General features: G+C 40.8%; 1 protein-coding gene across 6 annotated transcripts; it reads right to left on the bottom strand.

The window, feature by feature from the left end:
- Positions 1–1,977: 1,977 nt before the first annotated feature.
- On the bottom strand, positions 1,978–96,897 carry PDE5A (phosphodiesterase 5A). 6 transcript variants are annotated; one of them, XM_073341002.1, is made up of 21 exons: positions 96,475–96,897; positions 82,020–82,608; positions 79,444–79,533; positions 64,119–64,190; positions 62,179–62,268; positions 60,934–61,071; positions 59,451–59,518; positions 54,843–54,951; positions 51,423–51,507; positions 44,354–44,529; positions 42,877–42,927; positions 31,063–31,209; positions 29,441–29,566; positions 24,560–24,654; positions 20,268–20,355; positions 18,966–19,066; positions 18,791–18,868; positions 17,714–17,777; positions 16,559–16,633; positions 16,088–16,171; positions 1,978–8,719 (listed from the first exon to the last, which is right to left on the bottom strand). In XM_073341002.1, exons 1-21 carry the CDS (start codon positions 96,576–96,578, stop codon positions 8,582–8,584), a joined length of 2,568 nt encoding a protein of 855 aa, XP_073197103.1. In that variant the 5' UTR covers positions 96,579–96,897; the 3' UTR covers positions 1,978–8,581. The 6 variants fall into 6 exon arrangements, with proteins under 6 accessions (XP_073197103.1, XP_073197102.1, XP_073197105.1 ...); XM_073341001.1 differs by having other exon boundaries at positions 42,868–42,927; XM_073341004.1 differs by lacking the exon at positions 96,475–96,897 and adding an exon at positions 94,966–95,246 and having other exon boundaries at positions 42,868–42,927.
- Positions 96,898–144,179: the final 47,282 nt, after the last annotated feature.

Genomic DNA, 144,179 nt, shown 5'->3' on the forward strand with positions numbered 1-144,179 from the left:
CTTTCAAAAGAACTCAGTGTTGGTCTAACTCTATACCCATTGAAATCAATAGTAAAAGTCTTGTTGAAGTCAATGGGAACAGAGTTAAGGCAACTGAGGTCTTTTGAATAGCAGATCCTAATATTATTAATGGCTGATTCAAAGTATGGCAAAAAATGGTTAATATGTAGCACTAAACTGTTATAAAGATTATTAAAGCATGTAGAGATTTTAATAAACTGAGATGTTAAAGCACTGAACTCTACTGGATATAACCAGAACTGCTGAGTCATACTGCTAATATTTAAAGGTGCTTCTTCTTTGGTAAGTGGCAGGGGACTCCCATTATCACTGGGACGTTCTACGTGGCCATGGTGTGTCACATAGTGATGGCTGAAGTTCCCAAAGGTACGCTGCAGGGCTGGCCTGTGTCAGCTGACTCAGGCTCATAAGGCTCAGGCTACAGGGCTGTAGACACTTGTGCCCTGGGACCCTCCCTCCTCATGGGGTCCCAGCGCCCAAGCATCGACACCTCAATTAAACAGCCCCGTAGCCCAAGCCTCATGAGTAAGGCTAAGTTTTTGTCACAGATATTTTTAGTAAAAGCCAGGGACAGGTTCAGGGAAATAAACAAAAATTCATGGCAGCCCATAACCTGTCTCTGACTTTCACTAAAAATATCCCTGACAAAAGGGGTAGGTGGGTTCAGCACCCACTGCTGCTGGGGCTCCCAGGTCCCCCACCAATGCGGTGGGTGGGAGCTCTGGGGTCCCCCTGCCCCTGGGGCTGGGCTGCTGTGGGGTCCCCTCGACCCAGGCAGCTGGTAGCTACAGGGTTGCCCAGCCGCTGGCCATGGCTGTAGCCGGGCAGATACGGGGGGGTCCATCGGCTGCCCACTGCAGTTGTGCAGGGTCCCCCCAACCTGCCTTTCACAGCTGGGCAGCTGCAGTTCCACCAGCCCCCCGCTGTGGCTGGCCAGCTGCAGGGTCCGCCAGCAGCAGCTGGGCAGCAGCAGGGTCCCCCCACCAGGTTGGGAGCTGGGGGCTGCGAGGGCAGGGCTGGCTGGGAGCTCCAGCCCCAGGGCAGAAAATGTCACAGAGGTCAGTGGAAGTCACAGATTCCATGACATAATCGTAGCCTTATCCATCAGCCCAAGTCAGCTGACGTGAGCCAGCTGTGGATGTGCAGACATACCCTAAGTGGCTGTGCACTTGTTAGAATATAGTTACATGGTTTTAAAGTGCACATGCAAATGGGGGTTAGCTTAAGCAAACAGGCAATGGTGTGCCACGGTTGTGTGCAGACTCAGAAAATCTGGTACTTAATGACTATTTGGAGTGACTGCTGCTTGCATGCATGCTCACCCGTTTTGCCTAGAGCTGCAAAACTCCTAGAGCCAGAAATGCTGCTGCTCAAAACCTAACAAGGCAAAGAATAAGAAGTGCTGAGAGGCCTGTTGGTCTAAGTTAGCAGCCAGGGTCAGCAGTCTGCACAAGATTGTGCTGTCAGATCCAAGTGTATTTACCCTTTTTAAAAAAACTCACCAGATTAAACTCTTGTAACCTCTGTTATATGACTTGCCCTTTGGGGGCTAATTTTATTCACACAGCACCTTTCACAGCAGCTATATTTGCCAAGCCTACTTTTCTGAAAAATCAGACAACTTGTGATAGGTCCTGGTATGTGTAATTGGAGTGATTTCTAGTGGGAAATAACAGCCAGTTTCTTTTTTCTGTGGTTTTTTGTCTGTTTGTTTTTTGAAAGGAAACACTGCCTTTGGTTTTCAGTTATGACAAACCTTATGGCTAGGAAATTTCCTGACAGTAAGGCAAAAATTCTCTAATGCTCCAAAGCAGGATCTCCAGGATCAACAGAGGTTTATAAACGAATGCAGTTAATTACAATACCTAAACAATTAGAGGCAATTTCTTGGATCAGGACAATGACATTGCTTTGTAAATTTATCCACAATAAAATTAATGACCAAACAGCAAAACATAGTTGACATCTTCCTTTTTTTATTTTACAAAGCATGAAAAACAATACAAAGAAGAGAATGTGGGAATAAGTAGTTGAGTAGCAGTTTGATCATAGAATATTACCTACCTGTATATTCTTTCTTTTATCAACTATACAGTAACTAGGACAAACAATTCTGTTGTTGTCTAACTTAAGTAAGTTATGCTGAATAACTATGTAGTGTGGAAAATTGAAGAAGCAAGAACAAATCAACATTCAAAAGACTTTAATACTACTTAAAGCTGAACATAATATACATAGTAACCTCATTAGCCTAGTACAAAAATACTGTGCCCAGAAACTATATATTTGTTAAAATATTTGAAAAGGTAGAAGAATACAAATAGACATGCTCAGTGGCAAGTGACAGTTCATTACAATTCCTTTTATTAAACTATAATATAAATTTATTTTTAAACTATGTACAGTGCTTTTCACACTACATTCTTTAACAGACACATGCATGTGTCTATCATGTTCATACACAGAAGGCTCAAATTCTAACTTCAGTTACACCTTTGTGGTACCATTGAAGTCAATGGGGGCTGGCTGAATGAACTATAGACTGTGTAGGTGTTACTGAGGACAAGAATTTGGTCCAGGGTCTTTATAGGTGTAGGCAAGAATAAAGATAAATTTGTCCCGCTCTGTAACTCTCTATGGGGCCCAGTCCAGCTTCCACTGAAGTTAATGGGAATCATTCCATTGACTTCAAGTGGGCATTTGATCAGACCCAATATCATGGAATGGACAAGCTCATGGTGTGGCAGTTAGTAGAAGCCACTGTTTAGCACACTTAATTAATATACATTTACAAATGGTGCTTAGATACGAATTTCTCCATGGAAACCAACCTTCTCTGTGGAAAACAAGCCTTTCCATGCAACTTTCATTCAACTGGCAACGCTGAACATAGAAATAGCCTGATGTCATAATTTGTTGTATCTAGTAAAATGTCACTAATATCCAGACCCAACTCAGATGATCATTTCTATGAGTGTCTGAACCAAAGGCTCAGACCCATCTTTTAAAGCAATGCAGGGGTCTGGAGAGTTCTTATGAGGGAGAACAGACCTCATAAATTGTTACAGACCAGGGATATTCTAGAAATAGCAGAGTGCTTATGGAATGTAGACTGCATGTGATTACTCACATAGGGGACTATTCTACAACCCTTTCAGAGGCCAAACTCCCAGTTAAAGCTAATGAAAATTCTACCCACAGGATCAGGCCTTTAAGAGATACTCCCTTACAGCTTCATAATTTATTATAAATCATTTGCATTTGCATGAGTCAGCAGTCTCTGCTTTGATTGTTTCACAGCTGCGATGAGATCAAACCAAAACACTGGTTCAGCGCCCCACAAACTTTTAGGATCTAGATTTGACCTACCTGACTTTAGGCTTCTCTAATGGGCTGAACCAGAATACTGGCACCAAATGCCCCTGAAACTAAAGAATCTTAGATCTGGATTAGATTCCACACCTGAACATGGCATCTCAGAGCCATCCCCAAATGAAATACATTGGGCTGGATTTTCAAAAGTTCACTTTTGCATGCACTTGGGGTTGCATGTTCAGGAGGCAAAAGCAGGCTTCTGAAAAACTGAAATTTTTGTTGTAAAGAGAGAGACAGCCCTGCCACTGTTGAATGTTTCACAGAGACAAAGAACTCACAATCAATAGCCTGTCAGCATCCCCACCATCTGAAAGCAGCATGTGGTGACCCACTTAGCTTCAGCCTGCTGGGAGACATTAGAGACTGACTGGTTGATGAGATGCTATTGATTTATACTCAACAGTACAAATAGGTAGCTATTAAGAATCTTAATAGCTACTGTGTGATTTTCCTTAGCTGCTTTTACTGTATGTGAAATAATAGGAAGCCTGTTTGTTCTACAATTAATATTACAGAGATAGTAACTTGCTGAATAGATAGGTTTTATTATTCCTATCTTATTAGCTTAAGAGCCTCCCTCTTTTTTTAAGGAGAAGAGCAGGACCACTCACTCTTTAGGTGAATGTTAATATATGTGATAAGATTTTTTTCTTTTGTTTTTGTTTAAGGGGAAGAAAAGAACAAAGGCCTGTATTAAGGGGCTAAATTTTGCCCTGGGATGTGAGAACACATTTTCTATTGATTTCAATGCATGTATGCATGCACATCTGAGGGCAAAATCTGGTATCACATTAGCACTGGTCTTTCTTGGTATCTTGATTCAAAGAAATATGAAGAACACAGAGGGCCCAATCCTGCTCCTAAAGATGTCAATGTCAAAATTCCTGAAGACTCCAATGGGAGTAGGATTGGGTCAACAGAGGCTTCAATTGTATCCCAATGTACATCTTGTACAATTCCCATTGAGTCCACTGGGTGCACAGGGTATACATCAGGGCAGAATTTGGCACACAGATCATTAAGGCATTTAGACACAACTCCTGATGAAAATAATAACTGTGCAGCTAAATAAATTTGTTGGCTTTGAAAATTTCCCTGCACATACAATGTACTTCAGGCAGAGAACCATTATTGTATCTGCATGGTCACCTATGTTGCCAAAGACAAAAAATATCTGTTATCTGCACACAAACCAACCATGCTAGAGCCTTGAAACAAAAACTGCAATCAGGCAGACTGAAATACGATATAATGCCCTGATCATGCTCTCAATTTGCCTAAAATACATAAAACATAAGGCCCTAAACCAATAGTTTTAAAGAATTTGTATGTGGTTTTTTAAAATAAATAAATAAAGATGCATGTATGTTAGGACAATATTTTGACAAAAAAATTATGTAGAATAGAATTCTACATTTGTTACAACATATACTTTCCTCTATAGGGAAAGATTTTGTGGGGATGTATGTATACCTTAAATATATGCAAATACTATATAACTGTGTATATTTATCAGTGGAAGTAAAAAATGATGACTATGTGGTATTTACATGTTTGTTATGCCAAAGATATGGCTCCAGCATTCTTCTGCATTATTTAAAAATATAAATCAGGCCATGAAAAAACTATGTTATACACACACACACAGTACAGCAAATAAGATACAGAATAGTTGGGTTCTTAATATTAATGCTGTATCACTAACAGTTTTATCACTATAGTTGATTTGTTGTGTCATCCCCAGTTAAGTTTTGCTTTTGATCACACTAACAAGAATAAACCTATAAATATTTTATCCACACATATATTATATATAAAATAAATGGTTTAAATAAGAAAATAATTAAACTTCAGTAACTGCAGTATGCAAATTCCTACAATAAAAAGGAGAATACAGGAAAAAGCACATTCTGAGGTAATCTTATTTATCTAAGGAGCAATAACAAGTTTTTAAGGGTGATTACTGAGTTTGTGCCTATATATAAAATGTTACATACACACACACACATACACACACCTCATATTATGTATGCATAGATACACATAGAGTACTGCATATCATAATACCCCAAGAATTGTTCATTATTATTCATTGGACTTAGAAAAAATATTTTTTTCATAGGCAAATGTTTTCAAATTTGGCTGCAATAACAATGTACTGACATTCATAGGGGATCTTAAACTAGAGTTAAATCAGTTGCTACTAACTGGGTTGACTGAAATGCTGCAGTAAACAACAAGAACAGCCTACTCTAAACTTCCTTATTTCTAGAATCAAATAATATTTTGGAAGACTCTGGAATCAAATAATATTTTGGAAGATTCTGAAACATTTACTTAACATTTCCTCTATTATTTTTCGTATTTGAGTGCCTGTCTCTTTTGATTCCTTCTAAGACCAGAAGCAGGAGGGAAGATAAACAGAGGCTGTTTTCACAGCGTTTCCAGATGAACTGTAAGCAGATGGTACTGAAAATCTCATGGGGAAAAAAAAATTTCTTGCAGTTTCCAACTAAAATTGTGGGGACTTAAATGGTTCAGGCAAACTGAATGCACACTCTGAAATATATGAGGTCTATATATATATCACTACTATATATAGTATATATACTATATATATATATATAGTAGTATATATATATGAGGTCTATATATATAGACCTCATATATATATGATATATCACTACTGCTGGTATGTAATACAAAATATTGTTGTAGATATGAAAATCATCATCATTTACACAGCCTATGTTGTATCTGCATTTCTGAGAAGTCTTATGAGCCCCTGTCTCATTTTTAATCTACTGATCATGGCTACACATGGGAATTGTGCTCTCTTTATTCTATTTTTTTGGGGTTTGTCTTGTCCATACACTTTCTTGAATTCATGCCCAGTGGTCTATTAAAAATAATTTTTATTAGGCATTTCCTCTGTTAAAAGAATGATTTCCTCCATATCTGCTGCAAATCCACTGTCTCCGAATGCTTTTTATGCCTCATATAAAAATGTTAAGTCCCTGCAGTATTCTCACTTGCTTTTGCTTTCAGTCTTCCTTTCACTTGTTGCTTTAAGACTTCATCTGGTTAAAAACTGTACCTAGTAGAAGAAGTGCTAAAAATTATTTTTTTAATAATAAAAACATTCAGAGGCTCGTTCACCTGCACATCCACCAATGTGATATATGCCATCATGTGCCAGCAATGCCGCTCTGCCATGTACATTGGTCAAACTGGACAGTCTCTACGTAAAAGAATAAATGGACACAAATCAGATGTCAAGAATTATAACATTCATAAACCAGTCGGAGAACACTTCAATCTCTCTGGTCACGCGATCACAGACATGAAGGTCGCTATCTTAAAACAAAAAAACTTCAAATCCAGACTCCAGCGAGAAACTGCTGAATTGGAATTCATTTGCAAATTGGATACTATTAATTTAGGCTTAAATAGAGACTTGGAGTGGCTAAGTCATTATGCAAGGTAGCCTGTTTCCTCTTGTTTTTTCCTACCCCCCCCCCCAGATGTTCTGGTTTAACTTGGATTTTAACTTGAAGAGTGGTCAGTTTGGATGAGCTATTACCAGCAGGAGAGTGAGTTTGTGTGTGTATGGGGGTGGGGGGGATGTGAGAACCTGGATTTATGCAGGAAATAGCCCAGCTTAATTGTCATGCACATTGTGTAAAGAGTTATCACTTTGGATGGGCTATCACCAGCAGGAGAGTGAATTTGTGTGGGGGGGTGGAGGGTGAGAAAACCTGGATTTGTGCTGGAAATCACTTTAGATAAGCTATTACCAGCAGGACAGTGGGGTGGGAATAGGTATTGTTTCATATTCTCTGTGTATATATAAAGCCTGCTGCAGTTTCCACGATATGCATCTGAAGAAGTGAGCTGTAGCTCACGAAAGCTTATGCTCTAATAAATTGGTTAGTCTCTAAGGTGCCACAAGTCCTCCTTTTCTTTTTGCGAATACAGACTAACACGGCTGTTACTCTGAAAAAAAACATTCTAGTTTCCAAAGTTAACATCTGCAATCTCAAGCAAGCCTTCAAAGTGGTCATGGTCATTTTTTTAGTGCTACTAGTCTAGTGAATCAGATTCACTAACAATCTCCAGAAACATCCTCTTTTCTAGATCATATTCTTGAATGAGCCAGTTTTTTCATCACATGCTTTCACAATCTCATTCTCCTGTGCTTTTCCTTCTCTTGTGTCAGTTTGTTGGTTATGATGACGTTAAACTCATCTGCAGTATGAATATATTATCAGCAGCTCAATAGTGATCCTGGTTAGCTCAGTTTACTTCTCTTCACATTCATTCTCTGTTTCTCCCAGCCCTGTGTCTGACAAGTTTTTCAAGACAGTCTGTTAGCTACATTGTGAGTTGTGCTGTCGTATCATCTCACTGAGCAGCTTTCACCATCTCTGTGTAATTTCTTGGCACTTCCACGGCAAATCTCTTTTAGGTCCCTGATTGTTTAGTAAGTCACAGTATTTTTTTTAAATTCTCAAAAAGGTATGACCATTTTGTTGAGACATTCTTGTAACATCATAAGGCATCGGTATAGTATATCACACAAGTCCCTGTGCTTTGTCAACTGGGGCCCAATCCTGCATTCCCATATAAATGAAGCTCTCATTGATTTCAATGAGAGTTTTGTCTGCATAACAATTGTTGGGTTAGGCCTTTAGAGTGAATTTTAATCCCCAAGCTCCTTTTTGCCTCCAGGCTTCTTGCAAGAGAACAAACAACATTGCTTATTACTTATGGTTACATAACAAAGAATAAAAGAGGAAGAAAAGTGCCATATATGGTCATCTTTAAGGTACTGGCCACTCACGAAACACTAAACAACTATGTACATCTGTAAAGTAAAAGGCTTTCAAAGGCAGTTCAGTAACTGTACTCGTCGTACCTCTGTGTAGAACTGAGCAGAGTAAACTAACTCTGCAGTTCTATTTTTCTACTTCACCTAAATGAAATACAAGAAATATACAATCATTATACATCATTCACATAAAAATGGTCATGCTATGCTTTTAATGGCAGGGGAAATATATAATTTTAAATATAATAGTGGCAAAGAATACACCAAATCCCTACAGTGTATAGCAAAATGTAGTATCCCCAGATTACTGTAATTTCTGAGTAAACTCAAACTTGTATTTGCTAAATCAGAATCTCAGTTCCGCTTGGGCTGATTGCTTTCTCCATTAATCAGATTCTTCTCCTGTTGTTCAGCTAAGGATTGCCACTTCTGCCTATTCTTTCTACAGCCATCCAGTAAAGGGTAGCAGGCTTCTGATACATGTGTCAGGGCCTGCAAGAAATAAAACAAATCAGACTGGTAATGCATAACTAAAACCACAGTTTTCCTGCTCCTTAAGATGTGCCCATTGGAGGCACTAGACTAGAATATGTTTGAAACATAGGGCTTGTTTATACTAGAAAGTGGAGCTATGTTGGAAAACTGATTTTAGGAAAGGCTCCCTCTCACTCCAATTCCAATATGAACTTGATTATTTGACCTATGCAGACCACGCTACTTTGGCCATCTTTATTGCTGATGCAATTACTGATTTAACAGTTACCCAAGGGACATGAGGCCCCAGTGTATTCAGCACCTGATTAAGAAAGGTCTAGAGAAGAGCTGTGTTTAGTAGCCATTCTCAATTATTTTCATCTCCTAGTGTAGACCAAGCAATAGTGAGTTACTGTATTAGGCCGACATGGACTAATAAAAGTGAAGCAGAGAACAAGTTTTGGAAAGAGAATTGGAGTCAATGTTTGGGTTAGAATAGAATGGATAAATACTAGGGAAGGTGGAGAAACTTCCACTGACACAAAATGTTGATGAAAAATGTTAAATCCATGAACATTTTTGTGATTTTTTTTTCTTCCTCATTTACAGTCACACGTAATGAACACATAGCCCTTTACTCCTATAGGCTTCTGGAATTCAGTGGGACAGAAGTAATGAGTGAGAGTCCTGTGTTTGGGCCCACTGTCTGTTAAACATATTAAGTGACTACTATACGAAGCACAAGGGGTGAAGTCTGAAGTTAATGAGTATGGGATGAAATCAGTCAGGATTTCACTCATGGAATTTAATTCTCATTCAAACAATAAAAGATGGTGATGCCTGATTCTCCTTTTTCTTATGATAGTTTTACACCAGTATTACTCCACTGGGCCATATCCTGGTATAAATCAATATAGTTCCATTGCCACCAATAGAACTGGGCAACTGGCCTATTGTCTTCAATGGAGTTATTATTGATTTACATTGTTGAGAGGAAAATCAGGCCCATTAGGCACAATTCACTGGAACTATACCATTTAATTTTTTTGTATACATTTAAATGGGTTTTAAAATTCTAGAATGGTTTAATCAAATGTCAGCACTAAAGTCAGTGAAATGAGTGAAACACTTTTGCTGTTATTTATAGAGTCACAGATTTTAGGGTCTGAAAAGACCATTATGATCATCTAGTCCAGTGGTTCTCAAACTGTGGTTCAGGACCCCGTTTTAATGGGGTCGCCAGTGCTGGTGTTTAGACTTCCTGGGGCCCAGGGCAAGAGCCCGAGCCCTGCGGCCTGGGACTAAAGCCTGAGTCACACCCAGCGGGGCCGAACCCCAAAGACTTCAGCCCTGGGAAGTGGGGGGCTTGGGCTTTGGCTTCAGCCCTGAGCGGCAGGGCTCAGGTTACAGGCCCCGCACCTGGGGCTGAAGCCGTTGGGCTTGGACTTTGCCCCCCTCCCCTCCCACCTGGGGCAGTGGGGCTCTGGTGGGCTTAGGCTTCATCCCCCTTCCTGGGGTCATGTAGTAATTTCTCTTGTCAGAAGGCGGTCGTGGTGCAATGAAGTTTGAGAACCCCTGATCTAGTCTGACATTCTACATAACATGGCCCATAGAATTTCACCCAGTGATTCCTGCATCAAGCCCATTCACATGGACTTGATCGATTTTTGGTAAAATGGTAAACCAGACATTCAGTGCTGCCAGCAGCACGTGTGACAAACTCCTAGGGACGGGATGAAAGCTCACGAAAGAGCCAATGAGTGGGCAGGCCGAAGTTACAATTGTGCTTATTGTTCATTTTTACAGTGTTAGAACACTGGAGAGTGAACTGGCTCCTTGTTCTTTCCCAAGTGACATTATACGAACTGCTTTGTTGTTTCATTACGCGTTATTCATTAAAGAAAGCAGGTAGAGTCCCCACCCTTCTCCAAATAGAATAAATCTACAGTGGATCTGCTCCAAACACAGCTCTTGCGTGGGGCTTGCCTGCACTGTTAACTTGAATGACAACAACAAAGCATATGTCCTAGCCTAAGCTTTCTCCAAAGCTGGGCTGTTCCATGCATTTACCTGTAGGATCCTGGTGCTCCTTAGAGATACACCAAACCCTCTTTTAACCTGGATATAACAAGACCCACCTGGCAGCATGAATCAGCAGAAATAACTTTTCGTCCATATGGTCCTGCATTCCTATATAGGATCCTAGAAACTGCCACCCTGCTACAGAGTTTCAGTTCCTACCATATGAGGTTTAGTGGCTCAGTTGTGCATTTCAGGCACAGCCCTGCACTGAGCACAGCATGGAGCAGCACTGTCCCAAGGTTGCATTGTGTCTCCTTCAGGTACAACGTCCCAGAGCCCCTGCGAAGTGCAACATCCTCATAAAGGGTGGAGTGTGCACCCCCCTTATATCTTGATCAGTGCAGGAGATGTCGTTGCGTACATCATTTGGGTGGCGACTGCCACTAGCCAGGAGCATGCCTTGTTCTCAGGGGTGCTCAACAAATGCAATTTTGTTATGGAGCACAGGAACAAGAAGGAAGTGCCTTGTGCTCCCCATTCCCTCACACACCCACCCAAGGGATGGGCACAATCTGGCCCAATATATTTTGATAACTAGTTCACATGAGACCCAGTCCTCCTCTGGGCATTTCAGAGTGGGAGATTTCCCTAGAATTCTTGCGTTGGGGGTTGGATTGTCTTCCCTCTTTGTAAAAGGCCAGATATTCAGCCCTGTGGACCCTGAGATCTGTATGGATCACAATGCATCTGCAGAAGTACACGTCTCTTGCACAGAGGCTCTGTAGTACACAGCCACTCAATCCCCTACAGCTGCCTACCTTCCACTAGAAGGAGCTGTCTGGGGCTCTCCAATAACAATGGCCACTATATTCCCCTGATGTTGGATTTCCAAAGCATGGAATAGGAAGCTGCACACATGACTGCTGATTCTGTCCTCAGTAACTTGATCATTTGTCCTGTGGATTTCAGAGGCATTAGAGAGCATCCAGCCCCCCAGCCCTGCCTCTTCTCAACCTGCAGATGTGCAATTCATGTAAAGTGGCTTTGAAGTGGGCACAGAGAATGAGGGATGAATGTGTGAAATCATCTTGCTCCCACTTCCAATGGATAGATTTTTGGGGTTAGGTTCCCATTTGCTCCCCAATTTTCAGATCTCAATAACTGCACCCAGAATACATGATACAACCTGAGGAGGTTTTCCTCTAGTCTCAAAGATAGGAAATTAACTAAATTTTAATATACAACATAATCTGAGCAAGTACCTGGCTACGCAGCATGCGATTTGTTGCTAGAATGCAAAATGTTTCAATGGGTTCTGTCATGTTGTGTGTGTATAATCTGAAACTTGGTAAATATCCAAGTTAACATAGTAATGGTTTGCGCTTGTACTGTATCTCCCACGCCATGATTTCAAAGCACTTTACAATCCTTGATTAAGCCTCACAACACTCCTACTGTGAAGTAGATGGGTACCATCTTATAGATGGGTATAGTGAGGTTTTTCCAAAAGCACATGGCAACTTGGTGGCAGAGCCAGGAATAGAACCTGGTTATGCTTCTACGGGCACAAAGCTCTAAAGATTTAGAGCAGGTTGCACAGCGGAGCCAAGAGGCCAGTGAAGAAGCTTGGCAACGTGACCTCCAGAAGAAGAAGGGGAAATGTCCGGGTTCCAGCAACGCGGACACAGGTAACTAACCGCTTTCATGTTCTCTCCACAGGTACCATTGCGGAGAGTGGACCAGATGATACGTCTTGGGGGGAGAAAGCAGAAGGAGACTCCGCTGGTTGGAAGGCATGAGATGCACTGTCCTGAGGTTGGGGGTTCCACGACCACCACTCCCAAGAGAAGGAGGCGGGTGGTGGTGGTCGGGGACTCTCTCCTCAGGGGGAACTGAGTTATCTATCTGCTGCCCTGACCGGGAAAACCGAGAAGTCTGCTGCTTGCCAGGGGCTAAGATTCGCAATGTGACGGAGAATCTGCCGAGACTCATCAAGTCCTCAGATCGCTACCCCTTCCTGCTTCTCCACGTGGGCACCAATGATACTGCCAAGAATGACCTTGAGCGGATCACTGCAGACTACGTGGCTCTGGGAAGAAGGATAAAGGAGTTTGAGGCGCAAGTGGTGTTCTCGTCCATCCTCCCCGTGGAAGAAAAAGGCCTGGGTAGAGACCGTCGAATTGTGGAAGTCAACGAATGGCTACGCAGGTGGTGTCGGAGAGAAGGCTTTGGATTCTTTGACCATGGGATGGTGTTCCATGAAGGAGGAGTGCTGGGCAGAGACGGGCTCCACCTTACGAAGAGAGGGAAGAGCATCTTTGCGAGCAGACTGGCTAACCTAGTGAGGAGGGCTTTAAACTAGGTTCACTGGGGGAAGGAGACCAAAGCCCTGAGGTAAGTGGAAAAGCGGGATACCGGGAGGAAGCACAGGCAGGAACGTCTGTGAGGGGAGGGCTCCTGCCTCATACTGAGAATGAGGGGTGATCAGCAGGTTATCTCAAGTGCTTATATACAAATGCACAAAGCTTTGGAAACAAGCAGGGAGAACTGGAGGTCCTGGTGATGTCAAGGAATTATGACGTGATTGGAATAACAGAGACTTGGTGGGATAACTCACATGACTGGAGTACTGTCATGGATGGTTATAAACTGTTCAGGAAGGACAGGCAGGGCAGAAAAGGTGGGGGAGTAGCACTGTATGTAAGGGAGCAGTATGACTGCTCAGCGCTCCGGTACGAAACTGCAGAAAAACCTGAGTGTCTCTGGATTAAGTTTAGAAGTGTGAGCAACAAGAGTGATGTGGTGGTGGGAGTCTGCTATAGACCACCGGACCAGGGGGATGAGGTGGATGAGGCTCTCTTCCGGCAACTTGCAGAAGCTACTAGATCGCACGCCCTGGTTCTCATGGGTGACTAATTTTCCTGACATCTGCTGGGAGAGCAATACAGCGGTGCATAGACAATCCAGGAAGTTTTTGGAAAATGTAGGGGACAATTTCCTGGTGCAAGTGCTAGAGGAGCCAACTAGGGGGGGAGCTTTTCTTGACCTGCTGCTCACAAACCGGGAAGAATTAGTAGGGGAAGCAAAAGTGGATGGGAATCTGGGAGGCAGTGACCCTGAGTTGGTTGAGTTCAGGATCCTGACACAGGGAAGAAAGGTAAGCAGCAGGATACGGACCCTGGACTTCAGGAAAGCAGACTTCGACTCCGTCAGGGAACGGATGGGTAGGATCCCCTAGGGGACTAACATGAAGGGGAAAGGAGTCCAGGAGAGCTGGCTGTATTTCAAGGAATCCCTGTTGAGGTTACAGGGACAAACCATCCCGATGTGTCGAAAGAATAGTAAATATGGCAGGCGACCAGCTTGGCTTAACGGTGAAATCCTAGCGGATCTTAAACATAAAAAAGAAGCTTACAAGAAGTGGAAGGTTGGACATATGACCAGGGAAGAGTATAAAAATATTGCTCGGGCATGTAGGAATGAAATCAGGAGGGCCAAATTGCACCTGGAGCTGCAGCTAGCAAGAGATGTCAAGAGTAACAAGAAGGGTTTCTTCAGGTATGCTGGCAACTAAAGGAATTTGTGGCTGTGATTGCAGAGCCATTGGCCATTATCTTTGAAAACTCGTGGCGAATGGGGGAAGTCCCAGATGACTGGAAAAAGGCTAATGTAGTGCCAATCTTTAAAAAAGGGAAGGAGGAGGATCCTGGGAACTACAGGCCAGTCAGCCTCACCTCAGTCCCCGGAAAAATCATGGAGCAGGTCCTCAAGGAATCAATCCTGAAGCACTTACATGGGAGGAAAGTGATCAGGAACAGTCAGCATGGATTCACCAAGGGAAGGTCATGCCTGACTAATCTAATCGCCTTCTATGATGAGATTACTGGTTCTGTGGATGAAGGGAAAGCAGTGGATGTGTTGTTTCTTGACTTTAGCAAAGCTTTTGACATGGTCTCCCACAGTATTCTTGTCAGCAAGTTAAAGAAGTATGGGCTGGATGAATGCACTATAAGGTGGGTAGAAAGTTGGCTAGATTGTCGGGCTCAACGGGTAGTGATCAATGGCTCCATGTCTAGTTGGCAGCCAGTGTCAAGTGGAGTGCCCCAGGGGTCGGTCCTGGGGCCGGTTTTGTTCAATATCTTCATAAATGATCTGGAGGATGGTGTGGATTGCACTCTCAGGAAATTTGCGGATGATACTAAACTAGGAGGAGTGGTAGATACGCTGGAGGGCAGGGATAGGATACAGAGGGACCTAGACAAATTGGAGGATTGGACCAAAGGAAATTTGATGAGGTTCAATAAGGATAAGTGCAGGGTCCTGCACTTAGGACGGAAGAACCCAATGCACCGCTACAGACTAGGGACCGAATGGCTAGGCAGCAGTTCTGCGGAAAAGGACCTAGGGGTGACAGTGGACGAGAAGCTGGATATGAGTCAGCAGTGTGCCCTTGTTGCCAAGAAGGCCAATGGCATTTTGGGATGTATAAGTAGGGGCATAGCGAGCAGATGGAGGGACGTGATCGTCCCCCTCTATTTGATATTGGTGAGGCCTCATCTGGAGTACTGTGTCCAGTTTTGGGCCCCACACTACAAGAAGGATGTGGATAAATTGGAGAGAGTCCAGCGAAAGGCAACAAAAATTATTAGGGGTCTGGAACACATGACTTATGAGGAGAGGCTGAGGGAACTGGGATTGTTTAGTCTGCAGAAGAGAAGAATGAGGGGGGATTTGATAGCTGCTTTCAACTACCTGAGAGGTGGTTCCAGAGAGGATGGTTCTAGACTATTCTTAGTGGTAGAAGAGGACAGGACAAGGAGTAATGGTCTCAAGTTGCAGTGCGGGAGGTTTAGGTTGGATATTAGGAAAAACTTTTTCACTAGGAGGGTGGTGAAACACTGGAATGCGTTACCTAGGGAGGTGGTGGAATCTCCTTCCTTAGAAGTTTTTAAGGTCAGGCTTGACAAAGCCCTGGCTGGGATGATTTAATTGGGGATTGGTCCTGCTTTGAGCAGGGGGTTGGACTAGATGACCTCCTGAGGTCCCTTCCAATCCTGATATTCTATGATTCTATGAACCCAGGGATCCAACTCCTAGTCCCCAGGTCCAACAATGCCTCTCCACCTGGTTTTGCAATGATTACAACAAACCACTTCAACCAAATAAGTAAGCAGCTAGTGATAAATGTTGAAATAGTCTTTTGACCAGATTAAATATTGAATAATAAACAGTAAAGGATTTCTCATATATTATTCAACTACAGAACAGCAAACTTGGTTCTAACTTGAGCTTCTGCACTTGTTGCAGGCTACAGTACTCAGTTCTTGTTTAGTTAGTTGTACAATCCACTCTCAAATAGAGTACCTCATAGAGCTCTAAACAAATGGCATCTATGAATCCAACTTGCATGCTGGGAATTTTATTTTTCTTCTCTCTGTTCATTAGATCCTGAAAACACAAAAAGAAGTATTCAGTTTTCATGGCAAACACCCAAGGTGAGTCAGCTCTATATTAAAATAAGTTTTAAAAAAAATCCAAGAATAGTAAGAAAAGTAGCAGCACAATATGTTGTCAAGTAGATAACTTGGCTGCATGAACTACTTCTGGAGTCTTTTTCCTGGACTGGCAGTGTGCAGATCATCTGTGGAGGCTGAAGCCCACTTTAAGAGGGTGAGACGAGTTTGCACTACTCGTTAAGTGTCAGAATGATTGGGAAAAAGCTCTTTCCATACTCTGGTACCCACCACCAAAAACAACATTTAAATAGGAAAGGGAAGTCCTATTGGCAGTAATAATTTTGAAAAAGGTGCTACCACACATGGCTTTCCTACTTACTGTTGGTTCTGTGTTGAGTTCCTTTCTCTCTTTATCTCCTTGGTCAAAAAATTCTGTAGCTACAAGTTCAGCTATCTGTAAGAAATGTCACAAGCTGTTTGTTAGTTTTAAAGGCCTGGATTTACACTTTCTACCTAGGGTCAAAACAGAAAGTGTTATTGCTGGGTGTCTTCCCTGAATGGAAAAGGAATAAGGCCCTGATTCTGAAAATAATTCTGTAACCGTATGCCTGCATGAAGTCCCAGTTGGTTTAAATGAGCCTAAATGAAAAATCTCTAATATTGAGGTAGGCCCACTAAGCTGTTTCAGTCAAATAGCACGATGTCAAATGAAACATTTTTAGCAGTAAACAAACCTAGATTGTATATGTTTTAACTGTCTAGCACCAAGTTTTCGCTACACAACCAGACACAGCAAACAACTAGCATTTGTTACACATCAGTTCTGAAAAAAAAAACGAGCTTATTAGTACATGCATTTCATCTGTCTAACTCCACTGACCTGGGTGGAGTTGCATGGGTTAGAAATCAGGGCCCAATCAGACCCAGTATGTTCTAGAGGCTCTTAAGATATTACAATACATTGTACTAGTACATACCCTATTCCAAAATTTGCTCTCTATATGTCAATAAGCTCAACTCACAACAATCCAGTGAGGTAAGCATTAATTTGCTGATGGGTAAAGTGAAGCATAATAATGATAAGAGACAAATCTTTAAACTAGAGGTTACACCTAAGATTTTCAGAAGTGTCTAGTGATTTTGGGCACTTCTGTTGGTGGGTGTCCAACTTGAGATAGCTGATCTCTGGCTTTCAGAAAGTGTTGACCATCCATCCTTTGAAAATCAGGCCCCTTTAAAGTGTATTAAGTTGGAAACACACACAAAATTGAGAGACCCTAGGCACAAAAGTGCACTCACATTTACATCTGAATTTACCACAGCAGCACACGCAAACTGGAAATAGCATCTAGCCAGCCATTCACAATTGAAATGATGATAAATACACATATAAACAAAGGTCATTTACCTTCTGAGGATTGCTCCCAAAGGCTGCGCCTTCCACCAATACCTTTGCAAAGTGGAAGGTGAGGCTTAGGAAGCAGAAGCTATAAAGAATAGCAAACGCTTAAAAAATCTTAAATTAAGTTTATACCCGTTGTTGAATTGGCCATGGCTTTGTTATTGCGGACAAATCACAAGCAGTCATCAGCATTGCTCTGTAAAAACAAAGAAAAATTCATCATTTGTTGTAACATGAAACTCATGTAGCCATTCAGTCTACAAGCTAATAAATACAGTATCCAATATCAAATAAAATCAAAGCCAGGCTAACTGATAAAATTACAGTAAGATGACAAAAATATCCTTTAATGCGGGACTAGATGACTGAGGAATGGTAACGCGGTACTGTGCCTGTCTCTTATGTCATCTGATCTGAGCAAATCAGTTGAGATCAAATCCATTACCACAGGAAAGGCCCAGGTAAAAAAAGCTGGCCTCAGTCCATCTGTTAATGGACAGGTACCACATTATAAAAACGACTGTCATCATTGACAATAACTCACACCTTTGCTGGCTGCTCCAGGAGGAAGGTTGAGGACTGAATGAGCCATGGACATGGACGTTAACTGAATTAGTCTGCCTACAGAGGCAGTGCCTTCAAAACAGGGTGATAGCACACTGGTGAGGCAGCCTGGGAAATCTTGCAGTGCTGTTGGTGTGGCTGTTCTCTGTCCCTCGTGTCTCTATCCTTAAATCTCTTTCCTTTCATGGGAAATGAATTTGCCTCAAAACAAGCAGCCCTCCCTGAATCTTTCAGCTACAGATTACAACAGTTCAGTGCTTTAAGACAATGCACCTACAGCAAAAGAACAACACAGCATTCTGTCAGGAGTCCTATACCCTTTAGGAACAATAGAAAAGCTAGTGGACAGGTGCCGCACTATAAAAATCACTGTCATCACTAACAATAACTAGCAATTTTGTTGACTGTTTCAGAAGGAAGGCCACAAGAAGTCATTCATCAGAGTTCATCAGACAACCCCTGCAGCTCTCTTAACAATATTCAGATCCAGGTGTTCATTAACTGACCCACTTGACTTGTGTCAGCTTGTACTGGCCCAGATTAAACAGATTTATGTTGGCTCTACTGAAAGTAATAGCAGTGTGAAGTGGAAAACCTGATAGTTGGTAGTACAGTTTGTTTTTTAAACATCTGCCATTTACTTACAAAAATAGCTCCTTCTGCAGAGGATCTTCCCAGTTAAATTGCTTCTTTTGTAGAAGTTCAAAAAACTCTCCCCTTCTCCTTAAAACCAGTAAAAACAAGAGAAAGATTCACAATCAGTCTGACACAATCCAAACACCTTTCAGCAGCTGTTCAGCCAAATGCATCTCTAACTTACTTAAAGTACAGTGCTAAGTCTGTGGCAAGAATGGCTTGTTTTATCATTTTCAGCGTGGCCTTGTATTCTTCAATGGAAAGGTTGCTGAGAATCTGGTTTCCCTTTAAAAAAAAAACCGCAACAACAAAAAAGCAGTGTTAACAATAAAACTTGGAACATGTCACCAAATTATTACATCCCCTCCTAGATTCTAAATCACTGGGAGTTGTTTTCTTGTAATTGATGGTTTCTTCCTACTCTGCTTTCTCTTGCATTCTCCAGCCCATGGCACCTGCATAAAAACATACTATAGTATTCTTGAATAATAGCCCAAAGCTCTGTAGCAGCATCAGAGTAAATGACTGTACATTAGAATACTATAGTATTTTTATGAGGGGATATACAAGAGACAGAGCAGTCAGGGAGCAAAGACCCTTCAAAGTCTTTATTTCATCCCAAAGAATTCATTTTCCACAAGCCACATCCTGGAGCTTCTTCTTTTTTCCTCCAGTAAAGAGACTGTAACAGACAATTATATTTCTTAGGAACTTACCAACTTACCTAACATACTGTCAACAACATATAAGACTCATTCAATTACAAAACAGCATAAAAAATAAGTCATTGCAGTCACCCACTGCAAAACCAAAGCATACTGGGGATGATGTAAGGAGATCACATCTACAGTGTATCCTAGCTTCTGTCAGGTGAATCAAGGTGAATCACTTTGTACTATTAGGTAGGCCAACATTACCACGCCACTGATATGAAATGAATAGTGTAAATGTGCTATTTCTAAATTATTGTGCATGCTGAATAGCTGGTCTTCATAATTAATAAATAATGTAGCCGGAGATTAAGAATGCGGTCATTTTATTTACATATTTATTTCAATTCGGTTTGGATTCACTTCTGAATGTCAGTGTTTGGCTTCTGGGGCTTGGATCAGGCTCATCTCTAGCCAAAAGGTACTTAATTTATTTTTCAGAACTGTTGTGTGCATGTGTAAGCAGGGATATACCTTACAAGGCAAGCAACACTTCAAACAGGAGTTCATTAAAGGAGTGGCAACAAAGCTTCTCATTTTCTTTGGTCCAAGGAAGCAGATACTCAAAATGAGAGTAGCAAGGCTTCCCTTATCAGGAAACATTTGGAAAGGTTTGGTGACTCTCAGAAGTGGGGCTATGTATTTGCCTTCTTTACCCAAAAAGGAATAAAGATCATTTAGGAATGTATAATACTGGGAATCTATCCAGAAACTAAAAATATAAGTGAAATAGGCTAGGGCTTCCTTCAATGCACACACAGAAACGAGGCATTTACCGGACTATTCAGGATCATCAGGCACTGATCAAAATGGTGATGCTCCATGATTGAGTGGCAATAGAGCTGAGCCAGTGGATGTTCGCTTCTGAGGAGTAAAAATATCACTTGGAGAAAATGAGAAAGCAACTTAAAGGTACCAATCACTTAGCAACAGTAGCCAACACAACTTGTTCTCCTCCCCCCAACACTTCATTCCCCGTTGGTTCTCTTTTCCCCTTCTTCCATGTGACTAGGCAAACAGAATGGATGCATTTAGAGAGATGTAGAGGGGAGCACAAATGCAGAAACAATGTGATTACTTTTTCAAAATACTGACAGCTCCGAAGTTCTGTTTTTGATTTAAACTTGTGCCTGTAGAGGTCACTAACACACAAGCAATGAGAAAATAATACAAGATTCTTTAAGTGTCAAGAGTCTAAAAATGAAAAAGAAAAGAACACATAAAACTTCAAAAGAGTCAATTTTTTTTAAATACACCTACATTTACTTATCAGGTGACTTCTTGAATAAACAATCTAGGGAGGTGGCTTTTCTGCAACTACTGAGCTTGTAAGTAGCAAATGGCAATAGAAACTCAACCCAAAGCACACTAAAGTCAATGAAAAAGCTCCTAGTGAATTCAGTAGGCTTTGGATCAGGTCTTATAGGAGTCAGTGCCAGCCATACCCTTCTTAGCTTGCGACCCTAGTGACTGCACACCAGTCTTCTTTCTCATTCTGTTGCAAAATAAATGCTTTGATATATAATGAACAAGTTACTGAGCTATCATCATTTCTCCTGTGAGCAACAAAAAATCCAAAGAAAAATGGCATGTGAGTTGTGCAGCCCTTATTGTACCACTGATAGAACAAACAGTATGAAATTAACTGTACGGATGCAAAGTTTAATCCTATATTGTAATATAGGATATTGAGCTTATTGTGCTTACTTAATTTTGGATAAAATAGGGAAACTTCTTCTCTGAAGATTTCTCCATTTTCTCCTTCTTCTCCATTGCACAATGGTGTTGTTTGCTTTTATTACTGAGCCTGGCAAATCTCCTGTTTTTAACCATTTGACCCTCATCTCCATATCATTGCCCTGATCCCTTCAGCTAAGGACTAGTTGGGATTCCCTCTGAAGCTTGTTCCACTGCTGACCCTGTATCAGGCACTATAGTCACCTATAACCTGATCCTGCAAATCCTTACCCATGCGAATAATCCTTACTTAGACATACAGTCCTATGTGCCTACTTGCATGAGGACAATTTACTCACATGAGTAACTGGAACTGCAGGATTGTGCCCCTCTTAGGAGACCGGTGCAAAGGATTATTGGGAAAAGTGCAAGATAGTGTGTGTGCGTATCCTACGATGGCTGCCAATACATCTAGGGTGCAATTCTGCCTGCAATGAAGTCACTGGCAAAACTCCCATTGACTTCAGTGGGGTCAGGATTTCATCCTGATCGGAGATGCACATAACTAAGGAAATACACAAGTTACGTTCCCATCTACTGTACCAAACTGGGGCCAAGAGTGTTGCCTCCTCAGCACTTGCAGCCTCTGCTGTTCTGGGAAGAAAGATACCAGTGGTGGGAATAAACTCACGTTCCTAACATGATCGTTGCATGGCGTTTCCATTAGGCCCACAGGCCAGGCCAAAGGACACCATTCTTTCTGAATACAGTGATTTGATGATATAACCTTCTTTCATTGCTCTTACCTTCTTTACACACACATTTGGAAAAAACTGTGTATCTGCCAAGAGATCCTAAAACGGAGTCCATTTCCTGTAATATGTGCTAGGAGGATAATTCCCTTATTTTTTTTTTAAACCTATTGCTCAAGAAAAGAATCTTGTGCCAAGTATCACTCCCCCTCCCCCAACTGAAAAAAATAATTCATCTCTGGAAAACTCTTTTACTTTTCATTTGGTTTCTACTAGCCTGAGAGATTTAAAAACAAAATCCCTGGAACTGTTATTAATGAAAAAATGTAAAGTTGTAATCGACTCTGCTTTGTGGCATGTGTGAATGTTGGGTTTCGCTGTCTATGACTTTTTCCCAGGACATTTTTGAAGAGCAGATGACGCATATCCAGATGTTTTCCAGGAAATTTATTTTTAAATAAATAAAGGAAAAACATAGCTAACTGGTTCCAATCACTGTTTGTTTGTGGGTTACTGGATTCCCCATTTGCGGGACAAAGGATTGCCATCAGTTCAGCTTTTTAGCTTTTTTTTTGGTCTCACATTACCATACTTGGAACAATTCTAAGCCCCAATATTTGAGTGTGGATCAACAGACCTGAGAGGCAGGAATTTCCTCACTTTTTACTTATTTTCCTATATTTCCCAGTCTTTCCTTTCTCACATGCATATACTTTTCCTCCTCTATGGGCTATCTTGACAACACCTTACTGTGCCCACCAAGTATAAAGTAAGCCACTTCCTCCGAAGTCAGCTTCAACACTACTCTCCAACTCCGTCAGAAAGAGATGCTGAGAAATGCATAATGTCTCTCTTCCCCAAACCTGGTCAGAACCAGACACTGCTGCGATATCACAGTAATTCTTTTATAACTATAGTGTCTAATCAAACTATTCATTTAATCAAAGCAATACATAGAGGTCTCATCTGTCTCCCATTCAAGACAATGGCAAAACTCTCTTTGACTTCGGTGGTGCTGAATCAAGCCCTAAATGTTAGATATCGGTGGGAAAAAAATTCAAAATCACCATAAGTCACATTGGAGCATAAGTGTCATTGACTTTCAAGGAGACTTACGTTCCTAAGTGTCTAAGTCACTTTTGAAAAGTGACTCAGGCCATGTCTACACTACAGGGAATACAATGACATAGCTACAGGGGGTTAGGTCAGAGGTGTGGCGTACCATAAGGATGGTTTATGTAAGGATGGTTTCTAATTTAGAACATAATGTCAACAATATTTTATCTGTGAAGTTTCAGATTTTGAATTCTTTACAAAATGTGTCTTTTAGGGCCAGTTTTTCAAATATCTCCCAAATGGCATCTGCAAATGCTGAATGAATAACTAACTGAGTGCACAAATATGTGCAAATTCAAAATATTTGACCACAGTTTAGGTGACCTATTAAAAATATGTGCTTCACTGAAGTCAATGGGAATTGTATCTTTGACTTCAATGGAGCTTCCATGGCCTTGAAAGGAGATTGGTAAATGGAGTCTTTAATATAAAGGACATCAGTTCCAATTCAGCCCAAGGTTTAATATTACACCATAACAGCAGATGCATTATGAAGATTGACTGCTTTTCTCTGAAGCAATGAGCACAGGCTACTGATATAAAACAGGATACTGGAATAGAATGACCATTGTCCATTTTGGCAGGGCAGTTCCTATGTTTGCATGAGGTGTCTCAAGGACATGGTGAAGTAAATATTCTTTTGAATGTTGAATATTGAGAAACTGGAATCATGTACTACAACAGAAATTTGCTAATCCGCACATAAAATAGTGGTCTCTTTGACGGGATAACAAGATTTAAGTGGTGATTGCGCCTTCTTCTGGCCAACTGCACAGGGGTGAACTTCACCCAAAGTTCTTAGTTGTGGACAGTGTATGATATTTGTGTGTGCATGGTTTGGCTATGAATTACCATTATATCTGCAAAGGCAAATTGCTATTGGACTGACATTTCTGAAATTACAATTCTAGGTTTTCAATTTTGCTGATTGAATTGTCACTGACAGTTCTATAATGATTTAAAGTTGATGGGCAAATTGATAAGGACATGAATTAAGGATCAATAGTTCCATATTGATACCAAAAGCAACATCACACAGTAGTATGGAATTAGAACGCATTTAGCACTATGAGTTAAGACTTCAATTTATCACTTCTTAATAAGTTTTAATATCCTGTGTTGAGTTCATTCATTTAAACTTCCTACATACTACTAAATGACCAGCTTTGTTTTATTTTCTGTAATTTCTTATTTAGCTTCTGTTTTTATTAATTAAACATACATTTTTATGAAGTCTTACATCTGTATTTTAGCCTAAACATCCAGTATTTTACCCAGCATTCAATGAATTCATGAGAAACATGGGTAGCTGATCAGTTAAAATTACTAGTCATGGTGTGTTTATCCTAATATTCTCAGATTTATTGATTTGCAAAACTCATTAATTCACAAAGGCTCTCCCGTCATTAGTGCACATTAGCAAGATTCTACTCTGTCTAATTTTCTGGGGTTTTTTTATTAATTTCGGTGAAATAAGAAAACATATCTGTGCTCTTCCTTCCCTTCCTAACAGACTTGCTTACCTCTGTATATAAGAGTTATTCACCCCTCTGTGATCCAAATCATGGCTTAGGGCTGCTATCAGCAAAGCAAGTATCTCTAGGTCAGTCAGCTTGTTCTGTATGTAATAGGAAATACAAGAAGATGTCTGTTAGCTTTGCAATACAGATTTGCTACGAAATGTATTAGTATTGTCAATGTATACCTTCTAGAACTTTGATGGTTTTAGTCAGAATAGGACAATTAGTTTCCTCAAATGAATTAGACTTTTAAGGAATAGGTTGATGTATTAAAAATAATAGATTAGATCCTCCTCTGGTGTGAAGCATAACAATAATACCTAGTTCTTATATAGCTCCTTTTACCTGTAGATCTCCAAGTGCTTTACAAAGGAGATTGCTATCATTATCCCCATATTTTTAATATATGGGGAAACTGAGGCATAGGGAGGGGAAGTAATTTCCCCAAGGTCACCCAGCAAGCCAGTGACAATGCTGGGAATTGAACCCTTGTCTCCTGAGTACCTTATCAACTAGATCACACTGCCTCAATGGAGCTGTACCACTTTACATCATTTGAGAAATTGGTCCCATATTTTAGTCAAAACCTCATCAAAGAATTATCTTTGGAGTTTGGACTGATCAGGCAATAGTGTTATACCAATAAAATAAAAACCAGCAGGATCTTATTAAAGGGAAAAAGGCAAAATACCACATTTATTGTGGATACAGAAAGAATCATAGTAAGCAGTTAGTTATAGCTATAACATTCCATTCAATCTCATATTTATTCACACATTCATTCATACAAACACACACACAGGTTCTGCAAGGTTGTTATCATAGTTACCAGCCTTAGAGTTGCTCATGCCAAGCCACTGGCCAGGTGGCCTGGACATGAGGAGGGAGCAGGGCCTTGTCAGATGCTCATCTGATGCTCCTGGAAGTTGGTTTGCAGAATCAAACCCCAAAGTTCTCACTTTCTAGAGTCCGTTTTTATAGGAATTTCTTCCTATGCCAGTCTATGGGAATTGCTTCATCATGCTGTTGCTGAATCAATCAGAAGATAGCACATTCCTGACGGCTCCGTGCTGCTAGATGTTATCTTGTTCTTTGGTTCTCCCATTCTTGAGGCTGTTGGGTGGATTCCAGTCTGCCCTCTGCAGGTCCTCTGGTTATTTCCACTTGACGCCTTCTTCAGCTGATGGCACTGGATTCTTAGGCTGGCACCTCCCTGATCATTCAGTTATTATCCACACCAAGCATCCATCCACATACATCCTCTATCTCTATTTTAATCACAATTGTTAATACAACAAAAGGGCGGGGAGTCTCTGGGTGCTGTTTCTGTTGTTACAGAGTATTGCTTTGAGTCTCTCTCTGTGTGAATTGCTTTGAGAACAGACTGTCTTAGAATGTACTACCGCAATTAGCAGCTTGCAAGTTTCACACATAGAGGGAGAGAAACAGTACCAAAAACCAAGAGACCTCTTAATTAGTAATACCCTGGAATTTAAACTATGGGGAATCAAACTCATTTGTGCTTTTAATACAGAACTCCTTTAATATGATCCAACAATAGAGCCAGGTCAAATGTTCCGTTGATCACTGGGCCAATAAAGGGACGGTAGTTTAAGGATCACAGAAAACAAAATTAAACACAGCCTGGCTCATTTTTAATGTATATGTTTCCAGAACCCAGAGCAGAACTATCCTGCCAAGAAGTGGGGGAAGAGTAGAAGTCATAGCTACTCCTCCGTGGCCATTTCATAACTCCAACATAGTGAGAAACAGAAGCTGGTGAAAAACTACAGAATCACACAATATCTTCTGAACGTGAGAACACCACCACTGCACAACCACAAGGGCAGGAATTGAAAATTTTAATCTCTCTCCTTTCCAGCTGGTAGCTACATGGCTAACTGGCATATATACCATTTGAAGAACAAATTCGGTCAGTCAAATTCAGTGGGGCTGTTCCCACTTCTACAGATGATGAATGGGATCTGAAGTGCGGATAGCAAACAAATCAGTCTGGAAATATCTGGCTTTGTGATTATCTTAGGCAGATCTGTGTACCAGTGCTTGCTCCCCCCGGCCCCTGTTCCGTAACCAGAAAATATTGAGAGCATCTTATTCAAGGCCACTTCTGATTCCATGCCATTTCTTCTGCTTCTTGTTAATCAGGATGGAATGTATACAATGTGTACAATAATTTCTCCCAACAGAAGTTGTTGTAAGATGACACAAACAAATTAGTAACAAGGGTTCCTGAATTTTAAAAAAGGTCATATTTGATATTTATGAAGAAAAACATTGTAGTAAGGTGACTCTTTTCTGCTGCACCTTCCTGACTGATGTAAGATATAAGCATAAAACTCAAAAATGCAATTATTTAACTTCAAAGGAAAGGACAAAATCCTGTAGATGTCTGGTTTGTGCCATTTTCTTTGGAAGCATCTACAGGACCAGGCCTATAGGATTTAATTCACCATAGCTGCATACGCTGCAGCAATAATTTAACAACACAAACTTCTATGTCAGAAGGTAGAGGAAATAACCTGTGGAAATCCATTTTAGATTTGATTCTAACAGGGAGGAACTGATTGTGAATCTGAAGGCAATTTGAGTACAAATGATCATGAAATTATAGATTTCATGATTCAAAGGAAAGGAAAAAGTGAGAGGAGAAGAATAAGTACCATAATACAGACTTTAACAAACGTAGAGAACTGGATGGAAGATTTTCTTCCCATGGATCTCAGAGAAAAAGGAGCTGGCTGATTCTCAAAGAGACAATATTAAAGCCACAACAGCAAACTGTCCCGATGCAAAGGAAAGATAGGAAGAATAGTAAGAGATCAATATGGCTCCATTAGGAACTCTTTAATGACCTGAAAATCAGAAAGGAATCTTATACAGAAACATGGACAAATTGCTAAAGATGAGTACAAAAGAATAGCACAAGCAAGTAGAGCTAAGGCACAAAATGAGTTATAACTCGGAAGGACACAAAAGACAAGAAGAGGAGGTTCAGAAGAGAGGAGAATACAACAGAAGCAAGAGAAAGATGAAGGAAAGTGTAGTCCTCTACTTAACAAGGAGTGAGTGCTAAAAACAGATGACATCAAGAAGGCTGAGGTATTTAATGCCTATTTTGCTTCAGTTTTCACTAAAAAGGTAAATTGTGACCAGCTACTTAACACATTAATATTAACAAGAAGGGGGAAGGAACACAAACCATAATAGGGAAAGAACGCATTAAAGAATATTTAGATGTATTCAAGTCAGCCGGGCCTGAGGAAATTCACTAGCTGAAGCAATTTCAGAACCGTTAGTAATTATCTTTGAGAATTCATGTAGGATGGGTGATGCCCCAAATGACTGGAGATGTGCAAACACAGTACATATTTTTAAAAAGGGGAACAAATAGGACCCTGCAGAATTATAGACCAGTCAGACTAACTTTGTAACCTGGAAAGATACTGCAACAAATTATTAAACAATCAATTTGAAGCACCCAACTGATAACAGGGTGAAAAGGAATACCAGCATGATTTTGTCAAGAACAAAATAATGTCAAACAAAACTAATTTCCTTCTTTGACAGGGCTACTGCCTAGTGGATGGGGGGGGGGAAGATATAGAGGTGATATATCTTGATTTTAGTAAAGCTTTTGACACAGTCCCACGTGACGTTCTCATAAGCAAACTAAGGAAATGTGGTCTAGATGAAATTACTATAAATTGGGCCCAAAACTGGTTAAAAGACCATATTTGAAAAGTAGTTACCAATAGTTCACTGTAAAACTGGGGGACATATCTAGTAGGATTCCCAGGGGTCTGTCCTGGGTCTGGTACTATTCAATATTTTCATTACTGACTTGGATAATAGAGTGGAGAATATGCTTATAAAATTTATGGAGGACTCCTGGATTAGCATTCAAAACAACCTTGACAAGTTGGAGAATTGGTCTGAAATCAACCAGATGAAATTCAATAAAGACAATGCAAAGTACTGCACTTAGGAAGAAAATAAAATCAAATATACAACTACAATATGGGGAATAACTGACTAAGCAGTAGTACTCCTAAAAGGATTTGGGGGATTAAAATGGATCACAAATTGTATATGAATCAACAAAGTGATGCAGTTGAGAAAAAGGCTAATATTCTAGGGTGTATTAACAAAAGTATCATATGTAAGACACAGGAGGTAATTGTCCCATTCTACTCGGCACTGGTGTGGCCTCACCTGGAGTACTGTGTCCAGTTCTGGGCACCACACTCTAAGAAAGAAGTGGACAAACTGGAGAGTCCAGAAGACAGCAAAAAAACGATAAAAGTTTTAAAAAACCTGACCTATTAGGAAAGGTTAAAAAACTAAGCATATTTAGTCTGGAGAAAAGAAGACTGAGGGAGGACCTGATAAAAGTCTTCAAATATGTTAGGGGCTGTTATAAAAAGGATGGTGCTCAATTGTCCACTGAAGGTAGGATAAGACATAATCAACTTAATCTACAGCAAAAGAGATTGAGGTTAGATATTAGGAAAAGCTTTCTAATTATAAGGGTAGTTAAGTTGTGGTATAAGCTTTCAAGGGAGTTTGTGGAATCCCTGTCATTGGAGATTTTTAAGAACAGGTTACACAAATGTCTGTCAGGGATGGTCTAGATATACTTGGTCCTCTCTCAGCACAAGGGGCTGGACTAGATGACCTCTCAAGATCCCTTCCAGCCCTACATTTCTATGATTCTAAGGTCAGCTTCTGAAGTCTTCAGAGAAGATGCACTGACTTCAGTGGAGATATTCCAGACTGACATATTGAGATCAAAACTGGGCCTGTGCAAGTGTTACAGTACTTAGTTAATTAAAAGGCTCTTAGGGTGAAAACAGTCAAACATACCTGAAGTTTACCCGATTTTAAAGCAGCAAACATACATTGGGCTGTGTTAAAGGCATGTCTCCAATTGTGATATGCAACATTTTTTCGATAATTTTTCTTCACACTCAAAATCCATCTGCAAAGAACCTTTAACAAACAGCATCATTCAGTTAAATCCAAAATACATTACAACTTTAGTCTTTTCACACACAAAAATAAAATAAAGAGAATTCTAATTATTGTAGATTTAATGCAGAAAAATTACCTTTTCACTTGTTTTCAGTAAAATTTAATGTTGACACACTTTTATGTAAAAATATGGATAAGGAAAATCTGTGTAGTCTCTTAGTTTAACTTCCTCACTTCCAAAACCTAGAGTTTGCTAAACAATTTATAGGCAATTGCAGATTTGTTTTATTTATTATGTGGACAGCTGTATTCCTAAAGTTACCACTCCGTGACATGAACCAACAGCTAAATTATGGTTCCAGGTACACTAGTGTAGACCTAGAATTTAGAGTTATTCTGATTTAACTGAATGAAGAATTTGTTCACAGTATTTGTGTGCTCACCAGAACCTGTTTCATTTTGAATTAGAGGGAACCCTAAAAGTTGTCTGGAAAAGTAGATTGGAAAGTGAACATAAGCTCCTGCCTCACACCAGATGGAATCAAAGCATAAGAAGAGATAGATGGACCTTGTAAATCATGTAAGTATGATATAAAGGCTTTTAAAGCTTATCATATTGTTTGTTGTTATTATTTATGCAGATCCCCGCTAGGTGTTTTACAGAACAAAAAGACATGGATTTTACAGTAGTTTTATGAAAGTGAAAGGTAAAAAGGCCAGATCTTCACATGGTGTAAATTGGTCTAAATCTGTTGGCTTAAATGTAGCTATGCTGATTAATGCCAGCTAAGGATCTTGATATCAGTTTGTTTAAGGGAATTTTAGTGCTCTTGCAAAAGGTGTCACATTGACAGCAATGGAAAACTAATATCATCCATTTGCAAAAAAGAGCAATGAGCAACAGGCGAGAGCAATGTAAGCTGCTACCCTGCCAATATGCTTTAACCTTACTATGGAGGGATCAGGGCTGTTGGGAAAAGATAGCTCAATTTTCCACATCCATTAATGCCTCAGTGTTTCTGGTGAGGGTTCCAACACGGGTGCCAATTGTGGTGGTGCTTTTTTATGATGCAGACACACCTGCACGTTAGGAACTGGATAGAAACCAACTCATTATAACAGATGGTAAGGACTTTGGGTCTCACTTTCACCCTGGTTCTGTCTGAACTGGAAGATATGCATTAGTCAGACACAAGTAATTGGGCTCAATTCAGAGGTAACTGGGTGAAATTCTATAGTCTGTGATATATATAAGAGTCAGATTAGATGATCTAGTGGTCCCTTCTAATCTTAAATTCTAATAATCTTTAAATATATGAATCTATGAATTGATGATTGAGTTGAAAGGCTCTGTATTTCACTACCAATTGCCCCAGCTATCCAGTCTTTCATCCTAAAATTGGTCTTGGCAGTGTGTTGAGGAGTATATAAAACACAGACACACACACATTTTTGAAGTGAAGTTGTCTGATGTTTTCCCTTCACATGTAAATAGCATTCTGCAGCTTCCGTACCTCATGTTTCATTTGGAAATTCTGCACCAGGTTGAGATCTGTGAACATTCGAATTGAACACAGTGTTGTCTCCATATCGGAAAGCTCAAAGTCACTGAAGTAGAAGTCAGTCAGCTTGAGAGATTGTGCAGATGGCACAACAGCCGTCTTGGGAAAAATAAAAGAGAACAAACTGAGCAGTAGCAGTTAGAAAGTCTGGAATAATCACATCTTTTTGCATCAGGAGAACAGCAGTATTCTGATAAAGTTTACCTTTGCATTGTACTGAAAGCTGGTGACTACATTCCCTTGATTATCTGTCCCGATCCTTGTTTGTTCAATGTTAATCTTATTTGGTTCTTAGAATTAATGTAAATTTATCCATAAGCCAAAATTATTAAAAGGGTTACCTGGACCATCCTTCTATCACCTAAATTACTGAGGGCCATCATCATCATGCCATTGATTTTTAAGCAGGTTTTAGCTGCAATGTTCTAACATGCTCCACCGAAAATGTTCAGAGGCTTGTGAATTAGGGACACAAAAGGCACTTCTTTGACCATAAGATCCTGTCAAATTTCAAGTTCCTGCTCTAAACCCTGGAAGCACTAAACCTAAACAAAGAAACAGTAAGAATTGTTTTAAAGTGGATCAAACTACCAATTTTCCTCTAACCTCATTCGCAGAAATGGCTGAAATTGTACTGCTGAAATGTTAAAAAAAAGAAAAAAAAATTACAGTGAGGCTGACCCTTGGCATGGAAAATTTCAGCTCCACCCATTGCAACTTAACTTTCAAAATCTGGCACTACATTTAGCACTAACTATTCCAATGTCTCCAAACATTTTCACTTTCTTTATACAGCAGTGATATTACTATATAAGCCTCTTTGCGGCATCTTCAGGGCTTTTACATTAAGGATATTAGAAATAAATATCAAGATAAATGAAGCAGAGTGTGGCACTATGATCCAAAAGCTCATACCGTTTTTTTGTAACAAATAAAAAAAGGCAGGATTTTCCAGTGCAGTTCCCTTACAGCTGTTTCAACTATATATCTATTGATATGTTTTTTAAAAATCAGATAAAAATCAAGACAGTGAAAGATAAAAAGGAGGCCTGTGTTTTATCTTTCACCTTTATCCTTACTGAAGCCCAGGAATATTTCTATTAACTCTAGTATTGTAATCATGCTGCTCAGCTCTCTCTTGGTAGAAATGACATCCTCCTTTTACAGCCGCATTTACTTTCTTCTCACTTTTATTGGTGTGTATTACTTAAATCAGAAATGTAGAATCATGAAACTGAGGTTATGGAAACTGGCATTTAAAAAGGAATCCTACATTACTATAAACTGCTTTCCCTAATAGTTTTGTCTCTCATTTTGGTTTCACCCAGTGTCCCACATTTGGGCCTTGGTAGGTGAAGGGGCCATGCTGCCAATATTCTCCATAGGAAATAATACAACCACTTGGGAAACCTAATGGCCACTCAAAACGTAACTCCAAATGCTACAAGTTTTTCACATTGTTTCCCAGTGCAAAAACAATGATTTAGTGAACTAGGACCACTATTTTACTTAGCCTTCCTTGAATTGCCAACCTTTTCCACTTCTAAAATGTTGATAATAAATACATTGCATCACAACATTTATTACACCTCACTCAAAATAGCTAAAGGGGGGGAAAAAGTAGTTCTGTGTGTGTCACCCTGGCACCCCTTATTCATCACGGTCATGTAATTAGGATATGTTTTGCACAAAGTATGCCTTGTGAGGTATCATTCTAAAAGTTGATCTGCTAGACATTAATATCTTGTTGAATTGTAGGTCCTTTCGTCGTATGTGAAGTTAGGAAGTTAGGCTATGTATGTGTTACTGAAACATGTTGTGAGGTTGAAAACGCCCACAAGCAGCCTTTCAGGTACAACAGCAAAAAGGCCAAACAATGTTAATGGCTTATTGAGGAAATGCACAGAAGCACAAGGACTACCCCAGGAACTGTATATGATAGAAACCTCTCAGAGATAGCAATACACAATGGGAACTGTTTGACCCACGTCACAGCAAAAGAGTTTTCCAGTAAGTGAGAAGAATATATAAAAGGGGGAAATGCCATCATGATGGCACCTCACGCTCCCTACAGCACACCTGGAAACACCTGAGGAACAAAGACTGAACAGGGGGAAGTGATGGTCCCAGGCTAAAGGGATTTCTAGCCTGTGTATGAAAACCTGGCAAACCCAAGCTGCAAACCCAAGGCAGCTTGTGCCTTAAGAATCTGCTAGCCTGTTTATCGCTCAGGGTGAGAATTTGCTAATTCATCTAGTGTGTTAAGCTCAGTTTGCATTTTTGTTTATTTACTAGGTCATCTGCTTTGATCTGTTTGCTATCACTTATAATCACTTAAAATTTCTCTTTTGTAGTAATAAATTTATTTTATGTTTTAATCCAAACAGTGTGTGTTTGACTAAGGTGTCTGGGGAAAATCTTTGCTTGGTTACCACAAGTGTGCATGGTCCTCTTCATATTGAGGGAGAGGCGGACCAGGTATTAAACCCATATACTGGCCAGATTTGACCAGGGCAGGACGATACTGCTCTGGGGTCCTAGGCTAGTGGTTAGAGAGCCTGCATGTAACTGCAGCTGGGTGTGTCCCTACCTGTGTGAATGCTGGTGAAAGTGCAAGCTCGGAGGGCTTTGCAGCTTGTAACAGCAGCACAGTGTGAGAGGGATCCCAGGCTGGTGGGTCAGAGGGCTCAGTGGTACCCCAATTCCAGGTGGCACCCCAGGGGGAACCTGTCACACTGCAGTCGGTGTAATTTTGTGATTCTCAGTATGGGAGACTCTGTTCTTTTCCCCAATAAATTAACATCCCCTCGTGAGAAATTTCAACTGTTTTGAGGCATATTAAACACAGAGGATATGAGCCTGGCTGTCTTAGGGGGTGGAACTCGCAGGATTTTAATAATGCAAAGTGCAATGGCTTGCTATATCATCATCATCCTTTTAGTGGTGTATCAACTCTCTCCCTAGCTATACAAAGTGAAGCAAACACAAGGCGTTTGCAACCAGATCTTTCATGAGGTAAAAGGATGTACACAGCAGGAGCTCACCAGGACATTTTCTCATGCTTGCATTCTGACCTCTTCTATAATTTATCTCTTTCTATTCACTGATCTCCTGCCTTTGATGCCCACATGGGAAGAAAAGCAACAAACTTCTCCCCAACTGAGAGATAGAAACCACAATTTTCCAGTTATACATCAACACAACTGTGGCTTGGTTATTTCTCCTTTCGGTTCCCAGAGGCAACAGAGCTCCTTCTCCTGTGTCGCTGTTTGAAAGCCTTTTTAACTATTGTTCCTAGCCTGCTCTTTTCTAAATGTAGTATTAACCTCCCAAACAACCACTTCTTTCATCCAATATGTTCACTTTTTCCACCTCAGTAAAATTACCAAGCGGCACAGAGGGAAGGAAAGAAGAGGAGCTACCGTTACCTTTCTCTGCATAACTGTGATGCAATGAGCTGGCCTATAATTACTGTTGCTTACTGTATGTATTTTGATCGTGTCTGGAGGCCCCAATTAGGGACTCCAATCATCATCACCTGTGAAAATATTCTTTGAGGGGAGTTGAGTGAACTGACAGGCTCTGCTCTCCAGTGTGTATGGGTCACTCTCTCTATCCTGGCCCAATGTGGAGGAGAAGCCCCGGTGAGTGTATGACCCAAGGACCTCTTGATGCCAACTGGCAGAGGGATCAGGGGTACATAAGGGTTTCAGAGATTCCCTGGGTCTGGTATCTACATACTAGTCTGCCAAAGAATGCCATGTAAATTCTCTAATGAAAGCCTGTGTCATACTGATCATAGTGAGATGCATGTATGGACAATATGTGAGGAGCTATGGATAGATACTACAAATTATGCTCTCTAGGTCTGTATGTTAAGGCAGGTCACCAAAGGGTGACCCATATACTCCTGTCAGGAGTGGGGGAAGAGATGTTTATCTCTCCCTGGCTGGTCATGTGAAACTGAGTATTATATAAAGAAAAGGAGTACTTGTGGCACCTTAGAGACTAACCAATTTATTTGAGCATAAGCTTTCGTGAGCTACAGCTGTAGCTCACGAAAGCTTATGCTCAAATAAATTGGTTAGTCTCTAAGGTGCCACAAGTACTCCTTTTCTTTTTGCGAATACAGACTAACACGGCTGTTATTCTGAAACCTGAGTATTATATGGGTCCCAAGGGATCCCCATTTACAGTCTGAGCAGAATGCTAATGAGTAGATTGTGGGGGCTTTAAGAACTAACAAGAACAGCAGGGCCCATTTAGGAGAAAAGAGAACTAACTTTTGGAACTATACCTGGGATGCAGATGAATCCCCAGTATTCCTTTAGTCTGTGAGGACAAGCCACCAGCAGGCTTGATCTTATGAATCCCCAATATTCCTTCAGTCTGTGAGGACAAGCCACCAGCAGGCTTGATCTTATGAAAGAGGGATCTCAAACAACCTGATTGAAAATACTGGGAAAAGCAGTTGGGGGTAAACTATCCTGTAGAAGTTAAGATAGGCTCTAAAAAGCATGTTATTATTTTGTTTTATATATGACCCTTTGTTTCCAATATTCTTACTTTCCATCACTTGAATCTCTGTTCTTTGATGATAAACTTATTCTTATTTTCACTAAAAAATATCTAAGTGCTGTGTGTTAAGTGGAGTGATGATTTGGAGTTAAAACTAATAAGCTGGGGTACTGTTCCTTCAGGAGTGGTGAAATCTGTCAGTCTTGTGAGTATTCAGTGGAACAGAGGCTTGGCATTCCACAGGAACACTCAGAGGGTTCAGGGGTTGGTGTGTGCTTATTGTTTGTCTGCAGAGAGACAGCAGAGACTGTGGGGCTCAGAAGGGAGTACTTGTAGTGCCTGTGGCCGGGGTTGTCAGGGAGCTGATCCATGGCAGGTACAGACAGGTCTCTTTCACACCAATGTCTCTTTCACACCACCCTGGGTACCCTTGGGAAGTGTCAGAGGGGGGTGTGCACCCTCAACTCGCCCTGGCAGTGGCATGGCTCTGCGCTCCAGCCCATTGGCTCTTGCTGTGGTGGGCTCCTCCGAATGTGGGAGGGCTAACCATCTGCCCATCCCAAGGAGACAAGGAGGGGGAGTGTAGAGGAGGGGGAAAACAGTCACCAGCCCCATGTAACACCCCAAAGTGAAGATGGGATGTTGATGCCAGGGCTAAAGGGGTGAGGGACCCTGCAGGGAGTTCCTGGGGGAGCCATAAGTGCCTGGAGCAAATGAAGGATAGAAGAGGGGGTTGGTGCAGCCAGGAGGTGGTGACATTTGAGGTGATCTGTACGGTAGACGGACTTGGGTGCTGGTGGCAGCAGAAGTGCCCTGGGGGGTAAGGGGTCATGGACTGACAGGGCGCAGGAGTGAAAGGGGAGGTTGGGGGGAGCGAAGTATTATTTCGGGGATTGGGAGGTTTTAAGAGGGGCATGAGCAATGGCGGGGAGGGTCTGTGGGGCTTTAGGGAATGGAGGGAGGGCTTAGGCAGGGTCATATTTCATAAGGGTGTTGCTTGGGGCAGGTTTGTGATGTGGTGAGTTTATTGGGGAGATGAGGGTTGGTGTAGTGGGAAGGCGGATGGGTGGGGCTGTGGCAGAATAATGTGGCTTCTGGAGTTTGGGTTTATGTGCGGGGCAGGAGAGGGTTGTGGTGTTTATTTGGGGATGGGGCAGCAGGGAGCTGGATGGGTTTAAGCAGTGGTTGAGGGCTAGGTCAGGTATTGGTGGATTATTTGGAGGGGCAAGGGGCTGGGAGCACAAGAAGCCCAGTGACCACAGCTGGCTGTAGCTGGGTCTGGCTTCCCTCCTCCACAGCCCCTTCCCCTCCTCTTGACAAAGCCCTGGCTGGGATGATTTAGTTGGGGATTGGTCCTGCTTTGAGCAGGGGGGTGGACTAGGTGACCTCCTGAGGTCCCTTCCAACCCTGATATTCTACTGTTCTCTTCTCCTCCTTCTGTCTCACCACTCCTCTCTCCCCCGCAGACACCAGCCCCAGCTCTGCTGGAAGGGAAGGGACAGACTCGTCACCACCATGCCAGGAATGGGGTCTGGCTCGCAGTGCACTGGACACACTCAGGACGGACTCTGCCTGCAGCTCCGTGCCAGGGCCTTGTAGATCCACCTCACTGCCTGCCACTGGGCTCCAGGGACTCCCCTTGCTTGTCCTGCTGCTGGGCCACTGGGTAGTGGCAACATAGCTCACATTTGGTGGCTGAGTCCCTCTAGCCCTAGCTACTTGCTGCCTATTACTCCAATGGGCTAACTGCTCAGCACATGTAAATGGGTGCAAAAATGCATGTCTTCCAGCAACTAGACTCTGCTTCAGAGAAGTAACCCTATTTAGGACAGTACTCAAGCATGTGCTAAAGTACAATTCTAAAACGGGATAGACTTATGCCTGTACTTTCCCAGATCAGGACCTTAAACAGGTTAAAAGTAGAAACAGAGCTGTTCTTTCTAGCCAAAGACAGAAATACATATTCCTAATGCAGAGTATACATTCAGATTTAGGAACAAACATTTACCCTGTATTTAAGTTAAAACTGGGCCTAGGAGCACCGACTTCCAACCAACTTAAAATGATCCATTTGATCTTGAGAGTTGTTTGACCTCCAACCCTCCTAAAACAGCTGCCAGATGGCTCCAGAAAAATATGATAAACATGATAAACAGCTCAGTTTTTTGCCATTTCCAAGTGTTTTATTCTGTTGCTAAAAATGTAAACAAACTAAGAAAAATGCTTTCATGAGTGTATATCAGAAATGGGGTTTGTTGACTACAGATTTTTAAAGATTTTTTTTTAAAGGAAGAGTAAGATCAGCTTCTTACCCTGGTTTTAAGAACAAAGAGTCTACTGACATGTCAGATAATGGGCTGTAATACTATACTGGGAACTGTCTGAAAATTACTGAATGGGTATTTGGAGATCTGCAATCATTTTAGGTGAAAACATCCATCTGGCAATTGTCCTAGGTGTCAGTTTTCATTTTAGATGCATGGCAGCAATTTGCATTATAAGTGCAACTACCTTGCTCACTTGCAAACCTCAGTGAGAGTAGATGGGGTGCGGGGGAGGGGGTCACTCTTCCATGGTTTCAGTCCTCTCTGAGAGGTCTCAGAAGGTAGTTGTGGGCAGCCGTTCTTCTAAGCCTAGGATTTTCTCATGTGGTGTTTCATAGAGCTCTTATCTTGTGCCTTCTGTTGTTGAATGTGTATATTCAGTCATTGGAAGAATTAGTGATGAGGCTTGGGCTGGCAGTGTTTTCAGTATGCTGGTGACAGCCAGCTCTTTTTCTGAATTTCATCTGACTCAAATGCTGCCAAATGCCTTACCTGGGGTTTGATAGGGACATAAGCCTGAATAAGGACGAGCTGATTGAAGGTGATCTTAAATCATCTTACACAGACTCATATTGCTGGGTTTAATATGCTTCCAGACAGTATTAAGATAGAAGTGATGCTGGTGAGATGGGGTAAGCAACTGAAGGTATGGCAAAGATCTTATCTGGCCCTTTAACAGAGCGTGTGAACCCACCATTTGTTACTCAAGTTAAAGATCTGGGGCATTACTGGATCCCTAGCTGCTGTTAGATGATCATGTAGCAGCAGTGACTGGGAGAGCTTCTTTGCCTATACACACCTGGCCAGGACACTGAGATCATTTCCTTTTTGTGAACCTTGCTACCAGGATCCAGGCCATTGTCTCCTTGAGATTAGACTACTGCACTGTGCTGGACAAGGGGCTGCACTCTAAATCAACTCAGATAATGATACTAGGGCGGGAAGTGGCAGCATCTTTGGCAAATGGGCTTTCCTGCTGCATGGGGGCACCCAACCCCCAAGGCTTGAGCTTGGGTGGCTAGTCTGAGTCTCTGATGGAGTCACAACATCCACCCTGCTATTTTTAGCACGCTAGCTCGAGCCCTACTAGTCTGAGTCCGTCTACCCAGGATTGGGTGCTCACTCGCAGCTGCAATGTAGACATACCCTTGAAACCTAACGTCCTGCCATTGACCCAGCACAGGTCACAATATGAAATGTTGAAATTCAAAAAACAAACTGGAAACATTGAGAAATTATTCACAAAATATATTTCCCCATTTTTCTCCCCAGCTACAGAAATAGTCAGAATGTTTTGAACTTTGATGAAATTTCAAAATTTGAAGGAAAAAAGATTCCAATAATTTCTCCTCTTTAGGCCAATGCCAGCTTTGATCTATAAAGATCTAAAGCGTTTGGGTGAGAAACCACATCTCTCAGGGTATGGTTTCCAGTGGTACAGCAGAGACACTCAAACTGGAATCCCCCCGCACCAACCAGCTTTAAAAAAAGGAAGCTGCTGGCAGGGCCTTCTCTGTCAGGAACGCTACACTCTGGAGTCAGTCCCCATCCTTGTTCACAATAGCACAAACTGCTGGCCTTCAGCACATGCTACAAATCCGATCACTTTTCCAGGCTTTTGGAAAGGGAAGGTGAATGCGCTGTGGGCTGGAGTCTGTGGTTGGTGTGACTTATGTTTTTCCATTTGTGGTTTTGGGGAGGCTGCAGTTATTTTTGTGTGCATTTGGTTTGATTGTATTTTTAACATATGGCAGAGGCACCAGAGCCTTGGTATATAAAAACAAAACAGAAAACTCTCCCTCTTTTGTACAAATCAACATAAATAAACCAACAAACATTGGCATGCTCAGTAGTGCTCATCACATTGTGAATTATGACCAGCAGAAGGTCTATTGATTTGGCTTGGGTTCTTTCCTCTTAAAAAAATAGTAGTTCCTCCAAGAAGATGTTATAGGCAATAAAAAGAGTGATTCTTTAGAATATTATTCAAACTCTGAATGATGAAATGCAAAACAGAATGCAAGTTTTCTTTTTGATGTCATCTACCACTATCATGTGCAGTTTAATTCTTCTACTCACGTAAAGGAGGCTCACTGAAAATAAAGACCTATTTCACAAAGTAGCAAGACTGACAAAGGCCTATTGTCTCTGCAATAGGAAAGTGGAGCAGGCTAGCGACCAGAGGCCCTTCATGGTCTTACAAATCCTACAGAAGGAAAACAGTTCACTAATGATCTCTGAATCCTGAGAGAGCCACCAGATGGTTGGGAGGAAATTAGCCACTGGCAGCCTCCCCAGAAGATCTGTGGTGTAACTTGTTAAGCCACTAACGTGTTGTTATTTTACATTCTCTAGATGCACACATGAGAGACTATAACAGCGTAAGTGCCAAGCTCAGAGAAAGTGGAAAAAGCAAGCTCCCGATGTTAGCCTCAGTCTGAAGGCCAAATTTGCCCCTGACATTGTTTTAATAAACAAATCTAGAAAGCATTCCCACATTTAGCAAAATTTGCCTTTTGTCTGAAAACTCTTGACTTCAGTTACCACCATTGACCTCAAGCTTATCTTTGGTCTCAGAGAGAAGAGTCAGCAACGGAGTGAATCCAAACAAAAGTTTGACATGTACTGAGGTACTGAGTGGTAAACCAAGCCATAAACAAGGCAATAGCTGAGTTGGTAGCAATATACAGAGCACAGAAAAAGTTAGCTGAGAAGCGAACAGGAGAGTGCAGCATGGGAGCTGTTACAGTAGCAGAGTCCCTTGACACTAAGAGGTTCCAAGAAGTGAAGAGACATTCCAAAGTATGAAACACCATTTGCTATAACACTTTCGATCAGAGGCTCTCAAAGCACTTTGCAGTCATTGATGAACTAAAAAGAATGGCAAATTAAGGATCAAAATCAGTCTGATGTGGGACATGCACAACAAATGAAAGAACATAAGGGATACCCATCTTGAAATGTAACTGCCCTCTCTGATTTGGAGAAAGGATGCAGAGGCTTGAGAGGCAGATGAAGCCAAAGAGAAGAAAGTCATAAAGTAAGAAAACTGGAAAGAGACAAAAGGCATCTTCAGGAAAGATAAGGCAATTTGAGAGAATGCAGAGAATAGCAGAGGCTATGAGAAATGAAGGAAGATGGAGGAATGTGGCTTCAATGAAAACTAAAAGTTGTAAGAATAAAAGATAATGCAGAAAAGAACTGTTTTAACAGTTTTGGCTGCAGTTAGTATTCTGTCCTCAGACTAAGAACCCAACAGAGATCAGCAGCCCAATCAGTGATCAAGAGGCAAGCCCTGAATGGAAGCCACTAGAAAGAAGAGACATGTTCTCCTGGGTGGTATCTCCGTTGGGGAAAAGTGGCCCAAGGAAGTGTGGCCAAAAAAGAAAACATAATTGTTGCCTCCTAGGGACTAGGACAATAGGTATCAAAGCCAGGAGTCCTCTACCAGACACACAGATAAGATACCAGACACACAGACAGATAAGAAGGGAAAAGAGATATCTAAGGCCATCCATTTAAGTTAGAAGCATACCTAATGATAACAAACTTCAATTTTATAATGAAGAATGTGGTGACTGAGAAATTCAGGGAAGGACAAACAGTGGGCATCAGCAATATGTCCCAGAACTGGAGAGGCATGAAACATGCCTTGACCTACTAGATGCAGTGACTCATGGGGTAGTGGATGTTAACTACAGAAGTACACAATGAGAAAAGGAGGGGAATACATTAATTATAATATCCCAGGATTAGTATTTAGGTAGAGATAGAAAAACAAAATTTCTGTCCTGTGGGAATTCTGATATTTCAACATTTGTTTTCATCCCAAAGCAGATGAAAACCTGCAATATAAAACATTTTGTGGAATGAAAAGTTATCAAAAATTTTGATCCAGAAATATCTAAAATTTTCATTCTGGGATAATGTTAAACTCTGCATCTGCCTGAGCTGCCGTGGTGTCTCATGGTAGTTGTAGGTTCAGACCTCAGTGCCCCCATTCTCCCTGTGGACCAAGCTCCCTGGCTAGACTACATCTCCCATGATGCACTGCTGTCTTTTCATGTCCCATGATTAAGGCTGCATGTCTGTCACGGAGATCATGGATAACGTGACTTTCATGGAGATCATGGATAATGTGACCTCTGACTTCTGCAGCAGCCAGCAGCAGCAGTTTGGGTGTGTGGGAGGGGGCTCAGGGCTAGGGGTTCGGGTGCGGGGCGGCACTTACCTTGGGGTGGAGGGGCTCCCTGGCTCCCACTGGCATGTCCCTGAAGCTCCTAGGTGGAGGCACCAGGAGGCTCTGCACCTGCAGGCCCTGCCCCTACAGCTCCCACTGGCTGCTGTTCCCAGCCAATGGGAGCTGAGGAGCCAGCGCTTGTGGCGGGAGCAGCGCATGGAGAGCCCCTGGCTGCCCCTCCCCTAGGAGCTGCAGGGACATAAGGAGCTGGATAGGGAGCCTGCCAGCCCCGCCAACCCTCCCCACCCCCAACACCAGCAGGGGTCCTGGGCTGCGTGCCACCCGCCTCCCCTCCAGCACGAGTGGGGAGCCCAGGCCATCCCCCCCGCCAGCACCTGTGGTGCCTCCAGACTGCCCCCTCAGAGCACCTGCAGCCCCCTGGCCAAGTTTTAGTTAGGGGTATACAGTAAGAGTCATGAACAGGTCATGGGCCATGAATTTTTGTTGACTGTGCGTGATCTGTCCATGACTTTTACTAAAAATACCTGTGACTAAAACGTAGCCTTACCCATGATACACCAATGAAACTCAGCAACAGATATGTTTTCATTGTAACTTAGATACCTAATTAACACAGGCACTTTTGAAAATGTTACCCTGCACATTGGACCATCCTTCGTTGCTCCATATATTAAGAATGCATTTTTTTTACTATTATTTAAAAAATGCTATTACCGCTGTTACCTGCAGCTCCCTTGTTTCCTCCTCAGCGGCTGAAGCGTGATATGAGAGGACCTATGGGATAAGGAATGAAGAAACCGAAATACAAATAAAAGCATGCACTGTAAAAGCATCTAAATCTTTTTTTTTAAAAAGAGAAATAAATTGAGATTATGCCTGCAATGCACTGACTTTAATGGAGCTCTGCATGGGCATAGGAATGCTCGTCATAGCAGCTTCTTGATATAGCCAGGCCAAGAAAATCTATACGTGACCAAAGAGCTCTGATTTTAAAAAAATATCACCAAAACTCCTTCTCTTGGGAAAGCTTTCATACCCCATTTCAAAGACAAATATATCACAGCACAGCTATGACTATGGGATGACATTGTTCCCAAAATAAGTCTCTTTCTTTCATGGGTTTATAACTCAGACGTTAAAGAAAATTCTGTCCTGGATAAAATTTGGAAGAAGAGGTTTCAGTCTAGGAGAAAATATTTTGTTTTAAATTAACAAAAAAACCCACCCCATATATAATTTTTTAATTGTGAGAATAAAAGAGAGGAGAATGCTACTGCGTTGGGTTCCTTTAAACATATGTGCAACTAAGAGTCCAGCTCTGGCTTTTTTTAAAAAAAGACATTTTTTTACAGCCTCTACAGAATTTTATTTTTTAAATGATAAACCAACAGAGTCACTAATGTGAGATGTAAATAAACCACCCAATCTTATTTTTAAAAAGCACTGAAATTACTTGACAGTACGGTTATCATCTGCCCAGCTTGAAGTGACTAACTACATGTTTACATGAGAGTTGTAATGTTTCCTTTAGAAGCTATTGGGTATATAATCCACATTTTAGAAATTTTGCAAGCACTCTTATTTACATATTGGACAGATCCAAAGTCTACAAAATTTAAGTTTCAGGCTTACAGTTATCTTCCAAGTAATTCAGCATATCATGTCAGAACCTCCTTTAACACCATGGTCATTAAACCTAACAGTAAACAATTCAAAGGCTAGGACCAGATGACATTTATGCTTAATATATTTTGACGGAGCTCAAGGAAGTTGCAGAAAGCCTAATCCTGCTGTTATTGCATATTCTGATTTGTCTAAAGGACTGAGCCAAAATCATCACAGAAAACCTCAGACAAGAGGACACCCCTAATCCCCCAAACCATTTCCTCTTTCTGTGCAATTGGACAAGCCACCTATGTTGATCACTGTAGTCAATGTGCAGCACGGTGTTTAGGGAAGGCAGCATTCATGTCTACCACTGGATCCCACGAGTACAGTTCAAATACAACAAATAAAATACTATGCATGCAAACACAGAAACAAGCAGCAAATAAGTATAGCTCCTGTTAACACAGTGGGCCAGATTCTGCTCACTTTATTCATCTGAGTAGTTTCAGGTTGTGAGAAGGAAAAGCAGAATTTGGACCAAAACTAGGTTATATACTGCACCAAATAAGGGTTGCCTAGATTTTGAGCTCACCTCTAATGTCACCATCTGCTTGGCCATGGCTCTCTCCACAGTTTCATACATCTGTGTATTCTGGATCCCCAAGCCACAAAAGATGACAAAGGCTTCCAGAAACTGTTCATCATTTCTGTTGAAAGCCTTGATTTTGCCCAAGTTTTCTTCCATCTTATTTACAAGCTGACAAACCCCTACATCAGGTCACAGGAATGAAAAGAAGTAATACAGCAATTGCTAAAATACCACACTTAGGTGAAACAAAACATAACAAGATATTAGCTCTCTGAATTCTTATAGTCTATAAAACAAATAATCAATGTATTTTTAAAGCAAATATATACAGGACACAAATCAGAATGCTATAAAAGGACTTTACTAGAATTATTTTAATACACCAAAGAATAAAAACTACACTACTATATGTTGGTCTGTGGATTTACAAGTATTCATTAAGATCTACAATGCAGATATGTAGCTCTGTATAGCCTGCATTATCTTGCAAAATTCTACAGGGCAGTTTTCTTCTTGACTTATTGTTAAAAGTACTTTAGATTGACTTAATCCCTAAAGACAATTTGTCCTTCAGAGGCTAATTAGATTTTTGTAATCATGCCAAAAGAACAGTTTTGAATGTCAGGATAGTGGCACATAAAGTTTGCACTTCCTTATTTGAAACAGTACCGGAAAGTTAAAAAAAAAACAAAAACAGAAAATACTTCAAGTTCAGGCTCAAAGTTCAAGTGTGCTTGCTATGATCTATGGCAGTGGTGGGCATCCTGCGGCCCGTCAGGGTAATCCACTGGTGGGCCGCAAGACAGTGTTTACATTGACTGTCCACAGGCACGCAGCTCCCAGTGCCCACGGTTCGCGGTTCCTGGCCAATGAGAGCTGCAGGAAGCAGCGCGGGCTGCAGAGATGTGGTGGCTGCCACTTCCTGTAGCTCCCATTGGCTGGGAACAGCGAACCGCGGCCACTGGGAGCTGCGGGCAGCCATGACTGCAGAAAGTCAATGTAAACACTGTCTCGCGGCCCACCAGCGGATTACCCTGATGAGCTGCAGGTTGCCCACCACTGTTCGATGGAGATGTGGTCTCTCCAATACAGGGCCTGATCAAAGCCCATTTAAGTCACTGGAAAGCCTCCTGTTGACTTCAGTTGGGTTTGGATCAAGCCCTAACTGCAGATGGCTTATTATTAAAAATAAACAGCTATAGATGTTATCACCAAGTTCAACTGACTTTGTTCGGTAACATACATACAGAACTTTCTGTGTTTATGCCTCTAACATTTTTGACTATGAGGGCAAACACTTGCCTGATCAAATGTAAATAATTATGCCACTGGAAAGTTACAGATGAACAATTAAAAATTATAATGAGTTAGGAAATGCAAAAATTATGATCGAAGATATAGTTTTGTCATATTGCATATTCTGTGCTTTTTATGCCATACATTTAATAGTATAAACAATAATATATTAAATTATATATTTCACCAATACAACAGGAATACAAAACACTATTTTGGGGTGACACCCAACTAAAACTGCTATTGGAACTGTAACTTTTGCATTTTCTTGCTTCTGGAATTACACCACTATAAATGGGAGAAGAATTTGGATCCCTGACTTTTTGTTTCTTATAATGTGCAGCCTTAGGGTCACAGTCTCAACAATGCCAGAGCTGCTCTCAGCTTCTGAAAAGGGGAATTGGGGTGGGGCGGGAATTATAATGGAAACTATTTTGCAACTATATCAAGAGTGGGTGTAATCAGCACCTTTTTAAGGCCTTGTCTACACTATGGAATGTTTACAGAAAATTCCCACCATTGCTAGCAATCTACACTTAAGGTCTAAAATTACTCATTGTAGATTAAGGAAAAACAACAAGAAATATCCAAGTCTTGATGTGTCTTCTCTGTAACAGTCTATAGCAACTCTGAGAACAAAATGATTGCTGCACCTATGTATGGAATGAGTTCTTTGAAACGTAAAGGTTCTGTACACAGAACAGTTTCCAATCTACTTATAGCACAGTAAGTGTCCCTTTTTTGCCAAATTATGCCCTATTATGGGAAATTCTCCCAGACCAGATCCTGCTTTCACTGAAATCAATAAAAATGTTGTAATTGAATTATAAACTCTTCGGGGCAAAATTGTCTTCTTGTGATGTAGGAGTATGGTGCCTAGCACAGTGGCTCACTGATCCCTCATTGGGATCTTTCAGCACTACAGCTATATAGATAATACACAACAACGAATACGAATTAATTGGGAAATGGATTGGTTTCCCTCTGTGGAAGAGGAACTGATCTATCACTAGACTCTTTTGAGGGTGTGGGACAATCTCATGGATCTCACTTTCAACTCTCCGTTTAGTGCTGTTTATGACATTATAATCATTTCCATAGCAACTGTGATGTAATGAATAGGGGATTATGACTTCCAGCAGTGACTAAACCAGAAGATCAGATGAACTCTGAAAAACATAGACTTTGTTTTCATGTAAATGCCTCTATTAATAAAAACAGGGGGAGATAATTACAGTAAATATACTGCATGACATATAAGCCAAAGCATTCTCTAAATAGAATGTTTTTCAAAAGTTTTCCCACGAGGCATCAGTGGGTCCATGCATATCAGAATTAAAGGAGCCCAAATTCTTTTGGGGGGCATACTTACAAAAACCACAGAAGGTTTCTATAATGCTCTCAACACATATTTAAAGGGTATACAGGCCCAAAAGGAGACCAAACAGAAAGGTTTTCTTGCTTTGTTGAAGATGGAGAAAGCTGCTCTCCCAAAAAAATTTACTGTTCTTGTCAGAGACATTTAGCTTAAAAATAAAAATATACCTACATAATGCAGCCTGCCTGAGACTTTTAATCATGAATTTGAACAGCAAACAATAGAAAAACCTGTATGAGGAGTTAAAAGTCTGTCCCAGAGTAACAAGCACAGTGAAAAATTCCTAACTGTGTCCAAATCATTTCAATCTTCAACTCAGCTTTCTGTGGATTGTAGAGTATTCAAAACAAGAGATCATACAGTGCACTACAGTCCCATAAAAGCAGCTGGTATAAATGTAAATCCTGAGAACTAGACAAGTTAAAGATAATTCCTCTCTGAGGACCTTCTGTTTCCATCAGCTACATGGAGCTGGCGACTAAGAACAATCTGTCTCCATGAAATGAGGCCCAAAAATACATATGGAGATAGGAGCACTGACTATGAAGTATTCCCCCATTTCCCATATGTAGTCATTGGAAACCCCTTTCTACAAAACAACATACACTTAGGATTCTGCAGAATTCGACGGTGTGGGTGGCTGAGAGATAGGGAAGCTGGATGGCAACTGCTGTCAGAAACCAACACAAGACAGTTCCCTCAGGAACTGTCCCCATTATATAGTCTTGGGTAACTTCTTGATTCTGGAAAAGGCACATATACATGGTTTCTAATCCTGCAAATTTACAGAACAGGGATAACATTTTCAAAGGCTCCAAAGTGACTTTAGGGTACATTCACACTTTGAGCTGGAGGTAGAATTTCCAGCTGGGGTAGCGTATGTGCACTCACTTTGGTCAAATTAGCATGCCAAAAACAGAAGTGTAGCTGTGATGATGTGGGTGGTGGGACAAGCTAGCTGTCTACAGAATGTTCCCTATATACTTACTCCAGTGGCTAGCCCATCCTGCTACAACTACACTGTTATTTTTAGATCCCTAGTTCAATCAAAGTGAACATATGTATATCTACCTGAGCTGGAAATTACACCTCCAGCTCGAAGTGCAGATGCACTGTATGAACTGAAGTTCCACTTTCAAAAAAATGGCTTACATCTAGGAACTGAAATCCTGTTTGAGAGTCAACAGGCTTTAAGGTCCTTAGTCTCTTTTGAAATGGGACTTAGATACTTTTGAAAATGTTACCCTACAGGACCAATGACAGCATTGCCACTGTACTGTCACAGAAGCCGTAGAAGCCTAGAAAGAGCAAGGAGGGGCAGACATTATGTGTCAGTGCTCTGAGAGCCGTATAAGTAATATGCAGGCTACAGGGAAAAAGCGGTGAAAACATGAGCTGCCCTTGTAAATCTTAGTGTAAAAACTCATCAGGAAATAAGAAAGTGGCAGGAGAATCATAGAATCATAGAATATCAGGGTTGAAAGGGACCCCTGAAGGTCATCTAGTCCAACCCCCTGCTCGAAGCAGGACCAATTCCCAGTTAAATCATCCCAGCCAGGGCTAACATGAGACAAATGCTCATGTTTTAAATATTTTCATTTTAACCCCCAAATCAACTTTTCCTGGTGCTTGCTCCTTTACTAACACAAAGAAACATTCTGACCACCATCATGAAATGCAACAAAAATTATAAATAAAAACCCGCTTATTTTTGTTCCTATTTCATTTTTTTTAAAAAGAAAACTAACTGCTCACTTGAAGAATGGATGGTTGACCTACAGCAATAATGGAGATGCTTACACTAAATGGGAGAAACAGCAGAAAGAAGTGAGACAAAATCTGGAGCTATGAGGATCCCATGAAAGGATTATACAATTGTACTCACCAAGCAAAACAGGGTAGCAACCATCTCACTTTACAATGATTGAAACCACTGATTTCTTAAAGAAATATCTCATAACTGTATGAAATATAAAACCTGGTGTAACTTTACACAAGAGCATACATTTGTTATATTCACCCACTTGCAGATATTTTTCTGTACTTTGAGGCTGATTCACCACTTACTTACAGTTACATCAGTAAGTAAAATCCAGGGATTTCAATGGAGTTTACTCTAGATTTACACAAGTGTAATAGGGGAATAGAAGTAGATTTTCTATTTACAGCTTTGTTCAAACAACAAACAAGACCTTGTAATAAAACTTGTTATAGACTATACGAAAAGATTACATCAGTAGTACATGAAAAATGTGACAAAGTGTCATTTATTACCTTGGGCCTGTTCCACTAGCTAAAGGATATAGATGCTGAATTATTCTGACATATGGGTAACATCTAGCTGCTTGGCAGGATCTTCATGAAGTTGTACTGAGTGTGAAGCGTGACTTTTGGCACGACCTAGTCACTGGATCATTCATTAGATGCACTTTGTAGCTTTTTCTCGTTTGATTCACTTTTCTTTTTAGAAAATTTTCACACTGTAAACATATTTAAAGGCCTATGGTACGGAGACTTTAATGACAAAGAATACCTAGGGTGAGTCCTCACTCAAGCTCTGAGCCCTGTACTCTGGCTAAAGGGTCTGGAGTGGTGTAAAGGGACTCCAAACACCCAGATCTGGCATGGGGAGGATTCTCCTGATGCTGGAACTGAGGAAAACAGCTGTAAGACAGCTCTCAGAGAACTCCCTTGTAAGCCTTGTAGTAGAGAGTGTGATGGGGGCGGGGCTGGGGACAGGAGGGACACATCAGGGGCAGCATCACCACATGTAGGGCTTCAGCCCATAGGTAGGTTGTCATAACTTATATAGGCCCCCAAGGCAGTCTGCATTATATCAAGACCCACACTGTGGCTTAAAACCACCATAGCTTCTCACATCCCTTGGGCTGCAAGTTCGGTGCTGCCCCTCTTACAGGTGCCACCCAGAATCCCATCCATTATTTTTCCATGGTCATGTATGCTTTATTCAAGAATCTACACAAAGCCTTCCAAGTTACCTAAATCCCAATATGCATGGCCAGCTGTATTTTAACAGGTATGTTAGTCGAGATGAACCCCAGGCTACCCACTAGAGTCTACCTTGACCTGTTATAATAAATCTTTCTACGTCCACATTAAAGTTTTAAAATGTTAGTTGTTTTTAAAATACATCTTTACTCCTAGTCTAGACTAGGGCTATGTGAAATACCTATGGAGGAGATCCTGAGGCCCTTCCCTAGTTTTGGCTCAGCCTTTACCCAAGTGAATTCCAATCAATCAGTCCAAACTCCCATTGAGACAATGGGAATTCTTGTGTGTAAGGACTTAGTAGAAATTCATGTGTGAGCCTTAGGGTTTCACTCTTGTGGTTGACCTCTGCTTCCTGCCCTGGGTGTGGGGCTTCCTCAGAACCATTTCCAGAACTGTAATCAGGCCACTCAGACCCCTGATGAGCGTTAGAGCGAGCTCCAACTTGCACCACTGTTGCTGGATGGTTAATAGGTGCAGCTCCACTACGCTTGCTCCCTGTCCCCAAAACGCTCCCATGCCAGAAGAGTTGTTTGACAGGTGAAGATTTCAGCACTAGCACACTTACCTCTCCTGGGCATTGCCCTCCAACAGGGGGATTTTCTGCTGACTAGTTGTGATCAGTTCTGGCCTCTTTGCACCAGCTGAATGGCACAAAGGAGCTAGATGATTAGAGAGATCATCCCATAGACTGTCCTTCCTATTCCTCAATACAATATTGATTAGACTAGTATTTTTACATTATAATTTGTTACATTAATTGAGCATATGTAAATGTTAAGAAGTCCCTATCAACATGAAATCTAAACAATCAAATATAAAAGAAGAGGTGGAAGTAGTTTCAGGTGCTTCTTCTCCCCCTTAGTCTATATGCTAGATGTCTCAGGCTTTTATATTTTCTTATTTTTTAAAGAAAAGCTTTTCTCTTACCAACTGCGATGCAAAAGACCAATACAAAGAACAAGGAACTCTGACTGTCTACATGGGATACCATGAAAATAATTACCAGCAGAGTGCAGGTGCACAAAGGAAATAAACAGAAAAAGTAGAAAAAAATAATTGAGGTGTTATTGGTATTTTTTCATCTGTAGTAAGTAAAAAAATGACAGAAAGGAGTATGATGGTGCCCTGAATTAAAAGCATGACAACTATTTCATTGTGCTTAAGGATTTTCTCCTGTGATTTTAGATTTCATGTTGCTGAGATTTTACTCCAGAGTAAGGCAATTATACACAAGTATCCAAAATTATACAGAAGTATCCAGCAGTATAATATCAATACATTTTATCTCACATAAAGACAACAGTTAGATGCATGTTATTATATTTTGATTAACGACTGGGCATGCAGTGTGCAAGCAGAAATGTAAACAAATCAAAATGGTAATACCTATCACTTTATTCTTCTTCCCATTTTTTATTGGTGTACAAAGCAAACTTTTTATGTGCTGGTTTACATTTTCTGCATTTTCATTCTGTTAAGCAAATAAAGAATAGTTAAAAACTTACAGAGAGATCTATTCATGAGCCCTGATTGGCAGGCCATGCAAGGAAGGCAGATTATAAAACTGTAATTCTTACACTATAAACTCTTTGGGGGCAGGGACCATGTCTTCATTTGTGTTTGTGCATCATCTATCATAATGGGTACTAGGGAATAATAAATAAATAAATGAGTAATAACAAAGTTTCAAGATGAATTTTCAGTCATTTGGGTCCACTTTTTCATTTTATGATAGTTCCTTTCATTAGAATGAAAATGACTGTATTGTACACTCGGGACAGATTTTCAACTTAGGGTAGCTGAGGAGAAATTAGTGGGGCTCTAAGATACCTTCTCTACTTCCCCAGTTGTGAGGATTCTTAAGTAATGAAAGAAAACAGACCTAATTCTGCTCTGTTACACCTAGTACTGGAATCTCATGGGGATAACTAAGAACAAAGCATGGCCCAATGTCTGATTCCATAAAAGGGAAGGAAAAAAATATTAGCATGCTAATATTTCAGCTCAGAAGTTTCTTTGATTCTTGGCTGCCTGGGTTAGTTTTTCTTTAGCCTTACAGGCACGATCATTGCACAAATAAAGGAACATTTTGCCTACGGTATAGGAGAGCATATGCTTTGTAGAAAACTTTCAAAGGGATGATGTAATGTGTAATGCTTTATATGACTCCAGGCACTTCTATGCAATTAAGAGCCTTGATACGTGTGAAATTAACTGGAAAATAGGAGGAACACCAGCCCCCTGAAGCCAGCCAGCTCTTCACAGACCAGAGTTTGGAATACCTATACTGTGTTGCTCTTGTCTGCAATGTGTTAATTTATGCTGGTAACAACTATTGTCTCAACTCTCCTCTCAGGTGCACAGACACATAGCTTCAAAGATTTGCTGCTGCACTTTATACACTTGCTCAGTAGTTAGTTACATAGGTATGAGGATGTCTGTCTGAATACTCAATGGTAAGCTCAATCATTATAAATACAACAATTTGCAACAGTTGCAGGGTGCTGATGAAAAGTGAGCTAATAATGCTTTGGGGGTTATCGAGAGTCCTAAAGCCCAAACTGGGATGGAGAGAAAAGAAACTGGTAGGGAACCTTGATTTCATGATTCATCTCTCATCCCCATACACCAATTCTCCATCTTTGAACATCAGCAATCAACCAAAGATTTGCTTGCTTTCCTCAAAATGACACACAGACATCAGTTATTTTCTATGCCCGTGTGGACCGAAGTGCGACCTTGCATGCTGCCCTTCTAAAGTGTTAGCCATGCACAAGGTTTCTACTTGGTTAGGTGACAAGTTTTTCCATTAACTTGAGTCAGTGGTGAAAATTATCCTATCCACTCCATGTAGATCTGTTTTTTACTCTTATTCTTCCCTCTTCATGCATGTCCTTTCCTTCTGGCCATGGTCACTCCATTTTTTCTTCCCACTTTCTCCTCTTTTGTCCCTCCCTAATATTTCCTTCTGTTCTTGCCACTCTTCTGTTTCCTCTTCTCCTGTCTCTTCCACTGATTCCCCTATTATTTAGTGTTTAAACCATTAACCTTTTTTCCAAGCTGCAACCATTATTTGTCCCAAATGTTCCTTTGCTCCTAACTCTCCAGCAATTACAGTTGAGAGAAACTGAAGGAGGGCTTTCATGAAAGCTAGTTAAGTGCTTGGAGGAGGAGGGGAACCAATGGCCCCCAAGGTAATGTTCCTATGTGGCCTAATCCAAGGCCCATGGAGTCTCTCCATTGACTTGAGTGAACTTTGAAGCACCCCACAAGGCACACAGCTTATAGGAAATAGACCAATGATCAGTTGTTTGGAGAAATGGAGGGAGGGAGAATAGACAGGAAAGGAGTATAAGATATGGACTCAATGTCATTGTGCTGAAAAAATAGATTATCCAGAATTCCTCTCCAGAAGTACTACTGTTTCTTCTTTGTCCATGTGTGCACATGTATCTAGAAGTAAACACATGTCGACATTTTTCTTCGGCATAATAAATCATTTAGAGTCCAGAGAACAATGCATTTCTGCATGAGCAGAAAATTCAAATTCTGCTGCCAAATCAAAGGGCTTGTCCTAAACAAACACCTGTTTGAAACTGGTCCCAAAATGTTTCTTTTATGTATTTTAAATTTTCTGCCAAATAGTAACCTATTTCTTTGTCTACCTAATCCAGGACATCTATTTTGTACCTCCCGCCCCCACGATGAGCTATTAAATGGGGCTAGTTGTGGGCTCTATCCTGCAAAGTGCAGAGCACTTAGCTCCCAGTGTGACTAAACCATGCACAGCTGAAAGTGGAAGCACTGCATAACTCTCCAGCAGCCCCTATTATCCAGTTATTGGAACAATCTTGTTGGACATTGTACCTTCTGCCCTGCTTGCTGCTTAACCCCAGAAGGGAGAGAGTATAGTGGAAGCCCATCTATTGACAGTAATACACTCCCTCCCCCCACCAACTCTCTCCCTCATCCACTGTCTAAGAGGCTTCCTACAAATGTATTAGCTTATAATAAACCAACCTGCCTTTGCAAAAGTGTAACAAGACGACCAGGTGACTTTCCAGGCACTGTTCTGGGAGTAAGAGGCACAGGTTTGCTTTTTGCTGATAGGGACGCCAAGGCACTAGAGCTGTTGCTTGGGCATTCACTACACTGGTCTGTTTGTTACCAATTGTCCCTTCCTTCCTAAATCTCGAGTTTCTATCCAAGTGGTCACCCTGGGACACCCTGCTACAAGCTGGCTCTTCCTGGTGCTGCTCTGTGGACTGGGAAGCATGAGGTGTTGAAGAGAAGTGCAGTTGCACCTCCCTCAGAACAGCAAACAGTTCACATCTGTATCATGGCTAACCTCTCCCACACCAAAAGTGAGAGAAAGAACTTCTGAGTCTACTCCCAAATCTTACAGCAAACTGTGGTGGCCAGTCCTCAGGATTGATGTGGAAAGCCTCCATCCTGTCTTCATTCAAACCTCCCTTAGAACATACTTTCTCTTGGCCTAGGAAATGTATTCTCTAGTAAATAAGTAAAGTTAGATTTATTTTTATACTGATTTTCTTTGTGATGAATCCATCTTCTGGCCCCCCTGGCCCCCTGTGTGTCAGAACTGTATTGTCTGTAAACTTCTTGGGCCAGGCACCGTATCTTCCTCTAAGTTTAAACAGTTCTGAGCATCGGCAGTCAATAAAAACAGCAATGACAGTAGTAATAAGGGTAGCACACACAAGACTTGGTCATATATGAAAGGTGCACAAAAAATCATCTGTGTCTTTTATTACTGGATTCCGAACCCAATTTCACTTTACTTACTGTCCATGGAAATCTTCTGTCTTTGCAGACATCTGGTATATTAAGAGGCTCCATGGTATTCTTGACATACTGAGCATACATATAATTTATTTTGTTTGCATCATAGTCCCTGATGGAACAGCAAGGACAGACAGATATTATTCATGGTATTCTTTATATGACACTGGGACATGCAATAATTCTAAGCAAATGTAAAATATATCATGTGTAAATCAAAGGGAAAGGTGTGATCAATTCCCAAGCCCAGATCCACCATCATGTCCAACCCAACACATAATCGTAGGCTGTGCTACAGTTAGGTGACTCAGACAGCCCAATTTTGCATATCCACGTCTCATTTAAATTGAGCTAACAGAGATGATGATGTCCAGCCATTCCATACTGTGCACATCACTACAAAAGACCAAACAAATAACAATATTCTGAGAGTAACATTATAACTCTTATCTCTGATGCATGTGTTTATTCTGTTTACTCAATTACAACTGAAATGCGGGAGATGTGTAGGTGTATTTAGCACTCCAGGCACGCAAGTGACTTCTATTAAAATTCATACAAGTTCTCTCTACATATTTGTGGTTCTGATAAGGACTTGTCTACATGAGAAAGCTGCACGAGTATAATTCAAGTTTAAAAATTAACTGTTTTAGTGCAAACCCCTGTGCAGACATTTTGATTTAAGTTTGGCTTATTTCAGTTTAGTTTAAACTTGTCGCTAACTGATTAAAGCTCAACTGAAATAAGCCTGATTTCAACTGAAATATAAGCATCCATACAGGGATCTGCACCAATTTAACTAAATTGGTTTAAAAACTTATTTAAGATAAACCAGTGCAACTTTCTGATGTAGATAAGCTGTAAAACGTAGTTATGTCTTGTGTAAGCATCCAGAGGAAATTATACTCTTAAATGTTAGGATAGTTAGAGATGTATTAAAAATACTAAATTTAGGAATAAATCAATGTAGTCTACAAGAATGAAGGATAAAAATGAATGACAGATGAATATATGCCATTTAGTTGTAGCCATATCAGTCCCAAGATATTAGAGACAAGATGAGTGACGTTGGTCCAATAAAAGATGTTACCTCAACCAGCTGAATGCATGTTCACAGAAATAGAGCACTTCAAAAATAATATTTATCTAGAAATCTGATACATTTGAAAATCAATAATAGATGAAATTCACATATTTCTCAACTGAGAGCAGATGGCAACATTTATGAATTTTCTGCTTTCAAGTTCATGTAAAATGTGTTCTTAGAATGAATGAACGAACAATTAATTGCATGGGGATTGCATTATTGACACAGAACATCTGTTTCTCCCAAATCGGGGCCTAAAATAACTTTACAAAATCAATCATCTCTTTTTTAATTGCTAAATACTTATGTATTTAATTACGACACTTTCATTCTTGTCCTAGCCCTTCCCCGACCGCCCATCTTCTATCGATATACCTGTTCCCATCAGGCTTCTCCATTTTCTCTTTGACTTGTGAGTAGGATTCTATTATTTTTCAGATGTAAATGCACATGTCCAAAGTATCCATGCACAACACTGGAGACAGGAAAGCATTCTTTTCTATATAACAAATTCTGTTATTTAGGGACAAACCCTGCACTTCGGAAGACTGGCCTGATTTTGGGCTCAACTCAGCTCACGGATTATGTGATGAGTATCAGAGAGTACCTTTTATAATAATTTATTCTACCTAATGCATGTCACTGTGCCTTTTATGACCCCTGAAACTGTGACTTTAGAGCATCAGCCTTCAGTGGTCTGGATGGATCATAAGACAGCCCACCATAAAGGGCGGCACATAGCTGTGCTGCCCCAGGAATATTTCAGGGAAGGAATTATGACTCAGTGGACCAAAATTCCCTCCCTGCTTCCCTTGCTCTCAGCCTGAGAGAAGACTTCACTGCTGGCCTCTACAAGCATTAAACTACTCTCAGAAGCATGCGCCGGCAAGCAGGAGAGAAGTATGAATGGAAGAAGCCAAGGCCTGCCCATTTGCCACCCACCTGCTCTAGAGAGGGAGTAAGCAAGCATTCCCTCTTTACTCTCTGGTGCTGGCATGTAGTCCAAGTCCCAAAATAGACCAAAACCTTTTGCCATCTTGAGCCAGAATCTTTGGGCTGAATTTTCAAACATATGTGCGAGAATTGCATATGTGAAACAGTCAACAGCAAAAAGAGGTCAGTTGAGCACAAAATGCTCAAACTGGATGCTGTACATTGCATATCCAATAGTGTGCCCTGTGTACAACTTAATTTCATGCTTTTGAAAAGTTAGCCCTCAGTGCTTCATAAAATAACATTTTTGTAATAAATAGAAAAAGTTAGAGAATGGATGATATTCCAGCATTTTATGTACAGATTCTCTGACTGAGGTTAAATTCAGAATCTATTTAATATGGGCACGTTAATTCAGTTATTGCCTCTGACTTTTCTTTTTATCCAGATTGAATAATTAAGTGAATGGTGTCCTGGAGTTATTGCAAAAGGGGCTTGGAAGTCAGGATGCTGGATTCTAGCTCTGATTCTGCCAATCACCACCTTGTGCCTCAGTTTCCCTACCTATAAAATGGGAATAATACTTACCCACCTTTGTAAAGTACTTTGATATCCTTTGATTAAAAGTACTGCACTAATTAAATACAGATGGCTTCTACTATGATTACTACAACTGAGCAAAGCTGTTTGCACTTCTAGTGAATGGTTCTCACGGGTAAATTCCAGACTAGAAGTTTGTGCCTACCTGAACTGAATTCCTGTGTTTTGTACATCTGCACAGACCTACAGGGTAGTCTTTTGGTACAGCTATTTGTAGGCTGCAAACTCTTTCTTAGACTGTGACCCTACAAAGATATAAGTATGTATGTAACTTTAGGCACATGAGTAGTCCCTAATTGGCTTCAAGGGACTTCAAGACTTTATTCATATGCCTAAAGTTAAACACACACTTAAGTCATTGCAGGATCAGGGCCATACTTATAAGCTTGTTGTGAAAGGGATCATATTATCTTGTGTATTTGTACAGTGCTTCCATATCTTCTGGCCCAGAACAATCTCAAACCAAGATCTGTTGACACAGTGCAGCCAAGAGGATCTGAGCACCATCATTGCCAGGAGGCGTTGGAGATGGATTGGCCATGTGCTTCGGATGGAAACTGATTCCATCACCAGAGTAGCAATAAGATGAACACCTGAAGGTAAGCAAAACCAACATGGCGAAGAGCTGTGGAAGCCAAGCTGAAAAACCTGGAGCACAGCTGGGGAACAATTGAAAGACTTGCCAGAAACAGACAGGAGTGGAGGAGCTTCGTCACTGCCCTAAACGCCAGAGGCATAATAGGAACATGATGATGATGATAGCACAGTGGGGTGTAATCTTGATTGAGGTCGCTGGGTACTATTGCAATTTTTTAATAAATAATAATAATAATAATAAAATAATAGTAATAATACATGTTTAACCAGTAGGTGCCGCTGTTATGCAAAGCCATGTAATCAGAATTAAGGCCTAACCAGAACTCCTAGGGTACTAAATTATTAAGTTTCAGAGTGGTGGCCGTGTTAGTCTGTATCAGCAAAAACAACGAGGAGTCCTTGTCGCACCTTAGAGACTAACAAAAACGATGCGGTGGAATTAAACTGATTTAATATTGGACTTTGCCCCCCAATATGAAAGTCTATATGAAAATATTTTGTTTACGTGAAGTTTTACCTGCAACATTCTAACTTTATTTTCTAGATTATTTTCAGCATTTAAAACCACACCCAAAAATTTTAGATTTTCCTAAGGTTCCGACACCTGCCCTGCTTGAAATGTAAGCTAGCAAGGCATTCCACTAAGTGGCAGGGTAGAAATATTTCTGTAAAGGCTCTATAACTGGAGAATGACATTGTATGCATGCAGGATAGGATGGTACGGTGTACTCTGGCTCACATACTGCTGCTTACTACCAATGACCCTTCTGCTGGTCTCTGCAGAGCAGGACAGGACAAGCAAAAGGTGGCATGGGAAAGCCCTGTATACTCCTCTAGGTTCCCATCCCTTCTAAATCCACAGAAAAAGGCTGCATTAATGTGCCATACTTCCCATTCTGTGCTTAGAGCCACGTTTAGGGGGCTATGGGGGCCATACTCTAGGGGCCATTGAAAGTTGGTTGTGCTGGGTGGTACAATTTTCTGTGTTGCTTTAATTTCTCTTTCTTTCGAAGAAAATACTTGTGATGTTAAAACTGTTATCAAAATCTAAAACAATTACATTTAAAATGAAGGCTAACAGGCTTTTGGGGAGATAGTTAACAGGAAAAAGGTATAGAGCACACCTTATCCAGGAGTATTTAACTTTGAAAACACTGCATGAAATGAAGAAAATTAAACAAAGCTGCCCTCAGACACAACTGTGTGACCAGCTCTGCTGAGACCAATGGGAACACTGCATGCATATCTCAGGGTAAAAGCCTCCAGCAGATAATAACGCATTGCCTAATTCTATTTATTGAAGTTATTTGTCATGAAAAGTTAGTAAAAGCAAAGACTCTTCAGTCATTTCCATTTGCCTGTAATGAACAGAAATTCATATCAAGTTATTTTACCTCTTCAGGACATCAGCTGAATCGTCTAATTCTTCAAACTCCATGTGAAACACACTAGAAAATGAATCCTATAAATACAAAAAGGATTCTTATTGGATGGAAACTAGTAATATTCGTAATTCTGATTAACAGTATCAATAGTAATAAGGAGAAAGTCAGCTGCAATTATTTACACAGAGTCTGCCTTAAGGCGGAAAAGAGAGAAATCCTTGTATTTTACACTCCCTACCCCCACCCACCCCATGACAATTCTGGCCAGAACAGGGAAATATAACCTCCCTGTGTCACTGAAATCCCTTGCATCTCCAGGGAACATTCACCCCAAGTGAGGGCAGGCATGTTCACAAATAGCTCTGGAGCTAACTGTTAGCAAAGAGTCTATTTTAACATTTACAATTCCAGACTAAGAGTGTATTTGCGATCAACCTCAGTCATGTCACTTTTCTTAGATGTAGAGAGTCCCAGGAGCAACAATAAGCCTTAAATGTATTGCTAGATCTCCTTATGGCTTCTTATCACTGTAGTATCTGAGCATTTTGCAAACACCAATGAATTTATCCTCACATACCCCTGTGAGGCAGGGAATTATCATTATCGCCATTGTATAGATGAGAAAGTGAGGCACAGAGAGGAACTGGGCCAGACCTTGGGTTTTGGCTAAATTGCACAGAGCATAGATCAGAGAGAGCGTGTGTGTGTGAGAGTGCATATGCAAATGGGAGCATAGGTCACATAAATCTCTCTTTTGCTTTCCTGTGATGCTAGTACTGCTCTGCAGGGCAGTTTCTCCTGAGCTTTATTCAAGGGATGCTCTAATTTATGTTGGGCTGCAATGGCCACAAAGGGCCCAAAGTGAAGCCAAGGTCTCATTTAGAGCAGGTGGTCTTGGCCATGTCATTCTTCCTCCGGCCAATCCCCTTTTCCCTGCTACACCAGCCACAGAGCGAGTGAGTGATGTAACAGCTCATGTCAGCTCTCTATCATGGGAGAAGTATACTACCCCTGGAGGTGATCCTCTCTGGGATGGTTCAGATGACCTTAGGGACAGATTACACCACCTGGCAGTGCAAAATGGCTGCACCAAACCACAGAATCTGACCCAGAGAGAGGTCATGCCCCGAAGAACTGACATCCAAACTGAAAGGATGTCATACAAACAGAGGTGAGGACGCATGAGAATGGGAGAAGAAAATGTTGGAGTGGATCAGTGATGGAAGGCTAGTAAAAGAAGTGTGGACAGAAGGAATCTGCTACTGTGAGCAAAAGAGTACACTGCAACCATTGTCTTTTTGTCTTCCCTCTTCTTTATAGTGGAGGCCTGATTCTCCAGTTCCTTGCACTTACGTAGTAATTTAAATTGTGCAAAGTGGGTGCAAAATGTGATCAAATCAAAATGGAGGAAGGAAATAGAGAAGCTGACCCAAGGGGCCTCTAAAGAACGAGAGCACTACTCCCTTTAAACTAAGTCACACTTGATACTCACAGTGCAATCTTCATCTACTATGAAAATGGTGCACCTCTGCACCTGCATGAAGGAAATTATAGTTGCAGCTATCTTCTTCAAAATTACTTCCAAACATTGTTGCTCTTCAAAAATCAAGCTAGCAAGATCAAGAAGCACCTAGACAAAAAGAAACCCTTTGTGAAAATTCTAATAACTATGAGTTAAACAATAATTATATTTATTACCCTCTTGGATTTTTTTCCCAGTCTGATAACTTTGGTCACCTGAATACATTTTAATTTAAGTTTTTGCAGAGCAACAGGCTATGTGGGATGTCATTAATGGCATCCATTGTGAACACCTTTTATGAGAGAGGCAAAGAGTGTAGCTAGCTAGATACAGTATCTAACTATAGCCTGATAGACTTAGGAGATGCTGCTGGGAGAATTCTCAACCAGCCAGATATGGCCAGATTATATCACCTGTTCCCCACTCACATGGCACAAAGGGTATGGAACCAGGTGTGAGAATCTAGCCCGACACGTTTATTGATCTGTAAACTCAAGGAACAAGTTTGAAATTTTACCCTACTGGAAAGCTTTGGAACAGTTTCTGCCCATTTGTTTCTACACGCCTTTTTTCATATTGTGTGTGGTGGATCCAGATTCTTTCCTCAATAAAAAGCAGTGGTATAAATAACTCTTTAACAAAGAGGATGGCTAAAAGATGCATAATTAGAAACACACAGAGAGAGATCAGCTCTGCTTCCCACTGTTACTGCAGATACAGTAAGTGGTTGTTTGTGAGTATAAGGGAGTCTAACAGGCTGAATGAAGATAACTTTCGCAGAAATGCTTGAGCTATACAAGCCTCACACTCTGGAATACATGCAGCAAGACACATTCTGACTTTATGAAGAGCCCAGGTTACTGATGAGGAAGGAATTTATAGGTATTTATGCACAGCCCTCCACAAGGTGCACAGAGTCCAGGAATAACTCTCTAGATGAAGTATTAAAGCAGCATGCTCCCAATTAAATTTTAAGCATTAATTTAAAAAAATCTGAAATGTACTCAATATTTTGCTGCCAGCCCAGTATCCCAGCTGGTACTAGGGTTTTAATAGAGGCACAGGAAGCCCCACAAGGAGACATATAAATAATTAACGTTTGCAAGGAACATCTACCATATGGTGAAAGTCAGAAGCTGTAGATAACAAGCACTAACTACTACCTGCCCATCACAAATGCCACATCCCAGGTTGGAATAAACCTGTTGGACATACCTGATTACGCCTGTTTTCAAGCAGTGATGTCTCATATAGCTGAGCATTGTAAAGAACAATTCCACAAAATGCCAGATAAGCAGCAAAATCCTGAAAAACAGATAATTAAATGTTTCTAACAAGGTTGTATTTTCACATCCAAAATGCCCACTGGATGTGTCTGAAGAACCAGGTTTTTGTTATTTTCTCTTTCCAAGCTTTCAGCTTCAATATTAATGTTTATTTATATCTTTTAATAAAAGTCCATCAAACCATCCTGGCTATGGCCAGAACTCTGGCAGTACAGTTTTGTGGTCAACCTGTAAATACACAGAAAGAAGAAACAATGGTCTTTGGTATGTGCCTTATTATCTGTGCAACTTATGCAGTAACCCTCCAATCATGGGCAGTAGGTGAACCCCTGCTTTGGGAAGGCTAGCCCACCGACTCCACCCCTTCTGTCCAAGGCCCCCCTCCCTCGCACAACAAAGCCCCCAAACCCCCCCCCCCCACCAGGAGAAGCCCTGAGGGTTCCCCCGCAACCAGAGGAGCCCGAACCTGCCCACCCCAGTCACACTGGGCTGAGCAACCGGCCCCCCCACCCCAGCTGAGCCAAGCCACCAGCCCCCAGCCCCTGAAGGCCCTCTCCTGGCTGAGCTGCTGGCCCCCACCACAGCACAGTGATCTTCCACCTTTGTGCAGCCAGTGGCCTGTGCTCCCCAATGCCATGCTGGAGCCTCCACATTTATTTGACAAATAAAATTTGCAGAATTTTGCAGAATTTTAAAATATAGTACGCAGAATTTTTATTTATTTATTTTTTGCACAGAATTTTTTTTTTTTTTTGGTGCATAATGCCCTCAGGAGTAATACTCCCAATTAAATTTAAGCATTTGGAAAAAAACAAAACAAAAAACCCTTGATATCTAAACAAAGATATACACACTGCATTTTTTTGTTTTCACTTTGTGGTAGTAATTGGTATGTTGAAGGTTATTTTTGAAGGTTATGTATATATATTATACATAACATGTTTTTTTTGGTTAGTCTTGATCTCTTATTGCCATTTCTTCAGGAATCTCCCATCTTTTTAGAAACCAATGATTGATCTTCATGTTTTATACTGGGAGAACTGTATTGGAATAAGAAGCAGCTTTGGGGATCCAACCCAACCAAAATCTCACCATTAAAAACTGAACACACAAAATGAGCATCTAGTATATAAGGAATTAAATATTTTTCAAAGTGGAAATCGAATCTTGCTTAAGTAGCAAAGCCAAGAGCTGTTTCTCTTCAGGAAAGGGATTAATTCTGATGTCCTGCATATGTTCATTATGCATTCCATTGTTACAGGGAAGGAGTAAATTCTTACTTTGTTATTGCCAAGGCTTAAGTCAACTTCTTTGGCCTGACTTAAGCCTTTCATGGTGCACCACAGTTTGCATGTTAAATCTGAGAGCATTCTGAAAGTGCCTGCAATGTGACAGTTCAGAATCTATGTGCTTTGTGCACTACTGATTATGTCAGACATGACTGTAATTTATCCAGTGCTTTATTTCTTTCTACAACTAGTGTACACAGAAATTGTTATGTAGTAATTTTAAAAGTTGCTTGGCAAGTTTTAGTTTTAATGTTAAGCTGCTACCGAGTGCCCACTGTGACATTTCTTTGAGATAAGGTGACTTCAACTACTAGCTGTTAAGCCTACACCCCTTTATAATACATTCAGTAAAGCATGGAAACGTGAATCCTAATAGAAGAGAGAAACCAAACTGACTCAGAAATTAAATTGATTCACATTGACATTTCTGCAATGCCTCAGTTTCATCAAACCATTTTTTACTTATTCAAAGATTAGTGCAGTTTGGATAACTTCAAAATTTCTAGCTGTCATAAAAGAAAACCACTGATACACACACACATTCTTTCTCTCTCTCTCTCTCTCTCCACATCCCTTATACCTTTTCATCTTGCTCTGTGAATATCCCACCAATTCCAGATTTCTTATTGATAGCTTGAGCCACACCAACAACCTAATGCAATGAAAATAAAGAAGAGTTCGGTAACCAGGAGGAGTCTGCCTCTGCACTGTCTGGAAAGCAATATTTACAGAAGATGACAAGCTCTGATTCCAGGTACTTTTATACTCAACATTTGGCTAGTTAGAGAGTTGGGTCTATGGTTTTCATGTATTTATTTTTACAAATTACTGACTAGCTCTTTAGTATTGGATGTTCTCAACTAAAAAAACTGTACTACTGATAAAATGTTTTTACCTACTACTGTTACTGACACTAAGATTGCTATAATACAAAAAAGAGTGTAGACATTTTCCCCATATTTGCCAGTTTCTTTACTTTGTGCATTTGATGACATTTTCCATACTCAGTCACTCAGTTTCCCCAGTTGTTTGTATGGATCTTTCACACAAGAGAGTGGGACCATCTTTTTATTCTGTGTTTGTACAGCACCTAGCACAATGGGTCCTAGTCCATGACTGGGGCTCGTCTGTGCTACCACAAGACAAATGATGATAATAATAATAAATAATAAAAACATGTTTTTTTAAAAAAATGTGATTGCCACAAAAATTTGCAGTAGAATTCAGAGGCAGGAACAGTACTCAAAACTACTTTTTAACTTACCTTTGAGGCTGACTAAATATTGTGTTGATGTAGATGATTTAATTGTACTAGACTAGGCCCAGTTCAACAAGATATGTTTGCACCTGCATACCTTAAATATGTGAGTAGTCCCAGTGACTTCAGTGTGACTGCTGAGGTGCTTAAAGATAGGCACATATTGTAGTACCTTGCTGAAGCATGGCCTTAGTCCCTGTGGGACAAATCCTCCCCCTCCTCCTCTGCAGCCGTGGAAGGCCTTGAATACAATGGAATCAATGCAGATCTACTACTTGGAGTTGAGATGCTGGTGGTAAATAGCCTGTGTAGGGGGTCTCCACTTTCTGCTTGGTGAGGACCCCTTGTAGGTCAGCACACAAGGAGTTTGTTGAGATGAGCCAGAGATAGGTCTGAGGAAGAGGAGGAGTGTAGATCCATGATTACACACAACCAAGCTATTCCCAGGGAGCAGCAACAGCTACGGGCACTTCTGCAACCACAAGCCTGTAGTAGTGGCCTTGGAGTAACTCTGCTGTTTTTGTGTGGTGAAGCCCCTGTTTCCTGGGGCTGTTGGTAGAGGCTAGGATTTTGTTCTTAGAATCTGAGTGCATTTTCTCCCAATTTGTACCCAAATAATTTGCTAAAGTGGATTTTTTCTTGTCAATGATAAACAAGGAATATAAATATAATACACGTAATAGTCTTACCAGATTCACATTTATTCTTCAAACTAAGGGATTTTTTAAAAGTTAGGCTTTTCCTAAAAACATACTACGCAGGCACCATAACGGAGGTATATTTCCTCTGTTAACACTGTGAATATTGCACTCTATCCAAATAGCTCACCACCATAGTGTCTGTGCACCTCTCAATTAATGGATTACATTCTCATAGCGGCCATGGGAAGTATCCCATTTTGCAGATGGGGAACTGAGGCAGAGGATAGATAAGAGACAGGCCTAAGGTAACAGAGAAAGTCGGTGACTCATCTAGGAATTGAACCCAGGTCGCATGAGTCTATGTTTGATGCCCTTATTCACTAGAGCTCTGGACATAACAAAACATCTGTAAATTAGGATATTGGTTGTCTTCTCAAAGGCATTAGAATGAACATCCAACTGGCCTCACATAACAAAGATCCTCTACATATCATATAATCTGCATATATCATGTCACTCCCCAGATAGTAAGAACTCCTTGTTGCTTTAATCAGAAAAATACTTTCTGTTGTAATCTCTGAAATGATTACAGAAATCAACAGACCAGCTGTATTTCCCGCTAGGATGAACTCTTATAAAAGCTTGTTTACCTTCAAGTTACTTTAAATTCCTAACTGAATCTTTTTTGTATACAAAACCGTTCTGGGGGAACTTCTGATTTCAAGTTTCCTGACATAACGCTCTCTCTATGGTGAGATTAAAACTTTATTTCTTAGAATACAGAAAATAATCCTCCAGAAGAGGTCAATTAAGATCTGAATTTCTCATATTTTTGGGACCTACTGGAGAGAAGAAATTCAGCCAAAAAAGTGACCTTTTGATGCAGTGTGCTTATTTAGATAAAAGGTGCAGAATGAACCTGGAAGAGCAATGTGTTTGCTCAAAACATGGTGGAAATTTACTTGCTAAGTAATTCGACAAGCCACAGCGTGCCTCCTGGGGGGGTGCTGAATGCTCTCACCTCCCACTGAGCAACTTCCAGGGCATGTTCAGACACTCTTTGACTAACAGCATTCTGTAGGCAGCACTAAAGCTGAAGAAAATCAAATTGATTTCTAAATGCTAATACAATTTTTATCTATTAATACAGGTAGCAAGTGAAGACTGCATGATGTGTTTCTCACAGTATTGGTCAATGCAGGAATATCCCACTTGAACAAACTACCTCAAAGGAAGGGTAAAATAAAAGGAACAGTAGTTTAGTTTTGCAGTCATCTGCCTCTATGGGATACTTGTTGGATTAGATCCATAATCTGGCACAGCTCTGCTGTGAGCCTGAGGCTGGCAAAGGTGGAAGGATGACACCCTCTATCCCCCATCCTGAAGCCTGTGCCAGGGGAATTCTCAGAGAGAGGCTAAATTGGGTTTTTGGCTGCTTTGAAGCAACAGACTAGCAGCAAAGCAGACACTGAAGTGGCCAGGATCTGATCTATTATTTCTTACCGTGCCCAAGAGTTCGAGGGCCTAATTTTCCAATGTAGCTGCACTTCCAGGATAACAAAATTTAATCATGGAGACCTTTTACACATGCAATTGACATATCAAGGCTCAAATTTCTGTTTGGTCTTGGGCAGGAACCCCTCTCCCACTCCCACATACACACATACTTTCGAACAGAAGATGGGGATTCAAAAGGCTGAGGGAGGGAAAATTCAACACTGTGCATTCAAAAATTTCTGACTTAATTCCATTTACCAACCTATAAATCACTTAATGGATTATACCCAAAGGAAACTCAGATACAATCCCCATCTTAAAATTTAGCAATTCACTTTGAGTTTTAATCTTCTGGCCAAGGCCCAATGCCTACCCCCAGCCCAGATTTTGTAATGGCTCCCCCTCTGGTTTTATTTGCTTCTCTTTATTTGTTCCCCACTCTGTATGTATCCTCTGATCATATAAAGCTGTTTCTCAGCCGCTGCAGCAAGCTGCACATGGGTTCTCTAATCCTTCCTATCCACCAAAAATCCATCTGGCCAGCAACTGGCTAAACTACTCACACAGATGAGGGTGGAAATGAGACCACTGCTTAGCACTGACTCCAGCTCTCTACTGAAGGGCGTGATTCTGCTGCCTGGGCAGAAATTAAATTGCAGGGCTGCTCTGAAGCTTGGTCCTCAATTTGTGACCAATTTAGAGCCCGGCCTTTCAGATGAAGGACATGGACATCCTTTTTAGAAACTGGGGTCTGTGACAGAAGCCAACAAAAACAAAGGATTTTAAACACAGATTTTCACTGGAGCAAATTTGAGGATAGAGAATATTTGTCCAAAGAAATTATTCACTTGGACAGTATTTATCTGTGCTTCCCTTGCAATTATTACAACTATCTATGTGCTGACAAAGAGTGTTTCATCCCACAAACTAGCTTAGCTTCTTCTTGAACCTACACTTATTATTGTGCTTATGAGCTCATGATCTTTTGCCACATGAAAGATGTCAGTGTCATAAGTTTAACTTAGTGATTTAATGGCAGGCTCCATTAGGAAGGAAAGATGGGTTCTGAAGATAAACAGTGGGGTTTTTCCTGATTTACCCTGTAAATGAGAGGAGAATCAAGCCCAAACACTGTTCTACTTAATGCTTCTGCCATTCCATTTAAAAAAAGTCCTTTGATTCATATTATATTTATTACTATTATGAACAATATGAATATAGATCTATGTATCTTTCCTATATCCTTTTACTCTCCCCATATTTTACATGCTACTGTAATCAATCGGTCTCTCTCATAGAGCACCTATTAGACAGATAAGGTTGGAATCTGAGTCCTTAGCTGGTATAAGTTGGCATAGATCCACTGCCTTCGAGGCAGCTATGCCAGTTGACACCAACCAAGAATTGTGACCTAAAAGGGCTGGCAAAAGTAAAATTTGCTCTGGCCTTTTCTATACAAGAACACTTTATAACTGTAAATCAACATTGAGACAGCTCTATCAGTGAGAGCAAATTTAACAAGAGTGGAAGCTGAAGAGTAGGATAAGATCCAGGAACTTTATCACTGTTTCAAATCCTATTCAGAGACATGCTAAAAGCAGCTGGGTCACATTTGCCCTACCTTTCCATTGCTACTTACAGTGGAGCTGCACTGGTGGCAAATTATGATGATGTAACTCACCAGTGTAGAAGGAGCCCAAGTTATTTAGCATGAGAATCTGAAAAGTTACATAGTGAGAAGCACTACAGTTTATTTGAAACTATGCTTTTAATTCAATTCAGAATTTTTGGCACATTTGCAGCAAGTCATGGCCATGCTCCAGAGAAACGGCATTATTTGTGACCCTAGCAGCATAAAGTCCAGTGAACGGTTAAAACAACAGTATTTTCCATCCTGCTTTTAGTACAGACAACATAAAAAGAACTTTGCTGTGCATGTGTCTGAATAATTGTGTTTAACTGTTATTCATTAAAGTTATAACTGTTAAGCAAGTACTTAAGGAGGATGGAAAAACAGTTTTCTCTTAATGGGAGAGAAGATAATTTAAAGTCTTTCACATGAGTCTTCCCAAAATATCAGTGTCACAGATCACGTCATTGTTTTGCAAGATGGGCCACTACCAGCTATTCAGAAACTGCTGAATTGGAATTCATTTGCAAATTGGATACTATTAATTTAGGCTTAAATAGAGACTGGGAGCGGCTAAGTCATTATGCAAGGTAGCCTATTTCCCCTTGTTTTTTTCTACCCCCCCACCGACGTTCTGGTTAAACTTGGATTTATGCTGGAAATGGCCAACCCCGATTATCATGCACATTGTAAGGAGAGTGGTCAGTCTCGAAGAGCTATTGCCAGCAGGAGAGTGAGTCTGTGTGTGTATGGGGGTGGGGGGGTGAGAAAACCTGTATTTGTGCTGGAAATGGCCCACCTTGATTATCATGCACATTGTAGGGAGAGTGGTCGCTTTGGATGAGCTATTACCAGCAGGAGAGTGAGTTTGTGTGTGTGGTTTTTGGAGGGGGGTGGGGGGGTGTGAGAAAACCTGGATTTGTGGTGGAAATGGCCCACCTTGATTATCATACACATTTTAAAGAGAGTGGTCACTTTGGATGGGCTATTACCAGCAGGAGAGTGAGTTTGTGTGTGTGTGTGTGTGGGGGGGGGGGGGGCGGAGGGTGAGAAAACCTGGATTTGTGCTGGAAATGGCCCAACTTGATGATCACCTTAGATAAGCTAAAAGAAAAGGAGTACTTGTGGCACCTTAGAGACTAACCAATTTATTTGAGCATGAGCTTTCGTGAGCTACAGCTCACTTCATCGGATGCATACCGTGGAAACTGCAGCAGACTTTATATACACACAGAGAATATGAAACAATACCTCCTCCCACCCCACTGTCCTGCTGGTAATAGCTTATCTAAAGTGATCATCAAGTTGGGCCATTTCCAGCACAAATCCAGGTTTTCTCACCCTCCACCCCCCCACACAAATTCACTCTCCTGCTGGTGATAGCCCATCCAAAGTGACCACTCTCCCTACAATGTGCATGATAATCAAGGTGGGCCATTTCCTGCACAAATCCAGGTTTTCTCACATCCCCCCCACCCCCATACACACACAAACTCACTCTCCTGCTGGTAATAGCTCATCCAAACTGACCACTCTCCAAGTTTAAATCCAAGTTAAACCAGAACATCTGGGTGGGGGGGGGAGGGGTAGGAAAAAACAAGGGGAAATAGGCTATACCAGCAGGATAGTGGGGTGGGAGGAGGTATTGTTTCATGGTCTCTGTGTGTATATAATGTCTTCTGCAGTTTCCACGGTATGCATCCAATGAAGTGAGCTGTAGCTCACGAAAACTCATGCTCAAATAAATTTGTTAGTCTCTAAGGTGCCACAAGTCCTCCTTTTCTTTTTGCGAATACAGACTAACGCGGCTGTTACTCTGATACCAGCTATAGACTCAAAAATGTCCATTTTAAATAAATACTTTATTGTGAGGACCATGCGGTTCAATTCTCCATACAGCAAACTCTCATTGACTTCAATGGGAACAGGAATGTGCATATGATTTATACAAGGGGTTGCCAACCCTCCAGGATTGTTCTGGAGTCTCCAGGAATTAAAAGATTAATCTTTAATTAAAGATTATGTCATGTGATGAAATCTCCAGGAATATATCCAACCAAAATTGGCAACCCTCTTTATACACTATGAACGGTGCCTCTTATCCTATGAGCATTCACACTGCCGTACTGAGGTGCAGCTTTCCTTAAGTACAGCTGCAGCCTCTGAACAGTAAGTACATTGTCTAGCCCCCTCACATGCTCTTGAGGTAACCTATAGGCACACTGGCTGATGCTCAGGTCTTTATTCACACCACTGGCCTTGTATTTTTATTAGCTTTGAACCACAGAAGCTAAGACAATTTTAATGAGCTCACAGGCTCTCTGAGGCATCCGAAAGGTGAGCACTTTTATCCTGTGTAAACACCTTTCCTCTATGAAAGGAAAGCTTGTGGTGCTTAAAGAGCCATGAGGAAACAGTAAAAGGACTATGTTAGCATATACTAAAAAGACCATTTAGTCTCTCCTCATTAGCACTGCAGATTTCTTTTACCAAGAGAAAGATGCATACCAAGAGAACTTGCGCTCTTTTAGATCCCTGTAAAGCCCTTCATTAATAGGTGTTTAAAAAAAGAAAAAGGACTAAAATGGTTAGAAATTCATGGCTTTTCTTATGATGATAAAAATTCGATGTGGATAACCAACCTTAGCAATTTTTGGTTCAGTGACACTATAAATGTTTAAAGATGTTTTAGAGGTGTTTGCCATTTCTACATACAAGATAAACGGATTGTGACCTCACTGACAACAGTACAAATTCCAACAAACTGTACTGATTCCTGTGAGATTTGGCCCAGTGACAATAATGAGAAAAAAAAATTCAGGTGGACAAGCTATTGAGCCAAACTATGGGAAATGTTCTTACAGGCAGCCAATTAGGAAGAGACATATAAAACTCCAGAGGAACTGTTCCAGTCTCTGGAGTAATTAGGTAATTAGGACAAATGTGCTTCACATGCCAGCACACAGGTCATGAAGATTATAGGATCTGTATTTTAGAGCTTAGTATAAAACCAAAACACCTCAAAAAATTTTCTTGCAAGCAAATCATAAATGAAAATAGGTCAGATCTTCAGCTGGTGTAATTTGGTTTAGCTCCATTGACTTCAAAAGGAGCTAGGCTAGTTTACACCTGATGGAAATCTGTGATTGTGACAATGATACTGGATATACTGCAAAAAGATCTGCTCTAGAAATTATTTTGGAAAGTTCTATGCCACCTGTTATACAAGAGGCCAGACTAGATTATCACAATGAACCCTTCTGGACTTGAAATCTATGAATCTATGAACACAAAAATGTGGGAAGCCTGCCTGAATTGCATGTATATTGGAGGAGTGGAATCCACACTGCACCAAGCAAAGGATCTACATATTTGGGTTCTATAGAATTCCTCTAATGCTCTCTGTAAGCCCTGAAGGATGCTGCAAACACTAACAATCCACACACACTCAAGCACTTTTTAGCTGATGAAGACACTGCATTGGTGTTAAAGAATCAGCAATAAGAAGAAAACATGTTTTATTAGACAATGTCTTGTTCCTTAGGCCCAATATTTTACCTTCCTTAATTCTTTAATAAGCAGGTGATGTGTGAACTGGGTTGAAAGCTGAATAGTTTAGCAACAGAACCCAAGTTAGCTATTTTTCGTTTTCTCGTTACTCTCGTAATGTGCCCACAAAAATGTCCTGTATACTTCTTGTATTCCCAGAGCCCAAGTAGTGAGGATTTAGATGGGGTTTAGAAAGAGCGGGGATGGGGGAATGACAGGCAGAAGTGGGCAGGGAAGAATTTAGGACTGGAAGTTCAGAGACACAGGGAGGGTTAAGGACTGAAATACAGGCAATCTACCTACATCAGGAGACCTCTAATTTATGACAGGCACTCTATGGTTGCCAATGGGCTGCAATGCTGAGTGTTAGTTATTTCCTTTTTCAGCCACAGCACAGCCCTTATGCTGTGGTGGTGAGGGAGGGAAGCAGAGTACTGCATGTTCCAACCTTATGCAGCTCCTATATAAGGGGAATTGTCCCCCAGGCTATTGCAGCCCCTTCACACATCACAGAGAAGTGTGCAGGAGCTAGGATCAGAATCTGGCCCAGAGAGAGAGGGAAGGGGAGTGTGAGAGGGAGTGAGTGAGTGTGTGTGTGTGTCGGGGAGGAGGGAACCTAAGGTTCTGATCCAGATATCAATGAAGTCAATGGAAATACTCCCATTGGATCACAGGCTACATGTTTTGGTAGTGTCTCTCCAGTATATAGGAGACAACCGAACAACACAAATGCAACTTCACAACTGACAGTAATTCAGCGGGCTCCCTTGTCACCAGTCACAGAAGGGAGACCAAGAAATAAATGGGAATAACCGCCCTTCATATTCATTTCCTCCCACCAAAGCATAGCTGACAGTGTGGGGAAGCTTCTATTGTTGCTACTTGTTCAGTAGATAGAAGGCTTTTGGCTCCAGGAATGTCAGTTATCCCCTTTCATAAGGCCTAAAGGGAAAGAGAGAGAGAGAGAGAGAGAGAGAGAAAGAGAGAGAGAGAGAATTCCTTTAATTGTCAGAGGCCACCACAGTCACTAAGTGTTTGAAATGGATTGCTGACTTCTATCTCTATCAGTGGCAGTGCACCCCCTCAGGATTTCATGGAACACAGCAGACATTTCTTCAGTGCTGATGGCTGCATTCTGAATTTTATTTTATCTGGATGGATGGCTTCTTGCTGCATTTTTGTACACTCCACTCTCAGGCCTAATTCTGTGAAAGCTACTTCAAAGAGAGTCAGTGCCCTTTTTCACAGTCACTTCCTTTTCACTGACTTTAAGAACATTCTTTTGCTTCCTGAGAAGATTTAATGATTCAATAACGCCAACACCAGAAGAAAGATGATTCACTAAACCAAATAATGGTGACAGGAGGAGGAAATTCAACACTATCTGGCTTAAAAACAAGGGACCCAACTGATATGAAATTATGGCCTATGTGATTTTAGGTTTATTCTGCTTCCTCATCCCTGCAGAGGCTGAGCGTGATTCATGGCCACAAAAGTATGCAGTCCTGCTCAGATATTTATTTACAGACTCTAGCTTTTAACTAACAACACTTTCATTTCTAATGCTCTTCACCATAATGTTAGCCTTAGCTAACCGTTGGAGTGTCAAAATGTACAGGTGCTCATTAGGCAACGTCAACATCAAGGCATAAGCATAAGTCAACTATGTCTACATTGTGGGAGGAAGGTAAGAATCACCTTCCCAGGCTGACTGTCATTAGTGCCCTTGGCTAAGGCCTATAAAAATAAAAGTCAGCAAGACAGCAACAAACAACAGCAACAAAAAAGCTGTTATAAAAAGCATAGCACCCCTGATTTGTAGCAAAGCGCTTCCCAGTGACAGAAGACCAGGCAAAAATAAAAAATTAAATAAATCCAACAATTGTAGTGATCTTTTCCAGAATGAAACATTCACCTAGCAGACCAGCAGGAAGTTGAATCTTACGTACTTCTGCTCAGAGCTTGGGAGTTAATTCAGCTCAAAGCTCCCATATGGGAAAATCCTATATACAGTTAATAAGGGTGAAACCAAAATAGGATTTTATAGAAGTTACTCTAGACAGTATATAGAATTTCATATAGAATTATCTTCTTTCCAAACCAACCATAAATTTAACTTAGAATTCTATCCACAAAATTCCACACAAAAAATAATTTACTGTGCAGTTCTACAGGATGTTTCTGTAAGGAATGGTTTTATAATGGTCATGTACAAGTCTGAAAAATTACATGGAGAAGTGCTCAGAAGTGGAGATGACGATTTACAGCAATTTCTGTAGTCCATTTTCAGATCTATGAATCCATCCAAAACCAAATGAGATTGGAACCCACTCACTTCAAGCATAAAGGTGCCTGAGGCTAAATCAGTGATGCTCCTGTGTTCTTAGGCATCCATGAGTCATTTTAGAGGACCAAAAGTGTACCTCAGGGATGGAAAAAATCTTCTGAGACTCAGTTTATGCAGTCAGTAGAGATCAAGGTTCTGAGCTGCCACCATCCCAGGGCTTCTGCTGCTGTTCTCTCTTGCTGATAAATCATGAAATCTCAGGCTACAAGGTATTTGCTTGCCTGTTCCGTGCAGTTAGTTTATGATAAGCGATACTTTGCATGTATAATACATACGGTGTCTTTGATCCGAAGCTGTCAAAGCACTTTACAAATATTAATAAATTAAATAACTTACAACACCCTTCTGAAGTAAAGAAGTGTTACTATACCCATTTTACCGCTGATGATCAAAACGGAGAAGTGACTTGGTCCAAGATCACATATGAAATGTGCATTTATCCCACACTCCCGTTCCTGGAACAGAACGCTAAGAGTCTGATTCTGCCACCCTTACTCATGTTGAGTAGTACCTTAGTCCCACTGAACTAAACTTGCAGAGAAAGATACTGCTTAAAGGTTGCTGAGCATAGAGCTGAGCATCAGGCCCTCAGTCTAACAAAGCACTTAAACACATCCTGAACTTTGAGCATGTAAGTAATCTTATTGGCTTCAAAGTTAAGCATGTGTTTAAGTTATTTGCTGGATCATGGCTGATCTGGAACAACACATATACAGAGGAATACACAGGGCTTAAATTCAGCTGGAGCTGTCCAGACCAGAGCTCCGGTAAATATTTTCAACCCCCTGAAGTTTTTATAGCATGTTATAGAGGGGGTGGGGGGCCCTCCAAAAATACTCTATAAGAATTTAAGCCCTGGGAATATAGGTGTACGCTTCTCTCCTGCAGTGAGGAGTACTCTTGGTGCATTAAGAACGTTGGAAGGCTGTGTTATGGCTCTCCTAACGAAAATGAATGAGCTATCTTCTCAGCAGAAGGAAGGTACTTTTAACAATCCTGCTTTCTGAAAATGCACTGTAGCACTGAACTGGTAATAATCAAGATCTACAGCTACAGTTGTGGCCAACAAATACCACAGTTTCCCCTTATAAATAAAACAAGAAATAACCATGGTAATTATATGGTAACAGTTGGCTAATAACTTTTTACTGGTGGTCATTGTACCTTGATGATAAGAATTCAATCAATTTTAGAGTTGTGTGTGTTTTCTCTTACTTTTCATAGTCAGTGTGGCTGATTTCATAAACTAAGAGGGTATCAGGTTATGGAGTTATCTATTGTCATTAGAGAATTGCCAGAAGAAAAAACCCAGAGGGAACAAATGGCACGTTTCAAATGGCTTAGCAGTCACTGTATGACAGTTTTAAACACAGATAAGTTTGAAATGGATTCACTCATGGCCAGTTTGTTTGTTTTTCCATTTGTAGTATAAGAGTCAGGTTTCTCATCTTTCTTCCCTCTTGATTTTTCTAAATAGTTATAAACATCAGATGGCACATTCTGGAATGCCAAAGCAAACTATGTGGCAATGTTTGTTGTGTAGGATGGGATAGAAGCTCTATTTAGTTACCAAAGATTGTGCAGCAGTGGCCTGCAGATATCAGAACTTGCTTCAAAACCCTTCCAGTGCTACTCAAAGCTTGTCCAGCTTGCATCTGTAATTCTTCATGGGGAAAATAGGAGCTTGTCACAAACAGAGCTAGCACTGTGTAAATCTCCCATTGCTCTGAGCCTGAAAAGTACAGACAGCAGTGTTTTCCAGTCCCGGGCCTGATATGCCTAGTCTCTATTGGCTCTTTCAGCTATAATTAATAAGTAGAAAAAATGCTTTATAAAAGTTTACTTTTTGTTATTAACATATTTACTTCCATTCTTTATGCGTCTGTGAAGTACTGAGGTTCTTGCTCTTGCATATGGTGCTTTTTGTTGATAAGACCACTACAGTTCTTCATTAGTCCTTCTCCATGGGTTCTGCTTCTTGAAGAACTTACTCCTCATCTTGTGTTATTTCTAAGAAGGCTCCTCAGCTCAGGTTCCACGTGGAAGTTTAGACTAATCTGAGCCTACTTTTCATCTCTTCTGGAAAAATCTTCATTCCCCAACTGACCCAGAGGTTTGATATTCAGCCATGATATTTCTGCAGATCACATACTGACTTTTTGCTTTAAACATACCAATAATATATGTATCATATGTATTTTCCAGGGGCCAAATTTCCAGGTAGAAAAGACCTGCTTCTCTTTCTAAGTATTTATTTTCAGATGTGTCTCAGAGACATATTTGGCTACATATTTGGACTGTGACTAGTGAAATTTTGCACTAAAGCAGTTTTCTTTAGCTGCTAGATACAATATCATTACAAAGGCTTGGTCTGGTTTTTGTTTTTTAGGTTGGGGAGGCATGGAGGAACCATGGTGGTTTCTTTGTTTGGGGTGGAAGATGCTTTTAATAAAAAAAAAAAGCTGAAAGCAGATGGTAATTGAGGAGTTGATTCACTGAATTAAATCTCATTCCAGAAAAGTGTCAGCAGAGCATTAAAGTGAGGGTGATGAGAACCTTCTGGTAAGAGACTTTAAAATAACAAAAGAGTCCCCTAAGAGAAATTCCAAAGTTTAGATCTTCCAGTTTACAGCATATAGAAGTAACACTTCACTCCCCCCTCCTCCTTTAGCCTTTGCCAATTTGTTAATCTGTCAGTTTGTTTTCTATTTTCATAATAAATAGGTGCCTGCTTTATTTCATCTAGAACTCCTGTTGTGCTTAGAAGGGGAAACGTAGCTAAGATTTTTTTCAGGATCGGCATATTGCCAGTTACAGGTTCATTCAGCCCAACAAGTGAGTGCTGGTACATATGAGCAGAGAATACTTGTACTTAATTCTTTCTCATGTATGACCAGAGTAAGAAGTAAGAACCCATGTATTGTGGCCAGCTGAATTTTGTCATGACTTTATGATTCTAAGTTCTTGGCTTATAGCATTCTTGTGTTTTTTCCAATGCACATAAATAAAGCATGTGACCTAGACAAAACATAGACCCTCCATCTTGCATCAATCATACATCCAGCGCCACTCTCCCAGCCAGATGTCAGTGCACACAACGTTCTGCTTGCTCACTGATTGGCTCATGGCCAGTTGCAGCTACTGCCAATTAACATGGGGAGGCACTTTGAAGTGGGGGCAATGTTTGACTGTGAGAACAGTGATCATGTTCATGATCAGTGTGAGGTGGTGGGTTATAAATTTGAAACACTTTCCTTACAAGACCTGGAGCAGTGAAAAAACACTTTGAAACAGAAGTCAGATGTAGGAGATGCCACATTTAATCACTGGGTCAGCCAGGATCATCAGACCCAAATGAATGAGATAATACAAGGTAAAAATGAGAATTGGGGTTAAATATGGGAGATTGGTGTCTTACGCAACAAGACTGGGAGAGTGGAAGGGTTAGAAAAAAAGGGAAAATGGTATTTTCAAATCAGCCTTTTGAGCAATTTTTAACAGTATGAACTGATTAGACACAAACTGTGAACTCTTCTGAAAAAGGAAGACTTAGTGGACAGCAAATCCCCGTCTGAAAATTTCTGGGGCACTCCTTGGTTAGTCTATGCTGTGCCAACATCCTGAGAAGGATGGAGAACAGTATGAGGTTGAATCTTATTCCTTCCAGCTTCAAGAAGCTCTTTCAGTTATTGGCAATACATAAAAACACAATGAGCCTGATTTTCTGTTCACTAACACTAATTTTACACCAGTGTAATTGCATTGGCTTAATTGGAGTCACTCCTGAATTACACCAGTGTGAGAAGGAAACCAGGATCACTCTACTCAGATAGCTGATGGTGAATTTCCTCAGCATAATGTCACTCCTCACTTAATTTCTCATTTTCTAGTTTTCTCTTTTAGCTGTTGTTAGGTTTTAGCTGTTGCCACCCAACAGAGACCTACTTTGTTTATGCTTTGAAGTCCATGACAAAATTCCCTTGATTCTAGTTGTAGCAGGATCAGACCTTAAAGGAGTATTGCTGTGAGAAGTGACACAGGACTGGAGGGGAGAGCTGTGCAGAGAATCTGAAGACCTGATTCTGATCGCATGCACCCCAGTGTAATCAATTAAGGGTAATGTGAGCTGTGGGTGCTCAGATTCTCTGAATCACGCCATTTTTATTTAGGTACTTAAAATGTGGATACAGGTGCCTAACTTCACGTACATACTTTTGAAAATGTTGCCCTGGGTCTATGAAAGGGAACCCCCGCTTGATATCTTAAACTTGTGAGGTATTTGGTAGAACGTTATGGTCACCATTTTACATAGCGTTAAAAACTGAAAAGTGTCATCTAAAGATAAGATTTATATGCATTGTGAAAAGCCACAGTAAAACAACATTTGAGGAGTATCTTTGATTCAGAAAAGAGAGAAAAGGAAGATCATCTTTCATTCAATTTAAGAGAATCACAGGGTTCTGCAGGGAAAAGTCCCTTCTCATGGCTTATACAATGGATGAGACAATAAGTGGGACTGTAATTAGGATTTGAAGTTATTGGGCACTACTGGCATGTATTTTACACGTTTAAAGATAGTAGCACATACATGATAAGCAGCTATAGTTTGAAAGAATCTCATTTTTTTACCACTTCTTCCTGCATTTCTTCCACACACAAAACTCCTATTGATTTTACTGAAGTGAACTGGGAGTTTTGGGTGTATAAGGAAGCAGAAACCTTTTTGTAACTGGAAATAGAAACAACATTGTTTTAAAATAAAAAATTGTGTGTAAGCTCTTCTCAGCAACTCTATTTGGTTAACATCAGTGAAGCAGAAAAGGGAGTAAAATTTTACTCCATCGAATGATATGCAGGCAGGACATTTAAAAAAAAGCTTTTTTTCTACTGTGAGATAATGATTTACAGGTGAAAAGTGTTTAAACGAATTAACAGAGCTACATATACGCTATTGTATAAGATGATCAAGGTACTGCAGCTTACCTCTTCCCTGTGGTTCTTTATTGGCATACAAAGAATACTCTGAGTCTTGTATCCTGTGATTTGGTCAACTTCTGCATTGAATCGGGGATCCTGACAGGGCGGAAAAAGTTGAATTAAGTACCCACTCAAAGAATGTCTTGTTTATTTCCCCAGTTTATAGGCCCATAGAGGAATTATAGCATTTTTCTTAACTGTTACCCAGGGTCACAATGTTTCCATTGTGAGACAATAACTATGTAAATATAAGTTATTACTGACTGAGTGAATTTCTAGCAATACTGTACAAAACAAACTGCTTATAATGAATATAAACACTTGTGGATATATACAAAGGTCAGAAAATGCAGTAAGCTTAGGAAAAGCTGTTTGTCCAGGCTGGATATTCATGCATAACCATTTTTAGCACATCTTTTGTTCTGAGAGGAAATTTTCAAAACACACCAAAAGGCAGGCCGGCGTGGCTAAGTAAGTCTTATTAATAGGATTAGGATTTCCATTTGGGGGTTAAAATGAGTAACACCCCATCTGAGGAAAAAAGTCAGAGAATGGGCTTTTATGGAATATACACCAAAAACATCTGAAATGTACTTTTTTTTCTTTTCAGTGTTGAAAAGTGTTTGCAGGAGGATGCTGACAAGCTCCCATGCTTTCCTAAATCTCTCTCCTATGCTCACTGAAAAGTCAAGCCCATGAGCTTCAGAAAGCAGCTTTAATACAAAAATAACCGTTTTCTAAAAACTCACTGTTGTTCCTGCAAGACTTATTCGTAATGTACCTAAAAATAGTCATTGACAATCAGAACAAATTCTCACCACCAATTTGAGTCATTCAGTGCAATCAGCCCAATAGGGAGCTGGCAAACTGTAAGCATTATAGAATTTGTAGGAATACATACCAGGATAGGAACTGAAAAGAAAGAGCTTTTGGTTCTGGGATCCTCTGCCACCACAACTTTGGGGTAAGCTAGTGCTTGTATAGGAAGAATGGTCTTGAGTGTGAGGCATAGGGCAGGTGTCCAGAAGAAAAAGAAACACCCCATATAAAATCTGATTTGTATTGTGTATGTATAAAATCCCTATTATTATTGCAAAAAGATGGAAACACTGAAAATGACTCCACTGGCAATATAATATTTTTGCTCTCACCAAAGTTATAGCCATCTAGGCTGGGATTTTCAAAGGATCATAAGGGAGTTAGGCAACCAAATCCCACTGAAACTCAGTGAGGCACTTTTGAATCCCAGCCTTAATCCTAATTTCACATTTGGTAACATAATTATGTTAAAGTGTAGACCCACTGGCATTATAGGTCTGCGACTATGTACCACGAGTAAAAAAATCATACCCCTTGTATTTACATAAAATGCAATGAGAATTAGCACAGACTGTCAAAAAATTCCAAGTATAAATTGTGCAATGAGATTAAATTTCTTTTCCTTTTCATTTTGAGTTTGGTTTGGGGTTTTTTTGTTTGTTTGTTTTTTGTTTTATTTGTATGTATCATTCTGGAACACTGATTTTATTTTATCGTCTCACTAAAATGCACCAAATTGTACTTAAAAGGAAGATTATTAATTCACCAACATTTGATTTCAAGCTCAGTACAATGACCCCGATCTGGGAAAGCATTTACGTACGTACTTAGCATTAAGCACATGAATACTCCCACTGATCTCACGTGCTTAAAGCGAAATATATACTTAGGCCCAAATCCAGAAAATACTTATCAGAGTCTTCATGAACGATGACCATTAAAGCACATTATATCACCCTTATATGTATTGCTGCTGGAAAATATTGTTTGGCAATATCACACATCCTCAAAAAATCCACTCAGGAGGATGAAGAAATGACCAACTAGAAGTGGTAATTTTCAAGTCAAAATTCCAGTGTTTGTTCCACTTGGGAACCCTTCTCTTTCCTTATCCCTAACTCTGAATGCACAAAACCCGCTTTATCTATCAAGCAGCGTTGTTTCTTACAGGATATTCTGCAGGTTGTCAGTCTAGGCTTAAATCATTCAAGTAATAGGGATTCTACCATTTCAGTTGGGAGACTTTTCCACAGCCCAATGTATCTTATTATCAGGGTTTTTTCCTGATATTCAGCCTACATTTTCCTTTGCTCAGTTTCATCCCATTATGCCCAGTTATGCAGCCTTAGGATTCATATAGAAGTACATGTTCATATGTTAGCCTATATTTTTATTTTTAAAAATGCAAACAATTATTTGCCCCCATAATTTAGCCCACTTTAAATACCCAATTTCTTGGTACAATCAAAATCATACATTTCTAAGTGTCCTGAAATACAAACGCAAATAATTGTGGGTGGAAAAATAGAGACCTGGTTAAGGCCAGGATCAAAACTTGACCCTTACTCTCAAATGTCCATCACTTGTTTTCAAACATCCATTCCTCAAACATCATATGTAGCCAAATGTGCATATATTTTAGAGAGAGATATTTGAGGCCAGATCCTCAGTTAGTGTAAATCAATCTGGCTCCAATGAACTGCATGTATTACACTATCTGAAGATCTGGCCTCTTTTTACTTACACAAAATTTCCATATTTACCTCATATGCATTTTTGATGTTCAAAGGCTGGCCCAAAGCTGCCACATGTCCCACAATTCCCTTGTTCCATTCCAAGCGAATGCAGTTGTTTGAAGCTTCTTCCAAGGTGGAACCTTCTGCAACATCGAACAGCCTGCTGACAAGAAACTTCTCATTGGAGCTATCCTCACAGACCAGGAAAAGGGAATAACGATCAGCAGCTATGAGCTCATGGATGTGCAAGAAAATTTTGTGGCAAAGGGCTGTGACGTCCAAGTGAGTGGAAATATCTTTCACTAGTTCTAAGAGTCTTGAGCACTGATCCCCTGCATCAGTCCCAATCCTTGGAGATTGCAGAGGCATCTGTTCCTTTTTTCCAGAGCCAGAAAGGAAACTTACGGTTCCAACAGAGTCCTTGACAATGATGGGCCTTAGAGGCCTGTCAAATTCAGAAGCAGAGATTTTCCTTACTGGTGTCCCAGGGTTAGGGCTTTCAGCTCTGGTAGTCTGATGAGCAGGACAAGAGCAATCTTCACTGTGGTTTTTGGTTCCTTCCTTGCCGACTGGGATGGTATGAACTCTCTCAGCAAACCATGCATTGACCATTTCTCTGCAAAACAGAAGTGAAAGGTAATAAATACTATGAGTTAACAATCCCCAAGCAATCATAATTATTTAAAGGGACCAACCCTTTTACATAATACTACATAAAATAGTATGGGAGCCGCGATCGGCCGAACCTGCGGATGCGGCAGGTAAACAAACTGGCCCGGCCCACCAGGGGCTTTCCCAGCACAAGCGACGGAACAAGTTTGGGAACCACTGATTTAGTGAAACACCTGCTTCTCTTTAACTCGATGTTGTTCATTTCCAGCCAACACTGAGACTTAAGCACTAATATCATGTGTCTTATAAAAAAGAAATATTTCTGATCAAATAAATGACTCTGAATAAGGCAGAAAATTATTACTCATGACATAGCTTTCAGTGCATAAAAGCTGAAAATTATGACTACACTAATCTCAAATACTTCATCCTTAGTCATGTCATAGAGTTTAAGGACACAAGGACCACCAGATCATCTGATTTCCTATCACAAGCCACCACCCAGCACCCCCACACCAAACCCAGAAACTGAAATTAGACCAAAGGATTACCACCTACAGGAGACTAGACTATTATGTGCCACTGAGAGGAAATAAGAGAGACCGAGGTGTACCAATGCCCAAGGCCCCGGAAATGGCAGGGAATTAAATGAGAGCTATCCAGATAATCCTGGCAAATGATCATCTGCAGCATCGGGATATGTAAGGCAAACCCCCTCCCACACACAAAGTCACTGCCAATTGGACCTGGGGGGAAATTCCTTCCCAACCCACATATGACAACCAGATAGAGCAGGGGTGGGCAAACTTTTTGGCCCAAGGGTCACAGCGGGGTTGCGAAACTGTATGGAGGGCCAGGAAGGTTGTGCCTCCCCAAACAGCCTGGTTGTTGTATTGTAAAATACAAAGCAGTAAGGGGGCTGCTGAAAATGATTGGCAAAACAAAGCTAAGGAGATTGATTAGTCTCTAAAGTTTTTTATTTCAACTATACTTCTAAACAATAGATATTACAGTAAGCCATAACCTCAAAAAGAAGCATATCTGCCTTCCCTTGTGAAGGTGTGAGCACTGACATATGACTTGAAGTCCTGACTAGGACTAAGAACTACACAGATGTGGAGTTAAAAACTGATTCACTGAATGAGGACAGATTTAAAATATGGTGAGTCTATGTACTGAATACTTGTCCAAGAAAAGGAGCAATGTGACTGCAGACTACACATCAGTAAGGATTTCAGGGTCATATATGAGAGAATATTTTTTTCCCTCAGGGGCAGTAGTTGGTTAAAATGATCTAATAGAGCTGTTTGACCAATTTCTGCTCTTAATCACACCATAATGGAAAGCAGAATCTGATCTTTATCTGGACTCCCAATTACAGTATTTTGGTCCTGATCTTACAAAGACTTACACATGTGCTTATTATTCATACACTATGAGATAATCCTGTCAAGGTTAATGGCACTAACAGGCCATACAGTTAAGCACAATTGTAAGTCTTTTGCAGAATCAGGGCCTTAGACTGCATGCTCTTTTGGGTAGGTAAATTGGATGAAATGCTGGCCCTATTAAAATCAATGGGAGTGTTGTCACTGAGTTCAGTGGGGCAGGATTTCATCCCATATGTTTCCAGTTCTTCTGTGACGTGCCTAGCACACTTGTGTATGAAATAATAAATAATAATAATAATTACTATTACTGTGTACATCAACATCTATTACAAAGCACCCACGAATATTAAACCAGTCTGATTACTGGAAAATGATGTCAGATAATAAAATGCAATAGAATGAGCAATAAATGATTCCACTGTTGCTGTGAAAGAGAGGGTTAATTATTTAAAAAAATATTAGGAATTAAATTCAGGGTTTATTTAATATACTAATAAGTATTCTCAATTATCTGTCTTCATTACAGTGTCATCATAATTTCTCTTTGAACAAGAGATCTGGTTTCACCCAAACGGCTTATGAAATGATACTTTCATATGAAAAACTACATCAATAGGAAGAATGATTAATATATTATCATAACTCTGATTTTAACAAGGACTTCTTTATAGCTCTTAATATGCTGAGCTCCCACAGATGATGTTAAAATGTGGGAGGGGAGACTTTGTACAAAAGAAATACATGAACTCATACTTTTCAAGAGGCATGTCAGCAAACTCACACTGCAAGCTGTTTGAGTAAGGGACATAATAAGAAGCCAACATCTAATCATTCTCTTGATCAAAGGAGGGAAGGGAAATCTTTTAGAGGGAAAAAAATTACGGAAATGGCCAAAAATATCCCCTGAGGAAATAAACAGATGATTATTAAAAAATAGTTGTATAAGAAGACTCTGAACATCCCTGGATTAAAATCAGTGTTCCCGACTCTTGTGATTTCAGCATGAGACTTGCGATATTTGGTGTTTTTCTTTAAGCCTTAGCTCTGGAGATAAGCAATTAGCTGAAAACCTCTGCTTTCATTAACAAAAATAAGCTTCTAGCCCTTCTGGTTGCAAAGAAAGTTTGAAAATGTGATCTGAGTGCACCCTAAAGGCTCAGGAACTAGAAGGCAACTAAAAACCCATTTATTATTATGTTAAAAACTCATGATTTTTAAGCCACTCTCAGATTGTGTGGAACCTGACTAAAAAAATACTGTAAAATCAGATGTAAATGCATTTATACAAGCAAAGAACAAGATGGAATAGCCTTCCTAACCTGCTCATTAATCAGCCAAATGTACTCACATACTTATCATTTGTAAGTCTATGATACATTTGTACCCACCTGCTGAATGACCACAGTTTGTTAGAGGAAATAATAAAATGATCCAATGAAGTGAGCTGCAGCTCATGAAAGCTTATGTTCAAATACATTTGTTAGTCTCTAAGGTGCCACAAGTACTCCTTTTCTTTTTGCGAATACAGACTAACTGCTACTCTGAAACCAGTTTATTAGAGGAGGCACACTGAGCTGATTCTCTACTGCTTTGCATCTGTGTGATCATTTACATGTGATGAAAGGAAGAGTAAAATGCTATCATTCTGACCTGGTAGTGTTTCACATTCAATTTGCACAGGTGTAAATGGCCGTATAAAATGTAAAGGCAGTGGAGAACCAGGTGCACAGTGTACTGGTTACAGCATGGACTTGGTTTTTCAGATAAAAGCCCTGCCACTTTATTTGTTTGTAAAGTGCCATAGCACAGGTTTACCAATGTAATAACAACAAACAAACAAACAAACAACAAAAGCCTCTAAATCCAGCTCTGACTCCATGGCCCTAGAGTGATTCAATCTTTCCATTTCATCCTGTCCATCTATAAAGTAGGGATTTCAAAACTTATCTTCCTGCCTCACAGTGGTGGTGGGGGGATTTAGAACCTGACTGTGTAAGACTTTTCTCATCCAAGTAGTCACACTGCCTTTGAATAAGGACCTTCTCCTTATTGGAAAGAGAGTTTGCACTATTAGACTTTATGTTTTCCCCCCAAATGTCTCTTTGATGGTGGTCCAGTAACCTGCTAGCAGGTTAGTATGTGGGTTTTTTACGAAATTGTGTAGATTAAGACGAGAGAAAAATCCTATGGCTATAACTCTCCTAAAATATATTCTTATACTTTAAACTGATTAGGCATTTGCAGAATTTAGGCAACAGTAAAGTTGTTTAAAATCAGCTGGAATAACAACAATTTTATTGACCTGTTCTGAGTAACACTTCTTATAAGGAAATTATTCATCTCCGTTTTCTCACACAGCTATATGCATGGGTTGAAGAACTAATATTTTATTTTGGATGAAATGCAAAACATAGTTGTTTTAATCTATTTTAAAAATCAATCAGAGGACTTGTTTTTGCTTTTTCAGTACCATTTTCCATTTAACCATGCTTGACAAGTATAACACTTATTTTCTCAGTATACAATAAGCCATATAAGTAAGGTCTATCAGTACCAGACACCTATTGAACTACAAGAGAGATTAGTGGAAATAAATGAGAAAGCACTATTTATGAGACAAATGTGATGTGAAAAGGACTAAATTAAGGGTCAATCTTGCAAACACTCCTAATTCACACAAGTAGTCTTCAATGGGCATAGATATTTGCAGAATTTGGCCCTAAGAACCTTAGGGCCAGAAAACTGCCATGAGGGAGCAGTTGCAGCAGTGACAGTAGAGATTAGGTCTGTATAAAACAGGAGCAAATACTAATACCAGGTGCTGCAAGAAGCCTGCTCACTAGAGACCCTTTCAATACTGTAACATGCTCTCACCCCAGCGTAGCCCTTTAAACATTGCTTGGTGTGCAGCTACAGCCGCACTTGCTCCTTACTGACTTCCTGAATCCTTTTCTTCCAGTAAGCCTGCACTGTGGCAACCATAATTGAGGCCAGAGTTCATGAATGGGAGTAGGTGATGGCTATTTTTAAAGTCATTTGCATTTTGTCACATCCACACCTCCCTCTCATTATAAGATGTTGAATGTCAGAGTATGGTGAGAACCGAATTTGCCAGGTGACATCTTCCAGCAGAAAACATTTTGAGAGGATTTTTTTTTGGAGTGGGGGTGGGGTTGAGGGGGAATGAGGGTTATTACTTTTGAAAATGGAGAATAAACTATTTGGGGGAAAACATATCCTTCTGTATAAGGATGTTCCCTTGTACAGAGCTACATAACCCCAGCTCTCGTTATTTATTATTTGTATTACAGCAGCACCTAGAGATCTCATCTGAAATAAGGGCCCTGTTGTGTTAGGTGTTGTACAATAATGAGAAACAGTCCCTGTGCCAAAGAGCTTACAAGTTAAATAGACAAGGACAGAAAGTGGGTGGAAGGGGAAACAGAGGCACAGAGGAGAAGTGACTTGCCCCAGGTCACACAGCAGGCCAGGGGGAGATCTGGGAGTAGAGCTGAGCTCTCCCAACTCCTGGTCAAGTATTCAATCCCACAGACAATACTGCTCCCCACTAACTGCTCTTATGCAACTAATTCACTGTGTGACCTTAGATAAGTGACTTCACCACTGTGCATTTCATTTTACCCATCTGCAAAACAGATATTATCTTTAACTACCCCAAAAAAACCCTATGGTGATATTTATTGAGTTACGGAGAAATTAGAATCGCCTTCCTCACATTAGCGGTGATACTACCTGTGTCAATAAGAGTTGCAAAGTAATTGCCTTAACATAGAATCATAGAATATCGGGGTTGGAAGGGACCTCAGGAGGTCATCTAGTCCAACCCCCTGCTCAAAAGCAGGACCAATCCCCGATTAAATCATCCCAGCCAGGGGATCTGTAAAGAACTTTGAGATCCTTGGAAGAAAGGCACTCATGACTGAATTCATCTAGTATAGAATGCCAACATTCAGTTGCATTAATTCTTAGGGCCTGATCCTACTGCTGTTGAAGTCAACAGTTTTTCAAGATAGGCCCAATAATTAGTCTTTATCGATGTGCTTTTCTCAGAATAACCACTAGATGGCAACAATTTTCTTTTCAGTTTTTTGATGTAAATTAGATGTGGAAATCATTTCAAGGATCACCATCAACTTGAAATCTAGTTGATTTTTAACAAAACAGTTTAAGGTAGTTTCTGGTTCTAAACCTGCCCCGTGTTCCCTTGCCAAGAGTTGAGGTTTTCCCATTTTCATACATTTTAAAAATGTTTTCCTCTCCCCTCTTGCTTTGTGAAGACCTACACAAGTAGGAGAAATTGTATGACTACATAGTGGAAATAATGAAAAACAACAATATACAAAGTGCTGTCAAATGCACATAACTGAAATCACATAGAAAGTTATTTTGTTCTCATCCCTTGATGTGTTATTTGTAACAACAGTAAGCAAACTTTTTTTTTTAAGATAGAAGTTTGATTTTAAAGATTGTAGTGTCCATTTATGGGCCCAGCTCAACAAAGTTCCTATGCACATGCTTAACTTTAAACATGTGAGTAGTGAATGGGACAACTCATGGTCTTCAAATTAAACATGTTCTTTGCCAAGTATAAATGTAAATTAAGAACTCTGGCTCCTGATTCAGATACAGTATTCTTGTTAGAGCTGAAATTAATGATTTTTCAGTGTTATACAATTTAAATCTTGCCTGATGCTGGTGTTTTTTTTCTTAAATAGGACATATAATTTGATTAGTTGGTTGAAGTGAGGATACCAAAAAGTGCATGTCCTTATGATAATTTATTATTCTTGGCTATTTACAAGTCAACTTTTACAACTAAACTGTAGGCCTAACTTTTTTTTTTCCCCCTCAAAAACGCTGGCCCTAGAAGGGATTTTCCATTCACAATACAAAAAAGGCACAGCAAAATTACAGCGATACAAAGGTCAAGGTTTTAAATAATAAAACGGGATCTTTTATTTTTCCTGATAATATGTTTGTTTCTTGTCCCAGCCTCAGAATAACTACAGCCCCATTCACTCTCCTATGAAGTCAATAGCAGTTTTGCCATTGAGTCTAGTGGAAAAAGGTTTAAGCCCTAAAGGTGAAATTCACCCCTATGTACTACCAAAGTCCCACTTAAATTCCCAAAATAGGACTTAAGTAGGATTTAAGTGGAGCAGAGGCTTTGGGCTGGCCCTCTGTACAGCAGTGAATTCACCCTTAGCCCATAAATAAATGGGAAAATATATTTTTTTACTAAGTAAACATATTTTGTGGTTGGTGTCAGGCCTAATGTGAAATGACAACCATTGAATTACTCACAAGGGCCATTTGAACAAGGGTTTTTTCTGGCACCCTGTAAATAGAGTCTTTTGCAGCTAATGCTGTTTTTTGAGCAATTCATATAAATCACAAATTATTCCATGTAAATTTATTTATGTTTCTTGGACAGTAAAGAAGAGGGAGACTTACATTGTGTGACTTTGGTAATTATACTTGTCTCTGACAAAGCAAAATACCTTTTCTTTAATATAATGTTCAAAATGAAAATAGATTGCACAGTATTAGTCTGATTCAGGAAACACTGTAGGAGGTTGAGCAGCATTGTTTGCAGTACTTGACCTGGATCTTACATTCTCCACACAATTCACCTTTAGACAAACATTCAAAAACATGCAAATACACTATGAAAACACGAACATGCACTCTTTGGCCTGAAGACATTCTGAGCAACAGTTTAAATTTCACCCCTGTTCAGAAGGCCAGCACAATGTCTATGCCCCACTTAAATCCCACTTAAGCCTCAAAGTCAGACCTACGTGAGATTTAAGTAGTATATAGCCTTGTGCTAGCCTGCTGCACAGGGGGTGAACTTCATTCACGATCAGTAGCTGCAATCTGGGAGGATTCTTCAATAGAAGCCAGTAGTCAAAACTTTTGTGAATTCCTATGGCTACGAAATACTAACCCAATGGTAAAGATTCTCTGACTATCCATCACACCTTCCCACCTCCTTCAAATGGAATTTATACTCCCCTCCTCACACTTTATTTTCTTGTACCAAAAAGTTAGGGTCTAATCCTCTCGCCCTGATGCACACAAAGCTCCCAGCAAAGTCCAAGAGGAAACTGCCTGCACCTGCACTGCTTAATCATGCTCTCTCCCTCTCCCCCCGCATTTTGTATAAAAGGTGGAGGGGGAGGGTAGTCTGTTGACCCTGCTTTCTCTGAATTCATAGGAAGTTTTGCAGCTGCATTGATCTTCTGCTTTTCAGACCCCTTTCTTTCAAATAAGTAGGCATAAGTGTAACTTACTTGCCTATATGTGTAACTTGACTCATATGAGTAACTTTCCACACATGCCTAAGCATTTGTTGGATTTGGGTCTTAAATTTTTGCAGTGGTCTTAATGCACAGTGTATACATTTCTTTGGGGAGCTGAGGTTCCTGAGAAAAGTGTTTAAGAATGTGTGGACTACTTAGAGGAAAAGGATTTTAAGCAAACTAGTTTTTAAAAGAAACACTTTTCATGTTTTTTACAGAAAAGACCCCTATCCTCCTCCACTCCTTTCTCAGGCAAAACTCTGTGAATACATACAACGTGAACAAAATGTGCAAACGGGAAAAAATATACTATGGTCAGAATGGTGTAACATGACTAATGTCAACAAGGTTACACCAGGGATTGATTTGACTCAGTCCTGTAAAAATGTTCTATATTTTTAGGATTCATTTTTTTCACAGGGGATTACCAAAGTATTTTCAAATCTGATCATTCAAAAATAACTCTCCAAAACACATATTCAGAATCTGTTTGACAGTCTGAACTTCTGTACACTTATTATAAAAATGCATAAACTTCCTCTTATATAGAAACAAACTAAGCATAGGCATATTACTATGAATAAAACTATGAGACAACACCCAAGGTTTATAACTAACATAAGCTTACAAAGCTAAAACACCAAACAGATGGCTCAAGAGGAAAGGCATTTTCCAATATCTCCCTGAACATGGAAACTGAAGACCTCGGAACTGAGAAACCAGCCCAAATGAAATACTTGGAGCTGTCATTAAGAGAAATAAACTATGCTTGCCCTTTCACATATCACTGATATATTCAACCTGTGTTACAATAACCCAAGATAGCTATAGCAAGGGGTCTTACTTCCATTAGGACAAAAGCAATGCTTAACTTAATATTTTTGATCTATCATGCCATACATTTAGGAAGCCAGAAAAAAATACCTCTATGGAACAATGAAGTTGCCTATAGCTGGAACACAATTTTCCCCTGAGCTGAGTGAATCAGCAGTGAACAGTGAATTTGTCTGTGAGCGCGAAAGGTACTAAGAGAAAGTCACATGAGTATTTTTAAGAGGAACAATAAAGGAAACCAGAAATATTGTATACAGTATACTGGTTTCTTGAAGAGAGTTTTAAGTAAGGGTGAAGCTTGGCGGATGAAAGTGGTGTGACAAACTGCCTGGATAACATTTTTCCAAAAGTAATACAAAAAGTATACCATCAGTAAATTGATAGTGATAATAGACTCACCCCTAACTGTAACAGAAGTTAGTGGGTACAAGGAATGCAAGGTTAGTCCAATACAGTATACCAATCAAACTTGTACACCATTCAGTACACCATGCTTAATAACATTAGAAGAATGATTTTTAACATCAATTATGAAAAAGCTACAATAATATTATGGGTAATCAAAAGATAGATTCTAAAACAAAGTCCATTTGCTGTACCAGAATGAGAAGAATTAAATTTAATTTGAAAACCATTTCCTCCGCTTTCTGAAAAAGCTACTCTTACAAATAAAATTTGAAAATTTTGAAAGGGGAAAAAACATCACAAAGGAAGATTAATTTTAGTACGGGAATTCTTAAAAAAATAAATAGCTTAATTTTAGTAGGAACTAAGGAAACAGGAATGTGAAGAAGTGGTACAACAAACCAACAGATGTACAGTATGAACTATTACCACTAAAAATTTTGTATCTGAGTAAGCCAAAATTAAACAGGCTAAATAAACTGAGCCATATTTGCTCCGGTGTAACTTCATTAAGAGTGCCAGGGACAAATTTGAACCATCGTTCTGCATCTTGATCAGAGCTATCATAAAAATTCACATTTAATATTTATTTATACACTTCCTGTATATTTCTAGTGCCTTGTGCAAAACAAAGTAATAAAATACCTGTGGGTACTTGATACTGTAAACCATTATCAAGTGATTAGTCCTTATTCCCATGTAGTCAATAGAAAGGATTATGTGGGTAAAAGTTTCAAATTTGGATAAGTTTTTGTAGGATCAGGCCCAGGTTGTACACTTTCATATCAAAATATAACATATTGCATCACAATTCATTCATCCACCTAATCAGTATTGTGGAACTGTGGAACAGAAGTAATACGGCCTACACTGAGCACCTCCTGAAAAGTGCTGAGCAGCCTACTGGAGTTTGCTCAGCACCTTGCAGGATTAGATCATAGCTTATAGCCATAACTGATATAAGGTTTAAACTATTGATATACAATTAAATTTTATAAAAATGATAACAATGCTATGCAAATTTAGCACACAAGTGGTCCAGTCTTGCAGCCCATACTGACATGGGCCCAGAATACTGACTAGCAAAGCTTCCATAGCTGTGTAGCTTACAAATAATTATAAATTAACTGAAATATATAATTTATTTTAAAGTGTTGCTTTCTAGGAAATGTGGTCTTTCCATAAACCATACACAGAAATCCATTAATGACAATGTGATCTATACAAAAGAGACAAATATTGCCTGATTTTACAGAATATGTATGATACTGTGGCTCTAAATTTATAAAATACTTGAGATAAAACCACCTAAACTAATCTTTTCTTTCTTTCATCATGTGAGTACTCCTACTGAAGTCAGTGGGATTACTCTATGAGTAAGGAATTGCACAAATTAATCCATGAAGTGAGAGAGGACTATTTTGTATAATTGATTTTAATATTGCAAAGATACTTGCTCAATAAGATCCCGATCCAAAGCCCATTGAAATCAATGGAAAGAGTTACACTAACTGGGTTTTGAATCACACACTCAGTGTTTATTCTCGATTTTGATTCTTAACCTTGCAACAAACGATGGAGCTCAATTCTGTTTCTGCTCATTTGTATTCATATTTGAAAATGTAACAGAAAAGCTCTTCAGCAAAATAAAGGTAATTATACATAGCAATATGAATTCAGACTAACAGGTGATGTGCCTGTTTCATGAGTTACCAAATTGATTCAAGGTGTGTGTATAGATATAGATATAAACTGATGAAACAAACTAAAAAGTGCAGAACTAAATTAGATTTTAAAAGTACAAGTTAAATCTCAGAGAAATCCCATTTACCAGACAGAACAAGTACAACGTTAAGCAATTGAAACATGAAAAGTAAACTGCAATCACCTCAGTTCAATGTAATTATTACTGTAGCACATATTATGCAATTTAAAAAACAAACAAACATGGAATCAAGTTCAGGGTTTTCTATCAAGCCATATTCCAGAATAATTCCACAATGTAGACAATTATATCTTTTACTAAATACACTGTAATTTTCACTCCATGCATCTGAAGAAGTGGGTTTTTTTACCCACGAAAGCTTATGCCCAAATAAATCTGTTAGTCTTTAAGGTGCCACCGGACTCCTTGTTGTTTTTACTAAATACACTGATTGCTTCAAACTCTTAAAGGTTTATGAAGTGTAATTTGAGAGTATACAAAGAAAACCAGACAGGCCATCAAATAATTGAAAACTTGCCTTTTCTTTGTTATAGATGCCTACTTATAAAGTAAGTTCAAAACCGAAAAAATAAACAAGCTGCTACACTTAAGTCAGACTGGTAGACAGTTCTGAAAATAATGTGACATCTCCATCGCTATAAAAAAAACAACAGGATAGTTGCCAAACAAGCATTTGAAGCTGACAGTTTTCTGTAGAAATCTTATAAAAATGTAAAGGTATTTCAGTTAGTCAAAGGTACCTGATTAATTTGTATTTTGTGAACCCCTGCCTTTTCAGACCTTTACAAAAATACAACTGTTTCTGCATGTTAAAAAAAGACCAGCCAACCTACTCCATGGGGAAAACAAATCGACATAATGGTTATTATTAATTAGCATTTGTATTTGTTCAGTGCTACTTCCAGTTTCCAATGGAAGTGTGGCAAGCTGACCTGATTAAATGCTACTTCTCAAAGCTGGTTAAAATGCTACCACCCCATTTTCCATGGATAAACAAACTATCCTTCACTCATATACCATACACCAGTATTCCATAAAAATATAAAGGTTAACCACACATGCCAGTTATCCCCATCCAGCTCTTACTTTTCTTAAAGCTATTTAACTTATTTTTAGGGTTTGGTTTTTTTAAAGATAGCATATTTGGATTGCTGTTTTCCAGAGAGATGAATCTGACAGCCTGTCTGATATGAAAGCAGCAGGAGGGGAGAAGGGACCTTGCACAGATGGTCACAGAGAAGCAGGTGACTGACCCCTGAAGCCTTCTTGCTCGCTGCAAGTCAATAATTAATGGGGATCTCGCTTCTTACCGCCCCATCCCATGCAGAGAGGGGCAGCAGCAAAACTCATTCAGAACCCATCCATCCCTGTTAAGTGACTTGGGAGGCAAGTAAATCAGCAGCGATAGCAGATGGTGCAAGCAGCTCAGGAACAAGAGTGAATCCGCAGAGATGGTGCGTGCACTCAAAGGACCGAATTACACAACTTACTAACCAGCCCTGCACTCCGATATGCCGTGGGAGCTGCAGACCGCCTGCACTCTGCATCCCCACGGCTTTGTTTATAGGAAAATATTCAAAATGGAAACCCGACTCCCCTTCTAAAAATAGTTGCATTTACTCCCTTTCAACCAGCAATCCCACCGCTGAGGGGTCAGTGACAATGATAAGCAGATATACCTCGTCTTATCTCCAAACGGCAGCATGACAAGCCAGAGGGGCGTCAGCTCAGACGAGCGCCTCTGATCTCTACATTCAATCTTTGCAAAATAAATAAATAAAATCCAAGCCACCCGCCACTAACAGTTCATAGGAAAACTTCTTAGCACTGGCGCTGTCCCCAAGCTCCTTCTTGCGGTGTGCAGCGCTGCCCCCTGGCGGGGAATATCCCTGCCGAGGGCTCCCTAAGTGTCTACGCCGCCTCACTGGGAACTTCTCTCCATCGCCTGCACCCGGCTGTGCTCCTCCAAGAGACACCCCGAATCAGTCCCCCCCCCCGGACGCTTCCCCACGCGGAGCTCGTCCACGTGGAGACACCCGCTCCCTGACACCATCCAGCACCACCCAGCCCCCCACCGCCTTCCTTACCTGCTGCGGATCTCCCCAGCCCCTTCCATCCCCACCGCTGCCCGTGCTCACCCGGCAGAACCCCGGCTCCGGCCGCACCCCCCTCCCCCTCGAGTCCAGTCGTTGCTCCCCTCCCCAAATGCTGGGGTGCAACCCCCCTTCCTCCAGCTACACAGCGCCACTCCCTTTAGCCCCTATCCCCCCCCCCCCCCCGCAACTGCAGAAGCACCCCCAGGTCCCGTCCCCGGCTCCCCACTCCCAGCCAGACTCCCCTCACTGGAGAGGCACCCCCCGCGCCAGCTCGCTCCCCAAACGCAGCGCCCAGACAGCTCACGGCCAGCCCTTTCAGGCGCCTCAACCCACTTGGCACGGCCACCCGCTCAGCCCCTCTCCCGCCTCGCCCTGCTGTGCGCGGCAGACACGCGGCCGCCGCCCGCTGCGGAGATGTCAACCCCGGCCCGCCGTGCGGAGCCCGGAGAGCCGCGCCTCGTGTGGCCATTAACAAGTGACACCCTCCCCCAACAACAACAACAAAAAAGCGAGGTTAGATGTTAGCAGGGGCCCCGGCCGATTTCTGTGGAGCGGGGGGAGGGGATGTCCCCCGCGGCTACTGTGCAAAGGGAGCGATGTGGGTTTGCAGAGCGATCCCTAGACCCAGGTCAGGCCTCGGGTTCCCAGAACCGTCAGTCTGCCCTTGCACTGCACGCCAAGTCCCCGCTGCCTCAGTGCCTCGCAGCGCCCGGGGACAGCGCGCAGCGTGGGGGCGCCGAGAGCCACCCAACCTCACTGCAAACCCCGCACAGCCTCCCCTCCCCCCAGCACCCAGGCGCGGCGCGGCGCGGCTCGGCTCGGCTGGGGGGGGGGGGGCAGGCCGGGCAGGCAGAGCCCGCTGCGGAGCAAAACCCCGGGAAGCGCTTGCCTGTGAACTTGGGTGGCAGCGGAACAGAGCGGCTGTGTGTCGGTTTCAGTTTTGGCAGCTGTTGGGAGGGGAGCGGTGGAGGGGAAGGTGCTTGTTAAAAAAAAACCAACAACAAAAAACAAAAAGCAGCGCCGGGGAAATCCGAGGGCTCGGGTGCGGGGAAGGGGGCTCTGCCCCCTCGCCTCGCCCCCCGCTGCTCTTACCGGGTAGCTTTCCGAACAAAGTAAGAGCGGGTGAAGTCCCAGTGATCATCCAGCCAGGCTTCTACCGCTTCCTGCTGCGGCAGGGGGTGGCAGCTGCGCTCCATGCTCCGAGCCGCTCGCGGCCGTCCCCGCGCCCTGGCCCGCCGCCTCTCGGACTGCCGCCGCCGCCGCGCTCGGCTTGTTGTTGTTGATTTCGCCTCGTCCCCTACGCCCTCTTGTCTAATCAGAGACAGGAGCGCTCAGGAGACCCTCCTCCTCCTCCTCTGCGCGGAGCTTGGACCCTGGCGCTCAGCCAGCGCCCCACCCCGCGCTCTGCCTCTCTCCTGCTCCCAGGTGTTTGCCCGGGGCAGGCGGCGGGCGGGCAGCCAGCCAGCTCCGCCGCCACTCCAGCTCCGGTCCTGTCCCGCAGCGCCAGCACCCCCAGGAGCTGCTGGCCGCAAAATCTCTCGCTGCGGCTGCAGGCGAGCCCCGGCTAGCGCAGCCCTTGCTGCTCCTCGGGCAGGGGAGCGGAGCGCGCTGATTGCCCTGCTTCAAACGGGGGCAAAGGCGAGAGGGACCTGGCTTTACAGCAGCACTCTGCTAGGGGAGCGCCCAGGAGCGAGCCACATGGGGCACAACGTCCCCCCAGCTGCAGCCCAGGGCAGTGCCAGGAGAGCCCTTGATTAAGTGACTGAAGGAAAAAAATGAGACATTTGTTTGCGTGCCACACGCTGGAGCTGCTCCTTGTTTGGAAGGTGAAGCCTGGTGGAGCAGATGCCCCAGGAGGAGGCCCTAGAAAGAGAGAAAAGTAAGTTGAAAAAACAGAACCGCGAACCCTGAGTGTGCTTTCAGGGCCTTGGGTTTTCCACAGTATTGTTTTTTAAAGAGTAGCATGTTTCATCCCTTGTATAAAAGGTGGCAGATTGAAACCCCTTTCCAGAACATCTCACTGGAACACAGGTCTAGGCACAGAGCATTAAAGCCCCCATTTTCCATCTTGCCTTCCTCAGGGTAGGTTCCTCAGTCCATATGTGGATATCAAAACAGCAGTAGCCTGGTTTTCAAAGGTGCGGAGCACTCACAGCTCCTATTTTCTCTAACTTTAGGTGCCCAGGTTTGAAAATTGTGGGCTAAGTGCCTGACCCCTAGTATGACCCAAGCAGAAGAATCACACAGCCCTTGAATCCCAGATTCTCTATTTAGAGAGCCCTCATAATATCAAAGGTTAGAACTTTGAACAGGGATAAATAAATGTGAGATTTAGGGGTTTTAAATTTGTGACAGACTCAGGAATGAGAAGCATCAAATATTGTAGCACAGGAGACTGGAGATGAAGCACAATTATTAACATGCGTAGTTGCCTGTCCTCCGTTTCAATTTCTGATGGCAACATCTCACATATAGCAGCAGGTTTCTATGGAAAGGGGGAAACAGGAGTTTAAAATGAGTGGCCTACTTTGTAATCAAGTAGGATTGAGAGATATTCATACAGGGTGTAAATCATCTCATTCCAGAAGGCCAATACAATATTTTCAGCTGCACATAAACTTGTGATGAAGGCTGGAAGACTGTGGGTTGAGCAGATACCCATGCACACCTCTGCAGTTCTTGTATGCTATTTAGGGGGACTCCACTGCAGTTCCAAACAGGTTGATGCAGAGTTTGGGAGTGTGGGCTGAGGTAGTGGTGACTGGCCCTGCTCATAAAATAGCTTTACAATATGCAGCCTGAGGGAACAGATACTCTATACTCCTCAGGTAATGGGTGCAGAAAATCCAAATGTTTGGGCTTTGTGTATGATTCATGAATTTCACATAACTGTAATAAAGTGGTGCACGCAGAAAGGGAAACAACATGAACTTCCCTAATTTGTTTTATAATAGTCTTGGAAGGCATGTCTACAGCTGTGGAAAAAGGGAACTAGGAAAATCAGAAATAAGCCAATGTGTCTAAATGGGAAGATTCAAGAGGCTATTTGACCTAAACAGAAATCCTTCAAAATTTGGAAATCTGACCCTAGTGAAGCCAATAAATAGGAGCATAAATTACAGCAGGCAATAAGTAGGAGGGAAATTAGAAGGGCCAGAATGGACTGAGCAAATTAATGGTGTAAAATGAACAAGTGATTCTTTACGTACATCAGAAGCAGGAAGCCTGGGACAGAAACAACAGATCTGCTTTGTTATCAGGGGGTTAAAGGAAGCAATTAAGTAAAATAAGAACATTGCTAAAAAGCTAAAAGATAACTTTGCATCAGTCTTCACTACCAAGGATGCAAGGAGAAACTTACCCAACACTTGCTTTCTTCTGATAATAAAGATGACGTACTCTCAGAGATTCAGGTGTTGGAGGAAGAGGCACTGAAACGAATGACTAATTTAAAAGTAGTAAGTTACCAGGCCCATGTGTCATATTCCCAAGAGTTCTGAAGGTGCTAAGGTATGAAGTTGCTGAGTGTTGCTAACAAAAGTATGTAATCTTATTAAAAAAAGCCACTAGTCCAAAGGATTGGAAGGAATCAAATAAGCAGGGACATGAAAAAAATAATAAAATAATGAACAGTATGGAAAACATAGGTCAGGAACTTCTGAGCTGTCTCTCATAATACAAGAACAATTAAAAGGTAGCAAATTCAAAACTGATAAAAGGAAATACTTTTTCACACAACTCACAATTCGACTGTGGAATTCATCACCAAAGGAAATCATTGAGGCATAAAACGTAATGTGATTCAAAAAGGGAGTAGACAGTTATACGGGTAACAAATATATCCAGAGTTGTCATAGTAAACACTAACAAATTTTGGAAGGAATCTAATGCTTCTAAATTTAAGCCAATCTCTAGCTATTAGACTAGGTTGAGACCTAATGAGGGGGCAGATTATCTCACATCTGTCTACTGTGAGGTTCTTACACTTGCTTGAGAAGCATCTGGCACTGGCTACTGCCAGAGACAGGACACTGGACTAGTTTGACATTGGGTCTGGTCCGCTATGGAAATTCTTATGTTCCTACGATATCTGCACATATGTTTCCAGTCTGTCATCTGATAAGAAATAGGAGCCTTCACTTATATTTAAGTTGTTTAAATATTTTGGATTATTGCACAGAACAAACTGAAAAATACATGAAAATATTGATATTCTTTTATCTTCTCTATATTTTTTTCCTTCAGTTTTCTTCCCACTGTACAAATAATGATTTTTAAAAATTCTTTTTCACAAATTTTGCTGATTTTAGAATCTAGGGGAAATATCCCTCTGAAGGCTACTACAGTGTCAGGTCTTCACAGTGACCTATGGTTGTTTTTTTTTGTTTGTTTGTTTGTTTTGTTTTTGGCTGAGCCAAATCCAGGGTGATATATCAGAACATATATGATAACATGATTGTGGTGTGTTTGTATTAGCTGGTTTGCTTTATTTATATATATGTGTTTGGGTGGACTATCAAGTTAGTATTACAAAAGAAATATAGTGCCATTGTAAATAATCATAGACAACACACAAACACAGAGGGAGTGTCACAGGTCTCCTATGGATGTTTCACTCTCTAATATGAAATGTTCCTTACAATCTGCCTCTAAATCAAAAGGCCTCTCAGTGTGTTGTGTACGTCAGTTGCAACACATGCTATCCCACATCTCAGATTATTATTAGTAGAAGTAGCACTGATAGTAATAACATTTATATTATAGTAGCTCCCCACAAAGGTCCCAATTGAGAATGGGTCACCATGGTTCTGGGCACTGTGGAAATTTAGAGCTAAAGCATGGCCCAGCTTGCACAGCCACACAGGAGCAATGGGGTATAAACTGATCACACTACCTACACCAGGTAGGAGAGCATACATTGCATTTTCCCATACACAAAGCAAGGAGAAATCCCGGAGGCAGATTCTGGTTCCGGCTTGTCACAAAGCTATGATTTAGCCCATAGATAAGAGACAATGTAGCTAGTACAGGAGATTATCTTCCTGCAGTCACAGTGGTAAGACATTAGTGGCTGAGAAGCATGCTATCCAAACAGAGATTAGAATACCCTTTTCCACAACAAGTACAAATGGAACTGCTAGGGGGTAGGGAATGAGATTGTCACTGCATATTTCCATGAATATACTATTTGTACTATCCTGAACATGCTATTTTCATTTTTAAGGTGACAAGTGGATATAAAAGCCAAACACAACAAAGATGTGAAGGCTAAAAGTGGAAAAAGCCTTCCAAAACTCTGGCTTGCAAAGCATACAGGAAAGAACTGTGCATCTCAGCTCACACCGAGGCTTTTCAGTTTGTTCCCAGAGCTCAGATGACAGCACTAATAGCTGTGAGCTTGGAAAGGATTCTAAGTAATGATCTATGAACAAGTAAACCCTATTCAAGTTCAAAAGCTACTTGTGGCAAAGCAGGATATTTGCGTGTTCAGTGTCACAGTTTCAGGGTAACTGCACCTATATTCATCCTTCATGGTCTACTCCAGGAGTACCCTAGTCAGGTCTTGGGACTAGGGCTGTCGCCTATCTCTGGGCAGGGGCCCATATCCCACTCCCTTCTGACCAGGGGTTTAAAGACTGCACAGCTCCCTGCCTTATACTGACCAGCAAACCAGCCTGCCAATGGCCAGTGCCTGTGTGTTGTCTTCTCTCCAAGGGCTATGAAGTGTGTATTGCCAGCAGTTACAAGTTACCAGGCAGCTCATTCTAAACAAACACATTTATGCTTAAGGTAAAAGTATTACAGAAAAAACACAATAAAAATAAACAGATTTAAACACACACAAACATACCAGGAGTCACCCACCTATCAGTCTTTTGCAGTCCAAGTAGACCAAAGTCTTTCCGACCCTTCTACAATGTTTGGGAGGGTCTCCCCTTGGACAGAAGGGCCTGTCTGTTTGCTGGATCAGGAAGAAGGTCATGATTTAGTTCAAGTTTATCTTTTCATACCAAAAGCCCTTTCTTTATTTCTTAGTCTCTGGGAAATGCATCCTGAACCAGTCTATGTAAACCACCCCAGGGGGTGAAACATCTCTGAAGTTATTTACAATCTCTAAGGTAATCACCCTCTACTGTTTTAGCTCCCAGAGGAGCTATTACCAGCAGGAGAGTGAGTTTGGGGGGGGGGGGGGGGGAGGGTGAGAAAACCTGGATTTGTGCTGGAAATGGCCCAACTTGATTATCATACACATTGTAAGGAGAGTGATCACTTTAGATAAGCTATTACCAGCAGGAGAGTGGGGTGGGAGGAGGTATTGTTTCATGGTCTCTATGTATATAATGTCTTGTGCAGTTTCCACAGTATGCATCCGATGAAGTGAGCTGTAGCTCACGAAAGCTTATGCTCAAATAAATTGGTTAGTCTCTAAGGTGCCACAAGTACTCCTTTTCTTTTTAGAGGAGCTGTGGTAACCATATTCCATGGAGTAGAACACAATCATACATAAACTATTCATAACTGTAATACTATGGTCCCCAAAGGCATTACGTGGGGGTTGCAATATCTGTCACATTCAGTATAAGAGCCAGAATGCTCTTCCAGCATAAAGTTATTGTACAAAAGTGTTAATGCTTGATTTCTGAAGACATAGTAGGGTTTGGGAGTGCTTTGAGATGTACTGAATTCTTGCTTAGTATGCTTTGAAAACAACACAAAGCAAGGAGACAATTAGAAGATAAGAATATGATTTTGCCTGATCTGACATATAAATTATAGAGAGTGTGATAACACATCTTTGTCAGTAACAACAAATAGAAAAGTATATAGTTTAGAGACTGATCTATTCATGTGCTATGTTATGCATAAAGAGAGTCTATGTTTATTCATTCTCCTTTGAAATAATAAGTCATTCCTACATGTTTCCCCATAAAAGGGAATAAGCATTTTCTTCTGTGTATTTTAGTCTTTCGCTTTAGCTACAGACATGGCAAGTCATCCAGTGACCTCACTTTCTGAAAATCTGCTTCTCAAAACCTGTGATTGCCACCTGAAATGTAGCACAGGCAGCTATAGGTGTTTAAGGGGTATACTGTCAGCAAACTTAGTTCTCTGTGTGTAGTGCCTACAGGATTCTTTTCCCATTGTGGAAAATTTCCATCTAAAATCCTTGTACTGAGGTGATCTGTACACTTGTCAACGTCACTGCCAAAATGAAATTCTGCTTCCATCTATAGTACAGCATGCAGTCATTTATCAACATTTAAACAGTGCTGTTCTCTGATCTTGGCACATAAAGACCCGCTGCTAAAACACTTAGTTGCCCCTCTTCACCATTCTCCATTACTGATATTGTTCTTCCCACAGAGACATATCCTCAACCCCTAGCTAAGCCCACTTTGCATTGCTCCACTGGTGCATATTACAGACTTAAAACTACTTTAATCATGCAGAGCAGGGGAATGCTGCTCAGCTGTATAAAGCCAATGTAGCCCACTTTATGTCACTTATAATCTCCCTATCCACATCAAGGGTGTTCCAGAGCAAGGAGGGGCATGTGAGGGGCACAAGGGGAGAGAGCTGGAACACAATGCATTCTGACAGTCATGGGTGGTGGAATCCTAAGGGATTCTGCCAGTGCTGTAAGTCAGAGCAACTGTATGGCTGTTCCAGCTTGGATGGGGGGCTGATTCCCTGTCTGTCCCCAGCATCAGTGGAGAAGTAAAAGTGGCTTAGCCTGGTCTACACTGGGAGGGGATGGAGGGGAATCGATCTAAGTTACGCAACTTCAGCTACATGAATAACATAGCTGAAATCAATGTACTTAGATCGACTTACCGTGGTGTCTTCACCGCGGTGAGTCAACTGCCACTGCTCCCCCATCGACTCTGCCTGAGCCTCTTGCGGCACTGGAGAACCGATGGGAGAGCGCTCGGGGGTCGATTGATCATGTCTAGACTAGACACAATAAATCGATCCCCGCTGGCTCGGTGGCTGCCCGCCAATCCAGCAGGTAGTGAAGACATACCTTTATTTAGTCACCTTTGCTTCCCTTCCATAATAAATAATAATTAATATTAGTGGGACAGAATGGGGATAAAGAAAGATCTGCAGTCTCTAGGGCTGATCATCTAGCATCTTTCAGGTGCACACGACTCACTAAAAATAATTTATTTTTTAAAAAAGCTGCAAGGAATGGAATTTAAGACTATGGAACTAAAGGCTACAGTCTCACTACATCCACACAACTGGAAAATATTAGAGCAGAACTATCATAGTTCTCATATGATAAGTCACATCAAATTGATTCTCTTAAAAATCAGGCAAGAATTAAAAACTCAGAAACGTCCTTAAGTTTTTGATAATCTGAACTGTTCAGGCTTCATTTTTTGTGTGTTATTTTATTTTTGGTGCATCAGTCAAGTTGCTTGGACACAGACCCACATTCCTTGAATTCTGCAAGGAGTTTGTCTTCAATGAAGGACTTTTATTCTACTAACCTAAAAACTATTTTAATGTGTATGATGAAGTTTTTATTTCTAACCCAATTTCAAATGTGTAAAGGAGATGCACCTAGAAACAGATAAAACATGTAAAAGTTCATTTTGAGATGCACAAAATATTCAGCATAGTGTACCAGCAAACATGAAAGTAGCTCCCTACTGTTGAAACCCTTTATTATATATATATGTTTCTTACCCACACATATTCAAATGAAAGAAACAGAATACCAGTGCCATGAGAGAAAAGAGACTGGTTTAGAGATTGTGTCATTATTTGTGTGTTTCTGTTTATAAAGTCATAAACAGAGTTGTTTTACAGAAGTAAATCCATTTCATTGATAGCAATGGTGTTAGTGGACTCCTTCCACAGATGCCCTGGAGCAGAGTTTGGCAGGGCTGGGAATTGGGGGAAGCAAGGTAGATTTTCACCACCTTTCTGCCATCCTCTGACCCGGAGGCTGGCCAGCGATTGGTTTGCTTTGACTCCCAGCACAACTAAAAGTAACCTTAGGGCTGTTCCAAACGATCAGAGGGACTGGGATGAAATGGGTGCAGCAAGCTATGCTGGCTCTACGCTAGCCAGAGATTTTCCACACGTTAGGGGAATCCCTAGCAGGCTACTTATTTCCAGACTCTTTGCATTTCTGGAGTGATAAAAAGGGGCCAAAGGGAGGGCCAGAATCTAACTCCTTGCAATTAAGGAACATGTTTTTAATTTTATAATCTCATGAGAATTTCTTGCAAGTTTATTCCTCCAACCCCTTCCTAATAATTACTGGAAAAATGCTTCCCAAATAAAACACAACTTCACAGAGCTGCTACCGCGCTACCTGCACTGCTTTCTCCTTTGGGATAGCATTGCATATATCTTACAGGAAGCCATACAAAGTAGTAGCTTCCTCCTGTTTTGATTTGAACATAATACAGTATTTTTCTTCCATCAAAGCAGTAGCCAACATTTTTCTCACCCTCAGGAAATTAGCAGCTTCTCCAATTGTTTGTAATATACAGATTATCAACTGGATCATAATTGCTTCTCCTATTTCACTGTCTGGAAAGAATAACTTAGACCAGCCATTCTCAAACTGTGGGTCAGGACCCCAAAGTGGGTCACGACCCCATTTTAATGGGGTCTCCAGGGGCCAAAACCTAAGCCCCACAGTCTGGGGCCAAAGCCTGAGGGCTTCAGCCTCGGGCAGTGGGGCTTATATTACAGGCTCCCTGCTTGGTGCTGAAGCCCTTAGGCTTCAGCTTTCCCTCCTCCCCGGGCAGTGGGGCTTTGGCTTTGACACCCCCCACCCCCAGGGTCATGCAGCAATTTTTGTTGTCAGAAGGGAGTTGCTGTGCAATGAAGTCTGAGAGCCCCTGGCTTAGACTTTGGGCTCAAAGTTTAACTTATTAGTTGATGTCTACTGTTTAGTTTTTATCTCTTCTGCTTTCCACTGAAAATCTTAGGAAAAATATTTTCTCCCATAGGAGCTGAAGATCTTGTTGTGTTGTTTAAAGCAAGACTGTAAATTCATTGGGGCATGGAACAGCTCTAATCCTCTGATCTTTGTAAACTCATGAAGGATGAGGCTAGTAAAGGAATTTCAGCAATATTTCCAACCCAGTATAGAATATGCAGTGGAAACGTGGCCAGACACAGATAAAGCATTTAAAAGTGACTTTGGGACTAAATTCAGACTTGATGTAGCTGAGCACAACTCCCTGGAAGAACTGGGGTCTGAATTAAGCTCCTTGTTTATATAGAGCTCCATGCATTTATGTTATGGGACTGTCAAAGGGCAACATACTGCCCTTGGTTCACTTGGGAGTTCTGAATGGTGTGTGTAGGGGGCAGGTTGTAGATGTAGTCCCCAGGAAGAATTCTAGATTAGTGAGCTAGAATTCTTCCTGGGGAATGTATGCCAGAATCAGCGGGGCCTGCTGGGCTGTTGTAGAGGGGCATGGGGGAAGGACTTCCTCTTCTCACTGCCTTTGAACAAGCAGCTCCTTACAGAGGTGCCAGGAGGCAGTACTCACTGCACTCCCCAGTGAGATTCTGGCCAGCCCAAAGTTGGCACATGATGTATGTGGCTCCTTGCATCAAATTCACACAGAAGCTTAGCATATGTGATAACAATAATATGTGGGTTTTTCTCAGAAACTTTTGTAATTACTTGATTTGCCTTGTATAATTGATTTGAAGTCATTTAATGTAGACATAACAAGGCTGTCAAACTGGTGATCAGAAATCACTCAGGAGTGCACCCACTAATGCATTGCCAACCTTTTCTCAGCTTCCTTTTTGCTGTGCAGATGCATGCTCAGCTCCATGCAATTCCCCATCATTCATATGGCTCCAACTGTGGGAGAATTCTTAATTCACACAATCAAGATGAGATCTGGCATGTTGCTGACCCCTTGGAGGACTTTTCAGGTTTTTTTTTTTTAATATAAGGCTTGACATTATGTCTGGAATAGCTCCTGATTTTGTGGCAACACTGTCATAGATTCAGTCCTTTACTCTGGGAACCCAATAAGAACTTATGCCTTCCACACTACTGAACCAGTGCAATGAGGCAAATAACCCAGCCACTCCATGATGCACAGGAGTTCTGGCAAGAGAGATTGTTCTTTATCTCCTGGTCCTAGACGTGGGTCAGAGATACAAAAGGTTAATATCCTTGTCAAAAGGCTATAGTCAGCATGCACTGACTCCCCTGGGTACTGTTGCAATTTAGATCATGTTGAATATGGAATCAGGATTGCGCTGGATATAAATAAGGGGTGAAATACTGAGTCCATTGAAATCAATGGAAAAACTCCCATGGACTCAGTGAGGTAGAATTTCACTCAAGATGTGTATGTGGAGGAATGGAGACATGGACTGTACACTCCTAGTTGTCACCTACCACCTCACACTGGAATCCATATGGTGTATCAAACAATTAAAACTCATACTTGATGTGGAACCACATCCTGAAAGAAGTCTTTCCTGAACCCCATTTCTGACATTCAAACAACCCCCAACCTCATCAAGATCATCATCAGAAGCAAGCTCCCCCCAGACCAGAACACACCAACTTAAAGTGACACCAGACCCTGCATTTATCTGCATGATTTGCATGTTATCTCTACTACTACCATGATCAGTACCCCCTACCACACATCTGTCAAGATCCATGGGTGGTACAAATGCCTATCACAACATGTGGTATACATCATCCAGTGCACTAAATGCCCCAGTAACAACTGTGTAGGTGAAATGAGACAATCACTATGTTCCTGAATGAACTGTCACAGAAAAATGATAAAAGACAAAGTCCCCATATCATCTATGGATGAACACTTCTCACAAAATTATCTCGCCACATCTGACCTGTCAGTTATCATCCTCAAAGGAAACCTAAACAGTACTTTCAAAAGATGAGCCTGGGAGCTTAAATTAATAACTTTGTTAGACACTAAAAATCATGGACTCAATAAACAAACTGGATTGTGGCTCATTACAAAAATCTATAACCCATTAGCCTCTTTTGTCCTATGGTGTTAACTGCCCACTTCACCTTGAGTACAGTACGTGTTCACGCCTTTTGTTAACCAATGGTCCATCTTGTATTTAGCTGAAACACCCTGAGGTCTGGTCTACACTTGAAAATTAGGGGTATGAAAAATCCACATCTCTGAGCAGCATAGTTAATTCGACCTAAGTCCCCATATAGACAGCACTAGGTTGGTGAAAGAATTCTTCCATCGACCTAGCTACCACCTCTCGGGGAGGTGGATTACCTACACCAAGAGGAGAATCCTTCCAGTCAGTGTATGTAGTGTCTATACTAAAGTGCTATAGTGAGCTGCAGTGGCGCAGCTATGCTGCTGTAGCATTTTAAGTGTAGACATACACTGAGTGCCTTACCCAGACCTAAAGAAGAGGGCTGCATAAACTCAAAAGCTTATCTTCCACCAACAGAAGTTGGTCCAATAAAATATATTACCTCACCCACCTTGTCTCTCTAATATCCTGGGACCAACTTGGCTATAACAAGGATACAAAGTTTGTTTTGCAAGACCTATTTTCTATATAACCATGTTGATTGGCATTAATTATGCTACCATCCTTTAATTCTTTGTGGATTGCATCCCGTATCACCCTTCCCATCATTTTGCCAGAGACATATGTCAGTTAATCGGCTTGAAGTTACCTGAGTCATGCCATTTACTCCTTTTTATGTACTGACATTAGCTTTTTATCCAGTCCTGTGGAACTTCTCCAGTATTCTAAGATTCTGCTCAGAGCAATGTTTCTCTGACTCTGAGCCTTCTGTTCCCTTTAATTTTTATTGTACTTAAGCTTGGGCTAATAAACAGATAATTAATCCACCCATTGGCACTTTTGGGACTTGCAACGAACTTTCAAATCTACACTTTGGTGGATTACCTGAGATGTATTTTGGTGCTATCAGGCGAGGGAAGCATTTCGAGGCTGCACTATCTCTAGCTTAAAATTAATTTGAAATCTTCATAATACGAGACATGAGGTGCCTAAATGTTTGTATAAATTTGGTTTGATTTCTTCCCCTCTTACCATGTGGAGTGAAGTGCTACCTAATGATTGCATTGTAAAATAAACATGTATTATAAAGCATATTGCTGTACACTCTTCAACTTGCCTGGAGGATTTGTAGATGTCATCCTACTCACAGTATTATACTGTAGTCCACCACTGATAGCTAAAACAGACACTTAGTCAGTGTCCCAGTTTTTAAACAATTCTGAATCTAAACGTATACCCTTTGACTGACTTTATTTACTTATGGCAGCATTTCTCAAACTGGGGTCCGCGGACCCCAGGGGGTCAGCCGGCCCTGTTGATCAGCTCCTCCTTCTTCCTCCCTCAACTCCTTTCCCCCCTCCCAGTGCCTCCTGCACACCAAGGAACAGCTGTTCAGTGGTGTGCAGGAGGAACTGGGAGGGAGGGAGAGGAGCTGAGGGACAGAGAGGGAGGAGTTGATCAGTGGGGCCAGCGGACCCCCTGGAGTACCCTCGGTTTGCCAGCGTGCAGGAGGCGCTGGGAGGGAGGGGGTGGAACGGGGATGGGGTGTGCTCAGGGAGGGCATGGAAAGAGGTGGGGAAGAGGAGGGACGGGGTGGAGCCAGGGCTGGAAGAGGTGGGGTGGGGGTGGGGCCTTGGGGGAAGTGGGGATGGGATCTGGGGCTGAGCTGCAGGTTTGGGGGTCCACAAAAAATTTTAAAGCAAAATGGGCGTCCTCAGGTTGCTAACGTTTAAGAATTGCTGACTTATGGGATTACTGTGGTACTCAGAACTCAGACTTGATCTTGTCCAGATTCCTAAGTAATCAATTATTGAACATTTTCTATAGCTATATCTAATAGACAGTTTTGAATGATGAAATGTTCCCTTTACCAAACCTGCACCATTCTTAAATTTTAAAAAGGTTTCAGTTTATTTGGCTAAACCATTGGGAGTACATATACTTCAGTAAAATGACATTCAGGTTTGGTAAGGTCATTAAGTAGTGCTGCTTCAGTGTGGGTCACTGATTCTGGTAAAACAATAATTGTTATTAATTATTACAATTCTGTGTAAAGGCTCCATTCAGGGACCCATTATGCTGGAAGCTGCACCATGAAATACCTCATGCTGATCTGGGCACATCATCAAATACTCAAGCACCTTCTTAATCAAAGTGGAAAAAAACCACATGGAGCTTAAAATTAAACACACAGTACACCACACAAATGCAATGCAGTGGAGATGAAAATTGTTATCACATTAGTTTACAGCATGGAGTGACAGACTCAGATAAGTAAGTAATATACTAATTATACTAATCTGTGATTCTGAAAGGTCAGTGAAAACGCTTCCAGTTTACCAATCTCTCAGCAACGGAAATAAAACAGTAAACAAAGTGAACAGCCAGATTACTTAATCACAATGTTATGATGGATAAATTAAAAGAATGGCTGGTTTTGAACTTAAATCTCCACTATTCTGAAGAAGTATAGGAAAAATGTTTTAGAAATTAGTTTGCAGCTAATACGAGCCACAGCACTGCTAACTGTATATATTGGGGTTGTATTTCATTTAATTATACTCAACAAAAAAATTTACAAGAACAGTTAAGATTGAAAGAGGTTGTTACCTACTAATATGTGTCTATTTCTGGATCCTATTTGATTTTTTTGGAAGGGTATGGCATACTCTGTTCAGGATCCTTACATTTTCCCCTTCAGCTTTCATGTCCCATCCCTAAAGACTTCTGTGGTGTAGACATTTGTTCAGCCAAGGGAGTCTGAATGGAACTATTCAGAGCCCACCATTGCTGTTATTAGATCAACTGCAAGCTGATGAGAGGTGTTCCCCACTGTGGCTGTGAATTCTGCCGCCTCAGTTTTTTCCCCCAGTTTTAGCTGACCTAGGGAGTGGGAATCTAGAGCCTGAATGGTTCAAGCAGAGGTATTCAATTTTTTTTTCAGTCAAGGTCCAAATTTCTTGGTCAATGTACGTCAAGGTTCAGACTCCAGAGAAAATAATAATAAAATAATAACAATGATAATAATAAGTAATAAAAAGATTTTTAGGTCCATTCAAAAGTGTTTGGAGGTCCATATTTGGCCCACGATCTGGCTGACTGTCCCTGGTTCAGGGCATCATAGTGGGCTACAGAGCCTTTCACTATTAGGTTACTAATTAAAACCACTCCAGATGGGGCAAAAGTTGCTGGCATTTTGATTTTGGAGAGGGTTAGTGAGGTGACTCTTTGGCCCCTCCTATTAAATAATTTGGGCCACCACCAGCCTCCCTTGCTGCACTTTGCTGAGGTGCTTGTGCTGGGATCCATGCATAGTTACTGACATTTAGAAATATTTTTCAAAGAATAATTCTCCAATTAAGGCAGAGTTTTGGGGGCAAAAGGGCTCCAGTTGTGCGAAGTTTTCTAAATATGTTTGTAATTTTAGGTCATATTCTTTGGAATAAATTCGGTAAGTGCGGAACACCTGCAGTTCCTGCTGACTTTGGCCCTCTTGAATTATTCTGAAGTTATTTAGGTATAGAATCTAGAGGAACTGGCAATATTACAGTGCAAGTGCTCAAGATAGCCATCCCCTAGCTGTAACAGAGATGTAAGATGTCTGCCAGGGAAATACAATAAAATAAAGACATAGAGATACATTACATTAATTTACCTAAAGGTTGTGTGTCTTTCCATGCTTAGTCTCTTCATCCATTCTTTGATTTCCTACTTACCTTCCATCTCTGACCCATTCTAGATTGTTAGCTCTTTGGGGCAGGGACCGTTTCTTGATGTGTGTTTCTACAGTGTATAGCACAATGAATGCTGTTATAATATATATACTTTCAAATTGCTAGAGAAAATGATTTTCACTGGGAGTTAGGCACCTAAATATAATTTGTGCCTATGAAAAGCTCTTATGTTAAGCATGTTTATCATAACAATATCTCTATGAGAAAGGTAAGTAAGTAGTTATTATTAGTGCTATTTTACAGATGGGTGAATTAAAGCAGAAATGTTAAGTGATTAGACCAAGGCTACAGAAAGAATCTCTGTCAGAGGTGGAATTATAACACAGAAGTCACTTGCTGCCAGTCCTGCTTAATACCCTACACCGGAGCAGGACTGATTTCAAGTCTAGTGTAGGGCATATGTAGTGATGGTGATGCCTTTTGGCAATCTGTACCAAATGTCAGGTTACAGGATAATCCTTCTACACTATATCCTATGTCCCATCTCACTTCAATCGGAGCATTACACAAGACTTTTAAGTACACCTTTCCAGTTAACCGCAAGCACTAATACAAGGAAGAGACTGTACCAATGGCTTAATATACTTAGTCTCCATCTAAAATCTGAGTCGTCTGTATTAGACTGATGTATGCTGTAAACATTTTTATGTGAACGTCTGGTTATTTAGAGGATGAAATAGTGGTCAGCTCAAATTAGGTCAACTTGATTCACTAGAAATCAAATTCAGACCTATGCAACTGTCAGTAGCTTGAAGAGAAACAATAGGGGTGAGGTAATACCTTTTATTGGACCAACTTCAGAAGTTGGTCCAATAAAAATATTACCTCTCCCATTTTGTCTCTCTAATATTCTGGCACCAACATGGCTACAACACTACATACAACAATGGTAGCTTGAAGGAACAATTAACATGTACCCAATATAGATGAAACAATTGATTATCTATAAAATGGTACGTGGGATTCAAGGGAACTTATGACCAGTGCTGCTGTTTAGGGCCTGATCTTGTCAGATGCAAAGCATGATCAGCTCCCACTGATTGCACTGGAAATTGAGAGAACTCAACACCTTTCAGAATTGTCTCAATGATACTTGGATCTATAAGAAAATAAATTAGCCATCTCTTACAATGGTGGAATTAACTATGTTTTAATAGAGATAACTACAAATTTTCTTCCTAGCACATTACTAGCCGCACCTCACCTGGTGTAAATCACCATTGCTTCATTAACTACAATGAAGCTATAGTGATTTGCACCAGCTAAAAATCTGGCCCTGCTTCTTAACATTAGCATATAATATATTATTTAACATAAAACACTTCCTCACTGTGAAGTATTACAACTGATTTGAAATCTGGCACAAAGATGTATTTGTTAAGTGAAATATTCTAATGGTTTATGTATTATAACAACTTGTTTTATACGTTGATCAGATGGGACTCTCAGGGGAGTGCTAAAAACTGAAAACATTTCCTTTTTAAATATAATTTTGTCAGTGCTGCAACTTTATCAGATGGGCACAGGTTTAACAGTCGCTAGCAATAAATGGCTTAAAAGGGCACAGTTTGCATTGCTGCATTAAAGCAAACCAATAATGCCTGCAAGAAATATAGCTGAATCTAGTGTAGAAAAACATGTGGAGAGCTGTTATGTCAGAGTCCTGTGAAGAAGCCTTTCATTTGGGCTGAAAATGCTTTTGATGAATAGGTCAGCATAGAATCTGACACAGGAAGCAATTGATAGTAAAATGTTATTTAGCATGAACAGCACACATCCACAAGAAGCAAAGCTCAGAAGGGCAAAGTCCGTTCAAGAATAAAGCAGAAATGAAGTTTCCTAGAAGCTATTGTTAGACCGATAAGAACAAATTACATTAACAATTGATATTTATATAGGGCCAAATCCTCAAAGGTATTTAGGCTGCTAATTCCCATTGATTTAAAATCAATGGGAATTAGACACCTAGATACCTTTGAGGACTGGGCATTAGTGTCCACAGGACACCAAAAGACGCCCCAGACTGTGGACCAGATCCTGCCAGATGTTAAGGGCTTTCTGGGAAATACTGAGCTCCCTCAGATCCCCTTCACTTCAGCGGGGGTTGAGGGCATCCAGGTCCCCAGTATACAGAAATCATTCACTGACATGCGACACGAAGTCACCTTTTACAAGAAAATAGAGCTGCCATTCTGCAGCAGAAACACGGTACAATAGGTTTTTAGGAAGGGGAGAGAAGTACTGCAGTTGGGTCTATGGATGGAGTTTTGTGCTTTGAATGCTACATTCCAGGAGTCGCGTTTTCATACCCGTTGCAAAATGAATATGGGGACAAGTTTTTTGTGTTTTTTTTAAGTCCCATATCTACACAGAAGCATGTACTTGTATGTGCAGGTTGGATAAATGTGCATGGAAAGGGTTTGTTGTATGGCTAAAACAAAACAAAACAAACCAACAAAATGGACCCAGTGCATAGTCACCAAAAACTGAAAGACCATAATTCTGGTATTAATCCGGAGTAATTCCACTGAAATCAATGGATTTACACACGTGTATAAGTAGTGGAACTGTCTCTTACCATGTGCATGTACAGTGCCTAGCACACTGGGGCTCCAATCTCAGATGACGCCTCTAGCCGCTACTGTGCTACAAATAGTAAATCATGACAGTGCTAATAGTATGAGCTGAATCAGACCCAAGGAGAGTAAATCAGTCAGAAAGAACTGGATACACTCGGACCGTGATACGACAAGAAGCACATATTTTCATTGAAGCTGGTATTTTGAATCAGTTAGGAATATCAAAGAGACTCTTCAGAAGCCTGGAATTCCCCCCCAGCTGAGCCAAAGATGCTGGCTATGTCAGACAATTGTTTGTGGAAAACTCTGCAGAATTTTCTTCCCTTTTAGCCAGAAATGTGGTTGGAAAAAAAAAAAGTATTTATTTTTTGTTTTAACTAAATCTTAAGGAAGAAGGAGGCTGAGAGTCCCTTGCAGACAGGAGTGCTTGTTGTGCCTAACTTGGTCCAGTAGTTTCATGAGCAGAATGAAAAAATAAAATGTGACACACTGTGTCACAATTCACAGAATGAGCTGATGTCAGCATAGTATTTACAAACCTAAGACCCAACTAATCAGTTCTCCAGCCACTGAACAGCTGAGTAACTCACACACTGTAGTTCTCTCCACCCTTTCGTTTAGGGCAAGGGGTGTCTGAGGTAGAGGGTGGGCTAAAGGGGCGGGTTTTATTTGTGGTGGTTGTGAGATTTTTTTTGTGGTACTTTGAAAAATATATTAAAAAGTACCACAAAAAAAAACTATAGCTCCAGATGGATATGTCTATGTGTTTAATTAAGATTTTATGGCATCTAGAGCTCCAGATGGACACTTTACATTCATATACATTGATATAAATGAATGATTAAGAGCATATTTAGAAGAAGGGTTGGAAACAGATTTTAGGCAAATTTACAATATGGGATGGAAATATGCAATGCCCAGGACTTTTTTGGTAACTTTCCAAAAGCTACTTAGTTTGCATTTAAGTTTATTCGTTTTTTTAAAAATAGGTTAACACCACCAAAATACTTGATTGAACTCATCTCTTTCTTGACAACTGGATATAAATCGCTTGGCAGTAAAAATCTGCAATTGGATCAGGTTTGTCCTTACATGACTACCATAAGCTGCACTATAGGCCGGCCTGGGCCACATTTCTTCCTCAGGCATTGCTTGAAGCACCCACGGGCACTAGATAAACCAGCAAGCAGTCACTAGAGCACATTCTTTTAGTGCAATGAAAGCCTAACGAGTGGCTGAAAACTTGGCCAAACTATTTCTCTAACGTACTTTTATGGTCTCCATAACTGTATATTTGAGTGCCTAGCAAACATCCATGAATTTATCTTCTCATACTCCTGTGAGGAGATAAATATTATCCTCAGTTTATATATAGGGAAAACTGATGCACAGAGAAATCTAATTTGCTCAAGCTCATATCAGAAGTCCCTAGCAGAGCCAGGAAATGTACCTGAATTTCTTGCATCTTACAGTGTGCCTTAGCACAAAACAATGCTAATCTGAACCTCTTGGCTTGGCAAAATGAGCTGAAAAATCTCACGAGAACAGAATTTTTCCCCTTACCTTTCCAGTACTTGCTGCTTCCAAAAATATCACAAGAGCAGCCTGGCTGGAAGCACAAGCGCAGAAGGATCTGAAAATGAAAAATGGCAAAAGAAAGAAAAAACAACCAGACTTTGTTGAAAGTTCTGAAAAGGAACAGTCTGAATTTTTGCATGAAGGTGAAAGATGCTCTCTTATTTTAGTCAGTCCATTTTGTTGTCCATCCCTAGCTTAAATGAGTCATAAACCTTCATGTTACCTTGAGTCATGACACTTTTAAAGTGACTGAATCAAATTCTCCTCTTAGTTGCAAACCTGCAGCCCTATTGATGGCTGCAGTTAAACTAACTGAGAGTGGATAATTTATCTGAAAGGAGTATTACTATTTACACACACAAAATGATCAGGAAATGGAATTAAAGAATATTTCAGAAACCAAAAGAAAAAGGTTGGAGGACGAGGGAAAGTAAAGAAAAAGAGCAGTTTTTTGACCTGTCAGTAAAGTTGAAGTGAAAGCTACAAGAAAGCTGAATTGTCCTCACTCCTTATTTTAGAATTTGGAATGGGCGCAGATATAGTTCTACTGAGCTCTCAGCTGAAATACAGTGCTGTTTTTTCTTTACTAGCAGCACTAAATCGCTATGTCTTTGCCTGGGGGGTTAGCTGTTTCTCACTGAAAGTGGTTCAAGGCATTAGGACAGTTGGATTCCTTTCTGTCACCGCAGGGAAACTTCAGATCACAGCAGCCTCTCCTACACAAAAATAAAGCTTTTATTTGAGCTTCTCAGGATTCCTGCTGCTTTTGAAGAGCTGTGCTAGTGAATGGAGCAGTACAATAGTTCCTGGAAGACGCTGATACTCTAGTGAAAAGAAATAGGAGTAAAATGCTTTTTTCCATCAAGGGGAAGTTCAGTGGTTCTCTCCCTCTGCTAACACGGTTCTCAACTACTTTACACCTGCCACTCCAAAATCATTCACTTCTTTCTCCCATAGCCCCATATCTTAGAATCCAGATAGCTCACTGGCGTCCCTGTTCCCCAGCTTGGTCCCCTCCGGAAAGAAGTAGCCAAATTTTTCTTCCTGGCCAGCACTCTTATCATGTAACTCCCACCCCTCAATGCCCTTACTAAATTAAGATTAAAGTTCTTGTCTACCTCTTCAAGGTTTTGCACTACCCCACCCCATTACATCTCTATTGTTGCTTCACCTCACCACATCCCTTTGCTTTACCAGTGGTGCCAGCTTCAATATCTCCTTCACTTCCTTTTCCTATTCTATTCATTTATTTACTCCTGAGACCTGAAAAAGTCTTGTATTCCTGTATACCAGGTCCTAACTTCTCTCGTTCAAATTCCGCTTGAAAAAATACTTCTTCCATTAGTCTCACAAACACTAACATCAATATATTGCCATCAGCATCCTAATACTAACGCTAGTACTTATCACCAGTCTCTTGAACTCAGTGTGTTCTTGTCAGATATTGTAAGATCTTTGGGGCTGGGACGGTGCCTTTTTGTTATATACAAGTAGTGTTTCTGTTCACTGCCTGAATGACTTGACCTTTAAAACAAATCTCTGATTCTGCTGGAACAAATTTCGTTAACCAAGAAAGAAATTTGGAGATGAATATCTGCGATGAGCCTGCTATGAGTGGCTGGCTCATTACAGACGCAGCCTTGCCTCTCCTGGAATTGACACCTCCTCATTTATTATTGGGAGTGGACAAAATCCACCCTGATCGAATTGGCCCTGTCGACACTGGTTCTCCACTTGTGAGGTAACTCCCTTTTCTTCACGTGTCAATATATGTATGTCTGCATCTGTAATTTTCACTCCCTGCATCTGAAGAAGTGGGGTTTTTACCCACGAAAGCTTATGCTCAAAAAAATCTGTTAGTCTTTAAGGTGCCACTGGACTCCTTGTTGTTGCTATGAGCCTGAAATTCACTTTACACTTCCATTTGTGCCAACAAAATTTTGCTCACACAAACATCCATGAAAGTGAAATAAAAAAAGAGCCGCAAACTCAAATGCAAAAGCCTTAGATATAGTCACAAATAATTCTCATTATTTTCCCTTCTTTGTTGCTGTCTAAAAAGGCAATTGGGTTTCAGGTTAACCTGGACTTAGCCCAAAAATGGAAAGAAAACTATTGCTGAAGTTTTATTCCTCAGTAGGGTAGATTAATTACCAAGCTCTGTATAACAAAATGAAACAAAACTTTTTAAAGAAAACAATTCAGGAAAAGAACATCTCTAAAATAAACAATAATGTTCGCTTCTGGAAAATACATAATTGGTCACAGACAAGCTAGTTGCAGTGCAGATCATATTGCTTATACATCAGTAGCAGAGCAGAATAGAAATACTTTATCTGCATGAGTACTCCTAGATTAATACGCAGGGGTAGTTAGATAATCTGAAAAAGTGTATGATTGTATATTCAGTACCCAAAGAAATTATTCAAAAATCAATACTTGGGGCTGTACCTGCTGTTTTGTTAATTTTCACCAGCACTGCCCTTCTATGATGGAGGAGAAATAACTCAAGCAGTATGAGCAAATATATAAAAAGAGAGGAGTGGCAAGAAAAAAATGCTTTTGAATTGTGCCATGGCCTTTCTCGAATAGTATCTCCTGGATCTTCCTTCCAATTCATCCTGTCAAACAGGATGACAGGTAGTGTGTTCCTCAGACACATCAGCAGAGTCATTCATACAGCTGAGCTATCTGGAATGCAGATGCATTCTTGCATCTGCTTTCTAGCCAGCTGCCAGAGTTTTTGAGGGACCATTATTGACAGACATTTGACATAGAGAGATGAAATAGAAGTTCAGTTCAAAGGGATCCAGAGCTAATAAATACAGTTGTCTTGTAGTCTTCTGAATCAGACTCATGGGGACCTGGTGATAGTATCCATGTGGCTGTTAGAAAGTAATTTGTCTATTTTGCGCTCTCTGGTGTAACTAGAAGACCTTTCATGAGAGACGCCAGGGCTGGAAATTGGAAACAAGAGGAAAAGCAGTAGATCAGCATCAAGCCTGCTACTTTATTTGTGTATGAATTTTTGGTGCTTGTGAAGGGTGCTGGTTTGACAAGGCTAGAGAATGAAGCACTCTACTTACCCTCAGACCAGATACGGCAAGTTGTGTGGGTCCCTCTCCACAGTGCACTGTAGTATCAGTGGGTATGTCTACACTGCAAACAAACCACCTGAACAACCTGCGGCAGTGAGTCTCGGCACCTGGATCAACTGATTTGGGTGCATAGAGCTTGTGCTACAGGGCTAAAAATAGAAGTGTGGACATTCTGCTTGGGCTGGTGCTCTGGTTCAGAAACCTGGAGGTGGGGAGTAGGTCTCGGAGCCCATCTACACTCTTACTTTTAGCCCCATAGCATGAGCCCCATTAGCCTGTGTTAGTTGAATCGGGCTCTGAGACTCACTGCCACAGGGATTTTTTGCAATGTAGGTGTATCCAACATGCCGCAACAAAGGCTTGGATGTACTAATTATATTAGTGAAAGGAGAGTTCAATGTCAAGGCCTATCGAAATCCTTGGTGTCCCTAAGGACTGTCAACAAGTTTGCCAATTAATGACATTTATGGTAGTAGCTTTTTTATGTGGCACTTATCCACTGGAGAGTGAACAGTGATCACAAAACTTATTTCCCATATGCTACCAAACAGCCTTCAGATGGTAACAAGTTTTAATTACTATCAACCTGGATTCACGCTGGAAACACAGAGGCACCAAAGAGATGGTGCTGTTCCCACTGTTGCATGATCTCCCATGAGCCATGGACAATGGGCAACATCCATATTCTTTGTAGTGGATCATTCTATAGCATCTGATACTGCCAATCATGAGTTCCTGCTGGGGCATATCAGAGACCAAGCAGTGGGTATCAGTGGCACACTAGAATCGCTGAAACCGTTCCATTCTTAATAATGCCAGTGGCTTGTAGTGGGCAACTGTACCTCCATCTCTAGAGCTCTCACCTGTGGAGTTCCACAGATTACTATCCTCTCCACCATCCTATTCAACATGTATATGAAAGCACTAGGAGAGACACAGTGGAGTTACTTTGGATTCATGCCAGTGTGAAAGCAAAATTAAGTTCAAAGACTTTTCTGATTATTCTGAGAGACTAAACTTGACTTCTGTTGAAGTCAGTGGCAAAACTCCTATCGATTGTGCCTTAAGTGTACATTTACAGGAGGAAGAAGCAGTGGTATGCTGCAAATATTTTAAAAAGACGATCCACATTTGTTTTCCTTTTCACCCTGTGTTACACAACATGCAGAGAGGCATGTGTGTGCTGGCAGAGGAGAGGAGGCTGGGGAATCTATTCATTGCCCCCTTTTAAACAAACACTTTCTCATAACCATAACCAAGAAAGGAAGCAAAAGTCCTCAGCAAAGTTATATTAAGTGCATTAGCTACATGTTTATACTTTGTTTCTGAAAAATATTCTAGCTGTATTGATAACATGGCAGTATTCAGCTTTGCAGTTTGCCACAGGAGAGGGCCTAGTGAGTATTTTTAATCTTCTATGGAAACCTAATTTTGTTTTGAAAATACCTGCCACTTGGTATGTTCCAAAGCAAAAATAGTGCTCTTCAAAGCAGGAATCCTGCAGATTAATTTTATCTGGTAGGAATGGTCTAACAGTGCTGAGTCTGACACCTTCATAGGAAACCCTGCCTTCCATTTGGTGGTGGGACTTTAAGAAGGGGTTCTTGCAAACCCATGGAATACACCTCTAGGAAGAAGACTTGCCATTTTACCCATAAAGGAATCTTAGGGTTATATATAAGATACATGACTAGATACTAACCTGCTTATGTAATGCTCAGTTGCATACCATTGGTAGCTAAGATGCGATAGCTTTGCATTTTAAACATATTGGGTCAAACTGTGATCACATTTAGGTGAATGTAAATCTGCAAGTTACTCTAGCTACCCACCAGTGTAACTGTGATAAGAATCTACCCCAGTGTTTTAGTTAAATCACATGACTCAGTATTTCCAGTGCTATACACAAAGTTCTCTCACACTGGGAATTTAAACCAGATGTTCTGTTGGTATGACTGAGAATAGAATTTGGTCCTAAGAGAGCAAAAATATTTGTTGTTAGTTTACTATTTGCATTTTATTCAGCTTGAGCATCTTGTATCACAGTGCCCTTTTATTTCAAATAAACTACTTTCACTTGTTAAGAATGAATGGCAGCTTCTAGATGCAAACTTCAAAACAAAAGGAAAAAAACATAACCAAGAGCAATATTTCTTTAAAAAAAACCAAAAACCGCTGAAAGATTTGAATGAAAGATTTTGCCTTCTATCAAGACCTCATAATCCTTATTATCACAATAATAGACCTCCCTGCCACAAAGCAGCTAAGTCACATATTGACTGCCATGCCTTGCAAAAATTTTAATGTGACATGGTTTTCTATAGGTATTAAGCAAGCCCCTTCTCTCAGGAAATGCTCCACATCTCTTGCAGAGTTGGAACATAAAATGTATGCTTTTTAATACTATTGGCTGCCTTGTGGTAAATGAGCTCAATAGAACTGAACTGATAAAGCAAAGAACCAAAAGTCAGTTGGGTAATTTGTAGTGAGAAATGACCCTCTAAAGTTTCGGAGCTTGGACTCTGATAAACACATCAGCGTCTGGGTACTTATCTGAACTTTATAAAGTCCTAAACCTCCTAGGTCTGCAAAATTGGGTTGGCAATATCACAAGAGCAAGCTTGTATATGTCAAAATCTGGTGTCTGATCTTGTTCTTATTGAAGCCAATGGGAGTTTTGTCATTTTCAAAAATCTTAATTAGAATCCTGCTTTTAGTTGTCATTTAGGCTAGCTGTCCCACCTTGTGAACAGCACACATCATACTTAAGAATAACGGCTGGATATGATGCCTAATTTCCTTGCTATCAACTAACTTTTCTAAAGCTATTATATACCACATCCTGGATTAGGAAAAGAAATGGCGTCAAAAACACCAGGACTAATTACTGCAATCAACTTTACAGTCATCCTTTCAATTACTGTCCAGTGACAGCTAAAGGAACTGGACCCTGTAATCATCTGCACACAGTGGGTCAAATTCTACTCTCCGTTAACCTGGTATAAATTTGGAGTAATTGCTTTGATTTTATCAGGGTTACCCCAGAATTATACCAGTATAGCAGAACACAGAAATTGGCTCATAATGCCTATTTGACTTCATTGGGTATTCTGCACCTAGATCGTGCCAAGATCAATACCCTCAATAAGTGACAACTCTGGCTGATAATGCCACTCTTTTTATTTCACATTGAAAAATTTACTGAAATATTATTTTTGTTTTTCTTTATACAAAGATTCAGCTTTCAGAAAAAGAATTTTGTGGGCTTTGTCTACACTGGCAGGGTGCAGGACTTGTTCAGCTTTTACTCTAATACCAGGGGAGCTCCACTGGCTACTAGCTCTAGTGGAAGAGCTAGTATACAAGACACGACATCTGTGTCATCTTGCTCTGCCCTGACCAGGTCTAGAAGACATATTGGTTAAAAGACTGGCTGTACCCAGGGGACTTGGTCTCCTGTAACCCTCTGAAATTGCTACCATGTGTGGAGGTGCAGTACTGTTGGAAATATGTTGGGGGAGGGAGGAAGAAAAAAATTAGTGTACACACAGTCTTTATGTATGATCAAATAAAGTACATGGATATGCTGTGGGATGGGTACATTTGTCTTGTGTTTTAAGGGCCTGATTTTCTTTACACTGATGGCTACACCAGTAACTCCGTGAACTTAATCCAGATTTACACTGGTGAGACAGGAGAGCCAAACCCTTTTAGTTCAAAAATAACAGATATAAAAAGGAAAACAAAAAAGGGCCTTGACAATTATTCCTTGGCAGGTTCCAACTTCCCCCTAGAAGTAAACACTTTTACAAAATTAGGCAGATGTCTCTGCACATCCATAGCCAGGGAAGTCACAGATGGACTCAAAATATGAGAGAAAAACAACAGGCAGTTACTTTAGAAAGGAAAACATTATTTTGATATTTTGTGGCTGTTACTTTTTTGTGCACACACACTCACTCACACAAAGTCAGATTATAGGGTGAAGGGTAGGTAACAGCTAGGAAACACTGAAAAAGCACTTCACCCTACACTATTCCAGCTGCCAGCACTCTTCTCGTAGTCAAGGTCTGTATGGAAATGTCAGTCTGAGAACACAGAAAGCAAATATCATGCACCAGCAAAGGCCATGCACGACTTGGAAGTGAAGCCAGATTTGACAATTGTTGTTCTCTGATATCCATTGTAAAAGAGTGATCATGCGTAGCCAGACCTTTGGGGTGCATGAAGACTTCATCCTGGATATGGGGGATCATTCTCACTTAGAAACCACATTCCTGTGTGTCTGAATTGTCCTGCTGATGGTAAAGAAGATTTTACATCTCACAGATCAACTTCTGGATGTGGTGCAAGGATCAGGAATATAATACTTACCAAAAGACAGGAAGCAAGAGTCAGTGCCCTGGAGCAGGGATGATATTAAGTGAGGCTAATGGCCCAAGCGAAAGCAGTATTTAACACACCCATAGACAGTTTCACACACAGGGATCTCTATACTGCAGTTCTCTCATAGCACAGAAATGGAGTTTTTAATGATGTTTCCATATGATTTGATCCCATTATTGTCTAATGTTTAAGGCAGTGGGAAGAAAGTGTGGGCTGATGACTAGAGCACATGACTAGGAGATAGGCCTTCTGATATCTAATCTTAGCACTGCTGCTGACTTGCTGGGTGAGCTTTGTCATTCATTCGTTTTGTAACTTATTATTTTTAAGCAACAACCGTCATATAAACAAGTTATAAAAAAGATAGGCCCTGCCCTAAGGAATTGATTATTTAAAATGTACAATGGGCAAGTAATTTAACCTCTATATGTGCCTCAGTTTAGTCAGCTGGAAAACAGGTATACTAATATTTACCTCCCTGTTAGACTTAAATCATTAATGTTGATAAAGTGGTTTGAGATACTTGTATGAATCATGCCATATTTTGACAATTATTATTATTAGGAAGGAATTATTAATAGGAAGATGGGCCCACCCTAATAAAGCATATCTATTCAGAAGCCCATACACAGAAGTGCAATCATCACAGACTACAAATCCCAGCATGAGATTACCCTGCTTGATCTAATTTGCCTTGGCAATAAGTTACTGTATCACTGTAGGCTGCATCCCTATGTAGGCCACACTTCACCTGCCCCCGATCTATTGGCTGGTTTTTCATCTCCTTTCAAATACGCACGTTTCTGAGTTTTAATTACCATTAGCCCATATGCTGATGATTAATCTATTCAGTCTATGAAATTATGTTGGTGACAGGAAATGGAGAAGGTTTTGCCAATTTATCTAAGCTTTTCTAGGAACATCCAGAAAACAGCAAGCTGCCAAATGAGAGCTGTACTCCCACTTCCACAGTCTGTAACAGTGTATTGCCTGCATTTACAATCCAGATTTGATGATTCAACAGCAGAAGGGCAGAATAAGGCTACCTTCTGCACGCAAATCACAGTGGACGAAGTTCTCTCTCTCTCTCTCTTTCTTTTCTTTTTTTTTTTTTTGGGGGGGGGAATGCCGTATTTTGTAAGCAACTTCAGAAAATTCTATGGTTTCATCAGTGTAAGGGAGATCAGTGAGAAAGAGACTGAGGATTCTGGTTTGAATCAGTTACAGACAATGGAGGAAGAAAGGTTATTGTTACTTCACTCCGGTCCTCCATTAGAGGCTATTAAATGTGGTCTCTGTAATGTGCCTAAAGCCAGTTTTTCCACTGAAACAGAAAAACTCACCCGTATATCAAAAGGCTTCATATGCTGCAAAATATTATGCAAACTTCAGGCTCAGTTTAACTCTTCAAGGATCAGACTGCCAACTCTGGTCTTGTCTGTTATTAAAAGAAAAGAATTCTAATTCTTTCCAAGAATTCCATCAGGAATTACTTTCAGACAAAATTGTCTTCTCTGTAAACAAACAAACTTGGGCTAAGGAAGAAAAAAAATCTTCCTTAGAAAACTCCACTTCTACAGTCTTAACATATGATTACACAGCAGTCCTTTTATACTGATGAATGCATTTAAGTATATTCTTTTGCAAGACAAAACAGAGCAGTCATTGTTTAGCTTTGATTATATCAACTCTAGCCAAAAAAAAGGCATTTTGTCAGTACTTAACAGTCTAGGGCCCTGATCAGGATTGGGAGGTTACTGGGAATTAGTTAGTGAGGTCAATTTTGCCAAGTGATGATCTCTTAAACTTAAACACTGGTCAGAGTATGGCATTCTAAAGTGTGAGGTAGTTTTCCTCCCTCTAAAGAAGGTGGTGGTGATCTCAGCTAGTAGTGGTTCCGAGGTCTTCTTGACTCTTTCTGGAGCCAAGAACAGCATGTATCTGAATTGCAGGTGGTGGCTTGGTTTTCCTATAGTGCTTCTAGGATGTTGTCCTGCTGTGTGAAGGGGCTATAAGGGAAGGCACCATGTCATCAGGCCTTTATCTGTTGAATGGTTCTTGGTGTTCTGAAAGGCCATCTCAGATTAAAATGATTTCCTCTGAGAAGTGGGTTGAGAATTCACAGTAGGATGTCCTGGGTTCTGGAGTTGAATGGAGGCATCGGGGCTAACAATGTATTTAATGGTCCAGAATAGTTCAGTGGAGATGTTCTAGTGAGCTGCTATGGTGAAGGAGAAGAGGAAATTTCTTTGCTTATTCCACAGCCAGGACATCACTGATGCTTGGGTTTTCTTCCTTTCTGCTTCTGTCACAGGTCACCAGAGAACCTGTGGGGTGATGGAGAGGGAGGGGGTTCTTGAGTCCCAGAGAGTTAATGGCTGTGGCTAATGATTAACCAAATCATTACTAAATTTACTAGATTTACTAAATATTCTATTCCAAAGCTTTTTGGAAGGGTGGAGTTATCTGCAAGGATGTTTTGAACTTCCAGCAGCAGTCCACTATGGTTGCTTCTTCTTACTTAAAGACCAGGAAGGTTTTAATTTCTGTTTAGAGGAAGTGGTGATTACTCAATCACAGGGGGCTTCTCTGGAGCCACAAGCAGTCCAGAAATCAGTTCCAGGACATGAATAGCTGTATGGGGGGGTTCACTGAGATCATCTTCAGAAAGCATAGAGAAGAGGTTTGGGGCCATTGCATCAGAGAAGTTATCACCATGCTTCTCAGGAAAATAAGAATTGGGAACTTCATCACTATATCAGACATCTCAGTCAACTCTTCTAGGAAACCAGTGGTTTTCAGAGGTATGCAGATTAGCAGCAAGCATTGTCTCTGCATTCACAAAGTAGTGAGATACTTTCAAAGGACAAACATTGAGAGTTGAGTGTGCTTAACATCTTGTGGGTTGGGCCCTGTCAAAGTTCCTTCCCCACTCTGAACTCTAGGGTACAGATGTGGGGACCTGCATGAAAAACCCCCTAAGCTTATTTTTACCAGTTTAGGTTAAAACTTCCCCAAGGTACAAACTATTTTACCTTTTGCCCCCAGACTTTATTGCTGCCACCACCAAGCGTCTAACAAATATATAACAGGGAAAGAGCCCGCTTGGAAACATCTTTCCCCCCCAAAATTCTCCCAAACCCTACACCCCCTTTCCTGGGGAAGGCTTGATAAAAATCCTCACCAATTTGCATAGGTGAACACAGACCCAAACCCTTGGATCTTAAGAACAATGAAAAAGCAATCAGGTTCTTAAAAGAACAATTTTAATTGAAGTAAAAGAATCCCCTCTGTAAAATCAGGATGGTAAATACCTTACAGGGTAATCAGATTCAAAATATAGAGAATCCCTCTAGGCAAAACCTTAAGTTACAAAAAGATACAAAAACAGGAATATACATTCCATTCAGCACAACTTATTTTATCAGGCATTTAAACAAAACAGAATCTAACACATATCTACCTAGATTGCTTATTAGCCCTTTACAGGAGTTCTGACCTGCATTCCTGCTCTGGTCCCGGCAAAAGCAACACACAGACAGAGAGAACCCTTTGTTTCCCACCCCCCTCCAGCTTTGAAAGTATCTTGTCTCCTCATTGGTCATTTTGGTCAGGTGCCAACGAGGTTATCTTTAACTTCTTAACCCTTTACAGGTGAAAGGGTTTTTTCCTCTGGCCAGGAGGATTTAAAGGTGGTTAGCCTTCCCTTTATATTTATGACAGGCCCTTTAGGAGGTTTATAGATCCTGATATGGGACATATTCTCAACTGCAGTCAAGTTATGTTTGGTACAACTAGTGTAAAGAGGGGAAGCTGGGATAAAATTACATCTGTGATCTTCCAGTCTGGGGCCTGGGTTGGGGCTGGTTTTGTTCCCATTGTCATTTAGAGCATCCTCAGTGCTTCTCTAAATTACACGCTGCTGCCTATTAGCCCTGAAGGGCCATTCTAGTTGCCAGGGATTGCTGGGGCATAAGGATGGCATGGTCACCTACCCAATCTCCTAGGAACACCCTTCCATCCATGGGTGGGGTATCTATGCCTCCCAGGTATTTCCCTTACACACGCTGGGTCGGAACAGTGCAAAGCAGTTGGCGTAGACTCTCGGATCAGATCTATAACATCTGCATGTGTAGACTAATGAGGCTGTCTATACTACAGCTGATACAAAAGCACAGCTGCAGCTGTGCCACTATAGTACTGTAACATAGACACTTGCTACAGTGACAGAAGGTGTTTTTCCATTTCTGTAATTAATCCAGTCCTCCAAGAGGCAGTAGCTTGGTCGATGGATGAATACCTCCATCACCTTAGTGCTGTCTACACTGAGGCTTAGGTCAGCTTAACTATGTCGCTCAGGTGTGTGAATTTCCACCACAGCCCCCACCCCGCAACATAACTAGGTGTCAACCAGGCCTAGATCACAACATGGAATCCATACTATACATTTTTGGGGAATCATCACAAATCATTGTTCTGAATTGGTAAGTCTTTTACTAGCAACTTTGTCTTAAAGAAAGCATAAGTACTTTTCTGGGAGCGATAGATAGAATCTTCAAATGCTGCTTTAGTGGGAAAAGAAATTATGATCTGAGATGCAGTTAAGATTACACTGGCAGTGTACTGGTCTGAGAGTCAGGAGACATGGGTTCTGTTTCCAGCTATGCCACTGCCCTGTTGTGTGACACTTTGCCTCTTCATGCCTCTGTTTCCCCTCTTACAATTTGTCTTTCTTGTAAATTTAGACTGTTAGCTCTTCAGGGAATAGATTATCTTTTAGAACGAGTTTCACAATTCCGAGCATAATGGGACCTCGATATTGGTTGGGGGCTACTGTAATATAAATAGTAGTCCAATGAGTTTGTGAGTTTTGAAGCTGGAATTTTAGACTGCGCTGTGCATGGAAACAGAGGTGCAGCGTTCATATGCTTGGATGATCATATTTTCATGCTTTCTAATCTTTGTCTTTTTTTTAAGTGTAACCTTAACTTTGAATTTCCAGGAATTCCAAACATTGTGTTTTATTCCTTAAAGGAGAGAGAGAGAGAGAAAGAGTATGCATGTGTACACATGTATATAGGCAGAGGCAGACAGACTTTCCTACAAACTATACTGAAATTTATAACTTGTATAAAGAAACAGAAGATATTCCCACCCACTTATTGAGTTCATCAAACTCTAGAAACATATCTGCTTTGAATTCTAGGATCCCATGGAAACATATTTGTGACATTCTGGATTTGTCTAACCTGTTTTCCTTCTCTGCCAGTTCCCCCCTTAAATCTCAGAAGAGTTGTGTTTATTCTTTTGTTCATTTGTCGTACTTTAGCATTTTTTTCTACCACTAGTTCCTGAGTTTGATTTTCGAATTGGATGCCCTTCTGTGGGCCCTCAGTGCATCTATTGCCTGAGAGCTGCCTTTGCAAAGCATAACAGAAGTTGTTTTGATTAACTTTCTTCAATGTACACTGTATCAGTGAATTTACAAATAGTTCCACCACATCAGTGGTTCCCAAACTTGTTCCGCCGCTTGTGCAGGGAAAGCCCCTGGCGGGCTGGGCCGGTTTGTTTACCTGCCGCATCCACAGGTTTGGCTACCTGCAGACGCGGCAGGTAAACAAACCAGCCCGGCCCGCCAGGGGCTTTCCCTGCACAAGTGGCGGAACAAGTTTGGGAACCACTGCTTTACATGATAGATTTTCTAGCACATTCAAAGTAACCATTTGCTTCTTTAGAAGAGGGCACATGCTCTGCTGCTATCCGTTTAATCAAGTGACTGAAGGAACAACCTTAATTGAAAGCCACAAGAGGAACAATTAAGTAGACAGACAAATTTGAAGTTGTTTAAAATTGACTATTGCCCCTACAGTGCTGCACAGCACCATTTTATTTTCCAGCAAGCATTAGAAATATTAATGAGAAGTCACTATGAATTATAAACAGTGCAAAATTGCTCAATGGTCATTTCCACTTGGAAAAAACTCCAGCTTTTTAGATTAGATTTACTAAAAAGATCCTGGGCCAGGTACTTCACCTGTGTTCCAGACCCTTTGTTTCGGCACCAAAAAAGATAGAAACCTTTGTCAAGCAGAGAGCTCGTTCATGATTCTCAGAGAGAATGTGCTGAAAAAAATGCTTTGAAAGATGAATAGAAATAGTTGCTGGTAAAGCAGAAGGCAATATAGCTGCACCTAGCCATTCATCTTGGGGAAAGAAGCTGGCCCCCTCCCTCCCAGAAACATCCTTGTTATTGTTAAAATTAATAAAAGGAATAAACTAATTGGTTAATAGCAAACAGGAGGAATAGAGGTACTTTTTTCCCCCCATAGACAGTTTGGAATATGCCCCAAAGAAGTTGGTAAGTGAAAATGATGTAAAGTCTGAGAAGACAGCAGCTGAGAGAGAAGCTATTCTAATAAAAATTGTTGTGGTCAAAGGCCCTTTAATTGTAGCTGATCAATGTGTGCAGAAAGGCAAAACCAGCAGGGTTAAATACATTTCATTTTCTCTTTGAAGCAACATTTGATGTCACTGGAGCTTCACTTGCTCCAGTCTGTAGGCATATAGTGATACAAAACCAGATTGTGCCTACAGCTATTGGGTGACGGATGTTCTCTTCCACTTGAGATTCTGCAATTGGATGTAGTGCAGTTACTGCCTAGTTCTGCAAGATGCTGGGCAGCCTCAATTCCCATTGACATTAAGGAGAACTGAGGGATCTCAGCACACCTACATCCCAGAATGTGCACAGCACTTTGTTCTATTGGGCCTTTATTCCTTTGACTGTTTAACCCTGACCCTGAAAAGTTCTGGGAGTTGAAGGTGTCCACCCGGCCCCTTTCAGGATCAGCCCCCAGTGAACAGCTTTAAGGATCTGATCAAGTGCCTTCTCCTCTTTTCAGCCAATCAACCAAATACCTTGATATTTTATGCATTACATTACCTTAATAAAATAATTCTTTGACTAAATGATTAGTTTGACAGGATTATTCTAGCACATTGGTGTATACATTGCACTGTACAACTCGAGGTTATATATAAAGCTAAAACAATATTTGTTTTTAAAATAAAATCTTATAAAAAATCCCCTCTGTAAGGATAAGTATTGAGTTACTAGCAAGGAAATGACTATGCTCATGCAGTGATGTAATGTTAGTATGGAACTGAGTTTGAAAATTGTGTTTAAACTCTAACTACTGTGTTTTAAATGCCCACTACAAGCCAGAAGCATTCAGAGGCTGAACAGGCTCACTCTGAGTTGAGTAGAGTTTATAGGTGCTGTGCCTTGTCTCCGGTCAATCTGCCTCCTAAGTACTTACTAAACATTACTATCCCTAACAATACGGAATAGATTTTTTTTTTCCCTTTAGGAGAGGCTCATTTTTAGCACAATGGCCAGTGATTGTTAATTTGTTACTATAACTTTGCAGAGAGGGTGGCAAACATGCTGAACTCAAAACCATATTAGAAGAGCTGTCTTAAGAATTGACTCAGGGGAAATATTTGCACAGTGAGGGCTCATGGAAATATAACCTTGCTGCAGAATGTTCAAATAAATTAGAGAGAATGTCAGGCACTGGAGATTACAGGCTATTTAGTATAAACAAACAATACACTTACAGATAAATTTTCAGAAGGGTTCACTCATTTTGTTGTCCTCAGGTTTTGGGGACCCAACTTGAGACACCTTGTATCTGATTCTCAGAGGCAGTGAAGATCTGCATCTCTGGAGGATATGAGTAGGAGCTATGGGTCTCCAGGACCACTGAGAATCAGGTATAAGATGACACAAATTGGACACGCAAAGATAGAAGCATAAAAGCCTTATGCAAATTTTTGCCATTGTGTTTATCTGCGATATATTGCAAAAAACTTTCCCAAGGACTTTCAAGCTCCAAGGCACATTCCAGAATGCTACAGTGGACACAATTATTATTTAAAAGTAGTGAGAGAAAAAAAGTGATCCAATGATTTCAGCATAGGCCTGCATGCCAGGAAAGCCAGAACTCTAATATGTCTCGGACACTGATTTTCTCTGTGGTTGAGGCAAGCTCCTCATACACTCTGTTTCTACTTACCCATTTGTAAAATAGCTTCCTTACAGGAGTATTGTGAGGCTCAATTAGCATTTGCAAAGGGCTCAGTGTTATTGTGAATGAAGAGAAGCTGAAAATACTCCATCAGGTAAAGCGGGTATTTCCAGTGCCTTTGCACGATCAGATCTGCAGCATATGTAGAGGTAAGGTTAGCTAGCTATCCATTTGCCTATTGTCCCCTCCTTTGAGGTGACTGTTACACAATAGTAAGTCTGCTTTTATTTTTTTTTCTGGTAACAAAATAGAGTCAGAGTTTGGGGTGTCACAGGCGTTGGTGCTGGAACAAACTGATAATTAAAAAAGCAGAGACAAGGTAGGTGAGGTAATATCTCTTATTGGACCATAAAAATATTACCTCACCCACCTTGTCTCTATCCTGGGACTGACACAGCTACAACTACACTGCATACAATAATTTAAAAGCAGTAAGTCACTGCCTGGAAGGATGTTAACAGGCCCTTCATTTTGAATGGTCCCTTGAAATGTGTGTTAACTATTTATGCTTAACAATCTGTTCCACATTGTGTTTAGCTGTGACACCCTGAATACATTTTCCAGACCAAACATTTTCCAGAGCAAAAGAGCTCTGTGTAAGCTCGAAAGCTTGCTTCCCTCATCAACAGAAGTTGGTCCAACAAAAGATATTACCTCACCCACGTTGCCTCTAATATCCTGGGACCAAGACAACTACAACAACACTGCATACCAGCCCAGATGTCATTCACCCAGGAATTCTGAAGGAACTCAAGTTTGAGCTGCTAACAAAAATATGCAACTGCTTATTAAAAACAGCCATTAGTTCAGCTATTTGGAGGATATTTAAGAGTTTAGGGGCATCTTACTCCAATAACTCTTACACCTGTACCTGGCAAATAGGTTGCAGCAAAAATTAGAAATATGACAATAAAACCTGGAAGATCATGAGATAATAGGGTTTAACCAGTATTGTTTCTGAAAAAGAAAAGTGTCTCTCATATTCAAAGAATTCAGTCAATAAAATAATAGATACATTATTATCAACCAGTTATCCTTTATTTAGACTTCCAAAAGGCCTTTGACAACATCCAGTACAAGAGGCTACTAAAGAAGTTAAGTAGTTGTGGGATAAGATGCAAAGTATTATCATGGATCAAAAAATGGTTAGGAGACAGAAAGCAAAATAAGATTAAATGTTCAGTTTTCAGCATGGCAAAAGGTCAACAGCAAGGTGTCTCAAAGTTATGTACGAGGTCCTATGTTGATTAATATATTTATTAATCATCTTAAAAGGGAGAGTAGTGAGGTAGCAAAACATATAGATGATGCAAAGTTTTTTAGGTTTGTCAAGACTAGACAGGACTATGAGGAATTTCTGAGAAACTTAACGTAGCTAATAGAATCAGCAACATGATGGCAAATGAAGTTCAATGTCAACAAATACAAAGTAATGCACATGGAGGGGAAAAAATGTAAACTACTTCTACTGCTTAAAGGGCTCTAAATTAACTTTGTGAACACAGGCAAGGGAGCTGGGCATCATAGTAGAAAGCTAATGAAAACCTCTGTTCAATGTGCAGCTGCAATAAAAGAAAACTAACAAGCTGTTAGCATGCATAAGGAATGGGATGGAGAATAAGATGGAGTGTCTGCCAGGACTCTGAGGGACATGTTTTCAAATCTGGCTTCTCAGGGTATATTGACACTGGAGCTGGAAAGTGTAATTTCCAGCTTGAGCAGACATTCCCATAGTAGCTCTGATCCAGGTAGCATGCTAAAAATAGAAGTGTAGCTGCTGCAGCATGAGCCGTAGGAGGAGCTAGCCTCCCAAGTACATTCCTAAGGTCTCAGACATGATTGTTAACCAGTCCCACCGCTCTCACTGCTGAGGGTATACTTCTATTTTTAGCACACTAACTTGATCAGAGCTAGTGCAGGTATATCTACTTGAGCTGAATATTATACAGAATCACAGAATATCAGGGTTGGAAGGGACCTCAGGAGGTCATCTAGTCCAACCCCCTGCTCAAAGCAGGACCAATCCCCAATTTTTGCCCCAGATCCCTAAATGGCCCCCTCAAGGTTTGAACTCACAACCCTGGGTTTAGCAGGCCAATGCTCAAACCACTGAGCTATCCTCCAGATGCAGTACAGACACCCCCTTAAACTGTACTTGTGAAGTGTTTGTGGGCACAGATCGTGGTTTGTAGAGAATGAGCTACACATTCTATAACTCATAAGAGCAGTAAGGGCAATTTAGATTATTGTTTTTATTTTTTAAAATCTACTATATGATTTTTTAATCAGCAAAGGGAATCTGAGAGAAGAGAAGAAAGGGAGTATCTTTTGAGCTGCCATATTACATTATACATGCTTCAGTGAAGCAAGAGCAAGCAAATTTTAATGCAATTGCAAGTCATGTTTACATTAGTCTTTTCCTTAAATTATGCACCATGGTGGTGTCCTTGAACTATTGCATTTCTTGTTTAAATGAATGCAGTGACATCTTGTGGGTCTTTTCCCAAGATTCAGCTCGTGGCACAAATTTATTTGGTCAAAACTACCTGTGAAAACATAAAACACCAAATCATCTTCCTTGAGTACAGAAAACATTGCAATTGTTTTTGCTAGATAGTACATACAGTATTCTTGGAGCTGGGCAAAATTTTGAGAGCACTCCCACAAACCAGATGAAATTCAGGGTTGTCACCATACCCAAATCTTTCAGTAAACCCAGACTGTTTCATCTAAGATTGGACTGAGCCATGGGTGAAAATGGGTTGCGTTTCAGGCACATTTACAGTTCAGAGACCTAGGTTACCAGAGAGAGATTTATTCAGTACTGAGGCTAAACAAAATTCTTGGCTATATTTGCAGCATTGTGCTCTGAGTTTATGGATTAATTCAAACCACTCACTATGCAAATAATGCAACCATTTGCTATCTATGCCTATAAAGCCTTTATACCACAATATACCATCATGTACTTTCTCAAATTAATTAGTTCTACATCACTGTGAGTTCAATGACTTACAATTTACACTAGAGTAAGAAAGAAGAAAATCAGGTTCATATATGGGTAAGATCTCCAGATGGTGTAATTCTGTATAATTCCATCAAAGACTTTTTCTACAGGACACACCAGTGTGAATTCCTTTCATCCAATCTAATACATACAGTGAAGTCAAGGAAATATACCAGACTTAAAACACCTACTCTGTGGCCTGGCATGCAGCTGCCCTAGAACAATGAAAAAAAATATCTGCCTGTATTTTAATTATCCAGAGACACTTAATTGAAAGAAGACAGACAGTATTTGGCTAAATTGAAACTTGGTGTGATGAGTCATCCCTGAGTCTGAGGAGTTATCCCTGAGCCAGAGAGCATGATGAGTCAGAAGCAAATACCTCAGGTCTTGTAATAGGTCCCAGCCCATTCAACCAGGGTTCAGCTAATCCACAGACAAGGACCCATCCAAATGATCCCAAAGCGGGTACATAGGCTCCTAAGGGAATCAGTCTCTCTTATTGTGGTGTTTAGATGTTGCTGGTAATTATTAGAATTGGGAGCATTGGCTGTTGGGAGTCTGAAAGGACTGGAAACAGGAAGAAGGGGGGAGGAGTTGAGAGAAAGCTACAGAGGGTGCAGCAGCAGCCTGGTAAAGAGGTTTCCACTTTGAAAATAAAGTCCTGTTGAAGCTTGTTAGTACCTTTCCTGGTTGATACAACACTTATCCACTCAACATCACTGTCTGGCTGGAAGCATTCCCATTACCTAGTAGTTCTGACCAGGGCCGGCTCCAGGCACCAGCAAAGGAAGCAGGTGCCTGGGGTGGCCAATAGAAAGGGGCAGCACTCCGTCCACTATTGGGGCAGCACGTCCGGGTCTTTGGCGGTAATTTGGCGGCGGGTCCTTCATTCCCTCCCTTCCTCTTCGGCGGCAGCTCAATCGGGTTTTTCCCCCCCCTTCACTGCTTTGGGTGGCAAAAAAGCTGGAGCCGGCCATGTTCTGACAGATTTCCCCTGCTCCCACTATAGCCAATGCTCATTTCCACATTAACTAGTCTCTGCTCCAGCTTGCATCTGCTCCTGCCTCAGCTGGCTGCCTGGCAATTCTGACACCTGAGGCCTCTGTACTAACCTTAAAGCTACAGTATCATTGGTGTAAGTCAGGAATCAACATCCAGCTCGCTTTAAAAAAGAAAGTTTTAATCTGACCCAGTCTGGTAAATTTACTGAATTAATTCCTAATCTTCAACCTGCTGGGGCGAAGAGTGGGTGGAGAATTTCTGTTAAAGAAGAGGGTGGTGAACATAAGAATGGTCATAGTGGGTCAGACCAAAAGTCCATCTATTCCAGTATCCTGTCTTCTGACAGGTTTCAGAGTAGCAGCCATGTTAGTCTGTATTGGCAAAAAGAAAAGGAGTACTTGTGGCACCTTAGAGACTAACACGTTTATTTGAGCATAAGCTTTTGTGAGCTACTGAATGCATCCGATGAAGTGAGCTGTAGCTCACAAAAGCTTATGCTCAAATAAATGTGTTAGTCTCTAAGGAGCCACAAGTACTCCTTTCCTTTTTGTCTTCTGACAGTGACCAATGCCAGGTGCCCTAGGAACTTGTGATATGCCCTCCAGGACCTCTGATAAAGAAGAAACTTCCTGATTCCCCAGAGAGCTCAAATTATTGTCACAGCATTCTCTTCCAGCATGAAGGAGGTCACACTCCACAGTCCACACCACATGGTACTGAAAAGTGAACAATAAATAGCACACATCCTTTCAATCTGTCCTTGGCTGGCTCCCTGTTCCCCGTGAGGGCCTGCTGGGTGTCTCCTGCAGCTGTAGATTTGATAGTATTTTTTGAACTGGCTCTGTAACACCTTTCCATCAGTAAAATCAGTTAAAGAGAAGCATCTTGCATTCTATCAGAGAGAGCTCCTCTCTCAAAACTGGTATTATGTCATTCAGATTTTAGATGGGGAGAGGGAGTAATTGCTTCTTAAACTATTTTTAAAACTCTAACACAGCATTTCTCAAACTGGGGTCTGTAGTCCACTGCCCTCCCAGTGCCTCCTGCACGCTGTGGAACACCTGTTCCCTGGCTTGCGGAAGGGATGAGGAGGAGCAGGGACAGGATGCACTCAGGGGAAGGGGAGGAAAAGAAGGAGCAGGGTTGGAGCCTTAGGGGAAGGGATGGAGTGGGGGCCTGGTCTGGAGCTGAGCGGAGGCCTTGAGGGGGTCTGTGAAAATTTTTAAATCAAAATGGGGGTCCTCAAGTTGCTAAAGTTTGAGAACTGCTGCTCTAATCTATCAATGCTAACAGATTTATATGCCTTTATAACCTTAATTACTACCCCACTTCTTTGTGCCCTGCTCCACACAGGCAAGCAGAGAACAGGTAGGTCATGGATACATCCCTTTTTTGTTTTAAAAGGTCTATTTGTACCTTTCTGTTTCTTTTTGCTGTATATCTTTGTGTGAAAAGGATGATAAATCCTTTAAATATTCACTGGTCTCCTTCAAATCCCATGTTTAGCTCCCTCTTTCATTTCTAATAATTGACATGCTGATTAAAAGGCCTCACTTTTCTACTTAAGAGATTAGAACACTGGGCTTTCATCTTTGCTCCTAGAAAGAACTTTGTTAATATAGAAGCTGCCATAATAACATTGGTAGCCTGTTTCCTCTTGTTTTTTCCTACCCCCCCCCCCCCAGATGTTCTGGTTTAACTTGGATTTAAACCTGGAGAATGGTCAGTTTAGATCAGCTATTACCAGCAGGAGAGTGAGTTTGTGTGTGTATGGGGGTGGGGGGGATGTGAGAAAACCTTGATCTATGCAGGAAATAGCCCGACTTGATTATGTAAAGAGTTGTCACTTTGGATGGGCTAGCACCAGCAGGAGAGTGAATTTGTGTGGGGGGGTGGAGGGTGAGAAAACCTGGATTTGTGCTGGAAATGGCCCACCTGTTGATCACTTTAGATAAGCTATTACCAGCAGGACAGTGGGGTGGGAGGAGGTATTGTTTCATGATTTCTGTGTGTATATAAAGTCTGCTGCAGTTTCCACGGTAAACATCTGATGAAGTGAGCTGTAGCTCACGAAAGCTCATGCTCAAATAAATTGGTTAGTCTCTAAGGTGCCACAAGTACTCCTTTTCTTTTTGCATAATAACATTGTTGGCAAAAGGGGGGTGCCACCTTGGAGTCCAGTGTGGTAGAGCTCTGGGGTTCCACTCCATTTGGAGACAGGTGAAGCTAGCAAAACCTGAGGGTGCACCTGTGAGGGGCTGGAAGGGGATATCATGCACTGCCCTGTAATCATGTCAGGATGGTGGGAAGGGGTGTTGTAGCCTGGTGATCCAGTCTAAAGTGGGGTGAATGTAGAGTTCCACACTGGAAAGAGTTCAGGTCAAGGCCTGTCACTTGATGCCTGGGGAAGAGATCATAAGAGCAGCTCCCCATTGATCCATCACCGCTCTTATACATAAAATAATATTAATCTTAGACTGGTTTTAACCAAAATACAAATGCTTTGAAGTCACTAGTTGAAAAAGAAGAAATATGAGTCAACAATTTTATGAAACATGCTGTAATTTTCCTTTTATTTTCAAACTTGCCATAATGTGAATGTCTCTCTAAAAAGGTTTTGCCAGATATTTTCTATATATTGGTTTTAAAAAAAATCTATTAAAGAGTGCCTACATGAAGATCAAGGCACAATTTTATAAAATAAATACAGAAGTACAAATAGATCCAATGTCCTCAATACTCTATCCAGTCCACCGAAAGAAGACCCCCACAGTTCACTCACCCTGAGTTAGGGAAAAGGAAAAACCATAATAAAAGAGCCCCAAAAGTCCTTTACAGTACACTAGAGGGTAACTTCTTCCAAATTTGGTGATCAGTCTAACATGTGAGTAAATAGTCGCCTCCCCACCCTGACGCCAATATACAGTACTTTTGGTGTCCCAGAGCTACTGAAATGTTCCAGCTAATTGTAGATTTATCATATGGTGATAAGAAAAGGAGTATTTGTGGCACCTTAGAGACTAACCAATTTATTTGAGCATAAGCTTTCATGAGCTACAGCTCACTTCATCGGATGCATACTGTGGAAAGTGTAGAAGATCTTTTTATGTACACACAAAGCATGAAAAAATACCTCCTCCCACCCCACTCTCCTGCTGGTAATAGCTTATCTAAAGTGATCACTCTCCTTACAATGTGTATGATAATCAAGTTGGGCCATTTCCAGCACATAGTTACAGATGCTTTTTAACTCTGACAGCAGTTAAGAAAACATGTTCAGAGTTCATTCATCCCTAGTACAGATTATTGTCTAGATTCCAAGGCCTGTTTATACTGTACCTAATCAAAATTTAAAAGAGCAAATTCTTTTGTTTTACAGCTAGAGAGAGAGAGAGAGAGAGAGAGAAGTCTGTTAAATTCTGACATTTAATATTAAAACTGGAATATGTAAGCATTAAAAATGTAAATTCTGACCTTAATCTTCACTATAAAATAGACACGTGGGTTTATTAATTACAATACTTTGGAAAAAAAGTGAAGTCAGCCATCCAGGAATTAGGAAAAAGACTACAGCGTGGATCTGCACTCAGCGACACTAGTGTAAATCTGCAGTAATTCCGTTAACTTTAATGGAGGGAGAGTACGTAACAGAACAGCTCTTTAACAATGAAGTACAATAATGTCTCACCTGTGCTTTGTAAACACTGCTGGCTGCCCAGTCACTTCAGAAAAGTATTTTAAAGCCCAAGTGGCAGATCCTCAGCTAGTATACATTTTTATAGCTCAATTGACATTATGGCCACTCTGAAAATTTGCACCAATAGAGGATCTGCTCAGGTTTTAATCCACAAGGTCCTTAATGTATTGAGACATGACTATCTTCCCACACACAATACCCCAAGACAACTGTGCACCATATAGATTTTGCAGCTGGATAGAGCCAGGTTTCAGCTATCAGGGACTGAGAATTGAGCATTCTAAGCTGCAGTACTCCAGCTGTGCAATGTAGCTTGCCCAAAAAATCAAGCTAAGCCCAAACCAAACAGCCTTTATATCATAGTGTAGAATACTCCTTTTCTATATAGTGTCATGAAATGGGACATGGGTGGTCATAGCCAGTATCAGGCACCAAGCAGGGCTGGGGCAGACTTGGAATAAAGCAGGCACAGGAGAGATCATAGCTACAGGAACATATACTGAGCAGCCAGAGATCAGTTGATGCTGCTTGGTTTAAGAGCAGGTTTGCTGACTTCCTCAGGTAGTCATGTAGAGTGGTCAATCAGGTGGCCCTGCTGTGTCTCAGCTGTGCTTACAGGCTGCTCCAAGATGGGGCAGACACAGCTGCAAGGCCTTTTTCCTGACAATAGCCTTCCAAGAGAATAATAGGGTGATAACAGCCAATATGGATTTGTCAAGAACAAATCCTGCCCAACTAACCTAATCTCCTTTGACAGGATTACTTACCAAATGGACAGGGAAAAGAAATAGACTGATTTATCTTGATTTTAGTATAGTTTTTGACACTGTCCCACATGACATTCTTATAAGCAAACTAGGGAAATGTGGTCTAGATGAAATTACTGTAAAGTGGGTGCACATTTGGTTGACAAAATGTACTAAAGAGTAGTTATCAATGGTCAAATTGGATGGACATATCTAAGAGGTCCCACAGGGGGCTGTTGCTATTCAATATTTTAATTAATGACTTTGCTAATGGGGTGGAGAGTATGCTTATACAATTTGCAGATGACACCCAGCTGGGAGGGGTTGCAAGCACTTTGGAGGACAGGATCACAATTCAAAATGACTTTGATAAATTGGAGAATTGGTCTGAAAGCAACAAGATGAAATTCAATAAAGGCAAGTGCAAAGTACTACACTTACAAAGGAAAAATCAAATGTACAGCTACAAGCTGGGGAATAACTGGTTGGGGGTAGTACTACTGAAGAGGGTCTGGGTGTTAGATCACAAATTGAATAATGTAGCTGTAGATGTAGTTGTAGTTGTAAAACAGGCTAATATCATTCTGTGGTGAATTAATAAAGGTGTCATATCTAAGGCACGGCAGGTAATTGTTCCACTCTACTCAGCACAGGGGAGGCCTCAGCTAGAATATCGTGTCCAGTTTTGGGTTCCACACTATAAGAAAGATGTGGACAAATTAGAGTCTGGAGGAGACCAACAAAAATGTAAAAGGCTTAGAAAACCTGACCGATGAGGAAAGGACAAAAAAAAGGGGGTATGTTTGGTCTTGAGAAAAGATGGTTGAGGGGGAATATAACGATAGTCTTCCAACATGTTAAGGGCTGTTTTAAAGAGGATAGCAATAAATTGTTCTCCATGTCCACTGTTGGTAGGACAAGAAGTAATTGGCTTAATCTGCAGCAAAGGAGGTTTAGGTTAGATATGAAGAAAAACTTTTGAACTATAGGGATAATTAAGCATTAAAATAGATGACCAAGAGATGTTGTGGAATCCCAGTCTCTGTAGGTTTTTAACCACAGATTAGACAAACACCTTTCAGGGATGGTCATACTTGGTTCTGCCTCCGCATGGGGTGGCTGGACTAGATGACCTCTCAACATGCCTACCAGCCCTACAATTCTATGATTCCCCAAGAATCACTGTGCTCTCTCTCTCTCAAAACTAACAAAACAAAACAAAAACCCTACACACCATCCTACATATTTAGACCTAAATTGGGTCCCCTGTTTTGTACTATCCTGAAATATGAAATAGGTGGAAAGCCACCTTACCCAACTGGTTTGGGACTGCTACCTACTGGTCATGCTGTAAATGTGTGCCAGAGATGATTCTGGGAGGAAAGCGGCATAAGCTGAATTGCCACTGCACTCCAGCAATCCCTGACTGTGGAACAGCCTCTTGGGAATTGTTGCAGCCAGGTGTTATTTACAGCAGCCCTTAGGCTACTCTATATTATTCCAGAGGCCAGTTTGTCCCCGCAAGAAGTCCCAGAAGTGAGGGAGAGCAAAGATATCTTAAAGCTACCCTTTGCAAGCTCCTTTATCTGAAGAAAGAGACGAAAAACACTATGTTTGTTTGGTTTGGTTTGGTTTGTTCTGGGCATCTTGTAATCCAGAGCTGGGCCAAACTGTAAGCATAAATCCAGATAAGATGAGAAACAAATGTTTGCTGAGACTTGATCAGCCTCCTAGGCCTGTAAGCTATGTTCTATTCGGGGAACCTGAAAAGGACATAGACCTAGCTGACAGTCCAGTGGTAATCCAGCAGGTCACTAATACTAACCAGGAATCAATGGCAGTAGAAGAGAATCATGCCCAAAGCCAGGATTCATCAGGAGGAATCAAATGAATCCAACAGGTAGGACTTGTACACATAGAAATACAACAGATAATGGTCTCATTGTTGATCAGTTTTCTTGGTAACTGTGTTCTACGAGATGTGTGACGAAGTTCATACTGTTCTACATACATATTCTACATGTTTTTTATTAATGTTGCATTTTGTATTTCAGTGATACATCTAAATACAATAATCCCTATAGATATAAATTGTAAACTCATTTTCGTTCTGTGGTCCCCTGAATTTTGAAACTGAGATTTGTTGCTTAAACTATGAAACGGTGCTGTTTTTATGAATTTCCCTTTTTCTCTGGGGAACAGTTGCTTTAAAGAAGTGAATGCATTCTCCCAACAAAGTCACATTTTCTTTTTCTTTTAAACAATGCTGTATTTTTATATAAGCAATAAGCATGCCAGACACTTGATGAAAAATGTGATGTGCACAGCACGCTTGATTTATTTCTTAACATAAGTTGAAAAAACACTGGTTTAAAGGAATTAAGTTATGACATAAAACAGAATATTTATGTCAAGAGAAGAATAAGGGAACCATTTTTCAATTAAAAACAAGGAACATGGGTATGTTACACAGACCATGCAAATTTACACAAATTGTATAAACATATGAAACGGTCTAATTATGCTTTCATGACAAAGTACAGGGCATTATGATGTCAGGACAGATTACATTAAAAATATGGAACTCATGTTACATTATGAAAGAGCCTTCCTACAAAAGTCAGTAAGAATCAAAGAAAATTTTGTTCACAATGGGCCTTATCCTGAAAGTTGCTGAGTGCCTTTTATAGCATAATGGGTAATAGAAGCTGCTGAGCACCTCATGGGCAGCACTCAGGATCTTGTATGATAAATCCTACTAGGGTTGAGATTAGTTACCTTATAATTTCAGCACACACCAAGATAAATTTTTATATAGTGTAAAACAATGCATAGAGTTTGCTACATTGCAAAACAGTTCCAAGGGAATTGTGCTGGGATAAGATCAATATCTAAGGCAATTAGTCCATAGCAATGCATGATAGTTAAACATTACATTTTGTTTTCCCATAAATTCTATTCAAACATATATTCTACCTGGCAGGCTTGGCAGAGCAGTCAGAGTCTACATTTTTGTGTCATTGAAACCAGAAGTTGCTTATAATGTAACTATCCAAACATTAAGCTTATTATTACTGCTATACGTTCCATTCCAGGACTCTGTGTAACAAAAATACCATAATTTCCTCCAGTGGTATTTAATAAGGCTCATTCACATTGTATCAATGACAAGGCACTCAGGTTTTGGCATTTTTACATAAATGGCCTCCTCCACTACAATTTTTTTTGCCTGGACACCAGCCAGCCCCTATGTAGCTGGTTGACATTTTATGTTGTTTTCTTTTAGACAAATTTAATATAGTCAAACCAAACCAAACACTCTGATATTTTTTCACAACATTAACATTTTTGGCAAACTCTTTGCCCACATTTCATATCTAGGATGTCATATGCATTGCATCTTAACAGACATTTTGGACTCTACCCCATGTTAGCTTGGCATGGTTTGACCTTGCGTAAGAGTTTACTCCATTTAAGTGTTCCTTACAGTATCTATGAATGGAGCTTGGGGTGGGGGGGGAAGAGGGAATTTAGCCAAAAACAAAATGGCAATGAATATTTTTGAAACATTTCACAAATTTACCTTCCTCTCCCTTTTCCAACCAGCTGTGCATATGCATTAAGAGGCACCCACCATTTCCACTGTTGGTTGATTAGGAAGGTTTCTTTCTTAAGCTTCCCTAGCAACTTTTATAATGTTTTCCACTTCAAGCTGAGCTCTGCAAATTGTTCAAAGCCATAGAGTTCGTAAATGTTTGCACTGAGATTTTCCAGGCAGTGTAGGGGATTTAGCCATACATTGTCCATTAATCTGAATGGAAGTTGTGTGACAGCATCTCCTGAACTGCACTGAGGTGTGATCCTGCAAGGCACTGAGCATTGTGAACCCAAGCACGGGATTTACTTTAAGCATGTTTGAAGTCACAGGAGCTACTCTTGTGCTTAAAGTTAAGTTCATGCTTAAGTGCTTTGCTGGATCAGGGCCAAAATGCTCAGTAATTTGCAGGCTTGAACTCTGAATCCCTTTGATCTTCACTGAAAAGTTGACCTTCAAGTAAAATGGAAATTCCACAACAAGAAGAAAAAGGAAGCAAAACTTAAGAGTGATGTCTACTTCCTGAGCAAATGCAAGAAACAAAACATCAAGCCTTATCAATCCTTCCCCAGGAAAGGGGGTGTAGGGCTTGGGGGGATATTTTGGGGGAAGACGTCTCCAAGTGGGCTCTTTCCCTGTTCTTTGTTTAACACGCTTGGTGGTGGCAGCATATGGTTCAAGGACAAGGCAAAGTCTGTACCTTGGGGAAGTTTTTAACCTAAGTTGGTAAGAATAAGCTTAGGGAGTCTTTCTTGCAGGTCCCCACATCTGTACCCTAGAGTTCAAAGTGGAGAAGGAACCTTGACAGAATCTGATAGAACTGAAGGGCTCTCAGGCCATTGTATACACAGGCCTTGAAAGGCAATTGCTTGCTTTCAGTCCTAGGAATAGGTCTTGAGCTGGTGTAAACTGGCATAGCTCCATTGACTTCAATGGAGCTATACTAATTTACACCACTTCATGATTTACCCCATTGTGTCTATAATGGACACATTTTCACTTTTAATTTCATCATGCTTAACTAATACCTTTCTTGCCCAAGATAGGTGTAAATTAATGGAGTCTTGCAGTGTCTACCATTTTCCATCAGATCTCACAAGCCAGTGATACCCTTTATACTGCAAGGTGATGGAGCAGGCAGTATGCCCACTGCCACCCTTCCCTGGATGTCCTACCAGAGAAGAGCAACTTTAATCTGAAAGAGTACCTGAGCAGTACTTTAATATGGATTTGTTCTTGCCAT

The sequence above is a fragment of the Lepidochelys kempii genome, chromosome 4, assembly GCF_965140265.1.
Source record: "Lepidochelys kempii isolate rLepKem1 chromosome 4, rLepKem1.hap2, whole genome shotgun sequence".
NCBI classification, from domain to species: Eukaryota; Metazoa; Chordata; order Testudines; family Cheloniidae; genus Lepidochelys; species Lepidochelys kempii.

What these genes read in the sequence shown, in the direction of transcription:
- PDE5A (XM_073341001.1), bottom strand. Translation starts at nt 96,578, where the DNA reads ATGGAGCGCAGCTGCCACCCCCTGCCGCAGCAGGAAGCGGTAGAAGCC. An exon ending in TTGAAAACAGGCGTAATCAG is followed by an intron (nt 61,072 to 62,178) that starts GTATGTCCAACA and finishes CTTTTTGTCTAG; the next exon opens with GTGCTTCTTGATCTTGCTAG. An exon ending in TAAAATCGGGTAAACTTCAG is followed by an intron (nt 24,655 to 29,440) that starts GTATGTTTGACT and finishes TATTACATACAG; the next exon opens with AACAAGCTGACTGACCTAGA.